This window comes from Amblyomma mixtum, chromosome 8 (assembly GCF_055824585.1).
Source record: "Amblyomma mixtum isolate Tamu chromosome 8, ASM5582458v1, whole genome shotgun sequence".
Classification (NCBI taxonomy): Eukaryota; Metazoa; Arthropoda; class Arachnida; order Ixodida; family Ixodidae; genus Amblyomma; species Amblyomma mixtum.
In genome coordinates this window covers 18,084,702-18,223,015 of record NC_143019.1, presented here as the reverse complement: position 1 = coordinate 18,223,015, position 138,314 = coordinate 18,084,702, and the positions used below count along the sequence as shown (strand labels likewise).

Sequence of the window (138,314 nt, the reverse complement as noted above, 5' to 3'; positions counted from 1 at the left end):
AACTTCCGTTTCGTAGACTAGATATGCTGTTAGGCGCATTTTTGCTGGTGGATGCCCGGCAATTGGCTTGAGGACGCCGGCAACGGCACAAAACAGGGGAAGGAGCCATGAACAGTTAAGCCACAAATTTCAGATTTCGGTTCCCGCCGTCCTCCGGCACGTAGAGCCGTGTATTCCCGCACGCCAGAAACTTAGATCGCAAGTACATCCTCACTGTCGACAAGGTGAAGTTTCCAGTGCCTCGTTTCCATTGATTCTATAGCGATCATGTCTTTCAGTTTTTGGCTGCGACTAACGTGCTACTACTGCTTCTACAGTAACGTCAGCAGTACCGGGGAAAGAATCCAACTAATATGGGGCGATCTTTTGCGCAAAGAGTCGCTTGAACTTGGTCGGCATCTTGGCCATTTCCTTAGAACAATTTCTTTTGACAGTATATAGACTGTCCTTAGACTTTTGTCTTTAAAGTCTGCAGACAAATTCTATAGACTACAGGCCCTACATACCCTATAGACAGTCCATAGACAATCTATAGATACACTTTTAGTTTACTTTTGCGCATAGACAGTCTGTAATAAGGGAGTAATTACTCATTGGCATCCACCCAAGCGCAGCCATACGGCTACAAAGGAAAGCTATACAGCTTTCTCAGAAACTTCGTAGTTAAAGAAAAATTCGTCCTGGTCCGGGGTTCGAACCCGGAACCACCGCCACACCGGAGCAGTCGCTCTACCAATTGAGCTAACCGGGACGGCAAGCTTATGGTAGGGCGAGAGCGAATTGATCAGTAACTCGAACTGAACTACGAAGTTTCTGAGAAAGCTGTATAGCTTTCCTTTGTAGCCGTATGGCTGCGCTTGGGTGGATGCCAATGAGTAATTACTCCCTTATTATAAATCTACTCCACCTTGGGGGATTCCCCTAAAACATTTGACCAGCATAGACAGTCTATCAACTATGGATAGACAAAATTAAATATTTATAGGAAGGCAGTAGAGTGTATACGAAGCCTATAGACAGACTAAGGACAGTTTTATAAGGGTTGTCAGCCTGTCTATACCACGATAAACCAGTACGACACCACCTTGACCATTCAGGGGCACCTGCCTCTTGAAAGCTTGATGCAAGATATACATATCACACCACAATGCTACCCGTGACGTCACAGAGAAGCCACCCCCTAGTAACAGTGAACTCGGTCAATGTGCAGTTGGAAAAACCGGCGGTTCCTTTCGCAGAGAAGTTTTAGCTGGAATATCGCTTGTTGCTATGCGCAGTGCGGCATGGAACACTTATTCGAGCCCGCTGTAGCGGAAAGCGCTGCAGCGTGTAATTTCCGAGGCTGCCTGATATATATATAACGGATGTACCGCGTTCTTTTTCTTGTTCGCGATGACGCACGATTCCTTCTTACCCATTAGAATCCTCAGCTTTAATTTTTTTTCTTCCAAAGTGGTTCCCCGTGCTGCTTTTGCTGTCGAAAAAAAAAATCAAAACGAGTGTCTTTGTCTTTGGAAGTCAGTTTGCACGTCACCGTGAATGTGATAGCGTCAAGTGCTTGACGCATCACTTTGCCATCATGCGCACTGATAGCAGCAGCGGATAAGCAACCGCTGCTTGTAAAAGAAGCTTCAGACGAATAAACGCTGATTCCTTGTCCTGCACCAGTCTTCGCTCTTTCTTTGGTGCGGCCGATCGGCTGCCGCACGCTACGACATTGCAGTGACGTCAGCTGTTCTCCGTTACAATATGTGTTAGACCTCTTCATCTGAGCCACTTGCAATTACTTGCTCTCTGCCTTGACCTTCTGAACTCTTTCTTCAAGCTCGTGACGCCATGAGCATTAGAACCTACCTCTTCGACAGGCTAGCCCATATACAGTTGTTCCTGCTTCGAGCATTGCGACTAGAGGGGGCCTGGATCCTTGTAGTCACCAAAGGTTTGCCGCCACCTCTTCATCGCCCCGTTTCCGGACGCTTATCCGTTAACTGCAATGCCTGAAGCAGGTCCTATGGTATAGAACTACGTAAGAGCCTTCCTCCAATGCAGGATAGCCACGCTTCACATCGATAATCTCCACACCTCACCCTACACACTTGCCAATGTGGGCACGCCGCAAGGCTCCGTGCTTTCCCCTTTTCGGTTCAACATCGCACTTATCCGCTTGGCTACAGAATTACAGAAAATCCCCCATCTTGGTTACAATTTATACGCCGATGACACCACATCCTGGACAACATACGGATCAGACGGTCAAATTGAGGGCACGCTGCAAACGGCAGCAGATACCATTTCTAAACTCACCTCAAGATTCGGACAAGCGTGCTCGCTAGAAAAATCAGAATTACTCATAATACACTCTGTTGAAGACGGAGGGGGCCTGGAGATGACTGACTCGTTCAGCCCCACAGGTCCCGGCTCCGAAGGACGGAGTCGAACTGCGTTAGCGAAGAAACTGTACAGGTTTATTTTACGTATTTACAGTCGAAATGGGAGTGCTCCGATCCCAAAACAACATCCCGTTAGAAAGGGTTCGTGTTCCCTAGATCCCTGACTGGGGAATACAGTTCGGAGAACGATGACCAATCAGATGGGCACATGTGGAACACTGGTGGTACCACCCACGACAGGGAGCGATGCTGGGCTCTCTCGCAGCCCGGTCGATGAAAAGGGGAAGACAGAGTCATCAAACACAGATGCGTCACCTTGACCACTGCGGCAAGTCTTCTGTGCGTTGCCTCCGCGGGAAAGTAGTCGCCTGCTGTCTCCCCGCAGTCACGTCCGGTACTCCTACGCGGCCCGAAAGATCTCGAATGGCCAGCGTTCACGACCGCTGGGCAGGAAGAGATGAGGCTGGAACCGGGTTGAAGGGCTGGTTTCCAGAAAGGGCATCCAAGCTCGAACATTCAACAAAGAATGGCATCAGTGGACTGTTCCACGAGACAGAGCACTGACCCACAAGCAAGCGCTCGGAATTTGCCAAAGATCCACCAGGCTTCCCACAACGCTAACAAAACAGGTTACTAAAATGTGCTTTGATTTTGGCTTAATTTTGGTGCCGAGAAAGCGCGAAATATTCCCTTTGAAATCGCCAAAGACGGACTGCTCAAAAAGAAAAAGAAAAGAAACATAAGAGGTTGTCCTACTAAATTTCCTTCTTTACAACAATCTGCTCAATCGATCAAAATTTCCGTGCAGTTTTTCCTACTTGTAACACACCGAGAAATTGCAGTGTTGGACAGCTAGACTCCGTCTAAGCAAGCGACCATTTTTGGGGGGACAAAATTGTCATAAGCATGTTTGAGACGATGGTCCGACTCAAAGACGAACTTCGCGCCATACAGGTAACCCTGGTAACCCGACAACATCTGTGCCGCCCAAGCCAAACACGCGCACTCTTTTTCTGGTGTGCTGTACGCTTCCTCTCTACAGGTCAGCTTGCGGCTGACGTACTGAATCGGGTGTTCTTAGCGGTCGTCGCTAACTTGGCCTAATACAGCACCCAGTCCACTATAACTGGTGTCACACTGGACTAAAAACTCCCTACCATAATCAGGGGTCCGAAACAAGGGTCGAGACACGAGCGTATCCCTCAGGCCCCCGAAAGAGTTTTTTTCTTAGGTCATCTCAGTGTACGTCAGTGGGTGCTCCCTTTTGTAAGGCGTCAGTAAACAAATCAACGCTACGTCTACGCGACTCTATACGCGTAGTTCTACGCGAGCTGCAGGCCTGCGAGTGCCGTTATCACTTGGTAGCATGGGAAATCGACACATATTATTTCCAACTCAGTGGCACCATATGCTTTGTCTAAGATAAGGAAAAAAAACAGTAACATCCGATCAAATGGTTTTAACTCAAAAAGTAGCCTTTCCCTCCCCAATTTTATACACACAAAAAAAGAGGAATAAAAAAATAGCTACTTCGATTAGCTATGCGGGGGTGAAAGCTGGCTCGCCTGCCGCGTTGAAAGGATTAGTCTTTCAGACGCGCCCTGACTGATTGTGCTACTGTCAACTCGTAACAAAAGGCTACAGGAAAAAAAAAAGCATCCCGGACTCCTACTTTCGTCGCCGCGCCCCCTTGAAGCTCTAAGAAAACGTTGGTAGCGCCTACAATGTCGATAACCAACTGGAGTTGACGAGCAGGGGCCAGCGCGAGAAGCTGCTCTTTGTTCTCGCCCCAAGCACGAAGCTCGGCTACCCTTCCGCCCTGCGCGCTTCTATAGAATTCTGTGTTGAAGGTGTGGGACGAATCCCTGTCAAGTGCGCCCGCCGAACAAGCCTGCACGCGTCGTTTCCGTTGCTCGACCCCTTCGCTCGCATGCGCTGAGTGCCGCGCAACCTTGTGCCTTCTGATCTCTTGGGTCGCTTTGCCCTTTTTCGTACTGGCTTTCTGTCAGGACGCAGGCTGATGCCCCTCGAAGCACTTCGCACCTGTTCTGATCGGAAAACGCGCTGTTCTCTTTGTGTTACTGCGGTCAGCTTTAGACCCACCTGCGTGTGCCGCCTGGCCAGTAATTGCAGCTGCAAGACACGAGATGCAACGCGGGAAAGCTTCACCTTTGCTTCTACCGCATTCCTTTCTTTGCTAACATTAGCAGCTGTCCGCGCAACTGAATTTAGGGCTTCGAACTTGATCCATTTTCTCTTGGCCCTTTTTCTCCGCCTAGACTGTTCCGTGTGCGTCTCTGGATCACAACTAACTTCCTGTAGTTTTCCAGTCGCATCTCGGATACGTTCCGCCAAATCAAAACTGGCCTCTTCGGCTTTGCAGCAGAGTGTCAGCGCCTTATTCCTTTGGGGGTTCTCCTCTACCGCTTGCCTGTCGCTCTGCGCGCCATTCTCTACATTGCAGTGCTCAGCGACAACTGAGCCCTCTTCTCTGCAAGCCTGGATTTTACAGCTATCCTTTTCCTCGGAAGCCTAGCATTCTTCTTGCGCTAGTATTGCAAAAGTAGCCTCTCCCGAGGCTTTGTCACTGATGCCACAGTGACCCCTCAACTCGCTCTTATCGCGGTTGCTGCTCGCTAAAGGGTTTTCCTTTGTTTCAAATTGGAAACTTTTTCTGATAGGAAAATCTGCCCTTTCGCGTCCCTGTTGGTTTGACGCCTGTATCGACTCTACTGAAAGGGTACCGCTCTTGACAGCCCCGACAAAGGTGTCCGTTGCCACTCCTCACTCGGAGGAGAATCCTTGCACTCGTGTCTTTTAGACGCTATCTCTGAATGCTCTCTCTTAGCATTGCATCTTACTACTCCGGACACGGTCTCGGATTCTGCGGCTTTTCTTGGACCACCGTACCGGTTGCACACGTTCTCTGCCACTTCCCTCGTGGTGTCCCGATTTACCAACTCGGCTACGGTCACAGACTTTGCGGGTCATCTCTTCGGACCTATTTCATAAGCATCGCTTGCTCTTTCAGGAGTTCCGGCTTTCACACTACCGCCCTTTTTTCGTATTTAGTTTTCAAGTTCTAATCGTTTTAGTTCCCTGATCTCACTTCCAGCCTTCCATTTTTGCCGTTGCCGGTCCTTTTCTTTTTCCCACTCCCGATCAGCTTCCTCCTTACGTGCTTTTTCCGCCCGATCGGTTACCTCCTCGCGGGCTTTTGCCTCCCGATAGGCTTCCTTCTCGCGGGCTTTGCGTGCTTCTTTAGCCTCCCGTACCAAGTTCCATGCATCTGCAAGCTGATCGTTATTCTCGACGTGTTTAAGAATAACTTCGCACAGTTCAATTTTGGTTATTTTACTAGGCACTTCTACCGACAGTTCCTCGCATATCAACAGCAAGTCCGACCTGAACACTTTCATCAGGTCCATGACAATGCTTTATCCTCTTTGGCTCTGCTAACTCAAAAATGCTTGAGAAAAACCCCTCTCAAATGGCAAACCCCTGATTCCCAGTCAAGATTATTCTCTGAATCTAAAGCCTGGCGAATCCCATAGTAAAAGCCAAAACGCTCGCCCGTGGAGAAAGCACGATGTCGCACGGTCCATCCTACCGCTGCCACCAGTGTTGAAGACGGAAGGGGCCTGGAGATGACTGACTCGTTCAGCCCGCAGGTCCCGGCTCCGAAGGACGGAGTCGAACTGCGTTATCGACGAAACTGTACTGAAGGTTTATTTTACATACGAGTATTTACAGTCGAGATGGGAGTGCTCCGATCACAAAACAACCTCCCGTTAAATAGGGTTCGTGTTCCCCAGATGTCTGATTGGGGAATAAAGTTCGGACAACGATGACCAATCAGGTGGGCACAAGTGGAGCACTGGTGGTACCACCCACGACAGGAGGCGGTGCTGGGCTCTCTCGCTCTCTCGCAGCTCGGTCGATGGGAAGGGGAAGACAGAGTCATCAAACACAGATGCGTCACCTTGACCACTGCTTCAAGTCTTCTGTGCGTTGCCTCCGCGGCAAACTAGTCGCCTGCAGTCTCCCCGCAGGTGAATGAACGTCCTCGAACTCCCCCGCCGGATGATCGAAGCACGGGACCTCTGTCGAGGACACAGCCGACTTTCAATTAGCAGCCTCGGCTTGACCTTGCGTAACACCACACCGTCCGGTGGCCCGAGGACAGACTCGGCCACACTACCGCCGCCGCCGCCATCGTCGTCTATGCTTCCGCCGCTGGTGTCGCCAGCCCGCGCCGCATTTTTTGCTTCGCGATGAGTCACGTCCGGTACACTGTGGCGGTCATTTCTGCTTCCACCGCTGCTGCCGCCGGCGCCAGGCCTCGTCGTATCTTTTGCTTCGGAATGAGTCACGTCCGGTACTAACTCTTCCCAGGACCGTGTTCCCCGATCTTAACACCCCTAAGAGACGGACATGCCAAACCGCCATAGAAATCCGAATTCAGGGCAGACGGGTGCCCCAGGTCCATACCATCCGCATTCTAAGACTACTTTCAACAGGATGGAAAAAACGGAGACACAATTAAGCGCCTGAAAAAGGCCATCGCAGCCACCACGCAACTCATAAAAATGGTGACTGAACGCGCACATGGGCTGAGAGAGGCAGACACTCTTCGCGTAAAGCACCCCTATTCCCTCAGTAAAGCACCCCTATAACCCTAATTTGTCAAGCAACAAAAGCAGAGCTCAAATTACCAAAAAACACTGGAAATGAGAAACTGCCCGAACTCGGAGTCCATAACACCCTACATTAACTTCGCGAGGCCCACTTAGAAGCATATTATATTACACTAGCTGCTACAGCTACCAGGCGACACATACTCTGTCAGCCAGGCATCACTATCCCTGCAAACGATACATAAGACCTTCTGGCCTGCACGATAGGCTGTGACTTCAACGAACAGTTTTAGAGTGACTTCAATTTTCTGTTACTCACCTTTCTCTTTCTTTTTTTTTATCCCTTCACTCCTTTCCCCCCCGTGTAGGGTAGTAAACCGATTATTCTTTCGGTTAACCTCCCTGCCTTTCCTCTTCTACATCCTCCACCCTCCTCCTCACTAAGAACACTCTCCACCCACATTCACAATTCAGTATATGCCAAACCATTACCTAGGAACATGCATCCCCACCGTGGCAGCGCTGCACGAATGGTACGGACATAAGTCCGATGCCGTTTGTGTGGATGCCGCCTGCGATGAGCACGGAGCCACTGCGTTTGTCCACAGCCCACACATAACACCCCTAACTTTCGAGCTTCCTTCAGGCACCGCCTCTGGGAAGCCGAGACCGCTATAGCCATCGCTGTGGCATACACAGACGCCCGTTACATTATTAGTGACTCTAAAACCACCATTATAAATCTTACCAGGGGCACGGTTCATCCCCTGCACAATGCCTGCTGCACATGCCCGCCCCCCACCTCCCCCGACGCGCTGAGCTCATCTGAGCGCCTGCGCACTCGTGAAATCCCGGCAACAAGGCCACCGACTCCTGAGCCCGAGAGTCTAGAAACCGGGCACAGGGGGACCTCGTGGGGTATTTCTGGAAGGCCCGTACGCACTCGTTTCCTGAGCTCACCGCAAACTCCCGCGCTGAGCGCCTAATCTACCCGCCACACCGACCATGCAGCAGGGTTTTTTTACCCTCAAGCTCTCTTTGAATAAAGTTTTTCACCACCACCACCACCACCCACCCATCCCTCACTACAACAGTTAATCTGGCGTCGCCTGCAGACGCGAACGCTGCCTACACAAGCCAGTCACCCCCATACGCATCTTGTGCTCCGACCCCAAGGCCACCCTTACCCACATCCTCCTATCATGTTGCTAGATAGGTTGCTGATGATCAGATATTCCCTAAAGGCCTTAGCTCTCTGAGACTCAAGAACGACTATACAGCCTCCGTCAAAACCAGCGAAGTCGCTTTGCATGTGACATGAATTGTTGCTTCGACAGTGGGGGGGGGGGGGGGGGCTCTCTTGGGGCACCACTCGTTCTCCTAAGATGTATCCAATTAAGTGAACGGTCCTTCTCAACATTTAAGTCTGCAGAGATAAATTCATGAAGTTTCATGTTAATCATGAGCGCTAAGGAAACATTCCAGGAAGCTTAGTAGCTTGCTTTAGTATGCGCTGCAAGCTTTAATGCACTGGTAGCCGTTACATATTACAAGGATTAGAAAAAGACGCATTCTGTGTCCTTTTGTCTTCTTTGAAATATCGCCTTCACTAATCTCAGCAGGTTTTTCCTTCCAAAGATCTTTTCATTGAAGGTTACAACATGATCACTAAATGGAGCTGCCACGAAACGGTACGACGGTCGCCACATACGACATGTCATCATTATACGTTCCAGACAAAAGCCTGGGGAAGAGTTAGGATGAAAATCATTTGGCTTAAAGGCTGGGTAAAAAGAGCGCAAGCTCATGTTTTGGTGCCAAAGCAAAACCTCTAACAAAGAAGAGAACTTTGAACCAGGATGTCACGTTTCTATTTACAGGCAATGGACCGCCCTTAATTTTTGACTAAAGCTTCTTTTGCTACCAACAAGCGGACATTCGGACAGAGGAATGCATTCGGCATAGGTCGATAACGTCTTTCACAACAGCACTCTTCGTCCCTGGCCAGCATCTTTATCCAGTTATCAAACCAGGTTATCAGCAGTCGGTCAGACAACTTGCAGTCTTTTGCAACCGTGAGAGTTGCGCCATGCCGTGTCACGTCTCCGGTGAAGCCTATGTAGATAATGCCTCCTGTACACGTAGACACAGGGATACGATCAGAACGGTGACATGGGCATGTCAGGCTTCGAAGTATTCATGCTAGCATTGGAGTATTCATGCTAGCATTCAGGGCTTTTATAAACGGGAATATATCCGAAAAAAAAAATTTTTCACTTCATGTTCAGCGCTGTGTGCGTTTGTTCCTGCTCGTTCTGCTCCTTTAGTGCTGTTCAAAGATGCTTAACCTACACCAACTCGCCCAGTTTTCAGTTCTGCTGAACAACGAGCATTGTAGTGATCAAAGGAAGTTTTGAAATTTCATTTCTAATATTGACTGGCCAGAGATGAACACTAATCCAAGCACTGCTTAACGGGAAACTGCATAGGTTTTAGAAACCAACGAGCTTAAGGGGGTCGAATGTGTGAAACTTGCAGGTAAAGCATGCCAAGTCTTTTTGGGCTAGCACTTGAAATAGTGAAGTAATCTCCGATTAAAATCCGGACGCCCTTCAAGCTTCTCCGCAGCGCACAACGCCATGTGGGGTGTGCATGATGACGTCATCGAAGGTATCGGTACATTTTCAACGCACAAACGCCTGCTTTGAAGGAAAAAAACCAACACCACCGAAGGCGAACCCTGCCGAGAGTTTGGCAGCGTCTAACGCGTCAGGGCAGGGTGTGGCTGACAACAGCGGTAATTTGAAATCATACCTTCCATGACGTCACGCTGAGTTTCTCTGCACTCCTCTGGTGCATTGAGGAGAAGCGCAAAATTCAATCGTTGATTACGCAACTATTTTAAATGCTAGTGCAAAAACACTTGGCATGCTTTATTTACAGCCTACATAGATTTGAATCCTTGAATATCGCAAAATTCTCAAAAAAGTGCTGCAGTTGCCCTTTAAAAAGAGCCTGCTTCAAAAATTAAACACTTTTATAACCACTCTGCTCTCGTAAGCACAGCTTCTCGCTCATTTACCATAACCAGAAACGCTTGGATCGCTCTAGATTACTCCAAAGCATAAAAAATGTAACCTTAATGAAACGATAAAACCAGCCTTTTAACACAAACTGAGGGCGCGGTACACAGCTAAACCTAACAGGCCAAATTCAATTTTCAGAGAAGCGAGATGTGAGTTCTTTGAAAACGACTTGAAAAATATAAATATAAAGTTCGGAAAACTTCAGAACTTAAAACATTTTTTCATCAGTGATTTTGTGTTAGTAAATGCAGTGAAAGCTCTTAACTTTGAGCAGATACTGCTGGCATAGCTAATAACTTTAATATACACCTTTCTCAAACCGGTGATGATGCATTACGTCACTTGTTCCCCAAATTCGCTTCGACAGACACTTCAGTCGTTCTATCGTTACTCTACGGATCCTGATGGTATCAGTTGTCACAACTGAGTTAAGAACAACTGAGCCAGGATCAGACGGACTCTTCGAATGTAAGACCAATATTTTGTTTTATTGCATTTGTATTAGCACACATCATTTCCAAAAAGGGCTAGTCGGACTGTGGTGCAGGTTGATAGAAACCGATTGACCAGTGTGTTCTCTTCCGTCCTGTCTGTCAGCGCGGTTCATTCAGTTTTCATCAGCGCACCTTGATAATTGCATTCTTAAGTTTGACACCTAACGACGTACGAATGGCAAAATCGCTTCTGTATCTACAAAAAAAAAAACAGTTCACAAAATGTCTCAAACTGCAAACCTCTTCACATACTACAAACTCAGTAAAACAAATGAAAGGCTTACCGTGGCAGATATGTCGCGTTACATTAAAACTTAATTTTACTTCTTAACCAATGCGGGTTTCGTTCACGCTGTTCAATAAAAATGCACTGCTACGTTTTACAGATGCTTTAAACCGAAAGGATGGCCTTATGGTAGAGGATTCGGCACGGCTTGGGGCTCGGATTTGTTAGGATGAAATGCTTGGAGAAGGATGCTGGAGCAAACCGTGGCGTTTAGATAACGGACACATTATTCAGTGAGCATTTAAAAATTTTACAAAGGAAATTGACGCAATTAACACTGACATTTGTCGCTTCAAAACCTCACTGCCTTGGATTGCGTCATCCACCATTATCTCTCATCCGCAGCTCTTTATCCAACAAAAAATAGGTAGTTGATATTAGCGGTACTCTTACGTAGCCGAAACTTGTAACCAAAGATGTACTGCAAGGATCAGTCATCAACCCATTGTTGTTCTGAACGTGCATTATTATACTCCCTAACTGTCTTAGTCCAGCTAATATCCTCTTTACACACAGGACACATAACCAATACACTCCATGTCCGGAATATCAATCAATCTATTAAATTTGTAACTAAACAATATGTCAGCTTCAAGAGCGCGCGTAATCACCTTCATATTAATCCCGCAATGACCAAATTCGTGTTACTTTATCACCCTCAGGAAGCCATTGATTTTTCACCATCAGTTATATTGTGGACTCATATTTAACCCCCCTCATAAGAAGTATTGTTCCTCGGAGTCCTTTGAGGTTCTAGTTTTCAGTTCCGTTGGCATGCTAGGCATGTTTTGAGAAAAGTGGCGTCTTGGATAAGAATAGTAAGAAAAACATGTTATTACTTTCCGCAACATATAATGGTAATTATTTACAACGTACGCATTCATAGCCAGCTATAATACTGTCCTTCTTTCATCACAGAATAGCACTTATACCACGCAACTTGAACATCTTCAACTCCTGCAAAATGTGGCACTAATATGTGGTACCTTTATTCCTTTTCCTACGAATGCGGTGTCTTTCTTTACTGATTGAGGTATATTACTATGACGATATATTTTCCGGCATAGGTTATCCTTATTAGTTTTAGGATCTTAAATAACGAAATAGTTTTCCACCACATAAGAGCTAGTTCTTTATTTAATCGTAATAATGCAAGGTTAGTCAAACAAATCAAATCATGTGAAACGGCTGTGGTATTTTAAAAGAAATTAAAACAGCGCCGACCGCATTGTACTAGCGCAAGGCATGCAATACCGTCAATCATGTTTTTTCCCAAGCTCTTTTCTTTTAGCATTGTGTTTATTGCGGTCTTTCTCTTAAATTCTTATGCACATTGTGTACAGGAAAAAAAATTGGCAATGGTTTAGCTCTGGTTAAGCCTTGAGGATTGCGAAAGCAACGAGAGAGAGAGACGATGGAGAGCGCGCGGCAGCGGCGGCGGCCCCGGCACGCTAGCTATGCGCCGCTACTGCGCATGCGCAACTGGCGAGCGCGGCGGCGGCAACTCTGAGTCACTCACGCAGCGACGGCGGCGGCGCGGCAGCTGTGCGTCGTCCTCGCACATGCGCGATATGGCCTCTCCTTGGCTCCGCGAAATGTCTCGGCGACTCGCGTAGTGTTGCTTTCGCAACAATACCTCCCGACGGTTTCGCGCCCATGAGACCTCCTATGTGTTAATTATGCACATGCAGAAACCATGTGCATATGTGGGGAAAGCGACTTGCGGGCTGGGTTGTCTCGTTGAAGTGTCCGGAAAGGCAACTGAAGACGATATTGCTGCTGAGACAAATGAAAGGGTAAAAACAAGCCAGATGAAATCAGCCTATGTGAGGAACACTTCCCAAACAAGAAAAGATCTGAACCGTTATCTTACGCAAGTTTTACGGCTAGACGCGCTTAATTTTCTTGTTGGTATCTAATGAAAAAACTTCGCAAGTCTAGCATTTTCCGTTATTGCCATTCCCGCTAATTCTATGAACAACTATTTCAGACGCGAACAAAAATATGAGCCACAATTGATAAACGCCTTGACGTGATAAACGTTGGCCGTAAGCGGTACACTTTTTTCAGTCCCATAAGAATGTGGAGCGAGGTTCAAAGACTTACGAAAGATAGCCTGTAAGGATTGTACAGAATCAAATGCACCGGTAAGTCGGAAAGGTTATTGCTTAACTTAAGTTTAACTGCATCAAATATATAAAACTAAAAATATATTTCCTTCGCAATATTTTTTCTCTTTTTTTGCTGCGAAGAGTATACAGCGTGTTTCCCCTAAGACTCTCAGCAATTTCTGAAGATTTGTTTTTGAGTTAGAAGACCACTTTTTTTTCTGCATATCATTGTGAGTGGTGTAGTGCATCAAAATTCACATAAAACGTGCGAACTAGCTGACTGGTTGACTAATATTGAATAGTTAGCTTTTTGAATATTCGTATTCGGCTGCTTTTTTGTTGAGATTTTTAGTATTCCAAAAATGTTTCGCCGTATACCGGCAGCACAAGAAATCATGTGGCCTCCATGCGCGAAAGGGAAACCGCGCGGCGAGAAAGACCGCTAGCCACGCCTACGGGCACGCGTCATACAGCGGTGCGGGCATCACGTGATCCGTGAACACGTGACGGGAAGGCGGGGCCGACATGTGGCGTGTGCTCGTAGGCGTGGCTAGCGCTCTTTCTGGCATCGCGGTTACGGTTTCGGCTGTGTCTGACCCCAGTATTGCTTGCGCTGCACCGACGACGAGAATGGCATTTACGAAAATCTAGAACCTGATATAGATTTCAGTGACTGCGAGATACAAGTATCTCCCTAAACAAGGAGCCTGACAGTAATAGGTAAAAAGTTCAGTGTTCGATATTATTTAACCATCCTGCTAGCTAGCGCGTCTTAGCTTTATTCTGACGCATTACATTGATGACAATACTATGCTAAGAATTGCACCAATACTGCATTACAACAACTTCATTTGAAATGCTGAGAGTGTTTCCCTTCGTAACGTTTTATTTTAGGCGATATTTTTTTTTATTCGAGCTGTTTGCCATTAGGCATAATGAAAAAGGAAACGAAGTTATAAAAAGGAGTGCAAACAAGCCTCACATAAAAAGCGGCAAAAGTTCGCGATAAAGCGAACCTTTCTTAGGAAACGTCGTCTCATGGAAGCTGTAGCCGGGCAAGTCCCCAGCAAGTGTTTTTCATCACACTGGTCGGGCGCAGCACCACAATGGGGACACTTGTCTGTCACTTCGTAACGTTTGTCGCGCCACCGATGACGCACAGAAGGAGTCAGAGCCGCTCCTGCCCGAATCCGGCGCACAGATACCTCCTCCTCCCGAGTGAAACTCCGGGGGAGAGGGTACGAACACGGAGGAATTAGAGCGCGTGTTCGCTGACGCAAAGACTGTTTCTCGGAAACATGGGAAACATGGCGATAATTAGAAACCCTGATAAGCTGGTCGAGCTGAAATCGACGATATCGTGAACTAACTCTACCAAGAAGCGGAAAACGAGAACGCAGGTCCTAGAAGTGCAGCTTTGGACGCACGGAATCTGAACGGACAAAACTTGCGGACGAAGAGCGTCAAAAATGGAGCCGTCAAAGGCATTCCTGCATTTAAACTGAGTTATCATGCAGCACTCGTTGACCAGGATAGGTATACATCGTGCTCCAAAGTGCAGACTGACAAACTCGAGTGTTTCGGGTTCCTTCACATCCCGACGGATGCTGAAGAGTTGACCTTCATAATCCTTAATCCCCAGCGTGCTTCTTCGACGAGACGAGCTCGGACTCAGACGGGAAGGAAGAGGATAGGAGGTGTGGGAAGCCGAAGAGCGAGATGAGGTGCGCTTTAAATCCACCTCTACATCCCTCAAACAGGGTTCGGGGGATCGTAATCCCGCCCCTATGTCGTGAGTGACGGCAGCTCCAAGTCTCCCATGCATTGACAGCGCCAAGGGGAAGCCACCCTTCCCCCCCTCCCCCTTTGTCGGGCTAAGGAAAAATCTGCCTGGTCTTCGTTCAGACTCTGACGAGGAGGACGTTTCACGATACCGCAACCCGCACTGCCCCCCCCCCCCCCCATTTTGGTATCTGTAGCTCTCAATCACACCTGCATTTTGTTTATTTGTTTAATTTTTATGAGCAGCATTAATTGCACAGAACCATACAGCCTGCCGAGCATTTAACGCCCCCCCCCCCCCTCTCGGTCCAACCCCCCCCCCCCCCCCATGAATGTACTGGCAGCGTCCCTGCGCCACCGCTTAGTATATTGCTAACCCACCGTCTACGGCCAGCACGCGCTAGCAGAGTGATTGTGGAATCGCACACAGGCACCCTACGACTCGCCCAAGGGGGGAGAGGCGACGTGGGAAAACGCGATAAAACGATCTCGACGCGCGCGCCTCCAACTTCAGCACAGCAAAAGTCCCCCTGAAAGCGACGCTCGGAGAGAATAGTACGTTTATCGAGCCACCCGAGCCGACGCATGGACCCCTGCTCCCTCTGTCCCCTGAGGCATCGGCAAAGCTGCCCTCTTCGCGGACTCTTCTTTTTTCTTTTCTTATCTTCCTTTATGCGCTTTTATCTTGAATCGCTGCTGATTTCTTTTGAACGTTTCCTCGTTCTCCTTCTGCGCTGTCGCCGCCGCTCCGGACAGACTGGCTTCTTTTAAAAAAGAAATAACAAGCCGGTCTTGGTTGGCGGAATAACGCCCTCCTACCCTCCTGCCCTTTATGCGTCGACACAAAAGAGCTGCACGTCCTTTGACTGGGACGCCTTCTGTTGTTTGCCAAGGCGGTCCCTTTCTGGCGAGAAAAAGAGATTTCCGTGGCCGTCGGGTCTTGGAGGGTGGAGGGAAGGGAAAGACAGGGTGGGGGGGGGGGGGGGGGGGGGGGGGGGTGCGGAGGAGTGCCAGGCCAGGCACACGTCGCCGGCAGCCGGCTGCTGGGAAATGGTCTGACGGTAGGAAAGACCAGAGATCCTTCCATTCATGCCCACTTACGAAACTTCTACTCAAAGCGTGGACCCGTGCCCTTTTATTCCTGCTAGTTCTTGGGCACTAAAAACTGAGGCACTGCGCGTAAGATCACTTGAAGTTTGAGCCCGCGTTTGAGCATTTCAATTCATTGCAGCTGGTAACGCGCGAATCAGCATTCAGCGGTCCTTGAAATTTTACTCTAATTAGCAAATGGCAACTGTTATGATAGCGAGTGGTCTGGCTTTTCGCTGGAAAATGTACCGCCAGCGGCTAAGCTATAGGAAATTGATTTGATGTTGATGGTCTTTCGCTGCGATGTTGCGACGCGCTTGTCGCTGAGTGAGCTTGCAGTGAAAATGGGTGCTATTTTTTTCCTTGCTAAATTATTCAGTCAGTCAGTTCGTTAATTAGTTGAGTTACTTCACCGGGTCGTTGGTTGGTTAGTAAGTTAGCTAGCTAGCTGACCAGTTAGTTAATAGTTAGGTTAAAGCACCCTCATAGACACCTATCTAGCTGGCCGTTTACTTGGTCGTTAGTTAGTTAATGGTTTGTTGGGTAAACAGTTATATAATCGGTTAGTTAGTTCGTTGGTCAGTTTTAGTTAGTTAGTTAGTTAGTTAGTTAGTTAGTTAGTTAGTTAGTTAGTTAGTTAGTTAGTTAGTTAGTTAGTTAGTTAGTTAGTTTAAAGCCTATTCATACTATGTGGCACGCGGCAGTGGAAGGCACTGGTCTGACTTCGATGATCTAGGTTTCTATAACCGATTTTGAAATGTTAGTGCACAATATTTTCGCATTTGTTCCGCACCGAAACGCAGCCGTTGCTACCAGGATCGAACCCGCGACCTTGGATGTAGCAGCCGAGTATAGCATTAACTGCCTCGATGGTTTTATCGTTTTGAGAGTGTGTCACGTAATCTGAGTGCGCAGCATGCATGATCGCAATTCTGGAACAATGATAGAGGTCAAGGGCTTGCTCAAAGTGAAACTTTTTTGTTGAATTGTCGTTAGTTGGGGCTTTGTATTGCGATCTAAATTCGAAGAGAAATTAGAGACGAATGGCTGGGAGTTGGTAACCGGCGTTCTCTTCAACATGCCTAATTGAAAAGAGCGGAGACGGAGAAGAGAAGAATGAAAGGGGAACTGCCATGTCCGTCACAATAAATAGGTCGTATTGTCGTATTGTTTTCCCACGTTTGTGCCGGCGATGTAGTCGAAGTTTTCACATTAAAACACACGGTTGCATGCTCTCGCAGATCCAGCCCACTTGCTTGTCCGTCCTTCGTTCCCTTTTACGACGCCAAAGGAAACAATGACCGGCGCACCGAAAGGGCGTGCGCGAGACAGATAAGCTATGCCGTCGAATGATTCCTAGCCGCTGTACACAACAACGCTCAGCTCTCTCATCTACTTTTTTTTTCTTTTTGCGGAGAGTACTCAAGAGCTCGGGCTGCCATCAAGACGAGGGACTCGAAAAGCGTCTGTACCTTCCTAAAGAAATAGGTATACAATCCCATAACAGTGTCCCCTGCACGACCTTTCGATCGCCCCTTAACCTGCTTTAAAGTTCCGGGTTCCCGAGCCAGCCTCTATACGTTATCCGGAGGCAGGACCGATAAGGAAGGCTAGCGGCATTGGCCCGAATACTATCGGGCGCTCCACAACGGTGCGCGCCGATAACCCGTCCTCATCGGCAGTGGTCTGCGGACCCATCTTGCTGCTGCAAGGATACATCAGCTTCGCTAGGTGAAAGCCCGCTTGCATATCTACGCCAGACATGTGCTGTGTGTGGTAGATCTGTAGAAACAACTGAACACCTCATACTCAAATGTGATGGTATCCATCCGGATGTCGATGCAGGCACAGTCACTCTTCCGGCCCTAGAGTTTAAAGATAACAATGGTCATGTGAATAAATCTGCAGTGGAAGTTAGCAAAAAGCGATTGGAGGATTTGTGGCTGAAAAGCATAGAGGTGACATAAGGTTACGAGTGTAGGAAACCGTAGTGAAAGAAAATGGCGAATTTTAATGGGAATTTATAACAGAGTTGAACAAAAATAAAGAGAAAAAAGCTGAGATGGTGGCAATTGCCGCCACCCCGTTTCAAAGGGGGCGCTCCTATTTATCCATCCGTCCGTCCGTCCGTCCGTCCGTCCGTCCGTCCGTCCGTCCGTCCGTCCGTCCGTCCGTCCGTCCGTCCATCCATCCATCCATCCATCCATCCATCCATCCATCCATCCATCCATTCATCCATCCATCCATCCATCCATCCATCCATCCATCCATCCATCCATCCATCCATCCATCCATCCATCCATCCATCCATCCATCCATCCATCCATCCATCCATCCATCCATCCATCCATCCATCCATCCATCCATCCATCCATCCATCCGAAGAAACAATAAACTCCGACTCCTCCGGCTTGTTCCTGCGAAAGTGGCAATGCAGTGCTTCAAGACAGGTCTATATTCGCGGTCAACTTTCTGTGACAATGCAGCAGAGGTTAGGCACGGAAAGCAAGGAGACGGGCCTATGTCCCCGTGCCGTTGTTCGGGTTAGGGTGTAGAGAGGTGAAGGGGGGAAGGTCGAGAGACGGGGTCGCTACGGCTGACGTAGCCCACTCCCCCCAGTCCCCCGTACGACCACGTGTAGGGGCCCCGTCTCCTTCCCTTTCTTACGTAGCCTCTGCTGCAGTGATACCAAAAGGTGACCTCGAGTATAGTTTCTCCGTATTGCGTTTGTTTTCGTCCGGTACATGTCGTCAGCATAGATGCAGCGAAAGATTTAAGCCTATGCGACGCGAAAGATATTTTGTGATACGGGAGAACGTGCGGCCAAATTTAACCGGAGCCCTCCACCACGGCGTACCTTGTCGTCTCAGCCCTTCGGGGACGTTAAATCCAATAAAACAAACCAAACCAATCATTTGGAGAGATAACGCGGAAGCGTTTGTGTGGTCGTATAGTTTCTGTCAAAAACGACGACAATGTAGCGGGATGATTACTATTTTTCTTGCGCAGAGTGATGAATCAAAGTAAGACAAATAATAAGCGTTGTTCTTTCCCGGAAAAGGCTTCTCGGCGGTAGCAGCGTGGCTCGCTCCGGTGTTGAAGCTCCGCAGTGCGAAAAAAATCTGTTTTTTTTTTTCGTGCAAAATCGAAAGAGAGTGCATGTGCAGGGCAGAAAGAGCAGCGCAAACGCAACGTCCGCTGTGATATGTTGCAATGCGTACGATGTCCATCGTTGGTGCTACTATGCCGTGACATGCACTTTGTTTTGCTTCTAGATGGCGCCACCGTATACGTAGTCACTGCAATGCGCCACCAGCGGTCTTTGCGTTTGCACTTACATTCCTGCCCACCACATGCGCTGTTTCAATTTTGCGCGACATTAAAACATTGGCTGTGGTTTAGCTCTGGTTTAACCTAGAATGACGCCAGAGCTCCGCCGAGCCGCCTACTTATACAGCTGCGACCAACGTTTATAAGATACTTTTTTAGCTGCGACATCTCTTTCCCACTACCCCCCCCCCCCGCTCGACATGGCGCGCATGCGCACAGCTGTTGCAACAGCAGCTGCTCCGCACCACGTGACCAACCGGCTCAAGGCCACGGCGCCGCCACGGAGCTCAAGGGGTGCCACCCTGAAGGCTGGAAGAGCTGGCGTAGTGTAGCTCTCGCTACAAAACGAATTTTTCGCGCTGCATGCCTTCGCAGAACGGCTTTTTCTTTTCATTCATTCATTCATCTTTATTCGACATCTTTACAGAGGTCTGGAGCACAGACAAAAAGCTGAAGGAGACAGCTTGACGGGGTCTGTGCCCCTTAACAATTCATGTGCGTACGGACATATAGAAATGATATTTGGCATCGTCAGTTGCAAATTTGTAATTCAGAACATAAAAAAGTCATGACTGAAAACTAAATGAACAATTCTGTTATTAATAAGACGAACAGTTCACAATGTACTAGTAAAAACATTCTCGGTAATGATACAAGGCAGATACATGAATAATAGCTAATAATAGCTAATAATAGCTGGTTTCAGAAACCACTATGGCATACAACTGAGCGTTGTTACGAACTGATCATTTGCCCTAACTACCAGGCTGTGCTAAATAAAAGTTAATGAGTTTAGTTCATTAGCTAGAATGCGTTATTTTAAAAATTACTGACGTCTGTCGTGCCTCACAGTTTCTTCGCAAAAAAAAGTTCTTCATATTTCAACCACTCTATACTTTAGTCGTTTGGGGGGTGTTCGCGGAAACAGCCCAACAACGGGATGGAATATTATGCTCTATAGGTTTATAATGCTCTGAAGCTGTTACTATGCAGTCATGAATTGTTTAGAAAGTTCGCAGTTTGTTCTCTGTCTTTACTGCATAGGCAACTTACCAGCAAAGTGTCTGGCGTTGCCTGGGTAGTCACGAAATCCACTGCAGGATTTTGACTGGCAGCATTCTGTGCTTCTGTTTCTGCTCCGTTCTATTCCGTTTGCCCAATACATTGCGCTCGGCACACAACCCACTATTCCGAATGTAGGGGTCGAACCCAGTCGCGGCGGTTGCGTTTCAATGGAGGCGAAACGCAAAAGGCGCTCATGTGCTGCGATGTGAGTGCACGTTAAAGATCCCCTGGTGGTCGAAATTATTGCGGAGTCCTCTACTGCGGCACCCCTTGTCACTTTCTTCTTTCACTTCGTCCTCCCTTCCTTCACAGCGCGCTTCTGGTGTCCATCTAGAATTGAGACAGTTATTGCGCAATTTCCTTTTCTCAAAAACCTGTTTATTTTTTTTAGAGCGTAAGCTACCCTACTGGTGTCAGTTGAAGTCTCCTGGAATTTCAAACGAATTTTTAAGGGGAAGCAGCGCTCCAAACTGCTGTACCGTATTGATCATTGGAAAAAATGGCTGTGGCTCAACTCGGCTGAGCCAGGTTATATGGAGCGAAAGGCAACCGAACCAGTGGCCGACGCGGAGACGTTGGCAGCACCCGCTGCCCTTTTCCGCTTGAGCTACTCTTGTTGTCTGTGCCGCTGTTTTTCCAGACGTAGTACGTACTTACCTCCTTTTGTTCATCGGCTTCATCAACTAGGCGAGCCCGCTTTCGCGACGTACCTCTAGCCAACGCTGCTTCGTGACGCTGTCTGTCGCAGGGATCGCTAGAAGCAGCACGGCGCCACCAATGCTCAGTCGAAGAACTCATCCCGGTGACTGGTTCTGGCTCCATGTCTCTGCGGTGTCTAGGCGGCGGGCGCTGGCCTTCACTCAGCAAGAGCGAACCACGTGGTCTGTCACGTGACACAACTGGTGAGGGCGAGCGGTCGGAGCGGCCGGGCGGTAATAGCTGCGACAAGTCACGTGGTACGACGTCACAGCCACTGCGGCGAGCCTCCAGTTAGAGGTCAAATCCAAGCGTCGTTCGACCTTCAACTTTGCATTCAAGAAGTGGAGCGTTCGCTCCAAAAGCTTACAGTGAATTTTTTTGCGAGGTGAGCGTGTGAAGCTTTGCCATTGTTTAATCTCGAGGAAGTTATTACATCTTTGATGTTTCTATCGCGCTGCGAGAAAATGTTATGGTGCTTTTTTGAGAATAGCATCACCGTTCGGTGGTGATGCCCCGTAGCTTAGTGCAAGATTAGTGTGGAAATTTGATTTCGTGGGCTTGTGATTTTAGATTGCACCACGCTCTTGTTCTGCAGCTTTTTTCCAGGCACTGTCGGTAATGGGCTTCGGGTGGCGCTGTCGGACCGAATCCTTGCGGCTTTTTCCTCAGTTAGAAGCGAAATCCTCTTCACGGTGTTCCTTTCTTGTGGACTTTCTAAACACCAAATTGACAAGCTAGTTTTGCAATATCTGAAGCCTGACATACAAAAAGCTTGTCGTAGAGCCGGAGTCATCATCATCACCAGCCTGACTACGCCCACTGCAGGGCAAAGGCCTATCCCATGTCTCTCCAATTAACCGTGTCCTTTGCCAGTTACGGCCATCGTATCCCCGCAAACTTATTAATATCACCCACCCACCTAACCTTCTGCCGCCCCCTGCTACGCTTGCCTTCTCTTCGAATCCACTCCGGACCAGCGATTATCTTGCCTTCCCATTACATGCCCTGCCCAAGCCCACTTCTTCCTCTTGATTTCGACTAGGATGTCATTAACCCGCTTTTTTCCCCTCACCCACTCCGCCCGCTTCCGATCTCTTAACGTTACACCTATCATTTTTCTTTCCATAGCTCGCTGCGTTGTTCCTAACTTAAACTGAACCCTCTTTGATAGCCTCCACATTTCTGCCCCGTAGGTGAGTACGGGGAGGCGAAGTAGGTACAAGAAAATAAGATGTTGCGGAATAAATTTCAGTAGCTCATCTTCTCCACGGCGCTATATATAAAAATGTGTGGTCTACTATAAACCTCTCAGAAAGTAAAGCTTGGGGAGGCAGCTTTCTAGGAATTAGGTTTTGAGAATGCCCATAAACATGTTGGCATAATTGGGACCCACTTTAGTGACCATTAATGACCAACTAATTCGAGGTCTCTATTGAATTCAAAGCTATTCATTTTCATCGCCAAGCGCAGCAACGTTTCAAGGATCATTCGTCTTTCAACCCGGGAATGTCTGTAAGTGTTAGCGACAGCCCTGATGCCATCCGAGGGGAGGTATTTGGTGTATACAGTCGAACCTCTATATAATGAAACGGTTTACAACGAAATAATGCAGATAACGAAGCAATGACGATTCCCCTTGGAAGCTCTCCCAACGCGGGCTATAACGAAGGTACGGGTAGAACGAAATAATCACAGGGCCCCTTCAACTTCGTCATAACGGTGTTTGGGTTGGTTTGGTTTCTTGGGGTTTAACGTCCCAAAGCGACTAAGGCTATGAGAGACGCCGTAGTGAAGGGCTCCGGAAATTTCGGCCACCTGTGGTTCTTTAACGTGCGCTGACATCGCACAGTACACGGTCCTCAAGAATTTCGCCTCCACTGAAATTCGGCCGCCGCGGCCGGGATCGAATCCGCGTCTTTCGGGTCGGCAGCCGAGCGCTGTAACCACTGAGTCACCACGGCGGGGCCATAACGACGTTCAACTGTATAATAAGGACACGACGTCGAGGGTAACGAGTAGGCTATTTTCCGAAATGACGAGGTAAATTATACCAGAAAGAAATTGATTTGTATCTTTGACAAATGAAGAAAAAGTTGGCGAAATTTACGATTAAGCTGTCGACTATAATTTAGATTTTTTTTTTTCCAGAGGTGGTTCCTATCCCAGAAATAATTGGTCACCCGGGATTGTTTTCTTTATGTATTTGTAGCAGGATGGTAGTACGTACTAGGGCTGGAGGATAATGGAAGCAGAGAATTGACAGTTATTTCGTTCTCCTTTAATAGGTCTTCTAGGGTGGTTTGGACCACGTGTTTAAAATGAGAAGTTGGGTGAGAGGCTGAATGTTTTGTAGAAAGAGTTATTTTATTTAGCTGCCGTTGTATATACAGGCAAATCCCCAAAAAGTGAAAAAAAGGCCGCTCCGCCTGCCGGAACGTTGTAATAAACATTATGCTTCTAATTCTGTTGATTATATTAATATGGTGTAATTAGCGGCTAAGCAAGTAGCATTGATGTATAATATACGAATATATTGTTATTAGCGATTCCGATTTTTCTTCCTTTCTTCTATACCCCCCCCCCCCCCCCCCCCCCCTACTTTAACCCTTCCCTTACGGTGCGATTTAAGTTGTCCACCGAGATGTGAGACAGATAATTCCTCGTTTCCGTTCCTCAAAAACCAATTTTCATTTTCATTCGGATTATAAGTTAAACCTCGTTATATCGAAGTTCGAGGGGCCACCCGGTGATTACTGATAGCTATAACTTCGTTATAGCTCATGTTGACCGAGCTTCCAAGTGGAATCGTTATTCCTTCGTTATATCCATTATTTCGTTATAAACTCTTTCATTTAACTAGGTTCGACTGGTATTCACATGAGCGCTTAGTTTAAAATGCCCTTTTTGTTCCCTGAAATAACATATCACAGTACCAATAAGCGCGTCTGTGCATCGTTAGCAATGCTGTCATGATTTTTTTTTTTCGTCAATGCAGACATGAAAGATGCTCCTTTATTCACTTTTGGCTCCGCGACAGTGGGCGTTCCGCCCACCATCTATGCGTGTTTGTGCGTGGGTGCTTTTTCACGCAAGCTCTTTCCTAGCGCGTATTTTTCTCGCCGTTTCTGCCTCGTTTAGCCGCGAAATCCGCGCCGTGACAGCAATAAAGCGACCCGCGTCACTGTCCTCACTCTCTTTCTGCATCGCCTCGGGGTCGGGGGCGCTGTATTGGGCGGTGCAGCCGCGGAGGGAGGCTGAAGAGCTCGCGAATCGTGATTCAGAGCGAGCGACGCAAACTGCACCACCCACCCCGGAGCAATCCTCTGCAAAAACGTTGCCCGAGAGACCAGAGGTGCATGAACAGATTAGGCGCAAAACTCCCGGCAACTTTAGGCACAAAAACTCAACGCACTAACCCATTGCGCAATTCAAAATTACAATTTGTTGCGCCCTTTATTGACAATTTTATGTACTATTATTAAAAATAATTTGTTGTAACAACAAAAATTCTAGGAGATAAATTTTTTTCCAGATGCCGCTTTAACTGTTAAAGTTAACAATTTTTTGCTACAAGTGGCGACGTTTTGAAGTAAAGTTTACTGACTCGGTGCGATTGCAGAGCGTTGGGAGGGAACGTCGTAGACGACGCGGTAACGCGTTGCGTTCCTCCCGCGCATGGCCATCGATTTTTGTGACGCGGTAACCATGGAGACAAGGCAGCGCGGTGAGAACAACTGGGCTGGCTCCTACTGCTCCTTCCCGATCACTCTCGAGCGAGATGTTTTCTGGGCGGTCCCTGTCTTGCCGGTTTTTACGTGTGGAGTGCTTCAGATTTTCCGTGAGCATCCGCAGGTCTCGCGCGCTGCATTGATTTATATACTTTCTCGTAATAATCAAGCGCAATTAGTAATTTACATATGTTCCGAAAAGGACCAGCGGATCAAAAAAATCCGAACCGGTTGCGAGGTTCTCAACAGGATGCATAATTGTGATATTAACTTTCCTTTGATGATAAAAAAAAAAAGATACGAATGTCAAGAAAAATTCCCCGAAGCTTCAGATAAAGACTGGCTTGCGTTGTTGGAGAAAATGGACTTACTGTACGACCTAAGTTGCAAAAGATGATTTGTTTCCAGTCCAGTCCTGTGGTTTATCTTTCTGCATCGCTTTTGCTTGGCTCGCGAGGAATTGTACGTCTGTTTGCGGAATTTATTTGTGCAATTTCGATAATAAGTTCAACTCATGTTAAGCGGTATCTGCGAGCTTAGCTTGTTGCATCTGTTGTTCTATATGCCTGTTTTCTCACTCCCATATCAATGCTTTATTATCTGGTAGGCGCGATTATTTAGGTTTGAGCTCTCGAGCAGCTACCCTTCCGTTTTTCTTTTAATGTGAGCCATCACAAAGTTCGGCATCTGTCTCATCCGGCTTCAAACTCTTTCATTTGTTGGCATTAAAAAGTGTTTCTCTTAGGCTGAGTTACAAATTACAGCGTGGCACTCTGAGCCGACTAATGAACAATGACGTCACAAGCGAGATGTGAAAATCACCGGTCGCCCTCTCCATTGCCGAGATACAGCAACGCGCGATGCTCTGCGCTCTACATTCCGCAGCACCAACCGACGCGTGGAACTGTGCTCATCATCTGATGTTTACATGGCAGTGCGTTGACTCCGCCATGCGCGCACGGTTACACTGTGCCAATTACGAGTTGACACCCGTCGTTTCGGGTTTTAGCTGTTCGACCGGCGGGTACGTGACTTCAAGAATACTACGGCGGCCGTCAGAGCCCATTCCGGTGCGTGCGAGGGTCGGCGAAAGCAAAAAAAAAAAAGGTTAAAAAAAAAGACGAGACGATGCTTGTGGCAGGAGACGAGGGGGAGGAGGTTCTTTGACTGGTGGCGCCTCCTCGCGAGCGCTCGGAAATGAGTCGAAGAACCCTGGTTTTGGTCGCAAACAAACATGGACGTCCACGGTCGGAAAGCCGAGTTTACGTTTAATTGCGACGGATAGACTGTGTGCTGCGAAGACTGAGCGGCCGCCAGCACGGACGAGCACGGAGCCTCGTCGCTGTTGACGAATGTGGCGAGGTTTCCGTGACAGCCAGCGTTGCTTAGGCCTAGCAATGGGACGAAATGGCCGCGACTACTTTCACACGGAGATGGGCGCGATGGAGTTTTCCGCTTTCATGAGGTAAGAGCAGATGCATCTTCGCCTTTCCTTGCACAGCGTACGGCACGTCGAACGTATACGTTGCCAGTAAGGCAACCGGTGTTGTCGTGGATGGCAGTGTGTGGCTGTCAGCGGTGGCGGAATGACCATCGCTCCGGTGACGTGGTAGAAAAAAAAGCTATCGATTCGACTCGGGTCCGATGTTTTTGGCCAAACATATTTCTGGTCTCACGAAAATAATGAACGTAGGATGAATGAGGAAAATTCGCTCAAGAAGTGTTTGGGAAGACAAGCGAACTAGTTTCCTCGTGAACGCAAGCTAGCCGAGAGTGGTTGCGGCGGCGAACGCCTCTAGCATCGTAATCGAATTGTGTCTTGCGCTTTGATCAACAGCCGCTGCTTACTGCCTTACGTGAAATGTTTGTTCTAGGTATAAAATTTGATTTGTTCTGATGTGCATCCAAGAGCCGTAAAAGCGCTTTTAAGAGGCTCAGGAGTTGTTGCGAGGCCTGACGTTGGTCAGAGTGACTGAGGAAGTTGAGCGTATCGGCCACATCGGCGTATAATTGGAGGTCGGGAAAGCTAAGACGCATCGCTTGTTATCCGCATTACGCTTTGCTGCTGACCTCCTGTCGGAATAGAATAGGTTGGTGTCTGCCTCAAACGGCATCCGACATCGGCGATCACTCCTGTTGCCGCGGTAGTTAACTGGTGGTTGACGCCAGTGAGCGTCATGGTTTCAGGATGGCTCAAGTGTTGCGCTGATCACCGATCAGTAGTACTACGCCGGTAGTATCACTCGGTAAATCTTGAATGCGTTCAATAAAAGGCTGGTTCTAAAGTGCATTGTTGTTGCGGTCCTACTTTTCGTACAGCCGATTGAATGCGTAGACATTGAGGTCAGTCGCGTCGTTAGGCTCCTTGCGTCATAACCGGCTGGGCCCTAGTCGCCTTTCAACGTCCGCGGAAACTGCGATCAAAAACATGACTGGCGGCAACGGCTTCAAGATAATACCTCTAGTCAGACAGATTATCACCGCTGCCATAGCCTCAGTGCTCTTTCCGAAGTTCCCAGCCGAATACGGTGCCTAAATTTGGAGTGTGACACGGATCGACTTTACGGTTGTAAAGTTTCGACTGGTAACTTGTATTAAGACGCTGTCATGATTACAAAATTGAAGCTACAAAGCTGAGTTGGTGTTACGTCGTCATCTTTCTAGCTTTTAGTGTTCCGACAAAAAATATTGCTCACAAGTGCTATGACAGCCTCCACAATTCAGTTTTGCAGCTGTGTTGAGAAATGCCTAGTTTCGCATTCAGACTTAAAACGCCGTTTATAGACATGTTTTCTCAAAAGCTCAAGAAATTCAACGAGGCAATAAAATCTGTATTTCTTACTGGCTAGCATTCAACCTTTTGCATTCAATCTTGAGACCAACACAGCTGTGGCTTTTTTTTTTATATAGCTCATAATAAATGCGTGCCTTTGAAAATCTGCTCATGATTTTGAATATGTTAAAGTTTTCTCTATGTAAGCATCAAAGCATAGTGTATGTAAGCATTAGAATGTATATGTAGGAACTGTTTTTGCGAATAAACTTTCTTAAGAGTTTTCTATGTGTGGGCATGGAAGCTGCAAGTTTAGTGTGAGGACAGGAACCTTATTTTGAGTCTTCTTCTTAATCTTGTTGGGGAGACATCATCCAATTGCAGGGCTGTAATGTGACAGGAGAGCTGTGCATGGCCTTGAGCAGGCTTGTCCAGGCTTGTCTAGAGTGCCCGAGCCGTTTGCTTTGGCGCAGAATATTTGCGTAGCTGGTCTGCTTGAAGCACGGGGCTTGTGTTTTTGCCATTTCTAGTTTTTTGCGGCTGCTTTTGAGTGCTAGTATTGTCTGTGGAACTCAAATCCTTCTTTAAAAACTTGCTTTGCTCTGCAGAGCAATGCTCAAACGCTCGAAACAAGCTTGTACTATTTTATCGTGATAGTAGCTCATGCTTTTTTGTGCGGTAGTCTTGCACAGTCTTTTCATTCAGCTGTTAATAACTAGTTGTACTAGATGTTATAACTGTATTCAGGGAAGTAATATGCAATGAGCTGCTATGTAGCCACATATTCGATGTTAGCATTCGGGTTATAATCTCCGAAGACCAAATTATGGTGTGATGCAACATTGATTTCAGTGTCGCTGTCTTGTTTGCGTTCGCTGGCAGGGATTCAGATTGTCTGAACAAAAAAAAAAACAAACAAATTATGCTGTCGTCATTTTGGGTGGTGTGAGCATCGGAATTGCAGTCATTTGTGTTGACGGCATCTGTTGAAACTGGCTGGCTGTATTTTTTTTTTTTTTTCGGTTTTGGGATCATACATTGTGAAGAAATGGCTGGAATCATGAATTTCTTGGCAGCTGAACTTATTTGAACTTTTCCATTCAGGCATTCTTTTCCAAATTTTAAAGAGTGCCTTCGCCCTGCTATGCTATTTCACATCTATTTTTAGTGAACTCAAGAGTTTCAGCACTCATGCCAGCTGCATTGTGAACAATACTTCTGTAAAAGGCCGCAAGTTTGTGACGGTGGTCTGCGTGTGAAGCACTGGAGTGCTTCCATTGTTAGCACTCCTTTCTTTTTCGTGCAGGCTCATTTAAGAATGGTCTGCTCCCACTGAATTCATTCTATATTGAAGCAGCAGAATGTCACCATGTTCTTTGATTTGGACAGCACTCTAAGATTGTGTTTTGGTTGATGACCATGGAACTTTCCACTCACTGTGGCGATGTCTAAATGAACCCTGAAATCCTCTGCAGTAGCATCTTTCATAACACAGGCACATTGTTAGCAATTACGTCAGACCCCTGTAGAATTACATTTCTAGTCTGTCTTTTTTTGGTTGTGTGTGCGTGGCCAGAAAGATGTTTCGCGTATGCTTTTTATTGTTGAAAATATTCCCAACATCTACTTTTGCTTTGTCTTGGGTATTTAGGACCATACTGCTTATTGTCCGCCTTTCTTGTTCTAAGTGCCACTTTTTGTTATTCATCATTTGCAAAGGACCCTTTATGAAATTTGCCTTTCTTGCTCTCTCAAATCTGTCCCATTTGCTTGGGAATCAGCAGTACGCTAGCAAATTCAGGGATTTGCCTGATGCATCATTCCAAAGAGTGTCCAGTTATCCAACTCTGCACTGTCTACATTTCAACTGCTCTGACTCTACAATGATATGTTTGAGGTCCTTTCCTTTTCTAACAAAAACAAACTTACCTCCATTTGCTTTTTGTTTTCACTGCCTCTGTGGATGGCATGCTTAAGAAACTTGGGACCAGCTTGAGTGCTTGAAATGGGGTCTTAATATAAATTTCAACTTTGGGACCCTTCTCAGTGCACACATAAGACTTGTAGTTTTTCCGTTTATTTGGAACTTTGCCATTAAATCTAATGAAGTGAATGAGGAAGTGGAATTGACAGCGTGCATTCTTGTTTTTTCGCAGGGATCGGTGGGCGTAGCGGATGGCCGCTCCTCCGCCGGGCAGGGGTGGGCCTCCGCCGGGGCCAGGTGGCGGGGCCGGCCCCCGGCCCCAGGTGGCCAGCCTCAATGCCTACCTCACCTGCCGGCTCTGCAAGGGCTACCTGGTCGATGCCATGACACTCATCAAGTGTCTCCACTCCTGTGAGTCAGGTCTTCCCTGCCTCTTGGTACCGGGGATTGAGGTCACAATATTTCACGCAGTGTTACCGGGGTATGCCACTTGGGGCACCTGTCATTGCACGATGGTGATCGTGTTATGGAAATATGGAGACCAAATTTTTGGTTCTGTTTGTTCCTTGGAATGGACCTTAAAACTGCAACGCAGCAGCCTGTTTCTACTTTTGAGTGCTTTAACCTAAATTGTGGCAGGTAGTTCGGGCAGGTAGTGACTGCAGATCTGGATCATGAGAGGGAAATAACTAGAAGAATAAGAATGAGGTGGAGCGCATATAGCAGGTTCTCTCAGATCGTGAATGGCAGTTTACCACTATCCCTCGAGAGGAAAGCATACAACAGCTGTATCTTACCGGTACTCACCCATGGGGCAGAAACGTGGAGGCTAACGAAGAGGGTTCATCTTAAGTTAAGGACAACGCAGCGAGCTATGGAAAGAAAAATGATAGGTGTAACATTAAGAGGGCGGAGTGGGTGAGGGAACAAACGCAGGTTAGTGATATCCTAGTTGAAATTAAGAGGAAGAAATGGGACTGGGCAGGGCTCGTAATGCGAAGGCAAGATAACCGCTGGTCCTTAAGTGTAATGGAGTGGATTCTAAGAGAAGGCAAGCGTAGCAGGGGGCGGCAGAAAGTTAGATGGGCGGATGAGATTAAGAAGTCTGCGGGGATACAGTGGCTGCAACTGGCAAAGGACAGGGTTAATGGAGAGACATGGGAGAGGCCTTTGCCCTGCAGTGGGCGTAGTCAGGCTGATGATGATGATGATGATGAACCTAAATTGTAGGTGTAGATAACGCAACTCTTCTGGTATTTGCTTTTTCACCACGGTTATTAACCTATGGCAAATGGAGTTTCAGCTGACAGGATGCAGCAGGGAAGACGAGTGAGCTATCATTGGGCAGCCGTCAACTCCACATTCGGGGCTCTAACCATTCGGTGTAGACCAAAGTGAACATGTTCATTTAATGGTTAGTTCAGAATGTGGTTCCGCCACGCATGTTGCTTGGCTCAGTGGTTATGGTGCTCGGCTGCTGACCCGAAAGACGCGGGTTCGATCCCAGCCTCGGTGGTCGAATTTCGATGGAGGCGGAATTCTAGAGGCCTGTGTATACTGTGCGATGTCAGTGCGCGTTAAAGAACCCCAGGTGGTTGAAATTTCCGAAGCCCTTCTCTAAGACATCCCTCATAGCCTGAGTCGCTTTGAGACGTTAAACTCCCATAAACCAAACCATAAACCAGTCACAATGTTAAAGTCTCTCGCACTGGGCAAATGATTTGTGGTTGAGTTTCTTCTCATGCTGTTCTGGTTCCAGTTCCGTGAATGGTGGCTGTGATGTTGAAGTATAGTTAAAGGTCAAATATGGCATTAAAAAAAAATTGATTACAGCTGCTCGGCCATTTATGTTCATTGCTGCTGTTACACTACCAGCTTCTCCCAAAAACCAAAATGACAGCAGGTGAAGCGGTTCTGATATTGCTTTTTTTTGTGTGTGCGTCACGTCATAGTGTCATAGTCGCTTGCTGACACTGAAGACAAAACAACACGAGCGAAAAGTTTAGTTATAACTAATCATGGCAGACAGAAAGGACTGTAAGGAAAGTGATACGACTGTCATCTCAAAATGTGTGGGGAATCCCCGGACTTCTCCTTTAAGGCCCGTTCACACTTGCCCAAAAATTCGGCGAGCGAAGCGGATTCGGCCGCCGCAAAAACAGGGACCTGTTCTCACTTGTTCACGGGCAGGCAGGGCGGATCCGCCGCGTCACTGCTGTTTCTCGCTTTTCCACACCACGTCACTGCTAGCGGCATTCAGAGATATAGTGAGAAAAGAGCATAAATTTACGCTGTCTACGTACCATAAGCGTATGCATGCTTACGAACGTTAAACGCAGGCACATTCTCACTTTTAGTTCAGCGTATGCTAGCACAGACGCAAAAATAAACTCAGCTGTAGTGGCGCCATCTGGCTGTCAGGGCGGGAACCATTACTGTCAACAAGCCGACTCTGCTGTTAAGCCTAGAAGCGGCGGACTCGTCACTCTGAATAAAAAAAGAAAGCAAATTTATCACTTATCCGTTTTCTTGGAGGCGAGGTGAGAGGAAGCGAAAGACCTGTGCCGCATTTCTTGCCAGTGAACGCACCGAAAAAGGCAGCAACAACGAGAATTCAATCCGAAGCGGGGCGTCCGGCTTCGAAGGGCTCCGCCATGTTTGTCGCCGCGCGGCATGGGTCCAGCCCGATCGCCCTCGCCGCATCGCTCGGCGTCGAAAGCGGCCGAATCCGCTTCGCTCGCCGGATTTTTGGGCAAGTGTGAACGGGCCTTTAAAGCGATACTGAGAATGAATTGAAGTGGCCTGCGTTGATGGACTTCTGTGTTCTAATGATAAATATGCTAGGTTCACCGAAAGTGAACCGTTTTGAAAGCTGGAAAAGGTTCAAACATTGAATCCAGGCATCGTTGGCACTGGTCGGTTTCCCAAGCAAGCTGCAGTGTTCAGACAGTTTCTTCGTGCGCGAATCCCTGGGCCTAGGCTCTGTCCATTTGCTTCCAAGCATTGACCGTGGAATCCTTTTCGGCTTTGATGCCAAGAATTTGAATTGAGTGATGTGGGAAACAGAATCGTCCGTTTTATTTCTGTGTCAGATTTCCGCAACCATAAATCTGCTTTTGCATGTGGAATAAATGCCAGCATAGCCACAGAGAGCCAGACCATTTTATTTTTACTAAGAACAAAGGTTGCATGGTCTTCACTGTCTCTTTGAAGAAAAGCTTCTGTGTAGCAGAAAGGATCAGTAGGAGAAGAAAAAAAAAAAATTGTGGAAGGGTAAGAAAAGGTGGTCGACATGCTCTGTATTTGTGCAGCAAGTCCTAGTGACAACTTTGAGCTTTTAAGCAAGATGTAGGCTGTGGGTTGAGCATAGTGTGAAGCAGTATGAAGGTAAGCTCTTCAGGCCGAAAGGGAAGCTTTAGTAGTTTCTTGAGAATTCGAGGTGATTCAATAATTTGAATGTACTAATCTTGCAGGTGAATCATGCCGAGTAGTTTTGCGCTGCTATTTAAAATAAGGACGAATTTTCCAATTAAAAAAGCGGCGATGTTCAGGCTCCTCCTCAGTGCATCAAAGAAATGTGGAGAAACTTGTGACGGCGTCATTGTTACTGAAATTTCAAAAGTTCCTCTGCTTTTGCCTGCATGCTGTCGTCTGTCGTCAGGCGCCGCCAAACAACACTTCGTGGGCCTTACCTTTGGTGGCATTGATTTTCTTCCTTCAAGAAATTGTTTCTTCACTGTAGGCAGTGCACCGCTCTACAGTACGGTCCATTGTTAAAGGGAACAGGTGATCGCGTGCCCTCCGCGCTTCACGAAGCACTGCCGCCTAGATGCGGCGAGAATAGGTGGCGTCAGGCGCATGCGCGGAATGCTTACTACGCATGTGTCTTGTGCTGACAATTCCCACAATTTCTCGGCGGCAGCGCTCCGCGAAGTGCCGAAGTCACGCGATCGCATGTTCCCTTTAACAGTGGACCGTACTGTACATGATGTCATCATTGCAGCCCCTACCTGGTGCTGTGCACTACAGAGAAGCCTGAACACTTCTGAGGCTTTATTCGGTGATTACGTCGTTATTTAAAATGCGAGCACAAAAAGACTGACGGCGGCGCCACAACGCTTCGCTGGCTTTACCTTCTGTGGCATTGATTTTTTTTCTTCAAGAAACCGTTTCTTCGCTGTAGACGTAGCACCGCTGTTCCTGGTGCTGTGCACTACAGAGAAGCCTGAATGCCTATGAGGCTTTATGCGGTGATTACATTGCTGTTTCAAATGCTAGCACAAAAAGACCGCATTTTTACCTGCAAGTTTCACACATTCAACCCCTTTAAAGGAGTATAGACACCTAACTTTTGGGTGCACGTTTTCTTGTTTGTAAAGGTGCGTAAGGCATTTTATATATGGATTACCACGTGGATCTCCCGCGACCGCTGAATAATTTATAATCAAATTTCTTTCTTATGCTGTTTCAGTTTCAACAGCAGACTGGTGACTTTGATGTCAGAGGATGGTCTTAGGTCACGTGAAGCATGAAAAAACTGGAATATAATCACTGCTTCTACTTTAATTGTCATTCTGGCTCTTGAGGATGGCTGGCTTTAGCACAGCCACGCTCAGCTGTTGAAACCAAACTGAAATAGCACGACAGGAAAATTTGACTTTAAATTATTTAGCAGTCCTAGGTGAATATACCACATTCTGATTCATGCATAGCAGTGTCTTCCGCATCATTGTAGAGAAGAAACATGCTACCAAAATTAAGTGTCTATATTTCTTTAAGCCGTTCTAATTCTAAAAACTGTCAGTTGCCCTTTTAGCATACTCAAACTACTCTATAGCAAAATTTACTTTTGCAGGAAGGCTGAATGCAATGCATGCGAATAAATAGCCATTGAATTCATCTATCCCTTGTCATCATGTTAAAGGTGCACTGAAGAGGAATCTGAACTCGTCTTTTTGCCGCGGGAACTCGATCTACACGTTCCCAGCATTCTTAGAAACTTCGATTTATTGACCTGTGTGGCCGATTTCCCTAATTAAATCGAATTAATGTCCAGCTCCCGCCTTTTTTTTTAATTCTCCCCCGTACGGTGGGCGAAGTCGACCAACGCGCGGAGTGCCTTTCACCCAGTCCCGTGGCGGCTTGCCGCTCTGCCATCGGCGGAGTAATGCGTAGTAATCCGCAGAAGCAAATAGTCCGCGCGTATTTTTATTTCTGCGGGCTTATTTTGCGGCTATATTATCTGCGAATGAAACTATTTATTCACGGAAACCTAAAAAACAATATAAAGCGAAAGCAAAGCCTCCACGGAGCTGGCTGAACGGCACTCCACGCGTTGGTTGACTCCGCCCACCGTACGAGGGAGAATTCAAAAATAAAGGTGGGAGCCGGACATTAATTCGATTTAATTAGGGAAATCGGCCACACAGGGCAATAAGTCGAAGTTTCTAAGAAAGCTCGGAACGTGTAGATCGAGTTCCCGCGGCAAAAAGGCAAGTTCAGATTCCTCTTCAGTACACCTTTAAGTGTAAAGCTAATGCGTGTCGTACCAGGAAAAATTCGTTCCTCCTTTTTGGCTGGAACTATTAGATAACCTTCAAATGACATGAGACTGTATCTCATCAGTGCATGGCTGATTTGCTTGACCTGGTGGTATCTTTTCAACTAATTATAACAGGTGCATGCTCGTTGATGAAATTGGTTGTTTCACGCCAGTCTGGAAAGGCGGCACATGTGCATGTGTCGAATCTGTTTTTGTGTTCCGTGCTTCGTGTCCATATTGCACTCATTTCCGAGTTGCAAGTTCTCACAAAACCTTCTTTGTGGGACTGCTGCTTCGTTATGGGATGAGGAAGTACAGTTAAAACATTCTTTATTAACTGAAGCCCACCTGCTCCTTGTGCGTTAATTCTTACATGCCGATATCTGTGATTTACTTTCTTTTCGTCATTAGCACATGGCATAATACAGACTGGCCCCAAAAGGGCCAGGATATTTGGATGGCGCTGGTATGGAGGAAATGGGGGATGTTTAAAGTTGACCTTTATGTGGCCATGGTCTCTCCATGTCTTTTCTGCCTGCAAAGACGAAATAAAAACTACAAAATATGGCAACAAAGGCTTCACACATTTCCTTACCAGCATAGTGGAACACAGGGGTGACGATATTTGAGGCACATTTTAGTGACTAAAATAGGACGATTGACATCAAAGCCCTCTGAATGCATTGATACGGTCAGATTGAAAATTAATTGAGCTTCGGCAGGCTTGTTAATGGTAATGACGTGGATTTTGTGCATTGTTGTGCATGTCTGTAGAGCTGTTGCTGCGTTTTGCGGCTCTGGTATATCAGGTCTTCTTTTCTTTGCATGCCACTGTCTTGATAAACTTTCCGTTGTGTTTTGTGTCCTCCCAGTTTGCAGGTCCTGTATACTGAAGCACCTCGAAACCGGCCACACGTGTCCTGTCTGTGATCTCCGACTCTCCAAGATCAACATGGAGAGCCATCTCATGTGAGTGCCCCGGTTTCCATGTTTGCAATCGCCACGGCCGCCACTGTGTATGCCTGCTGAAGTTTTGCGCCATCATACAGTGTCTCATCGTGCTTGTTTTTTTCTGCGCAGGAGAGATGACATCTTGCAGAACGTCGTGTACAAGGCTGTTCCAGGACTCTATCAGAGTAAGGGCTCATTCGTTCGTTTTGAAATGCTAGAGGCACTCGTGTGTCGGGCAGTGCTAGGGCGCGTTAAAGAGTGTCAGGTGGTTGAAGTTAATTCAGAGTACTCTACTATCATCACTATCGTTCTCTCTCTCTCAGGTGTCCACTGTGATTGAGGTGGTGACTGTGCCTTTCCTTTCGTAAGAATGGGTTGCTATTTACCCCCAATTGCATGCATGCTTTTCAGAGGGCAATGGTAGCAAACAAAAGCAAAAAATTTAAGAACAGAAAACAAAGCTATTAATACTAGACAAAAGGGCGTGTCAGCAAGAGGAGTTGTATTATTGATGACGGCGGGGAGTTCCACAGAACCTTCATCAGGTTTTCCTTCCTGCTTGCTTTTTATACCAGTGTACATCTACGTTCTTCAGACATGTTCAAATTCTGCGCTGTGAAGTTTCTTTCTGATTGTTCCTTCGCGCCCTTTTTGTTCTGTGCGCTGAGGTTTGTCCCTGGGGCGCATTTATGTTAATCAGTGTGCAGCTGTGATTAATGCTTGAAGTACTTATCCTTGTTTTTTTTTATTTTTTTTATTTTTATTTATTGTACCCTCAGGGCCATAGGCATTACAGAGGGGAGTGGGTTAATTAGGATAAAGAACAATGAATACAATACAGTGAAAACAGGTAGTACAGAATAAATTTTCTCCAAATTAAAACAAACAACATTCACAAAGTGTAAATAACATAAAAGTACATAACACAGTGGAAACAGATATTACACATGAATCAACTTCTTTCAGAATAAACAATGTTAGCTATTGCGTCGTGAAAGGTTTTGTTATCGGCAATGGCTGCAATATCGGGGGGAAGGCGGTTCCATTCCACAGATGTGCGAGGAAGATATGAGTGAAAAGAAGATTTGGTGTGGCATGTTGGGATGCCAACCTTGTGGCGGTGATCGATGCGACGTGAAATGTATTCTGGGGGTGATATGAAATAGTCGTGTAGCGTAACGTGATGATATAGCTTGTGAAATAGTGTTAGGCGACCAACTTTACGGCGAGATTGTAACGGTGGGAGTGACACGTTAGATTTCATGGCTGTGATGCTTGCCGTACGGTTGTAATTTGAAAGAATGAAGCGAATGGAATTATTTTGGACTAGTTCCAAGGAATATACAAGGTTATCATGTGTAGGGTCCCATATTGATGCTGCGTATTCTAGTTTAGGACGTATAAGTGTTTTATAGAGTATAAGCTTAAGAGATGAGGGAGCGGCTGAGAAATTGCGACGTAAGTACCCTAACATGCGGTTAGCGTTATTAATAACGTAGTCAATATGAATAGACCATGTTAAATTTTGAGTGATATGAATACCTAGGTACTTGTATGTTTTTACCCAATCAAGAGGAGTGCCGTTAAGATAATATGAAGGAAGAGCGTTAGGTGCACGGGAAACACGCAAAGCTTTACATTTATTAATGTTTAATTCCATATTCCATGTAGTGCACCAGTCTGACACCAAATTGAGGTCTGACTGGAGAGTGTCAGTATGTTAACGTTATTTATTTCCCGAAATATTACACAATCGTCAGCAAAAAGGTGAATGTTGGAAGATATGGCAGAAGGAAGGTCATTAATATAGATTAAGAATAGGAGTGGTCCAAGGACCGATCCCTGTGGAACACCAGATAGCACGTTAGCAATCGGTGAATTAGTGTTATTTGCATGCACAAATTGCCAACGGTTAAGAAGGAAAGATTTAATCCAGTCGAAGACGTTAGGATTGAGATTAAGATGGCTCAATTTATGTAGCAGCAATTTATGACATGCTTTGTCAAAGGCTTTGGAAAAATCCAAAAAAATGCAGTCAGCACAGGATGAGTTGTCAAGTATGCGGTATAGCTTATCAGTAAAGGCAAGTAATTGAGTTTCACACGAGTATGTTTGACGAAAACCATGTTGCGCAGGTGTGAAAAATGAATTCTCATCGAGAAAGGTAACTACATGCTTGAAAATGATATGTTCTAGTAATTTGCAGCATGTGCTAGTGAGCGAAATGGAACGAAAGTTTTGAGGGGAGTGCTTACCACCGGACTTGTGAAGTGGAACCACCTTCCCAATTTTCCAGTCGTTAGGAAGGCTTGCTGTGTCGAGTGACTGTTGAAAAAGTTTGGTTAGTATAACTGAACTATAAGCACAAGTATTTTTTAGAAATTTAGCGCTAATCGCATCAGAACCAGGTGAAGAATCATTTTTCAGGGATTCAATTAATTTGGCTATGCCAGGTGGATCGATAGTTATAGGTGACATTGTCGGGAACCTGTGGTGCTGTATGTGAGGCAGATTAACGCTTGAAATGGAGGAAAAGCTTTCAACGAATGTGTTATTCAGCACGGAAGCACAAAGATCACTGGGGATAAGGTTACCGGAGGCATCTTGTAGTCTAATTAATGGGTCGTTCTCAGGGTGTATAACGCGCCAGAATTTCTTAACACTCGTTTTCAAAATAGTTGGTAATGTGGCAGACAAAAAGGTATTCTTTGTTTGTTTAATCGCGTTGACGTAAGCGTCGGAAGCAGACTTGTACTTCGCCCATCGCGCGTTAGATGGTGAAAGCTTCGCGCGGCGGTATAAACGTTTCTTTTTGTTAGATAATCGTTTGATGTGAGAGTTGTGCCAAGGTGCTTGTGGATTAGAGGTGACGATGCGCTTAGGGATATACTTATCAGTTAGTTCGTGAACCTTCGTTTTGAATGATATCCAGTTTTCTTCGACACAGTAGTAGTCGGAGTTAGCAATAAAGTAATCAACAAATATGCCCAGTTCATTGTCAATAGCGGCAAAGTTGGCGCGTTTGTAATCTAGAATGATCTTTTTTATTTTGCTCGGTTTTGGACGTGGTATATTAATGCAAAAATTGAGCAGAACGTGATCACTGATGCCTGGAAGATATGTTATATCAGTAGCTAACTCTGGATTAGTTGCTAGAATTAGATCAAGAGTGTTCGAAGCGTTATTCACTGTCCTTGTGGCTTTTGTTACTAACTGAGTTAGCGAAAACATGGCGCATAGTTCTAAGAATTCTTTAGCTTGATACGAAGGGGAAGATAAAGAAGGCTGCTGAGCAGTCCATGAAATAGTTGGAAAATTAAAGTCTCCAAGTAGAAAAAGTGGTGATGAAGGAAATCGTGCGCGAACAAGATTTATAGCATCGTGAAGTTCGTTAGTGAATGTAGACGAATAAGAAGGAGAACGGTAGCAGACGCCAATAATCAGTTTAAGATGACCTATCACTATTGACGCAAATATTAGTTCTAATTCGCTGAAGACTTGGATACATGAAGATGGAATGTCTTTAGAAATAGCAAGTAAGGCACCGCCGCCACGTTTGGCTATTCTATCGCAACGATATACCGAGTACCGATGAGCGTTACTGTTACTGTAGTTCGGGGGTTTTCCATATCTTGTTACACCCTTGGGGAGCCCGAAGGTTTTCAAAAGGCCTCCCTCGTTTCTTGGCTGTCGTCTCTCTCTGCCTGACATGCATGCAGAAAGGAACGGTACACCTAAAAACAATATTCAAATTGAACTTATAATTACTGTCCGTCTAGTTCAATAGTCTACTGTAAGCAATTACAGTCACATTGAGCCTAAAATATAGTGAGTGGTAGAAGAAAAAGGGAAAAAGATGGAAAAAAAAGCTCTCCAAGGGACTCAAGTGTTTTGCAGAAGCCAGTTTGACAGCCCTCACTTTAGTGTATTCATTGATACAGAGTCCAGTAGGAAATTTCTTGCTTTGATAACTGACCTTGTGGGTGTCCTTTGCACGTGGCCGCAGGGGAGATGAAGCGTCGACGGGACTTCTACAGTTCCAAGGGCAACAAAGGTGAGTTGAGTGCTGATTTTTCAGCATGTTTCTGGCTTGTTGGCCAGCTGTGGTGCATTAGCATATGTGGGCCCATGTTCTTGAGGTGTCCTAGGATGCTGACAGGCCCAAATGGGTGTGGTCAAAAGGGATACGTTGTCCCTTGCTCAAAAAAAAAAAAAAAGCATGGCGAATGCTGTCGCCTCCATTTTGAATTACATTAGTAGCATCGAAGTGTCCCTGTCCTTCAAACTCAAGCACAGCAACCTGTTTCTACTGTTGAGAGCTTTAATCTAAATTGTAGGTATATATAACACAACTCTCATGATATTTACTTTTGCACCACAGTTGTTGGACCTATGGCAAATGCAGTTTTAGCCGAGAGAATAAGAGGCCCGTGTACTGTGCGATGACAGTGCACGTTAGAGAACCCCAGGTGGTGGAAATTTCCGGAGCCCTTTTCACTACAGCGTCCCTCATAGACTGAGTCACTTTGGGACGTTAAAATCCCCACCAAACAACAGCACGGAAGACGAGTGAGCTATCATTGGGCAGCCGTCAACTCCACATTCGGTGCTCTAACCATGCAGTGTAGCATAAAATGAACATATCCATTTAATGGCTACTTCAGAATATGGGTCCTGGGGTGTTTAGCTACTGAGCATGATTCCTGGTGGGTTTGGCTGTGTTCTGAGTGGAATTGGGAAGTGCAAGAAATTGTTTTGTCCACAGATTACAACGCATGCTGGAAAAAAAAAATTTTATGAGCACTAAAAGAGTCCTCGACGGCCAGCCAATAAATAGAGTACCTTTGACCCTTTAACTGGTTGGGAGGGAAAGTGAGGCCACTTTGTGCACTGGCTCACCGCACTTGCTTGAAGTGTGGAGTGTAGGAGTGTAAAGCATGATGCTGTGTTGCTGGTAGCAAAAGTCTGTTTGCTGTTTACTAAGTCATAGTTGGGCTGGGGACTGCCAATTGGTGTTGCCCCCTCTGTGTGACATTAGCCGGCAGCAGTTCGTTTTGGTTACTAGTGTTCTATGTAAGTGCCTTTTATAGTGAGTGACATGGACGGGGCATCAAAGTATTTGGTGCATCGTATTTATTCAATCTTAATGTGAGTTTGTTTCTTACTGGTGCAGTAAAGGCTCATTAATTCGAGCTTCAAGGCACCGGAAAAAATGTTTGAATTATCCAAAAGTTCGAATTATCGAATAACCGTGAAAAATCTGTAAAGCACTGCTTGCATAAGGGTAAATTTATTTGGCGAAAGACTGGGCAATGGTCGACTGACTTTGAAATAAGAACAGGGGTGCAATGACAGTTTTTCATGTTTCCATGAATGCTTTATTGTGTGTGCATACTGCGGGAGCATCGAAGCAGACTCTAAAATCATCAGGGCCTTTCACATACCTTATGGTGTGGTGCAGTGAAGCACCACCACTACTGTGTCACACCCATAATAAGCGACGCTGATGTGTGTCCAGAGTCTTCACCACATGAACTGCAAATGGCACGTGACGAGAGCACATTTTTGGCACACTGGAAAAACGGAGCCACTTGTACGCAAGTGAAGGGAATGGCACCAAAGCGATGAGAAAAAAAAAACTGAGCAAAAGAAAACTCCAGTGACGCCACTCAGCGTCTGAAGCATGCTCAGCTGGATTAGCTTGGTTCACTGATGTTGGCTGGTCGAGCCGCCATCGTCACAGGCTAGCACGAAGCTTAGAAAAGCGAAACCAAAACTGTGGTTGACTGTTTTTGGAGACGGGGCGGTTCATTCATCGTCAGGCCTGCCGTCGTGCACACATCAGAAGCATGCGAGTGACTCTGTAGCATGGAACACAGGTTTTGAGTAGGACTGTTTCAGTGATCTCTTGCCACGTCAGTCATACTTGGACGCGGCCTCTATTTGGGAGCCTGTTAAAATTAACCGGTGCGAAACCCATAGCATCTGAATTAGCATCCAGTGCCATAAACTTACATTGGCATTGGCCAGGATTGAGCTTGCAGTTCACATTATCTGGGTTTCCGAATAAACGAGCTTTTACTGTAATACAAGAGAAACAGCAACTCCTTCTGTCAGAATTGAATCAGCATATTTTTTAATAATTCAATCAAATTTTTTTTATTCTTCCTGGAAAAACAAGCCTTCTTGTTGAAGTTATGATTTCACTGCACTCAGGTTAATACAGTTACTAATTCTTTCATAAACACGGCTATGGTGACAGATACTGTGACATTGCCCAAGAAAAGTGAAGCAGCTACGCTTCAAGCAAGATGCCTTGTATACTATATTACCTTGGGTGTTGGACGTGTGTAGTGTGCTTACACTTACTTTTTTTGTTTGTCTTTTCATTCCAGGGGACCAAGCATCGCTGAGTCCCGAAGAGAAAGGCGAATTGGACAGTTCGAGCTCTGGACGCATCATCTTCAGTCCCGATGAAGCCGTCAGTCTTTCTCTGGAGTACAAGCCTATGTAAGTGGGCCTGTCCGCCTGGAAGCAGAGTATGCTCTCTCTGTTGGATATTGTCGCAGAATTCTTTTTCAGTTAGCATAGAAATGGTTGGGCCGAGCAGCTGAAGCAGTTGGCATACTAAAGCAGAAGTCATTTCTGTCAAGGTTTTTCTTCTGCAAGCTAACAAAAGAATGCGAAAATTTGATTCGTTCTCGGTTCGATCCTTAGCTACACTATTTGTATTCAATTCAGTTTTTAAGAAAAGTACTATATGCACACACCTACTTTCCAGCTAGTTTTCTCGTTATTTTTTTAAAGATGCAATACCAACTCGCCCACTATGCTATGTTGCTACATAGTTTTCTCGATTGGTTATAGCATATTTGCCATGTGCTTTCCATTGTGGCGCTGTGCCATATGCTTCTGCATAGTAGTAATTCCAAACTAGAGGAAGCAAATGAGGTCTCAAGAGGGTAGCAAATCATTTGGGGTCCTCTTCAGTTCGTGAGTCTCGTTAGTGCATTTATCTCTTATTTAAAATGTTGCTAGTGTCTGCTGTTCTTTGCTGAGTGTCAGACATGCGTGTCAGCCAGTCACTTTCACGTCATTCACTACATTGGGAACGAGAGTGAAGTTTGGTCTTCATGCGCTGAACAGCAGCGGGAAGCATGTTCAGGTTGAGAGGTAAAGAGTTCACTCAACTCTCTTTCAGGTGACTGCATTTTGCAGTTATCGATTGTCCTTCAGTTTCTTGTGTGACACGGCAGACGTGTCTCTAGAGGTGTAGGTCTTCGGCAGTTGAGTTATTGCCCCTCAGTTTCTTGTGTGAGACTGCAGAAGTGTCTCTCGAGGTGTAAGTCGAAAGTGACACCAGGTCTGCCTGTGTTTTGGATCCAAGCCCCGTAGAACAAATGTGCTCTTGACCACTCAGAGTGGGCGTACCCATGTTATTTGGCACTTCGAAGTCCTCTCTGCACAGAAATCATTGTATTGATCACAGCGTAAGGGTTTCGGTTCAGGTGCAATTAGGCCCTACAGTGCTGGTCTCGCAGTGTCTTTTTACCTGCACACTAAGCAAGCGTGAAAGCATGCTAACGAGGTCATATCCCGGCCGAAGGATGAAAGCATGGTAATGGAGTCAAAGCACTTAAATGGAAGCGAATTGCAAAAATTGCACATTATCTTGTGGCATAGACAAAAGGAAATAAAGTATTAATTAGAGGGACAGCAGCTAGTGTGCTGTCAGAGTATTGTAACTTGCCATTACTGCTGTACTACTGGCCTAACTACTACTGCCAGCCGCTAACCATGATTTACTTTGCGGTTTCGCTTGTCGTGCATTGTGCAGGTGAAGTTGACGTCAGTTTAGGGCTGGTTGTACTGTAGAGGTGCAGTGAGACCAGTAGCCTAAGATGTTTAGTTGTGCGTGCATGTACCTTGGCTCTAGTTTTCTTTATTTTTATTAATTTTTTGCCTTACCAGTGTTGCAGTAAAGACTGAGCCCGAGGGATCTGGACCTGGACCAAGCAGCCAAGCGTTCAAGGTGAATAATAACTTCGTTTTACAGCGCAGCTCTTAGACGCCCGTTCCTCCATTCCGCGTCGTAGTAGTCGTAGTTGTTGGCGTTGTCGGTGTAACCGGCTGTCCAAGTAGCAGAAGCTCAGTGCCACCTGCCAGCCATGCCAGGTAGTAGGAGAGTGAAATGCCACCTGCTGGAAGATGAAGCAGCTTGAATGCCGAAATGGCCCCAGGTTCTTCTTACTGAAGATATGTGAAGAGCTGCGTTTAAATTTCACATCACTGACTACTGTAATTGTCTGTCACTTTTTTTGCACATGTTTAAAGAGCTCCGACTGAAAACAGTTGTTAGTGGGTGGCACCATAAATGTGCCGAGTTACGAAGACTGTGTTTGCAGTGTATAATGTAGAGTGGATGCAACTGAAACGTCTTTTGCTGTAAGACAGTGAGAGAAAAGAAAAATGAGAGTATTCTCTGTTGACTTTTTTTTTAAACAGGAGCCGGCTAAACGATACCTCAACTGCCCAGCGGCTATGACGATTGCCTTGCTTCAGAAGTTTATTCGGATGAAATACAGCATCAGTGCCAGATACAAGGTGGGTGGACCAGAAGTGTCGTTTGAACTGTTAGTGATTGCATGTTGCTTTACATGTAGTACTTTCACTTTTATAGCCGCCACGGTGAGTTATGATGCTTAGCTGCTCAAACGAAAGACGTGGGTTCGATCCCGGCCGCAGCAGTCTCATTTCGATGGACGTGAAATGCTAGAGGCCCGTGTGCTGTGCGATGTCGGTGCAAGTTAAAGAGGCTCTGAAACACCTTTTGAGGAGCGTATATAAACTAACTCAGGCAGTACATTCTGTCGTCACCGACACGTGAGCCAAATAATGTGCTCCTACATGCCGCAGAAAGCCCACAGTCATGCGAGAAAGTTGGCAAGTCCTTTTCAGTGACTTTTTTATGCTTGCGCCCTCCTCCATTGTACGCTCCTGCATAATTCTGTTCACAGATCGCTATTGGTTAGATAATTTCAGGTGCCACTCTGCGGCCGTGGCCACCCTAGACCCATGTTATGTAGTTCCCTGCATGACGACATTATGAAGCGTGCGCAGCTCAAAGCAATAAACGTGAAACAACACAATCGTAGAGCTGGCAGTCGGAGGCAAATGGAGATACAGGGCAATGTATGGCGCCCTCTCATGTGACTCAACTGATGAGTAAATATGCGAGTAAAAGTTTTTTATTTTGTATAAATCTGGGCAGTAAATTAGGGGTGCACAGGTTACGGGCGGTCGCAAATTACGCGAGTAAGTACAGAATTTCCGGATCCATGCCATTTGGACTGTCTCACAATGTAAACGGTGCGGTTCTCTCGGAGTAGTAATTTTATTGCGCTCATCGCACACCTGTTGCTGGAAAGGCAGCAGTATAAGGTCAGAAAGCACTCCGGTTACTAGGTGGAGATGCAGTGTTTGAGATGTGTTTGGGCCAACACTTCGGCAACAAATGGAACAGCACAGATTGGGCTTTCACGACCAAACCACGGCCAAGGAATTGTCACTCATGAATGTTGTGGCTTTGGGCACTTCGACAAATCGGGAAGGCATTAAGTACCATGATGCACAGAGTTCGGATTTGGAAAAGTGTAAAGAGCGGTCTGCAGATGTTCTGTGAGACCACACATTTGCAATGGCTTCTTGATCGCATGCGAGACAAGCCTTTTTGTGCCTTTTCACTGAGTACGCGTGTTATCGATTACGAATGTCGCTGGTCTAAGCATCTGTGGCTCTCCTCGTGCAGGTGGACATACTGTACATGGATGACGTGCTCTGGAGCCACTACATGCTTATGGACGTTGCCTACATCTACTCTTGGAAAAGGGTGAGTGGGCCTCAAAGCTCAAGGAACATTCTGAAATTGCAAGTTATGTTTCTTGCGACAGCTAACTCAGTGTGTTAGTTCTTGTCTTTTTGCTGGAGCACCAAAAGTTGGGCGCCCAGCTAAAGCATTGAAAGGTTTGTCGACTGAGCAGTCCTTATCGCAGCATATATTGCACTCGCACCATGCAGTGCGATTCCACTGCTGACAACACCGCCACTTAGCACAATGCTCAGCAGTGATGGTGGATTGTGCATTTGGCTTCTGTGTGCAGTGCCCTCTGATCCACTCTGGTCATGTTCCAGTGTTCCTTCAGGGGGATGGGGGGTGGTCCCGGCTGCTGCGTTTCCTTTCTGTACTCCTGTGAAAAATGTTGGTTGGTTTATGGGGTTTAACGTCCCAAAGCGACTAAGGCTATGAGAGACGCCGTAGTGAAAGACTCCGGAAATTTCGACCACCTGGGGTTCCTTAACGTGCACTGACATCGCGCAGTACACGGGCCTCTAGAATTTCTCCTCCAAAGAAATTCTAGCCGCCGCGGCCGGGATCGAACCCGCGTCTTTTGGTAACACCAACGTTGTGCTGTATTTTTCCCTGGATTGTAGATTCTTTGTTCGAATTTTACAGAAGTTTAAGATTTTCCACCTCTAAGAATTGGGGGCCCTTACCGTATCCTTGGCTTTTGTCCATGTGCTGCAGCAGTGACTTTGCTTTTTTGTTTAAGTGCCTTTTTTTTTTCTTCTCTGTTTGCAGGACATCCCCTTGCAGCTGTTCTACCGTGTGTTGGAGAATGTGCCGAAGCCAGCTGCGCAAGTTGCATCGCAGGTTGAGGTGCGGACATCAGCACCGAGCTTAGCGCACAGCGTACCTCAGCCGAGCGGCGGCTTCACGTCACCTGTCACGCCGAGCATCGACACTAGAGGTCCAACCACTTTGGGCCAGAGGTGACCGACTTTGTCATTCTTGTGCTGTGTGGAGCGGTACTCTCTTTGGAAGCACGTGTAGCGGTCAGAACTTTTAGTTCCCTTCACTCCGGCCAAATCTCTGTGCTGCCAAATGCACTTAGTTCAGGCAAGCCAGCAACAAGGGGGACGCTTTTAGATAAGGTAATCGTGATGGATGAGTTATATCAGTGGGGCTCAAAAGCACCCATTTTTTGCCTTTACCATGTTGTCTTGAGTAGCCTGGCAAAGTAATGCAAGTGTAATGAGTTTATGGTTTATGGGAGTTTAACGTCCCAAAGCAACTCAGTGTATGAGGGACACCGTAGTGTAGGGCTCTGAAAATTTCGACCCCTGGGGTTCTTTCACATGCACTGACGTCGCGCAGTACACGGGCTTCTAGAATTTCGCCTCCATCGAAATTCGACTGCCGCGGCCAGGATCGAATCTGTGTCTTTCGGGTCAGCAGCCGAGCGTCATAACCACTGAGCCACCGCGGCGGCCCATGTGTAATTAGTGACACGTATCTTTTAATAACGTAACGGTGATACCAGTCTTTCGCACTGTTGCAGTATGAATTCTAACCAACTCGGTGAGCTTTTTGTCCTCCTGAGATACCAGTCCATCAATCATCAGCCTACCTGTGTCCAGTGCAGTACACAGGTTTCTCCCACGTCTCTCCAATTAACCCTGTCCTTTGCCAGCTGCAGCCACCCTATCCTTGCAAACTTCGTAATCTAATCCGCCCATCTCAATCTCTGACGCCCCCCCCCCCCCTGCTACACTTGTCTTCTCTTGGAATCCACTCTGTTACCATTAATAAGGGACCTCCAGTCATCTGTTCTCTCCACTTGATGTTCTGCCAGCCATTTTTTTTTTATTTTGAAAGTTCAGAGTGCCAGGCATTTTTTGTGGTGTGTTGCAGCTGCTATTGCCACCTTGTCTTAATTAGCTCGTCAGAGCCATCCCAGTGCCGTACTCATGACTGGCTGTAGCAGCAAACCAAGTCAACTGTGAACAGTTACAGCTGGCACAGTTCCTCGATGAGGTGGGTGAAGAAAACGGGTGGAATACCAAGAAACTTTGTCACTTGTAAAGAAGAAAAGGAAGCACACACACTGGAGTGGTGCCGTCAACAAAACCATGAGATCAGGAACTCCGCTAGGAAATTGGCATTGCAGCTCGCTGACCTGATAGTTAGTAGTGATAGCAATGTGTTGTACCAAGAGTAGTGCACTTGTAATGGATGTGAACACAGTTGAAGCTCGTTAATTTAGCCGCCGCGGTGGCTCAGCGGTTATGGTGCTTGGCTGCTGACCCGAAAGACGCGGGTTCGATCCCGGCCGCGGCGGTTGAATTTCTTTGGAGGAGAAATTCTAGAGGCCCGTGTACTGTGCGATGTCAGTGCACGTTAAAGAACCCCAGGTGGTCGAAATTTCCGGAGCCCTCCACTACGGCGTCTCTCATAGCCTGAGTCGCTTTGGGACGTTAAACCCCATAAACCAAACTAAACAAACCAATTTGACCCCCGTCAATTCAGATAATTCGAATTGCTGGCTCGTCCACGGCCAATGCCGTTGCAAGTCTGTGGCGTCAGGTGTTTGCTAATTAGAATGCTGCTGGTGTTGCACCGGTTAATTCGAATGACCGGCACATTAGAGTACTACCGAATGACTGGGTATGGCCGGCACAGCAGGAGATCATTGTAATAGCTGTACTCAAAGCCTGAGTTCCATGCTGCAGAGTCGCTTGAGCACCTGACTTGCTACGGCAGGCGTGGCTACGAACGGACGGCCCCGTCTTCAAGAACAGTCGGACCGCTGAGTTTTAGTTAGGCATTTGTGAGCTTTGCACAAGTGCACAGCGACGGGGCCTCTACCAGCCAGTTTAACCAAGCTGCTGTTTTCGCCGCTGAGCAGTTTCCTTCACTTCTGTCCGCACGGTTCCAATCTTCCAATGCACCAAAACTGCGCGCTCGCCACGTGCCTCCTCCTCGCACGTGACACTGCTGCTTCGATGGGTGTGACATGGTAATGGTAGAGGGCCACCGCATCGCACTGTGAAGGATGAGAGAGGCCCTTATGTTTTTGGAACAGTCCTGCTTCGATGCTTTCGACAGTATGCACGAAGTAAAGCATCGCTGGGAATGTAAAAAACAGTCATTGCCGCACTCTTCTCATCTCTAAATAAGAAGCAACCATTGCCCAGTCTTTCACCAAATAAAGTTACCGTAATGCAAGCAGTTTTCAACAGTTTATTCAAGGTCATTTTGTTAATACGAACATATTTTATGGTTTCTTGAAGTTGATATTAACAAGCTTTTACTGTAGATGCTGCGTATCCTGTTGAAGTGACGGTTGCATGCATGAAGAAGTTTCTTACCACAAGTCTTCTCTGCTTAGCTCTTTTATGGTAAATAACCATTGCATACGTCTGTCGGAAAAATATTTGACTTCCACCCCTTCCACTCTAACATGCAAGCAAGAAAGAGCATGCAATGCACAGCCGCCCAAAAAATGTTATAACTCAATTTAGTAATGGCAGTTTCAGTGCTGGAACAGTTCGTCTGCTACTACAAGCAATTACAGTGTGGTCAGTCCTAAAATAAAATGGGTAAAAGAAAGCAGTTGTGGCATGCATAGATTCAGGTGCTTTTCTTAAAGGTTAAGAACGCCCGGCTTGCACTGCACTAAAGACAGCCTTTTTGTTTTCTTATTCTTCTTTCTTTTCTTTTTTTTTCAAAAATTTGCAGTGCCAGTGTGGCGCAAGAAAGCAGAGGTTGCACAAAGGAGGCTCCCTCGATCGACAACGCCAATCCCGGTGACAGAAGCCAAGCACCAGCTGCCAAGTCGCCCGTGACAAAGCCCGGTGGAACCACTTCTAGTATCACAGAGACAAAAGTACAAAGCAAAAGCAACCCTGCGCAAAGTCCGGAGCGAAGTGTTCCAGCTGTTGTCGCAGCCGCACCACCGGAGAACAAGGCAGCAACAACTACTGGAACAGGCGCACAGGTGGGCAGCATTCAACAAGTACCTGACATCATCCGCGGGACCTCTAGCAGAGTCGGCACAGCGGCCTCGAAGACTTCAGTTTCAACCTCTGAAGCAGCAAGCCCGGATGCCGTGAAAGTGGACTCTGCAAAGACACTGGAAATAGGCTCTGCTCCTGTCCCCAGACCAGTTGACACCGTTGATTCCGGCAAGTTGGCAGCTACAAGTCGTGAGGGTGTAGATGGTGTGTCAAAAGCGCCTGCGTTATGTGTAACAGCTGAAGTACCTGTGGAACTACCGAAGAGCTTGGCAAGCGTGGATGTAAGTGGCAAGGGAACGATGGCATGTACAGACCGCGAAAATTTGACGACACAGCAGACGCCTAGCAAACTGGATCTGTTAGGGGACGCCGTGGCAGCTAAGGCAATCGCAACCCCTGATGTTGATGTCGGTTCGAGTGCCAGAACGGCAGGCTTTGTTTTGCGGCACCCACCCAAAGTCGTGCCACCACTGAATGGCATTGACAAGGGGCTGTCTTGCAGCTTGGTGAAGATTGTAACGGCGAAAAACGATGCAGTTAATGATGAGGTTGTCAAGACCCCTGATGAGGCGGCGTGTCCCATAGATCCAGACAGCGGCGCTCTGCCGGAGACCAAGAAGGTTGAAGATAAACCGTCAACGGAAGAGGTGCAGACGTGTATAAGCCGTGCCGCTCATAAGGCTGAGGCCAAGATGAACGCCTTGAAAGCTGCTGCTGCTTTACTGAAAGAGAACAGTCAATCGGAGAAGGACACAAAGGAGACTGGAGGCCTTTCAGTTACTCTAAGGGCCAGTAGGATCTCCTGCAGAAGCAACAGCGAAGGCTCAGCTGACAAGCGTCCTCAGAAGACCACCGCCAGCCAGGGGGACCCGGCGCCGAAGAACGACGTGCCAGCTTCAAAACCGCCCACTCGGGCAGTGACTCCTCCGCTGCCTGTTATTCCTTCGTATCTGACCTTGAGCAAGTCACATCCTTCGCTCTTCCACGCGTCTCCGCGGAAGCGGGGCCGTCCAAAGCTGGCCACCGTGAACAGTTTAAATGAGGAGATTGAGCGGGCCCACATGGCTCGCAGTAGCGAACTGGCAGCCACCACCACCACCACCGCGGACAGATCCAAGCCGCCCCCAGTCATCCCGGTGATTACAAGCCTCAAGATCAAGCCCATTCCTCCGCCGCCTCCGCAGTCAGATGCGGCACCACTGTCGTCACCAACTGCGCCAAGAGAGCAGCCCGAGCTGCGGCCCCGATCGAGGAGTCAAGGAGATGTCTCCGAAGAGAAGTCAGATGCCGAGGACTCGATCGGGCGCCGCAAGAGCAAGCGCAAGCGCGGGCCTGCGGAGTTGAAGACAACGGAGACGCAGCTGAGCCTGGAGAAAGGACTGGCAGCAACACAGGAGCCTCTTCAGACCCTGGCAGGTGGCACACCCGGTTCCAAGCCTCCAGAGCAGGGACAGGAGAAGATCACGCTGCGAGTGACTCGCGACGAGAAGTGCAACCTGAAGGTCGAGAAGCAGCTGCGTCCTGCGGTCGTCTCCGAGACTCTCCACGATTCGGGGTTTTGTGAGGACGTTGTCGCGGAGTCATCGGTGCCCTCTCCCGTCCCTGACGCCAAGCAGAAAGGGGAGCCTGCCGTGGCAGCGGCCAAGACCGGACAGTTGCCGGTGCACCAGGACTTGGTGACCAGCACCAGCAAGGGGCTGGAACAGATCGCCGCCTCTCGTCACATACACCATGGGACCAAGAAGGACTTGCGCAAGAGCAAGCGGAAGTCTGTGGAAGAATGGGTCAACGAGCAGAGCAAGTGGGTTCGGACACACGAAGTGGAGACTGTGAAACACCAGGGCATTGTACCACCGCCCAACGCGAAGACCACAGCAGGCTCTCGGGATGCACCACCGAAACCCGGTTCCTCTGTGGTACCAAAAGAAGCACCCACCAAAGTGCAGCGAAGAGGCCGCAAGAAAACGAATCCTGTTAAGATCGAAAAGCCAGCACCCCTGGCTGATGCTCAACAGGAAAATTCTGGAAGTGCCTCTCTTCAAGTTTCCAGTTCTTCCACGGAGACTGTAACCCCTTCTACACCGTCTCCTGTTGAAAAAGAGGCGGGCACAGAAACAGCATCTAGAAACAGCAGTCATCATAGCCCAAAGGGTAGCAGCAAAGGCAGGCAAGAGTTGGACCACCCGAAAAAGTCTCCAGAGCTTGTCATCCCTAGGTACATTCCGAATGCAGCCACCAGCGTGCCACTTACTGTCACTCACGCTCGGAATAAGCGTCTGCGGGAATCCGACAGGTCATCCACCTCTTGCCTTGACCTCTCGGCTCGCTCGAGTGCAGGCACGAGTAGCGAATCATCGCCCGAGAAAGATTCCGAGAAAAGCAAGTTCTTCAAGGAAGCCCTAAACCTTTCGATGAAAGAAACTGAGGCACCATCGCCTGTGTCTGAAAAGCCGTGTTCCTCATCGGAGGCACCGTCAAAGTCGTTAAAAGAAACCACAAAAGAATCGTCTCGGGAGTCGCTTAACACATTGCCAGCTTCAGCAGCTGAAGGCAAGGGGGCCACAAAATCGCCTGACCCCTCCCCAGCGGGTCACGGAACTGGGTCACAATTGAACCTTCATCAAGTTGTCGAAAAAATTTCCTCATTGAACTCATGTAAGGTTCCAAAAAATCCGCAGGACGACCGACGGGAAAGTGCGCCATCTTTAGGCCAAGAAAGTAAGGCGAACTCTTCTCGAAGCGTAAAGGGCAGTCTGCACAAGGCAGAAGGGCACATTTCACCAAGCACTTCTCCTCGCCAGCCGGCACCACTCGGTAACAGGCTCGACAACATGTCGGCAAAAAACGGGCCGCCGGCACCGCCCGTGGAGCCAGGAAGTAAAGGAACTCCTAATGTTGCCACGGCTGTTGAGAAAAACCTGTCGGAACAGTCACTTAAGGCAACCGAGGTACATGTCCTTAATAGCGTGTCACCAGGCAGTACTGTTGGTTGTGAAATTCTTCCACGGATTAATGAAACCGGTGTCTTTCGACTCGAATTCCCAGCAGCGGAAGTTGCGGAAGAAATGCCAGCACCTGAAGTAAAGGCCTCCAAGGAACCAACAGTTGTACCAGAAAAAATTGCCGTAGAACAGCCGAAAAGTCGTGGCACACCACCTTTCATCACGAAGGAAATGTCAGAAAGTGTTCGGAACATTGTTCTAGTTCAAGAAAGCATGATGGAGCTTCGGCAGGGGGCTCGAAGGTTATCTTGCAGTTCGGTGGAGTCAAGGGCAACTGAAAGCGTTGCAACACCCGAAAAAGTGCCTCGAACAAGTTCGGTATCCCCGTCTAAAATGAAGGCTGCAGTGCCAGATAATTATCTAAGCTTAGGCCTAAAAGATGACCCGTGCAGCAGGAGCAATTTGAAGAATACTCCGGCTGCAGCCATTGCACGTTACAGGCCACAGTCTTCACAAAAGTTTCCACAGGGGAGTACCCAGAAGGCAGAAGCCAGTGTGAACATTTTAACACGTGAAGTCAGTGTTGCGCCAAGCACCGCATTAAATGACTCATTGCTTGGCAGGCATTCAAAAATTTCTCAAACTATTAAATCACAAACGAATTGTCTGCCAACATTTGGTGGTGTTCCAGTGTTAAAAACGCCCCCTAGGACAGGACAAGCATCGAAAGCGCCGAGCCCAGCAAGATCTCCGCTATTGTTAGAAGCGAAAAGTTTGAGTCCATTGGGCCTTCGCGACGTCAGTACTTCCGCCAAGACAGCGGACACTAAAGTCAGCAAAGTTCAGAAGGAGAGGGACTTGTGGCGGCCCGCTGCCGACATTTGCTCTTCGAAACAGCTGGCGGAAGAAGCCGCCCTTCAGAGAATAGCTACCAACAAAAGCATCTCGATAGGGCAAGTGAAAGAGGCTAGGGCGCAGATGCCACACAGAAACCAGCAGAAATGCATTCTCGACGTTCCACAGGTGCCTAGATCTCTCTCGGTTAGCATTGTCACGCATAACGTGCCAACGAAAGGCCACACGCAAGCGAATCAGGTGTCACATTCCTCACACCACCCCGTAGATTGTTTACACTTGCCCCAACAGTCAAATGTTGGCAGCAAGTATGTAGATTTTGTTGCTAAAGAAGCACTGCCGCAGTATAGGGGCACAAGCATAGACAAGTTCCTCGGGTGCGGTCCCCTGTTGTCGCACACACACCCAGAGCTGTCCGTAACGTCAAAGAGCGACTTCAAGAGTGCAATCCACATACCAGCTTCACCGAGCGTCTACGCAGCGGCTCACCAGAAGGGCAGCTTATCACCTCCCGCCACGTACAAGTCGACACGGACTGTCCTACCGGAGGAAAGGTTCTCTCCCAGGTTGCATGCCGAGCTAGAGCAGCCTCGCGTCTCCCCCAGGCCTTCGGACCGAGCGCAGCAATCCCCTTTGAAAGACACCTGCCGGCCGGCAGAAGGGAACAGGATCAGCTCTTCAAACGAAGCCCGGGGGACCGGCAAGCCTCCTGGCAGCCGGGCGACTACTAGGATGCCGAGTCCCAAAGCGAGTGAGAACATGTACCGGACGACGGTGGCCGAGCTGGACCTCTTCACGACGCTCAGCATCATCGAGACCATGAAGGGGAGGGCGACAGTGCACGACATCATCGACGATTACATCACTAACCTCGGCAGCTTTTTCTGCACCCTGGAGCGAGCTCCCACGGAGATGAGGCTTGCGGTGGAGCGCGCATTCTCGGTCAAGGAGAAGGTTCTTCTTCAGGTCATAAGCCTGCTTAAGAAACTCACCACTGACCTGTCTTCGAGCCAGCTGACGCGGGTGCTTGCCCTCGAGGCCTTGGTGGAAAGGTTCTTGCTGCGATGTGGCCGAGGCCGCAGGGCATCACCAACAGCGCCGTCGTCGGAGGAGGAGGCGCTCGTTACTTCGTCCGAGTGGGGCGTCTCAAGCACGGGTTCTGCGTTGCAGCAGCTGTATCTTGAGGGTGGGAAAGATAAGCCGGCAATGGTTGCAGTTCCAGAGCCGGACGTCAGCACCAGTGTTGTTTCGACTGTCGGCGCACACTTCAGATGTGGAGAGCTGCGAAAGAAGGCTGTGAAACGTTTGAAGTGTAGTTTGAAGCTTAGGGACCTGGTGGGGCTGAGGAGGAAGCTTGTGGCGCCTGCAGTTTTTCCTGGACAGCCGAGCGTGTGCAGGACGGTTCATCTTAAAAGGTCTGGGGGCTGCTTTCCCGGACGTCCTCTGCGGAGCCAGATGTGGTGAGTTATGCTTTTGCTTACTGCACGTTGGGGGCATTTTTTGGAGTATTTGAGGTACAGTAGAACCTCATTGACGCGGTTTTGTAAAGAAAATGCTTCATGAAGGCATATGCAAAGCTACAGAGGCGGCTGGTTGATTCTGCATCTTCAGTATATGATGCACTGTACTATCGGGGACAAAAGTGGTACATTCCACGCAAGGGAGCCAGAGCAACGGAAAACTGCGGCATTTTTGGGCGAGCTAAAGCACGAAACGTTGAAGCGAGCCAAATGACATGCCTGCTGGTAATAAAGGTCACGCATTGGCTGTGTCGATCCCGGATGCCGCCCGTAGAGGGCGCTGCAACACAGTTTTCCGTTGCTCCGCCTCCCGCCACGTGGAGTATACCACTTTTGTACCTGATAGTACACTAGGACATGGGGAACAGACAAAGTGCCTGGACACAGGTAACGTGCCCAAGTTACCTGTATCGTCTGTTGTCCGTTCCCCTGTCCTAGTGCATAAGTACAGTGCATCGATACATTGAAAAGGGCATGTTGTCCAGGAAAACGTATCATGCGGAACTAATAATTGATGCTCAGTAATAAGTACAGTCATTTATCAACACTTTCACTTCCTGTAAAGCCCGTTGATCATTTGTTGGTACAGCATTTGGAGTGATTTTATTGTGCTTGTAGACTTCTGTCCTGATTTGCATAGTGCCTAAAGCAAAAAAAAAAAGAAAAAACTTCCCTGTTTATTCAGTGGGCAGGCTGGGCAAGTTTCTTTTTGGTTCTTTTTCTTGCCCATTCTTCTCTTTGTATTCAGTGGCAGGCAGTGTGGGCTGGGCAGTATTGCTTTTGTTTTTTGAGTGCCCACTCTATGTATTCACCGGGAATTGTTATTTTTAGTTCTTTTTATTAGCCGATTATATGCTTTTCATCCAGTTCGGTGATGACTAGGGCGAAAGTAGCCAGCGTCTCTTCATTGTCGCCGCCTTTGTCTTCAAGTACTTCACCGCATCATAGTTATCCACCGCTGATAAGATACTCCAGGAGTTGACTGCTACTTCACAGCTTGTCTTCATTTCATGTTCCCCAAGGCTTGGTCAGTTCAAATATTCACGCACCAGCATCATATTCGGATGCTTCTCCCCTTAGCACTGATGCACTACAAAAAAAACCATGGTAGCTGACTGGTACCTGCTTGTATGCTAGTGCACCTACGGTTGGTCGCTGGACATATTGCCATGCGATCTGAATTTGACGTACACATGAAAGTACAGTCCGGCACGATTTGCAGGTGGTCAATTTATGCCATACCTAAGGAAAGTAAATTGCTGCAACGCAGTTTATTTTTTGTGCGATGGCTGGGTGGTAAGCATTCAGTTCCTGTACTTGGCATCTTCACTTGTACGAAGAAGTAAGCGGCCATCACATCAGGAAAATTTTTTTAGCCGAATCGGCTGTGCTTTCATTTAAATTGCATTATACTGTATTTTTTGCTAGATCATACTATCTAGTAGGGGTGTGCGAATATTCAAAATTTTCGAATTTAATTCGAATATTATATTTTTAGTATTCGTATTCGATTCGAAATCCAAGTATTCGTGTTGTTTCGAATATTCGACACAACGCGAATATCCGTATCTAGCCGAATATTTTATTGCGAGCACCGGTGTTCATTTCGGTCCGCAAGTCCTATCGACAGAGACATAACAACATGGCAGCGCCCAGAGTAATGCGTAACGTTGGGCCATGCAGTAGCTGACTGCGCTGGTGAGCTTCTTTGTGGCCATACCTGCGAAGCTGATATAGTGAGGTGTGCAAGAAATACCTCGCAATACGTGCCAGTTCAGTGCCAATTGAGAGGACATTTTCTGTTGCTGGAGAAGTCATTTCAGCTAGAAGGGAACTACTTCTGCCTGACCATGTGGAGCAGCCGGTTTTCCTTCACGACAACTTTTTATGTTCATCCCAGCAACGCGCTTTTGTGCTTATGGCAAGCTAGCCTTGATCAATGCTCTGTACTAGCCATCTTCTCTGATATTTCCACTCTTCTAAAAACAATGTTCGAGACTTTGATACTTTTTGTGCAGCCACACACACCTTTTGTGCTCATTTCATCACTGATAGTTGAACTGTGATGTTCAGATAAATGTTTGTAGTGGTTAAATGCGTCTGTCCTTGATTTTTCGATATTCAGTTCAATATTCGGAACCAAGTATTCGTATTCGATTCGTATTCGAAAAATTTGATATTCGCACACCCCTACTATTTAGGTGTGCATTAACCAGAGGAAATACTGTGTAACACATGGGGCTTTTTGACTGCTTTCAATTTTGGACACACAAACTGAAGATTCGCATGAACGGGAATGCATCATCGGTGTGGGCCGCCGCGGTGGCTCAGCGGCTATGGTGCTCGGCTGCTGACCCAAAAGACGCGGGTTCGATCCCGGCCGCGGCGGCTGGAATTTCTTTGGAGGAGAAATTCTAGAGGCCCGTGTACTGTGCGATGTCAGTGCACGTTAAAGAACCCCAGGTGGTCGAAATTTCCGGAGCCCTCCACTACGGCGTCTCTCATAGCCTTAGTCGCTTTGGGACGTTAAACCCCATAAACCAAACCAATCATCGGTGTGGTTCTGCTGTATTTACCGTTTGACCACCGCACTTAAAAACTGCTTATAGTCAAATTCCGCTTTGCAGCGCAGTGATCTTAATGGCTGCTGATGCAAACTAAGGAGCTAATTTAACTCCTCATTAGGCTTTAAAGGCCTGATAGGATATTGTTGAGTAAGGGAGGTCACGTCTGAAAATTAGCCAGAGTGCACCTGACTAAGAAAACAAGCGTTGAGAAAAGGTACTAAGGGTAGGCAAGGTAGTGACCAGCAAAAGTTTAAAAGGTGCACGTGCTGAGGAACAAGTTTATTGTAGTGCTACCTTGCACCTCAGTCTCCTGTTATTGATAAGATTGGCTGAGGCGTGCTTATCTCTCTATACCTGCGGGGATTTTGGGCAGTCGGCTTGCTTGAGTACGCCAAAGTCATCTTGTTCCACACGCGTGCATCCTGTAAACTTTTGCAGCGATCTGTACATCCTTGTGCAGTACAGGAATTAATACAGGTTGTCGTGCAAGCAGTTGCCTCTGTGAGTGTAAAGGTGACATAAATTCAGCTCATTCACAATGACACTAAAGGCCACGGGAAAAAATGGAAGTAACGATGAGAGAAGGACGTCTTTTATCCAAGTCATGAAAGCTTTGACAAGCTTAAATCAGAGCTTCGTGGTATGTGCAGACAAGCCTGAATGGTAGTGCGTCAGTTTGCCCATGAAATTGGTCAGTTTTTAGCTGGTTTTTGTGACGATCAGTACTGCTTGAGGGAGAGGATAACTTGTTTAGGGAGAATGTGTTTAGGGAGAGGATAACTTGCTAATGGCTGTGCCACAAAAATTTCTCTGTGGAGAAGTTTCTTTAGTGTTGCTTTTATGTTCATTTCAATAATTGGCTACTTCAAAGTATTGTAAATAGGAGAGAAGCCAACAGCCACAGAAACCAAGGAGCACAGGGGATTTTTTTTTAAATTAATTTATTCACACACAGCTTCCACCCTCGCCGTTCGATGGCGTTCTACGTCACACCAGCGGTAACTCAGGACGTTCCACGTCCGCCGCTTACGAACGTGGGTGGCGCTGATGAACACTCTCAAGGTTAGGTTATTTGTAAACATAAATACCCCCGAAAGCAGAAGGTTTGACAGCCGTCGCCGTAGCTCAGAGGTAGAGCACCGGACGCGTAATTCGGAGGTCGTGGGTTCGGATCCCACCGGCGGCATGTGGTTGTTTTTTCTTCTGCTTTTCTAATCAGTTAGCTTTAAGCGACAACATATTCAGTAATATTCTTACTTGATCAACACCACAAAAAAATAAATTAATTAAAAAAAAATCCCCTGTGCTCCTTGGTTTCTGTGGCTGTTGGCTTCTCTCATATTTATAACGAGCCCCTCATTCCCCTTGCCTTGTTTGCTTAATTGTAAATAGGAGATATAGTAATTACGAACTGTTCCTAGAGGATATCACTGCAAATAATGACCGAGGTGCTTAGTAAATATCAGATTGACTGGCCTCGGGGGTCGCTTATTTAAGATGTGTTCTTAGTGACGAACAGCTAGGATTAACTGACTTTTTCCGCTCTTTACAGCTGTCTCCTACCACGACCTGCTGCCCCAGTAGTTCTGCCGACCAAGAGCCTGTCGAGGCTTCTTCCTGTGGCAAGTTTTGGGCTTCCTCAAGGCACTGTGATTGTGGATGCGCTTTCCTCTTTGTTGACTGGACATCTGCCCAATCTAGTCAACCGCGGCGTGCCCCAAAATGGACTACATTCTTATGTGTCAGCACAGCCTGTAGCAACAGTTTCTAGCACTTCCCCATTGGCATTGCAAGCTTACACAAACCCGGGCTCCCATAGTGTTGAGCACATGTTATTGTCGGCGTTATCCCAGCTCCTGTCTGGCCAACAGGGAGCTGGTCCATTGGAAGTGGCCTCGCATTTGGACAGGCAGCTAGGCACTAGCCTCGTCCCTGCCCATCATCGGCAGCCGAGAGCGGGGCCGTGCATGGCTCGCAACCTGCTGCTTGTCGAAGCCACTGCTGAAAGTTCACTAGTCATCTCATCACCACAGTCAAATAGCAAGCTTGTGATTGGGCCCAACTTTGACAGGCACCTACTATCGAGGTTGCTTGACGGACTGAAGTTTATACCAAAGATGCAAGGCGCTGGCGCGAATTCCTGGATCAACAGTGCTGCGCGGACAACAGTTGGCGGCAGCCGGAGGAGCTGCCGGATGTTGACGGGCTGCATCGAAGCACCTGACCAAAGATTGCCTGCGACACTCGGTGGCTCGGGCAGGGCCGAGCCGTTGGCCAAGCCGGAGCCACTAGCTAAGCCCGAAGCTGCAGTGTCCAGGAGGTTTCTGCGGAAGCGAGCACTGGCTGCCAGCATCTGCAAGGCTCCCGTCATCCAGAAGAGAAGGCGCTTAGCCGGCAATGCCTTGTCAGGTGCAGTGGAGGTCCCTGTATCTCAGCAGCAGCGGCAGCCTCCCATCGACGTGTGCCCGCCTCTTGCGACGCCGGTCGTTCCTAAGGACTGTGTAGTGGTGCTGCACAGATTGGAGCTCGTCGACGACAAGGAGACACTGCTGAAGGAGCGCAGGAGCCTGAGGTGGAAGAGCGGCGGTGCCCAGCCGAAGAAGAAACCAAAGTTGTCTGTGTTTCCAGCTCTGTCGGGTGTCCATAGGTAGTGGGGGGCCTGATCGTGTGGCCAATGTGTTCCCGGTTTGTTTTGCTCTGTGTCACTCGTTTGTCTCTGTTGTAAAGAGAGCATATTCCTCTCCTTTTCCTCTGTGCACCTGTTTCTTCGCAAGTGCAGTCTTTCCCTGCAATTTGTTTATCCCAGTGAAAGAGGCATTGGACATTGTTTAACACATAGCACTGCTGATTTCTAGCTTATTTATGGTAAGGATCTGTTTTTTGTTGTAAACATGTACAACGTGTACAGGACAAGGAGAGCTTTGTACATAGTGTATGATAAATAAATTTTTGTATAATTTAAGCTACATACTTCGCTTGTCTTTTTGTGTGAGGGGCAACAGTATGGTGGTTAAAGGCCAAGCCTTGACAACTGTGCTACCAGGGTAAGAAATGCAAGCTGTGTGTACCACCATGGGAGAAGGTTGCTGTAGTTCCGGATAATGTAACGGGGTTCAATGCTACCGCTTGCATTGTTGTTACACAGCATTGCACCCCCTGGAACACTGTGGCAGCAATGGATGCCTCGACAGTGTGTTGACCATGAGGTCGTGTTATCTGGAAATTCGTGTTCACATCGACTTCATGTGTGTGTGTCATAACTTAGCTTTCACTGATGCAATCTTTCAGTTCTCTTGTAAAATGTGTCAGCTATACTAATAACTGAGCGTTATCCAGACTTGAATAATGGAAGTGAGTGGGCGAGTTGGTTTTCCATTCTGACAGTAAAAGCGTTCAAAAAGACAAGGACCTCAGAATGTCTCTCCTTTTCTGTCGTCCTTGTGTTTTTGAGCGCTTTCACTGTCAGTCAGGATCCAGACTTGACTGCTATTTTTTTTTGCTGCTAAATACTGATTAGAGATGGCCAAAAAATTTTTAGTATAGCATATGCAACGTCAGGTGATTAAAAGTGATCTCATTGTTCTCTTGCAACTCATTGCTGGGGCGAGCCAGAAACAAAAAAATCAGGCTGGGACTTCGCTAGCCCACAAATATGTCACCTAGCTCGGTTGTTTGCTTTATTACATCGCTGAAAGGGAGCGATGCGCCGCTGTTTCCCACCCCTGCACACCTTTCTTTACCGGCTTTGTCTATGAACGTTGTTGCAGTGTTTGGCAAAAGAGTTTTGGCATAGCGTACACATATTCATACAGACTTAAACCGGTTTGGCGGATACACGCTGCACACGAGAAGTGGCGACTGCGTGGTATGGAGGCGCGCACCCGCACACCGGATTTTTTCAGAATTCGGGTAATAAAAATTGGGCGATATTTGTCGAATTCTGGTAGGAATGGGGCTATTCAGCAAAAAGTCTGATAATTCAGATTTTTTGCTTTTTACTGTTAGCACATGGTTTGGCGGAAACGATCAAAGGCTCTCTTTGGTTCTTTTATCATCACTCGCATTACATATAAATGTCAGCTGGGACCGAGAAAGTGCTTATAAAATTGAATATATTAAAGTTATTTAATCGCATACATTACCAGCCCCGTGTGCAGCATTTCCACACCTGTGCGAGGCCTGCCTGCCTTTGTACTCTGAAAGGTACTGAACATCTAAGCGGCCATTTGAAACACCCAACTGCCTTGTTGTCGTTATATATCATAGGCAGCTGTACCTGTTCTCGCCTCTCGCATCAAAGCATACTTTTCAAATTTATCCACGGATTAAACAAACAGAACGTGAAAAGATGCTCAAAACCATCGAGAGTCAACTAAGAAAACGTAATAAAATAAGCACTAGACAATTGCTGTTTTCCCGTGCGGTCCCATCAGCAGGGCATTTTTCTGGTACAAATTGGGTTCCAATTTTTAATATTTGTTAGGGTGCTAGAATTGGAAAAACCGAGATTTTACCTGGACACTGAGCTAAAAATCTGTTCCAGTGGTGGAACTGTTGTGGCAATTCCACCAAACTGGACCAAATGGCAAATCGTCCTGCATGCTTCAAAATGCAAGTTTTTGCTCTCTTCTGTGCCACACCTGCGTCATAAAGGTCATTGAAAAATTCCGGCGAGAATAAAGCTGAAATTGAAGCCAGCATTTTCAAATGTTGGCTGCGCGCTCTTTCTGCAAGTGTCACAGAAAATGAAAATATTGGGAATTTCAAATAGTTTATGAATAGCATCTGCTGTTGGATTTGAGTCGTACCGTGCGTTTTCCATTCAAAGTATGAAATGAACACCTGAGAATCGCAGATTTTCCTGTTGCCTTGAACTCTCGCTGAAAAACTGCGGCGCTTCTAAACAAGGTTCCCTAGCTTGACACCATGCACAATCTCATTAAGGGGGGCGCGGGGATGTCATCACACCTCTGCAGCATTGGAGAGATTTAGCGTACTGGAGACGTATACCGGTTTTAAAAAGGGAGCTACGCATGTGCAGTGGAAAATGCGTGACCGGGTAGGACTACTACACGTGTCCAACAGATGTACAGGTGTACAGCCTCCATCAAAAATATACAGCCTAGGGTGTTTTGTTCCCCCCCTAGCACATCTAGCAGTCCAAAGCTTGGGAGGATTGAGGATGCGAAACAATTCCTCTTTTGAGAGATTACAGTCTCTGAGGGTGTATAACGAGGCACACTGCAGGCCTCGCAAGCAGAACTCTCGGGCTGTATACTTTTGACGGGGGTTGTATGCAAAACCGGTATACGTCAATGCTAGTAAGTCTCCGGTTTACTAAATCTCTTTATTGATAAAATGCATATAACGACCATTGCCATGTACACGGCAATCTGTTCTCCTAAATAGTCCTCATGCATGCTTGAGGGAATGTCACGTAGTGATCAAACCTCGTACGTCGTAGTTATTTAGAACGGTTATTATTAAACAAGCAGAGTGGCCGTGACATTGAACGCGCGTGCCATGATAACGCGCTTAGTCCCGAACAGTCGCTATTTCGGTAAGTCCCGCTTCTTATGGGGTCGGAAAGGCAGCAAACTGCCGAACATCAGGTGCTGCACCACTGGAAACTTGCCCAGGACCTCAGCTTTGTACATTTTGATCAGTCCTGCGTTGATCTTGGCCCAGGTCGGAACGGCGCTGATGTTCCACAACTGGTTTGAGTGCTCGTGGAACGGTCCGCTCTTGACTCTGATAATGAACTCTATGCAGCCCATGAACATGTAGTCCCGCGAATGGTTCTGGGCGAAGCCCGGCGTTGGGAAGGACTTGGGCTGTATGGTCGACTGGTCGATGAGTTGAGCGCTGCCCCAGATGAACGGCAGGAACTGGTAGTCGTCGAGGCTCCACACTCCATGGCTGCCGGCGGGCTCCAGGCGGTACTCCAGCTGGACCCGACGCACCAGCTCCAGGTACCTGTGAAAGACGGCCAGGATGGCAGCTTGCGAGTCTTCCTCGGTCCAGGCGCCCACCTTGAACAGGCAGTAGAGGAACATGGCAAAGTTCATCTCGTGGCCCGTGCCGTAGTCGATCCGGGTCATGTCGCCGAAGCTGTCCCGAAAGTATGGTACAATCTCGACCAGAGCGGGATGGAGATTTGGAGGAAGCACTCCGCTCAGGAGTCCCCGACTCCCTTCCTGGAGTCTCTTGAGCCAGGTGCGGAAGGCCTTGTTGCCGAACCGCTGCGGTTGGCTGACGGGAGGCGTTTCTTGAACCCAGCGCTCCAGCGTCTCCAGCACCGACAGCAGATTCGAAGTGACATCCGACACGACGAAGCTGTCGGTGAGCTTCTTCCCCTTCACCCGCTCGTTGAGGGCGAGTACGAAGCCGACATACTCCATGTACGCTTCGCTTTCGGTCCAGCGGGTCATGTCAGCCGGCGTCAGTACGCAAGGCTGCGGCTCCGCGTACACAGGCTCTTCTTCGCTTTCTGACATTGTGTCAGCAGGAATGCCTCGACGTTGAATAGTTAACAGCGTCTGGTTTCCCAAGCTTCAGGCAGACTGCGAATCGTCTTCGTCGTCTTTCCCTCGTTGCGGTCTGGTGATAGTGTTGATGGCGATAAGTCAAAGAGCGCTAGAACTTTAGCAACTTTGGTACAAAGAACTTATCGTCTGCAGATGAATTTGTCGACGAAGATTAATACGTGCTGCATGCCAGTAGGTTATGCTGGCTGCACGGTCGCGAACCGTGTTTGCCAAAAGCATGGCCAAAAGTAACCGAGCAACCGCGCCGGCAGCCGAGCGGTGGTGCTGCAGTCTCCGGCTAGAGTGCGGCGCCGCCATGGAGTAAGGTTGTATTAACTCTGAAATCAAACTAGGAGGGAGTATGACGTCACAATCTTGAAGCCTAGTCATAAAAAATATAGTGGAAAGCATCATGGGGAAAAAGGCCCTCACGTGACGAGGCAGCGGTACTCTTAGCCGGATTTCGGTTTCGCTCTACGAGCAACTGCGCGACCATCTGCTCGTGTTCACTGACGGCTCCGTGGTGAGCACAAACTGCTCGCTCGCCGCAGCGGCCACCATCCCCGAGCGACGCGTGCGCTGACCGCGCCGCAGTGGAGACATTGGAGCACATGTTCCTTCGCTGTGCCGCTTCTACAGTGCCGCGTCGCGAGATGCTCGCGGCCTACAGGGCGCTGGGAATCATCCCGGAGAAGCGCTCCTGTGGCCAAGCAGCAGTGCGCGCATCCGTGACAGAACAATGGTGAGCCTCTGTGCGTTCATCGAGCAGGCGGACTTGACTTCCCGCTTGCTCTTCGCCATGTAGTGCACGCGTGACCCGAACGCTCCGTGGGTGCTACCTCGGACGGTATACGCGGCCGGGCGCCCCACCCCGGACGCTAGTGCAGTGTGCCGCGCGCGCGATTAGTCCGAGACAGGACGCTACGTGCGCGCGGCTATGTAGTACATACAGTTTACTTCTTTTTGTAAGTGATTGTGCGCAGTGGCCTGGAGACCCCGCGCAGGGGCAAACGTAAAGCCGCCGGCACTCTCTCTCGGCAGCGAGAGAGAGAAATACTTCACTGCTGCATTTCACGTCGGAACCGCGTATGTGCTCGAGCGTATTCGGCGCGACTTGTGTCTCGAGAATAGCGGGGAACGGCGGGCCCATGAACGGGCCGAAGTCCGCCTGCCCGAAAAAGTTTACCTGCAGTTTTCTACAGTGCACCCAAAAACTCAAGAGTGTAATCAACAGAAGTGTTGAGACGCGGAGCCTTCAGACAACCTCGAGCTCGGTACGCATTCCGCCAAAGCTGCAACACAGGCACTGTGCTTCTGCGCTAAATCGGAGCACGGACGTTCACTAAAAAGCACCGCTGGTTGGCAGTCTGGTAACTGTGGAGGGCCTATTTCTCAAGCATGTTCTCAAGAGTCAGTGCGCAAAACGAGCCGACTCACATGAGGAAATGAACAGCCTTCTTTTTTGTTTGTGCGGTTCAACCCATCCGGGTCCTCCCTAGGTTTGACTCCGCCCCTTAGAAATCCCTGTCCCTAGGGGTAATTCTCTTCCCCTGTCTACGTTTGTTTGTGTTTTTTGTCTAGCTGAAATAATATTTTTTTTACTATATTTACAAACAATGCATGTCCGAACAATGCTTATTACTTTTATAGAAGCTTTTTACAGTTTTTTTTTTCATGTAAATTGAATTTGGGCTTTTATTTGTGCATGATCACGTGACTTCATTGTTTTGCACACTTCGATATTCTAACGGTCCTCTCGTGTCCGTTGTGCGAGCGTCTTCGCTGGTCGTTTAGGCTGTAGGGCTGATTGCACTGTTTTATTACCTCTTTCTGTCGCAGCTCCGTTGAGCTTTCTTTTGGCCGTTGCCATATTCATAGTTCCTAGTTGTTAGCGCAGTTGCGCGTTCTCTGTTTCACGCTGTTTTATAACCGCTTTGTTCAGTAGCAGCTCTGTTGAGCTTTCTTTTGGCCGTTGCCGTATTCTGTGTTGCGCTGGGTGCGCACTTTTCTAATTGTTAGCGCCGTTGCGCATTCTTTATTTGGCAATGTAAATTGTGTTTGTGTCTGTCGATGAGGTGCCCTTGTAGGAATGGAGGGACCAAGTGCACCACCCGCCGAGTCACCTGCGCCTGATAAGTATCTGTGCCCAGTGTGCCAAGCTAAGTTTGCTTTTGAGAGTTCTCAAAGGAGGCATTTGCGAAACCAGCATCCCGAAGCTATAAGCGCTCTTTGTTTCGCGAAAGGCTCCTATTCTTGTGACCAGTGTACTAATGTAAACTTTGCCCGCCGTGGCGAATTGTTGCAGCACCACGAGCAGAACCATGGGTTCGTGTCGAGACTAAGTACGCTTCAGTTTTCTTCCTATTCAGGTGAGGAAGATGCACGCGTTCTTGGCGTTCTTTTTTTGTGCATGCACGAATAAATGTTAGCTTGCGTAGACCGCTCGCGTAGTGTTCTGCGGAGGAAAAGGGAGCGAAATTTTGACAGCTTAAAGCGCTTCCAGGTACTTACATGAACGACAGAGGTCAGTGCATTGCGAATTATATTGCTGGGTAAAGCAAGGAATAAGCACAGCAAGCGCAGGACGACTCCTGGTTAATGCTATTTGCAGGCACAGCAGAAGCACAGGATGCGTAAAAAAAAATATCGTGAGAAATGCATACGAATAAGAAGCATTATGCGCCTCATTGCTTCTGCTTATCTGTTGTTTATAGCTCTCTCCTCTGTAATTTTAATGCGCAATGTGGAGCAACAGTTTACCTCTTCTTTCTGCTTCGGCAAACGTGCAGTATTCGGGGGTGAGAACTTGGACACAATGGAGCTACAAGCTTGCACGTTCTTGCTTAGAACTGGCGAAATGATTATCTTTTCTTTCTGTGAACAGTTCACGTAAACTGTATTATTCACTAAGAAGTCATCAGTGCTGTCTCTGTGCTCTCAATAAAGGAGCATGGCTCCTTTCTGCATGATATTTATATTGCATGTGCAGGGTACTAGTGCAAATACAAAACTAATTTTAATGCGCAAACCTTTCTTGCCTCATTGAGCGAAAACTCGTTTGTGTGTGTGTGTTAACATTCAATGGTACCCGTAAAACATGGCATTCTCATGCAACCTGGCAGGTAGCACTTAATGATTGGCTGCGGGAGCAACCTACGAGGCAGGTGGCCCACCTACGTCACACGACCTTGTGGCGTCCTCAAACCCACCCATTGCAAACTGTCCAGTGGGAAAGGTCCCAGCTAAATGAAAGACTGGTATTTGGGAAGAGCAACGTGGGTCATATAGAGCTGCCGCTGGGGAGCACCTGCCATTGCAGGGCAGAGGCGTATGACTTATCCGCTGCACCACTGCACCAGGAGGGGTATGAGGACTGTCAGGGATATAAGAATCTAAAATAGATAATGACCTTTTGCATATACGGGAATTAATCCACATGCTATCGCGTCATACCCTTCTGGTGGAGTTTGTTTCCTCTCCGATTTTTTGTACTGTAATTTGAAATGTCTTCGTGTGCAGCCATTGTTAAAATTCCTTATTGTCTACAGTATTGTGACCGTCAACACAGCATTTCCTAGCCTGGGGTAGCCCGCAGTTGTGTCATTCCAATAGTCCCTGACTTCAACACCTGTATTTGTGGGGCTTGCTTCGCTTCCATCAAGTACTGGTTCAACTGCTTGTAAAAAGGGTCTGCACCGGTCATGAACACGGTGTAAAAATAGTTTCGGTGTTGACACTGGCTGTCTGCCACTGCGGAGAGCACGCACAGATCATGTTTGCCCTCTACTATATGCGCACACTGGCGCGGGGGCTCAGCGCAGTGGTGGCCATTCACTTGCAGAGTGGCGGACGCGGGTGAACGGTTTGCACGGCTTTCGGTCCCATTTTAGGTTTTGTTTTTCGGTGTTTTGCACTGCAAGAGTGCATCACAAGGTGTGGACGTTTAGGTTCATGCCTTCGATGTTGTCGTAGGCACTGTGCGCGAACAAAGTTTGGTAGAACTAGCTTTTGTGTTGCGGTTTGGGACCAGCTGCAGTGATTGTGCAAACCCACGTGGTGGTGTGGGCTCACACCTTGGACGGCTGTTGCGGCCTATGTACATGGCAGCAGAAGCTGACCATACGTGATTATACTTAGTATCCAAGTGCAGATCAGGCTACCAGAGTTGTCCAGACCAAGTGTCGCTCTTTAAAGCTGCGTTTGAGCCCGATTGCCTGGAACTTTGGTTCTAGGCGAGGATAGGAAATAAATATCCCATCTGCCCAGAACAGGTAGGATAATTCGATCTAGTGACCACATCTGCGCGAAGCATTTTCCCGAGCTTACACTATAAAATCGTACTATGCCAAGTTTAATGGCAAGGCACTTTTAAATGCACCCAAGAAACCGATCCTTCTGGCTGATGCTGTGCCCAGTATTTTTCCCAGATGTCCCAGTCTGACAAAAGAGGCAAGTTCAAGAAAGCCTCCTAGATTGGATTGTTAAAACGTTTATTTGGGGCCTGCAGTAGAGCGCACGCGCGCTTCGGACGGGGCCTATGTCATCCTCTGGGCGCCGGCCGCGCGGCCTGGGTCCCCGCTCGCCGTTGCCGGCTCGCTGGGTCCCTGCCGGGCCAGCGCCTCGATGACCTGCTGGACGGCCCAAAGTTGTTCCTCTTGTTTGTCGCTCCCTGCGGCTGCTTCCAGTCGTGGCGGGATCCTCCCAGACTTAGCTTCTTCCTGGTACTTGCTGCAATTCCACAGAATGTGTGCGAAGCCGGCCGTCTCCGTTCGGCAGACTCTGCATTTGTCTGTCGGGTGCGTCTCGGGATACATTCTGTGCAACAGCGACAGGCTGGGGAATGAGCCCGTCTGTAGCTGTCTGAATAAAACGGCTTGCTCTCGACTGAGCCCCGAGCAAGAGGGTGGAAGGGTTCTGCGAGCTAGGCGGAACGCCTTGGTTATTTTGTTGTATTCGGTCATTCGGTCCTTGGTGCTGAACCACAGCGGCCAGTCGACCAAGGCGCGGTCCGTTAGCGCGCGCGCCTCGGCGTGTGCCGTCTCGTTGTGGTTGGCGTTGCGGTCTGACGCCTTGCCCGCGTGCGCCGGGAACCACTTGATTCTCACTTGTTTGCTGCCATCGTCGTTCTTGGTTTCTTGCAGTATGTGCACCGCTTCCTTCGCTATCCTGCCTTTGGCATAATTTCTCACCGCCTGCCTCGAGTTGCATAGCACCGTGTGGCAGTCGCGGTCGGCGATGGCCACCTCCTCCGCTTGCTCTGCCTTGGGGCATCTCGTGCTGGTGGTCATGCGAACGGTGCCTGTGTCGTCGACGACGACTGTCGTGAAGCCGTGTATCTTGGCGTACTCAGCCGCGTCAACGTAGCGTGCGTGTGTGTGTCGGCCGCGTGCTGGTCTATCAGCGCCTTGGCTCTCGCTGCTCTCCTCCCTCTATTATACTCCGGGTGCATGTTGTTCGGTACCGAGTCCACTCTGATGTTGCGCCTGATCTCATCGGGGACGGGGAGCTGCGTCTGCTCCCTGCCTTGATATCCAATTCCCAGGTTGTCCAGGATTTTCCGGCCGGCCTTGGTCATAGACAGTCTTTCGAGTTGTGCGGCGCGTTGGGCCTCCGCTATCTCCTCTAGAGTGTTGTGCACCCCCAGCTGCAGGAGGCGTTTGGTGCTCATTGTTTCGAACAGTCCCATTGCTGTCTTGTAGGCTCTGCGGATGAGTATATCTATCTTGTTTCTCTCGGTCTTCTTCCACTTGTGGTAGGCCGCCCCGTACGCTACGTGACAATGACGAACGAGTGGATCAGTCTGATGAGGCTCTCTCCCGTCATTCCGCTTTTCTTGTTCGTGAGTCGTTTGAGTAGTCTCGTGGCGTTCGCCGCTTTCGCAATGAGTCGGGTGACGGTCTCGCCGTTTCTGCCATGCGTCTCGATCGTCATTCCCAACACTCTGATCTTGTTGACTCTTGGGATCGCGTTTCCCTCTCTGGTCTTGACTTTGATTGCCTCGCACTCTCTCGGGCTGCTCTTTGGTTTGCGGTGCTTGACGGGCGGGTAGACGAGGAGCTCCGACTTACTCGGCGAGCATCGGAGCCCCGTTCCGTCGAGTTGGTCTTCGATCGCATCAACGGCCACCTGTAGAGTGGATTCGATGTGGGCATCGCTGCCTTCTTCCACCCACAGCGTTATGTCGGCGGCGTATATCGTATGTCGGACTTCCTTGATGTTCCTGAGCCTTTCGGCCACTCCTATCATCACGAGATTGAAATGCACCGGCGAGATGACCAATCCCTGAGGTGTGCCTGTGCTTCCCAGCTTCTTTTCCTGTGCTTGGAGGTCCCCCCGCTCTGAGCTTGGCCGTTCTGTCCGTGAGGAAGTCTTTGATGTAATTGTATGATCTCTCTCCCATGTTGTTTCGAGACTTGGGATAGGATCGCCGAGTGCTTCACCTTGTCGAAGGTGCTCTGCAGGTCGAGTCCCAGTATTGCTTTGTTGTCGCCGGTGTTGCCGTCGATGATCTGGTGCTTGAGTTGTATCATGGCGTCTTGGGTACTTAAGATGCTGCCTGAAGCCAATGGTTGTTTCCGGGTAGAGATCTTCTTTCTCGAGGTATTCTTGCCACCTGCTGAGCAGGACATGTTCCAACACCTTGCCCACGCAAGATGTGAGCGATATGGGTCGGAGGTTATCCGTGTCGGATGGCTTGCCCGGCTTGGGGATCAGGATGATCTTGGCCTTCTTCCACTGCGTCGGCAGCGTTCCCGTTTTCCAGCATTTGTTGTAATAGCTCGCGAGGCTTTCTCTGGATTTGTCGTCGAGGTTCTTAAGCGCCTTGTTGGTGATGCGGTCCAGCCCGGCCGCCGACCTGCTGTTGAGGTCCTGCAGTGCCGTGCGATCTTCTTCTACGTCTATATCTCTGTCGAGATGGGCCTTGGGCAGCCCCCCGTGGCACTCCGTGGGCGTAGTCGGCAGGTATCTGTCGCTGATGCGTTTCGCCACCTCATCAGCGCCGTGTTTAGTGACTTCTCGATGGATGAGTTTCGCCAGTCGGTCCCTTTGGTGTGACTTAGTCTTGGTTTCGTCGAGCAGATGCTTTAGCAAGTTCCATGTTTTCCTCTTTTGCATCTGGCCATCGGCGGCGTTGCATATCTCGTTCCACTGTTGCGCACATAGCGTGCGACAGTGGTCCTCGATTGCTCTGTTGAGTTCTGCGACTTTCTTTCGTAGCCTACGATTAAGGCGTTGTTTTTTCCATCTGTTGAGAATGGACTGCTTGGCTTCGATGAGGTGGGCCAGTCGGCTATCCATTCTGTTCGTTTCGAGGTCTGTTTCTATGTCCTTGGTTGAGTTTCGAACGTCTTGGAGGATCTTGTTGGTCCACGTGTCGATGTTGTCGATTTCGATCTCTTCCGCCTCCTGATTTCTGTTATCTCTGAAAGCGGTCCAATCGATCCATGTATGTTTCCTGACGTTGGTACTGCTCTGCTCCGGTATGCCGATTTCCACGATCATGTGGTCGTTGCCGAGGTACACCCCCGTGTTCCTCAACGTGATCGTAATCGGTTCGTTGTTCTTGACAAACGTGAAGTCTGGGCTGGTATCTCGGGACACAGAGTTGCCAATTCTCGTTGGGTAAGCCGGGTCGGTTATGAGGGTATAGCCGAGTTCTGCCGCGTCTTGGGATAGGTTTCTGCCTTTCGCATTGCTCTTGACGTAGCCCCACGCCGGATCCATCGCATTAAAGTCGCCGCATGCGATCAGCGTGCTCTGGCCGGCCGTCGTGCTTGCCTTGTGAAGAATGGCTTTCAACTTCTGCAGTCTCTGCGATGGGTTACTGTAGATGTTCAAAATGAAGATGCTGTTTTTTCTTTGCTTGGTCGGTATGAGTTCAGTGAGCATGTGTTCGATCCTGACGTTGCTTAGCCGGTGTTCGACGAAGGTGTGTCCCTTCCTGACCAGGGTGCACAGGCCTCTGCCGTCGGGCGGGCCCGCGTGCACCCTGTAGCCGGGGAGGGATGGCTTGTCCGTTAGTGTTTCTTGGAGCAGGAGCACGTCGGGCTTGCGCGCCGCGTGCTCGATGTGTTGCTGGACGACTGCCCTCTTCTTGACGAAGCCGCGGCAGTTCTACTGCCACACTGTTATGCCTGTGGAGTTGGAGGCCATGATTGTCCTGTTCGGAATTCTCCGAGTTGCTGCGCTTGGTTGACTTGCTGCTGTACTGGCATGAACAATGGGTTGCTTAGTGTTAGTTGCACACTGCTTTCCAGATTGCTGAGTCTATTGACGTTCTCCGTTTGGAAGGCTTCGATGGCTTCCTTCATCGATTTGATCATATCCTCGAGGCTGTTGAGTTTGGCCTCGACGTTGTTGTTGCTGCTGTCGGTGCTGCAGTTGCTCATGTTGTTCTTGGTCTTGCGCGATTCGACGGCCCTCTTCTTCGTTGGCGGCTCCTTGTCTGTGCCGGCCGTAGTTTCTTCGGCCTTGTTGTTGCCGCTCGGGCTGGATCTTTGCTGTATGACGTTGCGGAGGGCGTTGCGGATCTCCGCGATTTCCTTGGTGAGGTTGTTGATGGTGGCTTGCAGGGTCGCGTTCTCCTTTTCCAGGGCCTCGTTGATCTCTCGTTCCTTGGTTGAAGCGTTGTCTTCTGTTTCAACGTTGTCGCTCGGATTGGTCTTCATACCTCGTGCGGCGTTGACCCAACAGACTCTCTCGCGCGACGGTGATCTTTGGGTTTTCGTTTTTCGCGCGTCTCTGCTCTGGCTCCTGCAGCTGGTATTTCTCGACTGCGCGCGGTTTCTTGATGGCGTTCTTGACTTATGGGCAGCTGGCTTATCGAGTGACTGGAAAACGCTCTCCGACGGCAGCTGGTGGCTGACCTTTCGGCGCTCCCACTGACACTTGCGAACGACGTAGGGAACCTTGTACCTGGCTTTACATTCTGTGTTGGCGGTCGGGTGAGCGCCGCCGCAAAGTTTGCATTTGGGGGTACATTTGTGGTCTTCCTTGGGGTTCGCTTGGCCGCAGCCCCTGCAGATCCGGTTGGTTGGCGTCGGGCACACGTCCTTGCGATGCCCGACCCGACCACACTGGTGGCAGACATCGACTTGCTTTCTGTACAGGTGGCACGGTATGAGCGTGACACCATATCGGACAAAGTTTGGTACCTTTGGTCCTCTGAAGGCTACTATGGTGGTGGTCGTGTTGCCACCTAGAAAACGAAATGCCACCTAGCCTCCTAGAAAACGACAGTCTGCGAGACTGTGGTGAAGCCCGCCTGACGCTGGCCGTCCACTGACGTCCCTGATCCCCACTTGTAAATAAACCCGTTCCCGTCGTCACAACTTCGTGACAATATTTTAGGAGTCAGTATAGTTATTATATATGCTCTGAGCATTCGTGTGGATGGATGGGAAAAACTTTGCAGTGAATGCATTTCGTTAACGAGCTCGGAAGGATTGCACGGCATCATCCTCGCTGCTGCTTCACCCATTCACGCAGTCCCAGCAAGTATAACACGAAGTTGCCCAAAATTATTTGGTGTCAACAGCAGTTTCAATCCTTCGGTGCCTTGCTGCACTTAAGAAAGCGCACATACTACATGCCGCGGCACCAAACGATTGCTCAGCACCTGCATTGTAGCTGCCGCAGCTCGGCGACTAGACAAGCCTCCATCGTATGGTGCCACCTGCCTGCGTTCGATAGAAGCGCAAGGAGCAGCGAACAAGGTCTGGCCGCTCCGCCGGGCGCAGTGTCAGCACCTTAATATATTCTTACACGTTGGTCACGGAAATCAAGATGTCGGTAGTCATTGGATGACTGACTCAGCAAGCACTTCTAGAGTAGATCCAGTACGGCTGTCAACTTCAATAATGTTAGATTGTTTTCTTCGTTGTCTGTCTAAGGGCATTGTAGTTCAGAAATCGGGGGAAAATCACGTTTCACCCAATCTTTCAGGAGCATATTCGAGGTGTAAAAATTTTAATGTGGTAAAGTCCGGTTTCACCCAAACACGAAAAACCCTATGTGTACAGGGTGGCCAGTTTTTCTAGCACCATCTCCCCTCTCACCTTCCCAGCATATATGGACCTGATCCTCACCAGCTGATTTCCTCCTTTGCATTGCTCCTAAGGCTTCCTTCACTTCCTCGTTCGCTACTGGCGGGATGTCAGTGCTGTGCACTACTGCCTTTCATTATTGTCCTGATTCCATTGGCTACTATATAGTAGAACTCTGTGCCTACTTTGGAAATGACACTGCCCTCTCTCTCTTAATGAATACATCCGATTTTTCTCTCTGCCTAGTTTCCTCTTCACCGCTTTTAGGCTATCTCCATTCTTGAGAACTTGCTCGATTCTCTTGTTGTGACATGCTTGTTGACGCAGGGTGCTTTAATACCTGGTGTTGGGCAAGACTGTGGTCGATTGGTGGCCGATGCATGACAGCGTGAGCGCTGCATCGTCGTCTTCCAGCTCAGCCACGTGCCACCTGGCAATACTATAGTCTGATACAACTCAAGTCTGGAGTGAAGCTTCGCCCACATTCAGGACCTTTGCAAAGAATTCTTCCACAACTAAAAGTAATCTGTTAAAACTTTTCTTCTCACCTAAAGAAAAAGCCGCTTACAAGAGAAACAATTATATGCTCTAGAATTTCGATCCCTGGCTTGTTTGCTGTACTCAAATAGTAAAAAGTTGTTCCACTTTTTACTACTGGGATTGGCCAGTAGAGTCGCGGATCGTGGCCCACTGCTAGCTGCTGCTTTTTTTTTTTTACATTTTGTCGGACTGTATGTGGCATTATTTCCCCTTCCGAAAAAGAGAAGCATTGTTGTGATGCCGACAGCCTCGCGGTCAACGTAAGTTTAATACCGAAAATAAACGTTGGGGGGGGGGGTTAGCAGAGCATTCCAGCTGAAGCACGTTACGACTTCAACATGTTTGCCATTACCGTGTATAGAACGGTTTAAGCCATACACAACGCGCACAATGTCTGAGCTGTCTGCATCGCAGTTGCACTGCATTGTCTGGAAGCATTTCATAGTCGACATCGTTAACGCACTGTAACATTCTCTAAGGGCCAAAATAGCGGCATAGCAGTTCCTCAGACAAGCCTTGGCAGCTGACAGGAGTCCATGTCGAGATTTGGTCACCGGGTTTGTTGTCAACCTGGCAGTGGCGAAAGTTGCGCTTAAACTTCGCATTACCACCAATTGCAACCGTCTGTAAATTTTTTGCCAGTGAGTGCCCGGATGTGCGCCCACCGAATTGTGCACACGTGTGCATACACATGCTTAAGCGCCCACATGCATGGACACACGCGCGTGCATGTACACACACACACACCACGGAAATTTTTGAGAAAGGAGACTAAACTGCTAACGCAGTAACGAAACCACCTACAATGCTTTAACCGTAAGTGGGAATCGAGCCAGTGGCGGCGGGCGCAACAGAGAAGCTTCGTTTACTGATGCCGTAGGCTACTCGGCCATCTTCAAAGATTCTTTTTATTGTTGCCGCATGGAATATCGGGAACCTCCCTGACCTTGTCTTGCTTTACTTGATTGGGTCGAATTCCGCGACCTCGGCACACGGCCTCATGCCACTATCACTTCCTTGCTCTGCCCGCACATAAAAATTCCTGAAGGTGCACACGTCAAGAAAGGGCGATCAGTCAGGAGGTTTAACTTTCGCAGCATAAACGTTCCGAGCTAAAATGAGAACTGTTCTGTGAACAGTGACCTCGCCGAAAGTGGCGATTGTGCGTGTTTATCAAGCATAGAGCTTCTTCACACGCTAAGCAGTCTTATTAGCAGGAAATGTTCACACGGAATTCTGGTGTCCTTCATTACTGGCACAAATCTTATAGTGTAAGGCATGACCTCAGTGTCCTTTTTAAGAGACTGCTGAAGTGAGCTGTGTCTCAAACGAACATAGCGTCACAAATAATTTCTTTGTTCAATAGTTCCTCCTTGCTTGCAGATGTAGCAATTCACTGATCATGGCACAAACGTCCGCTTGGCTCGATGGCATGTCCTAATATGTAAAGTCGACGTTTGAGGTCTAAGAAAGGTTTTTGGGGCCTATTGAATGTACATCCTCTGAACTCGTCTTACTTAATATAAGACCGTCAGCAAAGGCTAGGTAAGGCTGCACGTAGAGGAAGTAATAACCGATCAGAACCTTTGTCAGCTGCCTTCTGGAGAAGCCGTACAGGTTCTAAGAAAAAGCGAATATTTAGGAAATCGAGTGTGTCAGCACAAAATTCCCTCGCGACTATGTACATAAAAGACAGATGAGCATTTAGTCACCTAATAATTATTAGCACAGCTGCCAGGAAGCGGTGGCTTTTTGGGTTTCGAAAAATAAGTCATGAAACAGGTTAGTGGACAAAAACTGCACGAAAGGCTCACCATACTGTATCAAGGTAGCATAAAATTCTGTCCACGCATGGGCTCCCTTTGAAAGCGACCCAGAAAAGTAACAAAGATTCTATTTAACGAATTTACGATCGTCCCCTTGCAATGCACCAATTGCAACATCTTCACAGCGCAACGTCGCATCTAAGACGTCGCAAGTTTGTGTCCGTACAGACACGAAGAGCCCCCAACCAATGCAAGCCTGCTTTTTTATCATATTCTTTTCGTCAGAGCAAGAGACGGAGACGACATCAGCATAGGACAAAATCTTAATTTTACACTGTACTAGCGACATGCCACGATTAGCTGTGTTTTTGAAGAAACTGAGCTATAGGTGGTCGAGATAATGCGAGTTACAAAGGCAATGTAGAGCAGGTGATGAAAATAAAATATTTTTGGTAAACTCTCAAGATGTATGCTGCAGGTGTGCCAGAGTGGGTGGGTGGGGGGGTGTGACTGGCAAGCCGCTTTTGGGGTGACAGAAAGATGTCTTGGCTTTATACACCTGCAAATACAAGGCAACTTCCGCTCATAGTGGGCACATGCAGTGGTCCTGACGGCGCCTGCTTAAGCATTTTGGGCTGGAGAAATTCCCGATTGACACGAGCTTCAAGAGAGACCTATTACTCGCCTGACGGGGACTTCGAAACTGCTGAAACTGAAAGGTTTTGTAGATGAATAATCCATCACCTTTTCTTTTTATGTAACTCATCAGATAGTCTAATATACATAGCTGGTGTACACTAATTCTGAGTTCATTTGATTTCGCGGCTCTTGCGTAAATTTAGGTCTTTTTGCCGCGAACAGTAAAACATCTCGCAATGAGCAAATTTTGCAGTGTTGTTTTATATGCTGATATCACAAAGAAAAGTAAACAGCAAAACAAGGTTGAATAAAAACCTACGTTCAGAATTTTTTATAGCCTGAACCCGTTTGAACCGGTTCGACGCTATCCGGAGCGGTTCGAACCGGAACGAAATGTCGCTCCGGAGCCGAACCCGGAACTGAACTGAACCCAAAAAAATTCCGGTTCGACAACCTGGGCGGAATTATCTGGTGAAGCGCTGCATAGGCTTCCTTCTGTGCTCCTATATTTGGCAGCAACGGCGTGGCTACGACGGTCGACTAGGTTGACTTATAAAATGAAACCGAGAAAGCACGAGGTATACAGGTCTGCAGTCTCAACGTTTGGGGCGATACAGCATAACCGATCGCTAAGTCCAAGAAGAAGGACGGCGGGATGCAAGACTCGAGGCAGCTTTCTCACATGACGAACCTTTGTGATGTGCCTGCTCTCGTCCAGCCACTTCAGTGCGGAGAACGCCGAACACTACTGGACATTGAAGCCATGCAGTTACTTTGAATGAGTCATGCAATTGCGATCTTCACTGGTAATGTCTGAAAAAATGCTTTTTTATTCGCTTGGCTTTAAGAGAGGTGCACAGGCGAATGGATAGAAGTTTACGTCGAGCTACAACGAAGTTACGTTTGCTCTGCAGAGCTAAATATTTTAAGTCATTGCAGGCCTTATTCTGCTTGATAACTGGTTTTCGGTCCGGTATTAGCTGTTTTCGCCAGGTTCTGATTGACCAGCAATAGTAAAAGTCAGGTAATATGAAAAGTAACTGCATGATTTTGCCGATACCTTAGCGACGTTTTATCCCTTTCTAGGATAGGTGGTGAAGAAAATGTACATGTTGAAGCTCGTGGAAGCGAAAAATAGAGAAAAAACTACTCAAACGCTCAAAAACGCTCAAGCGTGGCATACCCAAGGCACACGGTACCGGCTCTTGCCTACATAACGAAAGCCACTGCTGACTCCAGCAACGCCGCATCTCCGTGACGTCACGGCCTGACGCTTGTCTATAGCTTGCATTAGGTTGCTAGCCTTGTGGAATATATGGCAGCCATGCCTCACAAAACTGTATTGAATCGCTTTTAAAGGGCAAGGTAGATTAAATTAGTAAATATTGGAGCAGTTACAGTGCGTCATCCATGAAGTGTTAGCAGAACTTGGGGCAGGTGGGCCTCATGCACTAAGAGTGCTTTACCCTTGAGCGATCACATTTGAGAAGTCTATAGCTAGTCCATGTTGCTCTGATGGCTGCCTTACATCTTGAAAAACTTCAGTTAAATTGTTCGAAACATAGCAAAACAAGTTTGACCATTGTGTAATATGTCTCCATTAAATACGTGCATTTGTATTTTTGTTTGTAGATTTTGCAGCATGGAAGGAAATAGAAGAAATGAAGGAGCAAGTCCAATTCACAGCCACTACTGGACCAAAGCGTTTACCCTCAGGAGCAACGAAGAGGTACCTGTTTTGCCACAGGTCAGGAATGGAGGTGAAAACTGGAAAAGGTAAGCGGCAGCCAAAGTTAGTGGGCAGTGGGAAGTGCAACAAGCACTGCTTTGCAACTATGGCTGTCACGCAAGAAGGAGAGAAAGTAAGTGTTGAGTATTAGGCGGAGCACTACGGCCATGAGAAAAGTGTGAAGCATCAGCGCTTGACATCCACTCAGAAGAATGCCATAGCAGCAAAACTGAGCCTAGGAGTTCCTAGTAAAAGGATTTTGCTAGATGCACATGCAACTGGTGGAGATGAATTGAATGTGCTCCACACTTTGGACAGGCACGATGTTTATAATATAAAGCGAAAGTTCCATATTGGAAATGAGGAGCAGAAAGACCCAGATGAGTTTGTCAGCATGAGTATGTGGATTAATGAGCTCCAAGAAACCTGAGTTTCGCTCTATGCTGATAGAGAGTTGCTTACGGAACAAGGCATAGGGAAGTTTAAAATGGCTCTCATGAACAGCACTCAGGGAATTCCTGCTCGAATATGGTAGGAAAAGTGTTTGTATTGATTCCACCCATGGAACGAATTCGCACGATCTTCATCTGACAACACTGCTAGTAATTGGCGAAGACTTGTCAGGCATTCCATGCGCGTACCTTCTTTCAAAAAGTACTACAGAAGAAACTATGGTTGTTGTTTTTTCAGGCAGTCAAGGAGAGACTTGCTCAGGCACTTTGCACCGAGCTCTTCATGTCAGACGATGCGCCAGCATATTACAATGCTTGGGCAAGGGTAATGGGGAGCCCCTAGAAATGCTTGCTCTGTACTTGGCATGTCAAGCGTATTTGGAACTTGAATGTCAGTAAAGTTAGTAGGAGAGAAAATCGGAAACTTGTCAGGGAAACTTTGCACACTTTGACGCTTTGCCCAAGCGTAACAGAAGTTGAGGCTGTCCTTGCGAAACTTCTGCCGTCAAAGTCTGTGGAGGAGCTCAGAGCCTTCGTTGAGTACTTTGAGAGGGTGTTTGCAAAGCGCCCACAGCAGTGGGCACTCTGCTATAGAGAAGGCAGCGGTCTCACTCCTAATAACCATTTGGGGAGCTTACATAATGAGCTCAAGACGGTCTACTTGGAGAGGAAGCAGTGCCAGAGGTTAGACAAGCTGTTGATTACTTTGCAGAGGTTCACTAATGACCGGCTCCTGAAAGCAGCTTGCTTCTGAGGTGAGGCCCAGGACAGACCACCGCACAGCTGATAACTTCAAGAAGCACTGTGCAGGTTCCATAATATTGAAATCCGGTGTTAGCAAAGCACCTCATGGTGGCTGGCTTATGGAGTCTGAATCTTTGCGGCAACATCAGTACATAGTTGTCAAGGGGAGCACAGCATGCACAGGTTGCAGGAAGAGCTGTCATGAATGCCGAATTTGAATCCACAGGTTCCATTGTACATGCGCTGACTTCAGGAACAGCTTGAATTTGTGCAAGCATATTCATGCTGTTGTGCAGTGGGAACTAGAACAAAATTCTGGGTTTCAGAGCCCACCTCATAAAAATGAAGCTCTTCCCTCCACTTCTGCGCAGAGTAGGTCATTTCCATTGGGTGAGCCTGAGGCGCTTCTTGCTAGCATTCAGGCTGGTTCTAACCCTCAGTCACAAAGTTTGGAAATGGAAGGCTTTCACACTCTGACTGCAGCTCTTCTGCAGGACCTCATGAACGTAAAGGACGACTCGGCTGATCCATGACGTCACAGAAGTGGTGGCAGTCTGTAAATTACTTTTGTTTGTAAAAAACTGATGCGTACGCGTTTCTTTGTATGCGTCTCGGGAAGTCAAAAATACATGCACGCTGTTTCAGTTATTTATTTATTTATTTATTAGAGATACTATCAGTCCGGTCAGGACCAAGATAGGAGTGATACAAGGTACAGATTACGAAAGCAATAATACGGTAGGTTTTGAGCCTTCAGCGTGGCACTGCGGTAGTTACAGTTGACCTTTCGCGGAGTGACGTCATACCAGTTGCGAAAAAAAGGGCCCCCAGCTCGATCAGTCGGTGCAGGGCGGCGGTAGTCACGGCGGTGAGCCTCGCGCTCCTCTCACCAGTGGCGTTACAGTCGAGGTGACGTCATACCAGTTGCGAAAAAAAGGGCCCCCAGCTCGATCCGTCGGCGGAGCATGGCGGGTAGTCACGGTGGATCTTTCTCACTGCGTACAAAGATAGTTTGCCATGCCGTCTACTGCCACACAGAAGGAGAAGGCAGCTCGCCAGTGTGAAGCCAGGAAGAAACAACGAGCTTTCGCAACCTACCAGGCTTAACCAAGCTAAGCCTCTGCCAATTTTTTAGACAACCCCCTCGCATTGCGAAAGCAGAGGCGGCTCAAGGCCGGCCCCCATACTGCCGAAGTCTTGAGCTGACCATTAGCAGGAAAGAAGTTGCGGGCGTATGCAACTCCCTTTTTTGGTTGTTTTAATTCTTTGTGGTTCCAAGGTCCCCGAATCCAGAGTCGAAGCCTAGGGCTTCTTTTTAGTCGTCCGTTAATTTTTTCCTCCAAGATGGCGGCCATGCAGTGTCAAAAGTGTAGGTGCCTACGTGTTCTTGTTGCGCTTTTTGGTGTTTGCTTTCTCTACACCGACTGTGTGGCGCCGTGAGTGCCTCACCCGCTAGTGGCCGAGGACTTTAAAAAGGGGGCCGTATGGGCACGAACTTCAGTCCGCTCGTCAGTGGAGACACTGCCGCCGCGAACACCCGGGACTCCGAGCCGCCGCACCGCATCCGCGAAACCGCAAGCTGCCCTGGAAGGACGTCACCTTCGGGGGGCCGCACTGACTGCGTGCTTGAGGATGGACTGCAGCCGCGCTCCCCGATTGACTGTGTGTTTGTTCCCCTTCTGAACTTTTATCGACTGTAGCTAATTGGACTCTCACTTGTGTTCTGACCTGTGTAGACATATTCAATGTATAACTTGAGTGTATTTAATGCTATTTTTTTTCTGACATTGTTTTGTAGAATGTATATTACGCTTCTGTGAAAGCAGCCGCATTCTTCAGTTGAACTATAAATGTTGTTTTGTTGTTGTTACCTCGTAGCACGCCTCTGTCTCATTCACTACGTTTGCTTACCGGCTACGCCGGGCATCAAACGGCCACCCCCTCATTGTCAGGACTCTGTAATGACGTCGCGTAATATTTCTACACATCACTGGTACAAGTAGTCAAAAAGAATGTTCATAATGCTACCCAAGCTGCAAAGCAAATGTTAGGCAAGCAGCCATCACTACTGAAACACACTGCTAGTACGAAAAACCTGGAGAAGCAGCCAGATTATTGACCCAGAAAGCACCGCACCTCTGCATCTGCTGCGTCTACGCGCTTTCCAGCACCTGCGGTTTTGCAGCAGGACTACTTGAAACACATTTCATTTATTTTAGCCTCAGGGCTTTCGCATTGCAGGGCTTTCGCATCATTCTGAATGATGCGGAGGTTCCTGTCATTCATACCGATAGCAACCATAAATTTTAGTGTTTGGTGCAGTTATCACACATGGTGCAGGAAATGTAGTCCATTGCTTCTCCTGCAGGCTGCCCTTGTTAAATGTTCTGCATAGTGTCATGCATAGTGGTGGTCTGCTCTGGATGCTGGTAGTGTGTGTGTTGCTAAACTAGTCATCTCCAGGTCTTCAGGTAGGTGGCTTCGGTGTTAGCTACCATTGCAGTATTTTTTCTGTTGGCAGAACCAGGCATGAAGTAATAGTGCAGTGTGGCTCTAGGCTTTCTGTTTCGCTCTAACCATGAACCGACTAGCCCAACATCATGTCTTACTAGGCTTTCTGTTGCAGTGGTGTGCTCTGAACCGTAGGTATTCATGTGTGCTGCTCGAACAGTCGTCTCGAGGTCTTGCTGTACCATGTACCTGGATAAGTGCTGTGCCTGGCACAACCAGATGCAGCACTTGTAGTACCTGCTGAAATCAAAGGCACACAAGTATTTTAGACGCCTTACTGAACACAAATGAGGTGTCTCCGTAGCTTCCTGTGTGGCGAGGTATGATCATTGCTGTTCAGTTATTCTCGAAAGTGATGTGCTTTTTTTATAGCAGGAGTCCGGCACACTTCTGGGGGGCTTGCTGTCCACCCGGCTGCAGATAGTTGGACGTGCCCAGACATGTATCCTTTGTCCAATGGTCAGCTTGGGAACCAACATCATATGCAGAACAAAGACTGATTAAGCCAAACCAGCACACATTTTTCTCTCGGCAGAACCTGCCTGCTAGAGAGCGCGGATCCCAGGTGGCGGATAGGGAAGCGCCTATCGCAGTCGGGCCCTGCTCGTCTGCATTTTGTAGTCACTTGCAAGACGCTGTTAGCAGGAAAAACCTTGAAAAAACTGATTCATTATGCCTGCAGTTAATTCCCCATGACTGGCATAGGTGCAGTTGAGGCTAGTGTGATAAGAATGGTGCTTGCACCCGCGGACCAACAGGTGTTGATTTCAGCAGGATCCCGCCTACTTGCCAAGCATGCACCGGGAGGATTCTGCAAATACACCTATACAAGACAATAAACTGTTTTACAACTGCTATGCTAAGTGGCCTTGTGCATCTTTTTGTATTTTGCCACAAGGGTGAAATACAGAGCTATATGTTAAGTTGTGAAAGAGCAATGAAGCCACCAAACTTGATTTTGAGATGTTGCTAAGCAAATATATTTCCTATGATTCAGTTGTGTATGGCAGTTCGATGAACTGCAGAACAAAACTTTGTGATGCAATTGGAAGGTTCATACCTTGAGTTAGCTGCAAGATATTCGTAACCATGTCAGTATGTTGATTCACACATCAGCAGGGTAGTTGAATTCTGAAAGTTTTGGTCCACCACCGCAGTTCTATAACCCTTTTAAACAACTTATAGAGCAGTTGAATTGCAAATAAGCCGCTACTACACAGAAACTGAAGCACATTCCAAAAAAGTGGTCTGGATGCATTGCAAGCAAAAATGGTCCGAGGTGGTACAGTACTTTACCCTGCCAGTGGCAAGCTGAAATGCTGTTTTGGTGCACGTGATGTTTACCTTTGGTCACTTGGACGATGCACAAGCTTGTCCGTCAGGAGAGACTTTGTAACCTTAGCAAGGCAATGTTGTCAGCAAATCGCAGAATACTATGATATTGTCCATTAATTGTTTTCCCTGAGTGTTCCGACAATAATTCTTGCATGCAAGTGAACAATGGAGAAATTGTCTTACTGTACACCATCATTCTTTATTCAACTTTTATTGCTTTCTCTATGGGGCCTATTTAGTTGCACAGCCAGTGTAAATATCTTGCAGTACTTTCGCATATGCCTCTTCTGCACCTTGGTTCCGCAACGTCTTGATGACTGCTGGTTAACAGTTAGCTTTCTCAAAATATATGACTGCTATATAAAGGGGTTGGTTTCACTGCATCTCTCTACCAGCCGGTTGATAGTGCAGACATGATCTATTGTCAAGCAGTGTTGTGCGGTACATGGCTACAAACCGTGGCATCCTACAAGAACGGTTTGCTCAACGTGCTCTCTTCACCTTCAAGCCTCGTCTCTCAAGTTCTGGGATGCAACCCGGGCACCATACTGCAAGAGGCAAGTACCTCAATACATTGACAACAGCAGTGCAATATTGGAATGCTTCCATGCAAATCTGGGCTACCACGACGGGCAGTAAAAGACGCAAAATATCAAGCGCCAAAAACTACTCAATTCATGCAGGCAAAGCAAAAACGGCCACACGATTGCAAAGAACGAGAGGTGCCTCTTTTTTTTTTTTTTGCTGCAATCCATAAACTGCATAAGTTTAGCATATTGGGTAGCGGTCAGACCAGATATGTGCAGTGCTTCAACGCTAAACAGGCATCGTAGAATGATTCCTTCGGTGAACCCGCTGCATAGGCGCGACCAAAATGCAGAGCACACTTCGACATGCTAACTCTTCTCATGCGTTCCGCAGTCTGCTTTCAGCACTCGCGCCAGCTACGGCGGCCGCACTGGTGCTTGAATGAAGAATGATAACACGTAAGGAATTCAAGTTTGAATAACATAAGCAGTTACTAAGAATAAGCAGTGCAAACGCATCGCTAAGTTGTCAGCATGCCACCCAAGGATTTTTTACGTTCTACATCACTCACGTTGACAGCCGCCACCACCGTCATCACAATCGCTCGCATTCCATCCTCTCGGTGCTCTAATCCTGAGCCACCAGCTGGGTAACAGTAGACACACTCGCTCAATACTCGCAAAGTCCACGACAGATTTTGCTCTTAACCAGAGCAGTTAATGCAAATAAAACTCGGCGCCGCTACTGCTCCGCCATATTTGAATTCGTTTACCGGATTTGTGCTAGGCTTGTGGCCAGTCTTGACCCTCGATGGATACAGGCTCGTAAATTCGCAACGCGGAAGTACATTTTTTCTTTACAGTGATTCCGAAACTGCCTTATTTTATTGAACAGCACAACTCTGAAGGCGCACTGCAAGGTTTTTTTTTTTTTTTGCATTTTTCCACTGAGATACGCTGGTTGTTGCCTTTACTACCTTTACCTATGAATGAAAGTGATCCTTGCGAGGCGATATAGAAAAAAAAAATTTTTTTCCCCATATTCTTCCTGAGCGATGCAGCGTTGGCCCGTCAGGTTGATGCCAATTTTACAGGTCTAAATTATCAGCTAGTGCTTTTGCGCACCTCGAATTCTGCAATTCTGTGGTCCTGCTACCTCCACGTCATTTTGGTAATAAGACTGCCGAAAAACAAAAAGCAGATTTATGCAGCTGGTGCCGTTCATAAAGCTCATTTACAGAAAATCACTGCTGGTTCCGACGTGACACGCTATGTCGCTGCGTAAAATGAGACGCGACGAGGCCGGCAAGGAGGGACGAGGCGTAGCCTGCAAAGTGTCACTTAGTTTATTAGGTGTAACTGACCAACGCCAAACGACACAAACAGCAAAAATGGGAGTCCTCGCACGTCAATTCTGGTGGTAAGGCAGCAAATTGTTGAAAACACAAGCCATGTGATGGCGGCACATAACACTTAACACAACACAGAACGTTTGAAGAAAATGAAAGAGATAGCTTTAGTTTACAGCCATACTTTTGCAGGCTGTGTACGCCCCTCATATTATCAGGGTAAAATGAAGAGTTACACACAGGCACTGCACGCTGTAATACTGACTTCAAGGAGGTCAAAGGAACAGCCGGGACTCCATGTCAGACTTGCAGCTAAAACCTCATATAGTAAGATATAAGTTAAAAAAAAACAGCAGTTCCCAACACTGGGCCGCAGTCCGCGGCGTCCTGTATTACTCCGGTGGCTAATTGCAACAGTAAACGAAATCAGCTTTTTCATGTTTGACTACGTCAACCAATCCATGTATCAAAATTTGAGTCAATTTTTTTGTTGTGATGAGCTTCTTGTTTAGAAAACAAGAAACATTTATCCAGTGGACTACTTTTTCATCGTGGAGGAATTCTGTGGGCGGAGGCTGAATGTGGGCGGAGCTTTACTGCAGACTTAAGTTGCATCAGACTATAGTTTAAGTTGTCCTCAAATGCCTCCACTGACAACTTCTCCGAAAGGTGTGCCTCCACCACTTATCTGCATATGTTTGGACATACCCATGCTTCTCATTTTTTTTTTTTATGTTCACCTACAACATCCTGTTTCCAACATATCCTTCATCCCTCATTATGAAACCAAACCAATGATGCGTCAACTTGTGTGCTTTACACCTGCATATGCCACCATAACCATGCCCCTTATTATGATCTCAATTTATCATAGTCACTCCACAGATCTTTCTGAGCAATCACACCTGACATATGCTGAATACGTGATAATTACAATACATCGCAAAAAATACAATCGCACATTGCACCACCGTTGTTCCTTTGAGGAGCTTGGTTGGTTGGTTTTGGTTTATGGGGTTTAACGTCCCAAAGCGACTAAGGCTATGAGAGACGCCGTAGTGAATGGTTCCGGAAATTTCGACCACCTGGGGTTCTTTAACGTGCACTAACATCGCACAGTACACGGGCCTCTAGAATTTCTCCTCCAAAGAAATTATAGCCGCCGCGGCCGGGACCTTTGAGGAACTGGACAAAATTATGAGCAGGTACAGTGAATTACCAATTCATTTTAGAAAACAAAAGACATCTGTAGCCGAACAGGAAAAACTAAAAAATGTTGAAATTTTCAAGTCTTGTCATGCAACAAAGTCACTGCAAATACAAAGCATTGTATAAAAATATGCATCTACATGAACAAGCACCAAAATAAAGTTGACCATTCATGCCACTTAAGAAATTACACTTCCATAAACTCAATTTCTAAAATTTGCACACTGTCCTCACAAGGCACACATTTCAGTTTACCTCCAACTAAAACTATTTGAAAGTATGTCAAGCCATCTAAGGTTTGACTAAGCTGACAAAGGCTTCCAATTGGAACATTTGCTTGATTTATTCATGAAACACCCCCAAAATTTTGCACCTTTTGAAAACAAGCGAACACAGAGCTGTCAATTTCAACACATCACACAACAATGTGACTGGGAACAAATCATAGCATAAAAATGTGCACACACATGACAGAACAGCAATATGAAGATAATTCACACTAAGTGACAGGACCCATTTTTATACACACAAGTTCTAAACCATTTCACATTGGTAGCACCAGGCACACACTTCAGTTCGCTACCATAAATAACCTTTTAAAGAATGTGTAACCATTCAAGTTTTACTAACCTTACACAAGTCATGAACATCTTAACATACCCAACTTTTCACTTTTTTTTTAAACAACCAACGAAAGGAGCACTGCAGTTTGTCCATTTTGGAGACAGTATATCTGAATGCTATGCCCCAGTAAAATGTAATGGTCACCAGAGTGAGCAGATGTTGCTTCCCTTGGAGCCTTACAGTTGAAAGACAGAATTGAACAGTATGCCCTAAGACCATGCTTCCATGGTCCATGTGGCCCATGCTCCACTACATGGGGCCGCACGCATGAACAGTCCTTACATTAGGGCCATATCAGATTTCGAGAAGGCATTCACCGACCACTTCGTACATGCACTCAAGCTATATGAATATGCCTGTTCCTACCGCCGGATGGAGCAACCGGACGAGACCGTTTGTTTTTAGCACTGCTCTCCATACCATGGTTAAACACTGAGACTACGCACCACCTACTACTGAAGATATGCTTGTTTCAAGAATGCTTCATCATTGGTTTGATTGACTGCAAGCTTTCAGACCAGCTCTTTTACAGCCCTAAGTTAATGTTGTGTGAGGCGTTCCTACAGGGCGCTGCTCAGTCCCACAAAAACGAACGCTGGCTGAAATAAAGGCTCTTAACTTCTGGCATTGAGAGTGTCTCGGTTGCTGTGGCTCCGTCTGCTAGCCTGGATCACGGCTAGGCTTGGCTAGGTCACCTCCTCATGGTGTTATAATTGCTTGGAATCCAGGATCAAGTTCCTTCAAGGCACGCTAACTCAAGACCATCTTCGTTGTGAACTCTCATGCTTCTGAGACACAACCTCAGTTCGCCAGTTTGGTAGGCCCAGCGCCACCACCAGCGTTCAACTTGTATGAGCTGGCTTCCTGGTCATCATGGGTCGAACAATTTGAAGATTTTTCTGTCGCTATGGCAGAGTCTTTGGCAATGGATGAAGTCAAGGTTCGTACGCTGCTGTAGTGTGTGGGAGCTCAAGTGCGCCATGTTCTCAATTCACTTGCGCACTCGGAGGTGGAATGTGTGTCGTACGCATAAGTCAAGCAACACCTCACAGCCTAGTACATCCATCCAGTGAATGAAGTTCACGAAAGTTTTCGCTTTCATAAGCACATACGTAGCAACTTTCATAAGCACATAAAGAGCGAAGGAGGCTTCGGATGCAGGCTAGGCCGTGCTTCGCATTGAACTCTGTGATCAAGATGAAAGTATCAGCCGATGGCAGCTCCTTTAGTCTTGGTGCCATCCTGCTAAATGCAAGTCTAAATGCAAAAGTCTAAATGCAAAAATGCCTCTGTGCTGGGCAATGTCAGTGAACAATAAAGAGCCCCACGTGATGCTGCAGACTCAATGGAGCAGATACAGCTCAGAAACACATAAGGAACAGGTCTCACTGCCACCAAGTTACTCACCAAAACCTTACAATGATTGCACTGTCCATTGCTGTAAGTACTGCAGGCTGTAGTGCAGGTCCTATGGCCTGCAGTACTCGTCCCCAAGCTGGTGGCCCTTGGACCCGCAGTGATGGCACTGGCGGATGATATACCTGGCAGGCACACCTGAGAACGGTGCCAGGATGCCCACTCCACAGAATCTTGCGAGGCCCCTGGCGAAGACCTCTGCCAGCTCCTGGATACCTTCACCAGCCGACAGGTGACAGCCATCGGTGGCGAAAAGGTGCCTCTTGGGTGTCTTTATTGCATCCAGGAAGCGATGCTGAAAACAAAATGCGATATGCTGATAAATAAGGTAAATTGAGCAATAAATCCCGATAGCATACAGCTGCAACAAGTACTTCAGCTTTCTGGCAGATCTCACCAGTAAACAATGCATAAAGAAGGCAGAAAGAATGCATCCACACAAATGCAGTGCTCACTGAAAACCAAATTAAAATGCCTTAATTATATTCAAGGCAGGTAACCAAGCACACAAGGATAAGAATAGAGACCCGGATGTCCCCCTGTGCTAGGAGTGCTTTTTGGCAAGATACTGGCATATATTGATACCTGTATCTTCTCCTACTGCAGTCTTCTCAGCTACTATAATTTTCTTTTTTTTTTTTCAGAATGAGTCTGTGAACAAAGGTTCACAGGAGCTACAATGTGCAGCCGTGTCCTACGTGCACCGGTTTAGCTGAGAGAAGCATTCTACTGTGGTCGTTTATTTCCGCAACAGTCGGTACAAAAGCATTTACCCTAGTTGTCACTGTGGCCACTGCCGTGCCACGACACTTAGCTACAATCTGAGCTGCCAAGAGATGTCCAAGGTAGCTGACCAGACACTGGAGAATGTGCAGTACATAACAAACAGTGGCATGTTTGCGCATGAATGCCTGCATATCTACACGTTACAACTTGCCTACCTGGCCTTTTGGAAGACAGATCTGCCACTGTTAACGTACCAGAGACTCACAGGCAACTGGACGCTGCATGCTCAATCATATGCTATGCATATACACTCCCTAGGCTCTTGCGATAATGTCATGCCCCACTCCAGGTATCAGTTTCGATGTTTGCTTGTCTTGCAATAAACTCCGCATTGTGTTTTGTGCAAGCTGTAAACAAACTGCTTTTAAAAACAGCAATGTATGTGGGTGATATGTGTGATATGTGGGCACATATCGCCCACACACATAGCTGCTAAAAATGTTTAGTATTTTTTTGACAAATTTCTTCAGATAATCCAAACCATAACATACATTTCACAATTTTTCAGTGGTAAAAGCAGCCGTGCCAACGCACATTAAAATTGGTACCATAAAACTACTGGAACTCATCGCATCACTCAAATTCTCGGTTTGCCAAAAATTTCGCTCATTCATCGCCCAAAAGCAACTCGCAAGAGCAGCCAATCATAGAAGCATGTGCTGATTTGCAAAGGAAGTATTTTAGCAAGGTTTCAGCGAAGAAGCTGCCAATGCTCGCCTCATCTGAGCTATAGCTCGTTGAAATAGTCAAGTGAAAGCTTGGTAGGCATTGTCTAGTGTCTGACAGAAACCCGTCTGGTCGGGACGGTACATGAAGAAAACAGAAGGCACCGACCAAAAGAAAGGATGGCATGACGTTTTGGCTCCCCCACGGGAGTGTAGATTGGGGGCAAGTTTCCGTCATTCCGATTAAGCGTATGCGCTGTCGTGTGAATAATCAGCGATTCCAGATAAAGCCGTCACTTCTCGTCCCTTACTTTTGTGATCACACGTGCTTCTGCCCAGTTTATGTTGTGTGCGGCGGACACCGAGTGCTCGGCAAGCACATTTTGATCTGCACACCGGTCTCTGACATCACTCTGGTCATCACGTATTCTTCGCTCAAGTCACCCAACTCGCCGATGTACACAGATGAGCAGTCCGCACATGGGATCGAATACACAACACATGGGGAACTTTTCCTTCTTCAGCTTGTCTTTGGTTTACACAAGCTGACTCCTCAATTTTCGAGCTGGCACATGTGCGGTCTTTACATCATAGGACCGCAATATGCGCGCCAAAGGTTCGCTGATGCCAGGAACTTAGGGAATTAAGACCGAATGCTGAAGATGTGCGTGTACGGCGTGACTTGTCCACCTGTGGCTATCCTGTACACGTCATGGACTCTGTACAGCATCAAAAGGGACGTCCCAGGCTCCAAGCTGATCCCGCTACCCAGAAACGAGCCGTGATTCCCTATGTTCCTGACATCAGCGAACCTTTGGCGCAGATATTACGGTCCTACGATGTAAAGACCGCGCATGTGCCAGCTTGTCACATGTAATAAGAAATTGGAAATAGAAGTATGAACTAAAGAAGTTTGGAGAAGACGAGGATGACGATAAGCATTACTTTTATTAATCCAAGAATAACGAAGATGAAGAAGCATTTGGTGAGGTGGGAAGAGATGATTGGTGGAGAAGAGAAGACAATGACGACGATGACAAGGATGGCGTGTAGCAACGCCAAGGCTATAAAAGCGCCAAAAGGCTACTTGGAAGAAGCTTCTCCACAATCAGTGTCCCAAAAACTGGATCGATTACAAGTTCATTGCTGCTACGTTTAAGCGCACCGTATCTCGTGCAAAGGAGTTGTACGATACTGAACACTACGAATTCCTTTCGAAATCAGGTAATAGGCGTGCTTTATTCAATTACCTAAAATCCAGAAAAGTAATCTCGACCACCATGAGCGCTGTCTCCCTAGTTCAGTCTCCGACTGAACTTGCTCAATCTCTAGAAGAGATAGGCAGAGGCCTTGAGCGTCGGTTTACAGCTCTTCTTCCTTCTCCTCCGAGATTTCTTGCCACATTGGACGATTTCGAGGACGTCACCCTCACTGAGCTCTCGAACACTGTATCCTGCCTTCCACCCGTGGCCCCTGGCCCTGATGGTGTCACTTCTTCTACGATTAAAATTTTGTTCGAGGAATCTCCCACCGACTTACTGGCACTTATAAATTACTCTCTTAAGGGGCCATGGATTCCAACTGAATGGCGTCTAGCAAAGATCATCCCTTTGCTTAAAAAGCTGGGACATGGTTATGTGTTAGACAATATAAGGCCAATTTCTTTAACTTCGAATCTCGTAAAGTTAATTGAGAGGGTGTTGCATGGTAGAATAATGTCTGTTATTTCAGAGACTGGGTTGTTGAACCCTTGCCAGATAGGTTTCAGGCCAGGATGCTCTATATGGTGTGCCCATACTGATCTGGAGAGCCGCATACAGTTAGCTCGTCGCCGAAACCAATACGCAGCGCTTGTTACTTTAGATGTTTCTAAGGCTTATGACAGCGTTCAGCACAGGACGCTTTTGCAAAGACTACAGGCAGTAGGACTTCCGAGATACTTTGTGGCTTGGGTTGCTGAATTTCTTGCTGACAGGGAATTTTACTGCTTCCAGAACGGTATTTCATCAAGCAGGTTTCGACAAGCGAGAGGAGTGCCCCAAGGGGCGGTCCTCTCCCCTGTACTTTTCAACATCTTACTCAGCAGTATTCCGTGCAGTACCAAGGTGTCCATCTATGTGTATGCTGATGACATCGCCTTTTTTGCTTCAGAGAACGACATTTCCTCTTTGTACCAGTCCTTACAGTCCTACTTGAATGTCCTGGACCAATGGTTAGGGGTCATTAATCTGTCCCTTAATGTCAATAAATGTGCTTTATTGGTTTTTCCACTCTCTCGTCCAGTTAATATCTCTATTGTTTATCAGAACCATGTAATTCCTCAAGTGCAAAGTATCAAATACCTCGGAGTAATTTATGATCCTTCTCTTTCCTGGCGGGCCCATATAGAGCACATCACTGCGAAAGGAGTCCGAGCAGTCGGTATGCTGCGCAGGCTGAGCAATGTTCGTTCTGGCATGAGAGGACACTCGCTTCTTATGATTTATAGAATGTACGTCCGTCCTGTCTTAGTGTTCGGCTGTGCTTTATTCTCTGGTGCGCCAGCGTATAAACTTCGCCCCTTGATTCTCTTGGAGCGGGAGGCGTTGCGCCTCTGTTTGGGCCTTCCAAAATTTGTGACGAATTCCGTTTTGTACCTGGAAGCGCGTATTCCATCATTGCCTTCAAGATTTCGGCTCTTAAAGGTGAAAACGTTTCTAAAAATGTGTGATTCATCGCTTCATGCCGCCAATTTGATCTTCCTTCGTCAGCCTCGGCCATTTTTCAACGAAACCTGGTCTCGTTTCCGCACCCCTCAGATTTGTTGTGTGCAATCCCTCCTTGACACCTTAAACGTCCGCATTTCGGACATCCTTCTCCTATGCGCCAATTCTTCATCTATCCAGATTGTCTTCGATGACATCTTTCCTAAACATGCAAAGTTAATGCCTTTTCATTTACTGAGCGGTTTGTTACAGGATTACTTGCTGCGTTTTAAATCTCATGTGCTCATAGCAACAGACGCCTCACAGTGTGAAGAAAAGGCCGGTGTTGGCATTTTGTCCATCTCCCTTGACTGGCCATTCTCTCTCCGCCTTCCCGATTACACCCCCATTTATTTGGCCGAATTTCTAGCAGTAGTCTTGGCCTTTCGCAAATTAAACAGCTCTTTGTCTTCTGTCATAATTATGACAGATTCATTATCGTTGTGTTCCTCTCTCAACGCGCTTACAACATCTCAGGCTCTACACTTATTCAAATGCTTGATTCCTCCCCACGTGTGTTCGTTACGGTTGGTCTGGGTGCCTGGGCACACAGGAATCCATTTGAATGAGGTTGCCGATACCCTGGCGAAGGCATCTCTTCAAGGCCCAGTCGTATCTGTGCTTCCACCCAGCGCATATATTACTGCGGCCAGATTTCGCAGGTATCTGCTCTTGAATGAATTCGCAGCATCAGCTCTGACCTCCTCTCCCGAATTCCGGCATCTCCTTTACCCATGGAGCAGTAAAGGATGGCGATCACGCAAGCTTGAGGTTTCCTTCACGCGTCTATGTTGTCGCGTGGCTCACTTAAACTTCTACCTTTACAGATCTGGTCTGGCGGTCTCCCCATTGTGCCCGTTCTGCGGAGAACATGAAACGATAGATCATTTCTTGCTGACCTGCCGCCGTTTCTCCTCTTTACGGAGCCGCCTGCTAGAACATCCGTTACGACAGCTAGGTCTAACGCTGTCAGCTGGGGTTGTTCTGTCTCTTGGGGCTTCCTCCCTTGGGCACAGTAATTGGAATGTGATCTCCGCCATGCAAAACTTCCTTACAGACACTAAACGGCTGCCTCTGTTCTTTCTCATGATCAATATTTCTCTGCGCCGAAAGCTTTCTGAAACATGGAACTTTTAGCCCCGTTCTCAATTTCTGTCACCTATCTCAAAGTATTTGTTTAGCTTATTTCAATTACACATCTGAATTTCTTTCATATATTTCCTAAATTCAATTATCATTATAATTATTGTTTTTAATCCATCATTTTCTTGTTTAACATTCTGAGCACCTATCAGTCGCCGCCTGTGTCTTGGCCAATCCCCCGTAGTGGGTACGTGCCATTATTTAGAGGACAACAACAACATAAAAGCGCGAGGTGGGTCATGAACCCGATTGGAAGACAGCAACGCCGGCTACTGCTTCTCGAGTTCTACGGCGTCGCACGGTAGACTTCCTGCCGTTCCTGAGCCCATTCCGGCAGCTGACTTAATCACCTGCTATGGCCAGGGGAGCTCGAACGACACCACCAATAACGCTGCCAGTGACGCCAGCCCAAGCACTTCGAACGCCACCTCGACGCCGGCTACCGAAATGCCACTGACCGGACCTATAATGCATCTTCAGCACTGAACCGTGAGTATGAACACCGAACGCTAGTAGACTGGTTGTTCCCGGGCCATGTGTATTGATAGTCTTTGTGTTTTGTGCTAGTTTTGTTAGTTTCATGTGCTATTGTTTGTGTCGCATAGGTGTATTAAATGTGCGTGTGTGTGGGTACATCAGTCGCCTAGTCCATTCTTTCGGCCCGAGTGTCCTGGGGGGATCCGTGACACAGCTCGAAAACTGAGGAGTCGTCTTGTGCAAATCAAAGACAAGCTGAAGAAGGAAAAGTTCCCAGGTGTTGTGTATTCGATCCCATGTGCTTACTGCGCGTATGTGTACATCGGCGAGTCGGGTGACTTTGAGCGAAGGATGCATGAACACCAGGGTGACGTCAGAAACCGACGCGCAAGATCAAAATGGGCTTGCTGATCACAAAATAAAGGGACAAGAAATCACGGCTCTATGTGGAATCGCTGATTATTTACACGACAGCGCATACGCTTAATCGGAATGATGCAAACTTGTCCCCAATCTACGCCAGGTGCCTGGGTTCACTCATGCGCCGTGTATAAATAACCGACCCAGCTATGTTATGCCTCATTGTGAACAAGGCTCCCGTGGGGGAGCCGAAACGTCATGCCATTCTTTCTTTCGGTCGGCGCCTTCTATTATCGTCTTGGTAGGCATAATGGAGCAAGGAAGGTCATTTTGGTTGGTTTGGTTTATTGGGGTTTAACGTCCCAAAGCAGCTCAGGCTATGAGGGACGCCGCAGTGTAGGGCTCCGGAAATTTCGACCACCTGAGGTTCTTTAACGTGCACTGACATCGCACAGTAGATCTAGAATTTCGCCTCCATCGAAATTCGGCCGCCGTGGCGGGGATCGAACCAGCGTCTTTCGGGTCAGCAGCCGAGCGCCGCAACCACTGAGCCACCGCGGCGGGGCGAAAATGAAAGTAGCTATATTATGCTGGCGCCAGACCGAAGACACGTTGGCATACTATTTGTCCTGTCAACTGCGCTGAGCCAATATTTCACTTTTTTGTTCCTCGGCACACCGCTCCAGCGCTCGGCAGGCTTGCTGACTGCACTTGCCTTCCTCTAGCTGAAAGGCGCACAACAGTTAAGGCAAGCATGAATCGGTACTCACGTCTGGGTTCAAGGTGCCTACACACCGCATCCGCTCAAGTGCAGCCGTCAGCTTGCGGTGAAGCACGCGACGGCTTGCCTCGATCGGGAGTCCGTCGTGGCAAAACACCGCGGCAAGACCTTCGCCACGAACACGACGCGCAGCAGGTGCAGGACAAGGGCCTGTGACGTGAAATATATGAGAATTCCGTACAGAAATGAACCGAAATTGAAAGCGTTGAGCAACCACGCACCTACCTTGATGTTATCGCAAATCGCTTGCGGAGTGGCATTAGGGCCCGTGAGGTCATTTTCGTACACCACGGCAAAATCACTATGCTTAAAATTAAGTCGCCGCACAGCGCTTCGCACGGCGTCGTAGCCGCCGAGGCTAAATGTGCACGTCTCAGCCGACGGCCTAAAACGCAGGCGAGTCCTGCACAATCGCTTCAGTTCGCTGTTGCCGACCAGAACGCCTGGTTGAGCCATTGCTAAATGCACAAATACCGAGGCGAATACCTGCGAACGACCACTTTTTGTGCCTAGGGACTGTTCAAGCGCTACGTTCCCTAGGTTTAATAAACTGGCGAACAAAAAGCTCTACTTTTGACGCGCTAGGGACATTACGGGGGTTGGTGTCCCTAGGTTCATTTTCTCATTTCAGTCGGACCCTGCGCAAAAGGGCCCTCGGCCATGGAGGAAGAAAAAAAGAAGGAGAGGCCGTCACGTGACATTTTGTGAAGCCGGAAACAAGCTCGGCGCCATCTTACTCCGGCGGGCTTCTGTTTACATTTCGCCGCCGCGCCGATTGCGCGCGCGTTTCAAAGCCAACGAAGGAGCGTGCTACCGCATGGGCGCAGGCCCCCGCGCGAGTGGCGCTTGGCTGCTTGCCGGTTTAGGGTGCCCTATGCTGGTGTTCGTCAGCGGAAAAGTTAATAAAGCGGAAATACCCGTGTCAGACAGGCGGCTACTTCCAGTTACTGCTTCGTACTGCGTCGCATTCGTGCCGTCTCCAACTGCTCGGCCCTGGTCACAAACGCCATAAGGCCCTCCTCCCCCCCTGGCAACGCCTGTCCCCGGGAATCTGAAGGCTGCATTCGACGAAACTAGTATGCTTGCTTGTTTAGCTCAGCGCTAGAAATTTGCCCCGGTGAAGAAATTTGCCCCGTATACGCTCCACTGTATACGCTCCACTTTTGAAATACTAGCTTGTATACGCTCCACTTGGTGAAATACTAGCTTGTAATGTCCCTGCATAGTAGCACACTTTACTTGTGATCGACAATACAGGCAATGAAAGTCGATCTGTTGTACGTAATGAATGCATCAAATTATTTTTCTTCAACATAACCGCAGGCCCTTTTGCTGGGCTAGTTGGTGTGACATTATGTTCAGGAAAGTAAAAACAGCATAAATTTTACACAAACCACACAGAAAGATGGACAGGACGGGCGCTGTACATCTTTCTGTGTGGTTTGTGTAAAATTTAGCGCTGTTTTTATTTTCCTGAACACAATAACCACCACAAGCATCAATGAAATTCAGCGCACATGCGGATCCTCATTTCACCGCGTACTTTTTACGAAAAATAACACTATCACAGGACATGGGCACAATAAACACATGTGAGAAAAGGCCTCCAAATTCAGTTAGAGCTTCGCCTTTTTCGCACTTCTTGCCCATGACATCAGCTAGAAAAGCAATTGCAAACCTGCTACAGGAAACCGGTCTAAACATATATAGCGCGTGACCAAAAGCACAGAATTGGCCACGATATTGATACATGCATTCGAAGAGACAGAAGTAGTGCATGCACTAGAAGAGAAAGAAGTTGGCTCTCGCTCGCGCGCTCGGACCACTGAGGGACCGCCGCAGTTTTTCGTACTCCGGTGTTCGATTTCGCGTTGCACGCTACAATATGAACGAATACATTTGAGCCCGGCACGTCCCAGAGGCAAATAGCTCGCTAGACGCTTCAACGCTTCAAACGGGCATGTAACAAAGTTTCTGTATACTAAGAGCAAAGCGAGCAAAGCGAGCGCAGCTGCTTCCTTTACAATATCGCTATCCGCCCATGTCATGGCCCCCGCCGCTCAAACAAGCGCAATCGTCGAAAAACGAAAATGACAGTTATACCGACGTCAGTGACAATCGCTGGAGCGTTGCAAGAACACGCATAGGTAGCAAAACGATCGAGGTTTCACTGCCGATGTAAACGGGAGCGCGAATGGCACACACACACTGCACGTACAGGACGCGAAACGTCCGCACAATGCGCCGACGACCGCTCTAGCGCACGCCGTATTGAATCACTGGTGAAGAACAGCGCGAATGCAGCGGCGGTCTCCCGACGGCTCCGAGCAGTGACGCAGTAGACGAAATGCCCGTGCGATCGTGGTCGCCGAGCACGTTGAAATCAATGCACGCAACAAGGAGAGTTTTGCAGCGAATTCCACCTGAGATATGAGTGAACGGCGCCAACGTCAGCCTGTGAGCACGATCAAAAACAAACTCGAGCAGTTGAGGAAAGCACGCCTACGCCGCACCTCAAATGCTACGCCGCGGCCGTCTGCTAAAGCCCGGTTTGTAAACAGCAACTACAACGCCGTTGCTAAGCTGCCGGAGTAAGATGGCCTCCCAATCGAGAAAAAACCACGTGATTTCCTCCACACTTTTCTCCCAGGGTGCTGTGTGGAAAGGGCCTCTCCTCTTTTTTTCCTTCCTCCATGCCCTCGGCAGTGGCGTCAGAGGATGATGGCTTGCAGAGGCTGAGCGCACTCTCTCCTAGCTTTTTTTCCTCCATGGGCGCCGCCCGCTGTAGAATATACTTGCCAGTATATCATACCACTGCTCCCGCGTAGGCGAAGGTTCGCGGGAAAGCCAAAGGCAGTTTGGAGGCAGCTGTCCTGATAACAAAGCGGCCTATGCTCAAGACGGGAGGGACTGGCCCGCTCCGGCTCATATGTTGGGTTATGTCCAAGCTTGACCAAGCTTCTACCCTGTCTACTAATTGGAATATTTGACGTCAGCGGGATCATATGATCACAGCTCCGTGAATAGTGTTACGAACGGCGCTGGGAAAACAGTCGCGCAACTTTGCTCCGTGCGGAAACGCTACTCCCCGCTGCGAGTGTAACCTGGCCTAAGCCTGGGCCTTCGCTCACCATGACAGCGATTCGAAGGCGCGAAATCGCTCGCTGCGCGTGCTCTCCGCTTGCTTATCACCCAAGGAAGGAGAGCGAGGTCACAGGCTTACTCTAGCCAGTTTAGAGTCGCAGCCAGGGAGCAGCAGCCAGCGCTTTACATCAGCCGCTACGACGGGCTGTCTAGTGCTCCGCTGCATATGGCATATAGCATGCAGAGAGAGAGGCAATAACTCATAGCATCCACCTGAGCGTAGCGACGCCGCTATACGAAGGAAACCAATATTTAAATTAAATTCAATTGGTTTTCTGGGGAAAAAATGGCGCAGTGTCCCTGAACTTTTTTAGGGTTTAACATCCCAAAGCGACTCAGGCTATGAATGACGCTGTAGTGGAGGGCTCCGGAGTAATTTCGACCACACGGGGATCTTTAACGTGCACTTACATCGCACAACACACGGGCGCCTTTTGCGTTTCGCCTCCATCGAAACGGTGCCAGCGTGGTCGGGTTCGAACCCGGCTAATCCAGCTCAATAGCCGACGCTCTAACCACTGAGCCACCGCGGCGGGTTTGGCTTTCTCAGAAATTTCGCAGATACAGAAAAACTTATCTTTCTACGAGACCAGCTTTCTTTTGTAGCGGCAAGACAGCCCTCAGGTGAATGTTAACGGGTATAATCGCTCCCTAGATTCATATTGAGCGATGTACTATCAGCGTCAATTGAAACGCGAACAAGCCAATTGAAACGCGAACAGCACAACTCGCAGATATTATACTAGGGAGGCAAAATACATGAGCAGTTCATTTTCCCATCGAAGCCGAAAAGACCGCTCTTCTGAAATGTTAATAGCCCACGCCTGTATTTCATCTCCAGCCTCTAATATGCTTGATTTTTTGTGCTCGCGTTCCAGTTGTTTTGTTCGCGTTTCATTTGACGCTGATAGTACGCATATCTCCACACATAGCTCACCCGAGGCACGATTAAGCAAGTAGTGCCTGAAGCGCAGCATACAGCAAAAGTCTCCGTGGCCAGCCTTTGACCGATAAAGAACGTGTCGGCCTTGTAGACCTAGGAGAGAGGAGCGCATGGGCATGACGATAGGCAAGAGGAAGGTTGACACTATTACGACGAAGTAAACGGTTAGCAGGCGCTTGTTCCACGGTGGGTAAGTCAAGGACTCGGCGACGGTGACGAATAGCGCCGGCACTAAATGATCGCGGGTGTGCACAACAGTAGCTATCCTAGCTTAACTGCGCCATCTCTCGAGGAGCCCAAGGGTGGCGCCTATGCTCCCAGGCGCTCCGGCCACCGCCGTGCAGATTAAAGGACCAGGGGAGGCCAGATGTGCGACGGCCAGGAGCCGTGACATTTTCCTAGCCCCTAAACTTTGCCATACTGGGTCTCGCTAAGGGAAGGAATGTGTACCCACCCAACTCTTCTTCATATCTTATATATAACAATTGCCTCTGCGTAACATCATTGTCACCTTTGAGTAACGTCATTGAAACAGGCGTGGGCAGGGCATGTGAAGGTAAGATAACCGATGGTTCTTCGGGTAACAGAGTGGATTGCAGGAGACGGCAAGCGTAGGGGGGTCGGCAGAAAGTTACGTGGGCGAAAGAGATTTAGAGAGAGAGAGAGAATAAATTTTTATTGCAAAAAAAGGAGACGGGAGCGGATTGTGGGTAGGTCCTCAGCCCAGGACTCCAGTAGCTGCTCCGCCGACTCTTTGGTGATGGCGACTAGCGCCTCCTGGTCTTCCAGGATGCTTGCAGGTCAGCGTCACCTCCCATTGCTCCAGCACCTCGTTTGGCGGCTTTATGTGGTTGGGTTTAGCCCTGCATGTCCATGTAGCGTGTGTGAACTAGGTATAAACCACTACACTAGGAACATGTTTCTGCGTATGGTGTACGGTGAATGTGGTGTGGGTGGTGGAGATTGGAGAAAGGGAGTGTTTGGATGCGTCTGAGGAGGTGGTAGGAGTCCTCCAGAGAAAGTTGCTTATGTGGTAGAGACGCCCATTTAGGCGCATGGTATATATGCGGATGGAAAATTAGGTTGGGAGAGTGTCGAGGGTAGAGTCGGTGTTTCCTGCTCAGTGGAAATATTCTCGAGCTAGGGCGTCGACACGTACTTAGGCTGATGAGGATATTGCGTAACTGCATCTCAACAGAGAGGGCACGAACTTAGCTACAAGTACAAAAACAAACAAGAAATTAGGCTTTCAAACATCAATGGGGCCGGCTGAGCAGTTACATTTGGCTTTTGTTCGTGATGAGAAAACCGAGTAAATTCTAAACGTCCTTAATTTCAGAAAAAAAAAACATAACGACGCCCTTGTTTTGTCGTCAGCAGCTACAGTATTTTCAATACTGCCGCTCGCTGCCTTCGTTTTCTTTTACAGTGAAGACTGTTTGGTTTATCTACATAGCCCTGCACATTACCGTGCAATCTATAACGTAAGCCGCAAGACTTTAATCAGATCCGTAATTTAATTAGCTCAATTAACCGAATGTACTTTGCGCCAATTTATTTAAATTAACCAACAGTTAGTTGGTTAACGTTTAAACATTTCATCAGGTGTAATGAAAAATATCCACTGAAGGCCGCGTTCTCCGTTAAAGGGTTAGTGAAACGTGCAAAAGGGCTCATCCACTTGAAACGCTCAAATTGGCTTTTGTCTTCAGCTTTAGTGACTACATAGGATTAAAGGTGATACGCACCTTGCAAGCGTGCCTTTATGTACCCTAATTGTGTGCGTTCCGAACTACGATTGAAACTGTTCACTAGTTCGATTAGGACCAGGAATTGTTTTTGCGTGCTTTACAGACTGGAAGCTGTATTTTTCAGTCTGCTGGGGGAAGGGCTAGCCTAGTGCTCACTACAACCCATAAGTGGGCATTAGCCTTATTCGAGGCCTTTGTTTCATACATGCAAAATAAGAAAGTGAGGTGTACATGCAAGCGAGACGAACGTTCACTAATTGAAATCATCTTTATGCGCTTCACCATAACGAGCTAAAAAACGACGTTGCAGACTGATGTCCGCTCTGAGTCCCATCACAGCCTCACGAGGAGTCAGCTCCCACAACGTCGGCCACAGTTAGGAATCTCCGGATGTGAATCCAGCAGTCGTAGCTCAATTCGTCGAGCTGCACCGAGCTGGCTCGTTCGCCGATGCACTCCACACGGCGCTTGACCACGCCCACCAGCTTCATGTATTCGTCGAGGCCAACCAAGCATCGAAGTCCCAAGGCGCGCCTGATCATCACCGCCGCTTCCCTGGCTTCGACGCCGGCGCTTTCTTGAATGATGCTGAGGACCCTTTCATGTCCCGACACCAGCTCAACAGCGCGTGCGTTGTATGGATCGTGGTCACCCATAACGAAGCGGGCTGCTCTGGCGACGAGGCTGGCGTTGCGCCTCGTGACATTCCGGATGACCACGAGGTCAGCGTCACGGTCTTTGCAGCTTGGCAGTTCAACGCTTAGCAGGCTGCGATTTCTACCGATGCCTAACACCAGCGCCTGCAAGAAAGCATTGTTGCCATTACGGCTGGGCACGGCGAACGACAGCTCGGAGATATTTTGGCTGTTGACAACGGCGTTCGCGAGGAACCTACAGTTGTCTTCGCTCAGAGGCAGCTTCCTGAGTGTTATTCTGGTGAGGCTGAGATTGGATGCCAGCGCGTTCACCAGAAGCTTTTCGATGTCAGAGTCATGCTGCTGGTCCTCGCGGTCATTTCTATCGACGACGTGCACTTCCAAGTTCTTCAATGTGCGTGCTTCCGTTATGTAGGCCACCATGGCAGCTTGGATATTATCTAGGAAGCAGTACTGCACGCACACGCGGAGTGACGTCACGTGACTGCAGGAGCCGAGGATTTCGAAGGTTCGACACAGAATTTCCCAACTATAAAGGTGAAAAGAGCTGACAGTGAGGGACGTCACCTCGGGGAATTCGGGAAGCATGGGAAGGCTGCTGATGCTCACTGGGTGATCTTCAATGTGAACGGCCTTCGCCAAGCGGGAATCACGAATAATTTGGCATATCTCCTTGAGGCCAGCGCATGCTGGAAGATGGCTTATGTAGACGTTTTTAACTGTCTTGTTGAGCGCCAAAGCGCAGAAAAAGGCGCAGCACTCCTCTTGTGAGAATCCCAGCAGGTCAACGGTGAGCGCCGAGAGTGCGGTGTTTTCTGGCAGCGCTAACAGCCAGGGCTCGATCCTCGTAGCTGCGTCGCCGGCGAAATGTTCGACGCCGTAGAGGACAGTGGATACGACGCAACTTCTCGTCCACGTAACACTAAGTGTACGTAGAGTGCGGTTCCGGGCGATTATTTCAGCGAAGAGGGCTTTCTCTTCGACATCGTCGATATCTATGTTGATGACTAACTCTTCTAGTGTCGTCGTCGGTACGATGGCCTTGACGAGAGACTCCAGCGCGCGCCTGCTGGCCTCGGGTGTTCGCACTGTCAGCTTCTTGAGCGCCGAGGGTTCCTTCTCCAGGTAGCTGACGAAGCCATGCAGGAGGTCCATACAGCCATAAGTGAACACGCAGGCGCCTACGGTCAAGTCACTGATGGTGTCATTCTGCAGGAGCGTGTCTAAGAACTGCCCTGCGCAGCCGGTGCTCATGTCCACATCGGCAACGTCCAGCACAGTAAGGCTGGTGCTGCCCTGCACATGAGGGACTAGAAGCAGTGGGGATCTGACGGAGAAGGAGAAGTAATTTTCCGGGGCGTCTGCATCATTTTGGTCCGAGGGGTTGGCGAGCTTCTCCAGGGCCTCAAGGACGTTCGCTTCGCAGTACGGTACGTCCGAGATGATCAGCTTCCTGACGCTGCGCTTGTCTTGGAGAAGGCTGAGGAGGAAAGGGTCCCTCGCTACCAAGATAGTTAGCTCTACAGCCACGATGCAGTGATGGTGGGCGAGGACGTTGCCCAGCAGGATCATGGCGAGGCTTTCACAGTCAGTCTGTGGGTCTTCCAAGGGATACGTGAACACTGTTCCTGGGGCAATAGCGATGCCCAGTTCACCCGGGCCTTTTTCCTCTTTTATCTCAAGGCCTACGTACCAGAGAACCTGGTTATACTCGGCGATACGCCGAACCAGGTGACACACTGGTGCCGCTTTACTTCTAGTGCAGGGCATGGTTAATGGCGGGCGTTTTTCTGGCACGGATGGCTTTGCAGTCGTCATGGCACGGTTAGAGGTGTGGACTTGTGCTTCGCTTGAATATCGGGATTCGAGCGTAGGGCAGGCTTCCACTTCAAGACTGGACAAGAAAGAGTAAGTAGATAAAGTGTTATGAACTCGGTAGTGGTGAAATGTAAAAGATGGTACGTCAAGTTTAGAAAGTTAAAAGCAAGAATGGCAGACGCAGCTTGCGGTGACCGAGGTTTTGCTAGAGAGAGGAAATGAGCTTGTTTGCTGAGATAGCGTTACTGCGGCTGTCGCAGAACATGGCTTATCAGATGTCCATGAGACAAGACTTCTGTACTCCAGTGGAGTTACACTGGCCTTGGGACGGCCTTGTCGAACACTGCGTTATGCATTACGGTGCAAGTTGGCTGCCTAATTTTAAACTGAGGACGGTGTTGAACCGCACTAACGCGACCTGCACGTCAATGACTGAAATATCTGTACTCCACCTTGATACTCCTTGCAGTGGACTGTAAGCCACGAACGCGAGGTGAGAGCTTCTAGTATATGGCAAGATAACGGTTTGGGTGTTAAGGTTCGGTGAACGCTGTTCACCAACATTTTCTTCAACGCACTTTTATAGCTCTTTCTCTCTTCCTTCTTTCAATGGGAAAAGAAAAGGAGCAGTAACTTTCTCGCTCTTATTGCTGCTTGCTGGACACTCAAAGACACCGTGAGTGAACAGATGCGGCGGCCGCGTTTCGATGGAGGCGATACGCAAAAGGTACTACTGCACCTCTTCCTTCCTTTTTTCTCTCGCTCCCTCCTTTATCCCTTCCGTTACGACGCGGGCGAGGTGTCCACCGAGGTATGTGATACAGATACTGCGCCATTGCCTTTCCTTTAAAACCAGTTTACTCATGTGCTGTGCGATTTCAGTGCACGTCTGATTCCCAGGTGGACTAAAGTATTCCGAAGCCCAAAACTACGGCACCTTTTTTTTCTATCACTCCCTTCTTTATCCCTTCCCATACGGCGCGGTTCATGTGACAGCGAGCAGTGAGGGAGATACTGCGCCATTTGCTTTCCTATAAAACCAATTTCATTTCACCCACGCGTTGTGCGATGTCAGTGCACATTAAAGATCCTCAGGTGGTCGAAATTATACCGGAGTCCTGCTTAGCCGCATTCTTTACGCCACTCCTTACCTAAACCTCTCCTGTTCGGATAAAGACAAGATCAATGCTCATATCCGCATGGCTACCAAAGCAGCGCTAAACCTACCAAAGAGCACTAGCACGGACAGACTCTTAAAATTAGGAATGCACAACACTATACCAGAACTTATAGATGCACATCGCTACACACAGTACCTTCGTCTGGCTGGCACGGAAACTCGACGATATATACTGGATTCTCTGGGAATTCGCATACCGGCACACACGACAGACTTCATCTCTCTCCCTCGCGCCATACACTCCGCGCTTATCCTGAAACCCCTTCCTAAGAATGTCCACCCTGAATACCATCAATCCCGCCGAGTCGCGCGAGCCAAAGCTCTCCATAAAGAATATGGCACTTTAGAGGATGTGCGCTGGGTGGACGCCGCGTGTGGTACAGATCGTTCAGTAGCTGTGGCTTACCATCCAGCAGCCCCCCCCCCCCCCCATTTACCCATTTCATAGACCCACCTTGTACCCCGGAAGAAGCAGAGGAAGCAGCTATAGCAATAGCCATTGCCCAAACCAATGCGTCTTATATACTAAGCGATTCCAAAACAGCCATTCTTAACTTCGCCCGCGGACGCGTCCATCCCCCAGCGTGGCAGATATTGAGAATGTGCACCCTAAATCCCGATAGGCGTATTGAGCTCGTGTGGGTGCCGGCTCACTCTGGCAATCCCGGAAATGAGGCCGCCGATAACATAGCCCGAGGACTTATTTGCCGGGCAAATGGCGACCCTAGCCGGGATTTATCGAGGGAGCAGGCACACACGTTCTCAGAACTAACTCAACAAGCACGCCTTGCCCGTCGACTCTACCCCCCTCCCCACCCCCGCCTATCCCACTCCCAACAAATCCTCTGGAGGCGACTCCAGACCCGAACTCTTCCTACCCCTCAGCTTCTATCCCACTTCCGCCATGTTTCCCCAGAGTGCACTCTCTGCGGAGAACCGCACGCCACCCTAGACCACATCCTCTTCGGCTGCCCTGCCGATCCTCCCCCGCAGGGACAGCCCGCCATCGGTACATGGGAGGAATGGGAGGCCCTCCTTGCGTCGCAGGACCCGGACGCGCAGCTTCGCTGTGTGAACCGGGGTGCCAGTGCCATGGCCCTACGTGGCCTGGACACATGCGCGTAATGTGAGGGCTGTGCGGTGGCCCTGAGATCTTGTACGGTCCAAACTCACTTGCTCAATAAAGTTTTCCATCCATCCATCCATCTACTACGGCACCTCTCTCTCTTTTCTCGTTCAGTCCCACCTTCCTCCTTCCGCTCACGGCGAGGATGAGGTGTCCATTCAGAAGTGAGGCAGAAATGATAACGAATCACACAAGAGATGAAAGATGGAGTGAATGAAGATAGGAAATTGAATGAAACCCTTAAAGAGGGATAGCTCAGTGGCCTAGTTATTGGGAGAGGAAGTTGGGAGGAAGGTCGCATGCGGCGGTCGACGCCGGCAGCGCGCACGATCGATCGAAGGCCGAGGATAGGAGGGTGTCTTTGGAGCCAGCAGAGTTCCGGGGCATAATCCAATCCCGTAAACAGCGAATATCAGGGGTGATGTGCAGGGCGCGGATTCGTTTCAGTCCTACACGTTCGCGTGAAAGGTGATAAGTGGTCAGGCTCGCGGCTGTACCGCATGTAGACACGATACTGGCGGTAGATTCGAGGCATCATGACGTGCGTCTGGCAGTCGCCTTCTCTTTGCGGCGTGTTCTTTCTTTGATTGATTGCTCTGAAGGAACCAGCGCACAAAACACAACGGACAAGAAAAAGGTGGTACACGACGGACAGGAGCGCTGAACTTCTGTCTCACATATCTCGGTGGACACCTGAACCGCGCCGCAAGGGAAGGGAGAAAGGTGGGAGCAAAAGGAGAGAGATAGAGGCGCCGTGGTGGAGGGCTCCGGAATAATTTCGTCCACCTGGGGATCTTTAACGTGCGCTGACATCGCATAGCACACGGGCGCCCTTTGCGTTTCGCCTCCATCGAAACGCGGCCGCCGCGGTCGGGTTCGAACCCGGGTACTCCGGCTAAGTAGCCAAGCGCTCTAACCACTGAGCCACCGCGGCGGTGGTTTCTCCACTTATCAAGCATGTCGGTAGTGTAGGACACTCCGGCGCGCGCCCTGTAGAAGAAAGAGGACTTGCGGGCATTGGGGAGGCCTATTAGGAATTGGCGGACGGTTAAGTAGGGTATACATACGCGAAGTCGGCATCGGTCCACCTCGCGAACTGCAGCCTTCGGTTCGATGGGTTCGGGATCCAATGACGCTAAAGAAAAAAAAACACCCTTGTGGAGGGCTCCACATTAATTTATACCCCCTGAGGATCTTTAACTAGCAGACGGGAGAGTCACGTTTGGCCTTCATCGAAGCGCGGCCGCTGCCGCTGGGAATGAACAGACTGAACCCGCGTTCTTGCAGCTATTCAACCCAGCGCTTTATCCACTGAGCCACCGCGCCAGCCATCTCTGTCGACGGAGCAGTACAGACGAAGATGGTGAAATGAAAGACGGGAAAACTCACCAGTTTCAGCATCGCAGAGATGAACAAGTCCTTCGGGTCGCCCAGCAGTAGCTGCAGCTGCACGCTCTTCCAAGTAGCTCGCGGAGCACCCGCACGAGTTAAGGCGTCGTCTTTTTTCACAACGATCTCACACATTTGCTCTCCCCCACGTGGGTATGTGCCATTTTCATGTGGAGAAGAAGAAGAAGAAAAAGAAAGATTGCTTCCTGTCGTCCAATCTGTCAGCCTATACCCTTTTAATACTCCTTTACCTCTAAAACTCTTAATCATTCAAACAGTTCACCGCCTGTGTCTTGGCCACTCCCCCGTAGTGGGTATGTGCCATTCTACTTGAGGCCAACCAACCAACCAACCAACCAACCAACCAACCAACCAACCAACCAACCAACCAACCAACCAACCAACCAACCAACCAACCAACCAACCAACCAACCAACCAACCAACCAACCAACCAACTGGTAGTCACTGTCTGGTCATGGCCAATCTTTCTTGTCGGAGAGAGAGATAGAGGAAACTGGGCTGGGCTGTGCCAACACCCTCTAAAGCTGTGCTCGTAGTACAGGAAAGAGTTGGGCACGAAGCACCCCCTCGTTCCCGGCACAGCACAGAAAACCGGTTTTTCCGGGGCTCTTGAAAAGGTCGTATACTTTTTTTCGGAAGACTCGCGTCCACGATCCCACAACATTCGCCGCATTCTTCGCCCACTGCTGAGAACGTCGGCAAATTTTTTTTTTTTTTGGAGCCGTTTCCTCCGTAGCTTTGGCTATGCTTCTCCTCGCCTGCGCGGCCAGAAGCTGTTCTTTACCCTCACCCACCGTATCTCTGACTGTGCCTGGCCCTGACAGTGCGCAGCTGGCGTTACTTCCCCCTCCTGACTCATAGCAATGGCCGCGCTGAAAAAAAAAAAAAAATCACCGCCTCTGCGTTCTCCGCCTGCGGCGCCAGCAGTGTTAAGATCGGCGTTAGCAGGAAGAAACCAGCACCCACGTTCCGCCTGGTTGGTTCCGAGAAACCCCGGTCGACTCAACGATTCACGGATTCACCACGAGGCAAGGGCAACGTACTGTTCTGCGTCTCCGGGCAGAACCCACAAGAACAGCTGGACACAAAGCGCCCAGGTGGACACGTACTGCCTCTCCCATTTCGCAGTAAACATGTCAAGGGCATGTCAAGGGCCCTCGTCACCGTGGCTCTTCTGAGTATCAAGCATCGCGGCGGGCTGGCGGGGGACTTCCACAACATTCATGAACGTCCCCAAGGGACAAAGGCCCACTTCCGCCCTTTTCATGGTCTCGCATTCCGACCCTTCGTGAGTGGTCTTCTGACGGACAGGTGTTGGCAGCCCGGGGAACTTTCGGCGCGTCCAAGAACCGTGCATCCTGGAATCAACTTTACCTCGAAGGCATCCTTGTCTCCCCGGCTCAACGCGTGACGTGACGTGCGTGACGGATGTCCACAGGTGCGGGGGTGGAGGTTTGTGCGCGCGAGTGAGGGTGTCCGGCCTCTCCTAGCCTGTAGTTGACGTCATCACCCTAGGGAAGCTAGGGAAGACGGATCGCATAAAACTCGGCGACGAAAGCAGTCGCAGACACACTTCCTGTTCCGGACTCTTGTAATTAGGTTGTCACAGCCGCATTTTCTGTTGTAAATATGTAAATAAATATGTAAAGTCTACTTTCGCCACCTTCTAACTCCGTCGCTCAGCGGCATTCCTGTCCTTGGCCTGGAGGTGGGAACGGGCGTCGTGTCGACCGTGGATCCGTCGAGCCGCGACCCCGAACCTCGTCCTCAACAGCACTGTTCCCTGACTTCAGTGCTGCAGCATGCTTCAGCGTATTGGTCATTTTCACTACCTACAGGAGGCGCCACAATCGATCCAATATGGCGGCGGTAGTGAGAGGACTGCTGTGGAATCACATTTGTTTTTAGATTGCACGATAAACTCGCGCTTGTTTGCGATGGAAGGAATCTCGTACTAGTGAGTCTCTCTGTTCGAGGGTGTAGAGGAATAAGCGATAAACAACTGAGAAATCGCTGTTTGGCGTTTGAAAACGACCGGCGTTAAACTGGAGCGTTTGACGGCCGGCGCGCGCTTTGGAGATATTTGATAATCAATGACAACGACGATGAAGGATTTCTTCGAGCGGGTGAACTGCAAAAACCAGGAGGTCACAAGCAAGATCGAGTGATTGCGAATTTGCTATGCTGTTTCCCGCAAAAAAAGCTAGTAAAATTTGGCTGTCATTGTGGCTCAGGCTTTAACCGATAAAGCCCTTTCTGTATTTCTTCTTGCCCAAGCGAGTTTTATTAACCATATACTACATTAAATGAGTAAACATTTATAACGGTAAGTGTACAGGTGGAAGGCGAGGCTTAGGAACTAAGTCGCTTTTTCGACACACTGTTTTTTCGGAGCAATTACCCTCTCCTTGTGCCCTCATTTTGTTCGTACGCAGTGGATGGAAGGCATGCAGTGAATGCAAGTCCGCTGTGATACAACTGTTTTCGTTCAATTCTATTCGATTCGTATCATCCCCCCGCCGACCGGTTCCAGTGACAGCGAATGCATTCAGATAACAATGTAGAAAAGTAATTAGTTACAAGGAATTAGAATGGTATGATTAATTACCCCCTTTGTAGATAAAAAAGCACCATGTCCCCATATACGCATGTTGTTTACAAGCCGTGCAGCTAAAGAGAGCCGCACAATACTTAGCACTTGAAATGTGCCCTTTAGTCATGTATGCTCTGCGATGTTGTTTTTATTTATCTATTTATTTTATTTTACCCTCAGGGCCTTGCGGGCATTGCAGAAGGGAGTGGGCAGAAAATATAGACCGAACAATGGAGAAAAAGGAAACGGGTGCACAAAAGATTAATCCTGTGTATACAATGTTAGCTAAGACAAAAATAGCGCAGAACAAAATCGCCAGAGTTCATACAACACCAGCCAAAGCTTTGCGAAAGCTATTTATGTCAGTATAGATACAATTTCATCAAGAAGATCGTTCCATTCTTTAGAAGTACGGGGAACAAAGGAGCGTAAGAAATAAACTGTTTTGCATAAGGGGTTGGCAATTTTGTGGGGATGATCAATACGGCGCGATAATAGGGCCTATGAAATAAAGTATTGTATAGGCTGGAGTGATAATACAACTTTTGAAATAGGATTAGCCTCGCATAACACCATAAAACATATAATACCTTGTAGCTGCGTACACCCTCCTTATCTAGGCTAATAAATCTCTTTAGACATATAAGCTGGGTGAATGATAAAGCAGTGCTTTTATTTCCCTGCGAGTGTTTCACTGCAGCGGGGAGCCACCTGCTCGCATGCTCTCTCTGTATTACTGGCAAAAAAAAAACATCAAGTTAGTGGCTCTTCTATATCATTAGCTTGTAGACGTCCATGTAACAGTGCTCTCAAGAAATAATTTTACAGTAAAAACCTGACAACAAAAATTGCGAGGACACTTTGGCAACTAATGTGTGAGAGGCAAAAGCCGAGGACACTATGCCGTGACGACTTCCGGTGGATGTGACGTCACGCCGTTCCCGTGGCTATATCGATAACCAAATTATACATCTTTCGGGGATCTTAAGTGTTAATTAAACTTAATTACACCTTTTCCCATCTAATTTCACACAAATTCGACGTTTTCCCGACCATTCTGTGGCAATTATCACTATGTCGTGACGACTTCCGGTGGATGTGACGTCACTCCGTTCCCGTGGCTGTATCGACGTCCGCACTCTTTCGACGCAATTTCAACACTTTTGACTGTAATTAATCAACTGATTGCAGGAGTATTCTTACCAGGCTCGAAATTAACTTTCAACCTACGAATAAAGATGCTAAAGTAGGCTTACCCCGCGACTATAGGACGGCCCTACTAATCAAACCACTCCCCAAAAACATGCACCCCTTACATCATGAGGGTAGAAGACAAGCACGAGCCAAAGCCTTAGATAATAAATACAGACAGTGCGCTGGAACACTTTATGTAGATGCGGCAGAATACAAACATACCAATGTCTTTGCAATTGTGGCTGTGAACGAGAATGGTGACCACATCGTCTCGGCAACAATCAAAACGAAATCCTCTGAAACGGCAGAAGAGGCGGCTATAGCCCTCGCCCTAGCGCATACCCAAGAGAGCATCATCCTCAGCGATTCCAAAATGGGTATCAATAATTTCGCAAAAGGGCGAATTACAAACACCTCCCTTAGAATCCTTAACGCAACCAAATTCTCACCAAATTATTCCGAATTGATATGGGTCCCAGCCCATTCGGGGAATCCGGGAACGAGGCAGCCCACAATAAAGCCCGAGGATTCGTCGACCGGGCAGTGGATGAGTCTGGCTCCCTGAATTTCACGAATGACTCCATGATCACATGTCATGATCTCACCAATCATTTTAAACTAGAGAGGAGAAGCTTCCCCCCTCCGGACAAAAGCCTGACTAAAGAACAAGAGGTTACGTGGCGTCGTCTACAGACGAGATCGATACGCACCCCATCACTCCTCGCGCACATTTATCCAGATCTTTACAACCCAAATTGTAAACACTGTGGCCAAAGAGCCACCTACGATCACATCCTGTGGGACTGCAAAATAGAGCCACCTCCGGGTGATCTAGTTACTGCTCCTTCTCTCGAGCGGTGGGAGACCGTGCTGGCTAGCTCTAACCCCAGAACGCAAGTTTTGGCGGTGGAGTGGGCTAACAAAGTCGTCTAGGGCTGCGTACTCTCGACCCCTTAACGCGGCCTCTTACCAAGCTCTTTCCGGCGAATAAAATGTTTTGCAATCAATCACGACTTTTCCGGAACTGTATGCCCATCGGGGTTCTCTGCTTCGAACGTTTGTGAATCAAGTTCTAAAATTGAATCGCTTGAATACGTTCTGCTTTGCTGCCGCCCGTTTTCTTTTCAAGAAAGACTTTTCAGAGAACGGCTTCATCTTTCTTATACGGTTCTCCTCTCCTCTCTGGTGCAAGCGGCAGGGGTAATGCCATGGGTACAGTGTGCGTACGTCTCCGTTATTGAATCATTGCTTAACGGAGGCGCATTGTCACAGACCAGTAGAACCAGTGGAACGTGTCTCGTCAGGAGAGAGCAGAGGCGGTAGGGGACCGCAGCTTCGCATGGGGGCGCTGCGGACGCCAGTCAAAAGCGCCCTCTCCGGCCGACTGCGCACTTTAGACCGGGCAAACCGGTCTCCCCTCCCATTGAGCAGCTGCGCGAGCAGCGCGCTTTCTCCTGAAAAAAAAAAGAAACAGTTCTGCACGTACTTTGCACGTGTTGGCCAGCCTGCAAATCTCTTTGTGCAGTCGCAAGCTTTTTCCCTCGTGCTTGAACGCTGACGAGCTTCAGAGGATTAGCAAACTGTACAGGGGCGCTAGAAAAAAATGCGGACTGCACGGCACCCACGCGCTGCGCAGTCGGAATTTATCTTCAATGCGTTTTTATCTCGGTAGTAACAAAAAGACGCTAGAGTGGTACATTATTGTATCACGGATGTCTCTAGCATATTTGTGTTGTGAGCCATGTATAGGCACCCTGCACCCGCCAGGCACCGCCACCGTCGAGGCTGCGTTCAGCTCCCCCGCGCGGCCAGTTCCTCGTCCCTGTCAGGAAGGCTCGCCCCGCGACTGCGAAGGGATGGCGTCTGCTAGCGGCTGCCGCTGTTCGTAGGGGCGGGATTTCCACCTATTCATTCATGAGGTTGAAAATTTTTTTCGAGGAACGAACGTCAGGAAAGGAACGAAGCTTTTTGAAGAAGGCCATATACACAATGTGAAAGAGGTGGTATCGTGCAACGGAATCGAAGTAGAAGCCCGGTGCATTGCGCAGACAAGCATCACTGCGCCACCGAAAACGATCAGATCAACGCTAAGAAATATTTCTATCTAATGCCTGTCAGCGCTGCACTCTCACTCAATTTTTTTTTATGTAGCTGTAGACAGCTTGTAGCCGCCAGCTGCAGTTGCAAGGCAAGCAAATGTAAACACGCTGCTGCCGTTACCGTGTTTTTGGAGCGGTGTGAAACGCTCTCCAAAACGAGCCACCTGCAAGCCTGGGGTGTCCCTGCATTTAGAAAAGCTTACCCTGCACTTTCAAAGACGACCAGGCGGCATAGCATTGAAGGTAATTAGAAAATTCCAGTTGCTGAGCGAACGACGCAAACCTGACTTCATAACAATCTCGTTTGCCGCACCTCCGGTGTTCGATGTGGAATACCTTGTCCAAACTACGCCTTGAAATGATGTGCCCATTGCGCAATCTGCCACTCATATTGTCTCTTTTTTCAGCAACTGCCAGGTTATTATCGCTACAACACGTGCGTGAGTATTTTGGTGATATGAGATGTCCAATGAACGAGCTTTTGCAAGCAGAAGACAATGCAAGCTGTGCCGAAGCGCCTGTGCGCACTGAAACTCCTGCGGAAAACATAAAACTCTTTTAACGTTTATAAAACTTTTTGACTGGGATTCTGCAAAAAAGGAGTATCCTGGCTATTTCATGCATGATTCTTGCAGAACGCTTGTGCTCAAAAAGCGGAATTTCATTGCAATGTTTGTTTAATTTCTACGCATTTAGTACAAGTACCCTGATTCTTCGACATTAGGATGTATGATTTTTGTACTAAATTATCACCCAGTCGTTCAGACGTACAGGCAAAGATTTATCACGAGCATGTTGCCGTTGCCCCTGAAAACGTGCCTTTACTGTCGAAAAAGACGCAGGACGACAAGGCGCAGTGGAAGCGAGCAAGGATTCCGCGCATAGCTGGAACTAATGTAAACGATTCTTTGCAGCCCAAAATTTGGACTTTTTCCTCAGGTGTGACTGCGGGTGGATTTCAGCGTGGCTTTTTAAGCCGACATATTGTTGACAGCCATGTCAATGACCGAAACTCGTGGGTGCAAGAAAAGGGAAGAGTTCCCAGAAAGCCATTAGCATTCCTCCGAGTCTGCTGAATTTACCATGAGTCAAAAACCTGTCTAGGAGGCAATGCATGAGTCAGGTAAGCGTCTTCCGTACGGGTATGACCATTTTTTGACCAGAAACCACGCGCGCGTGTTGCCCGTCGCAAAGGGTCGGCCGTCTCCCAATGTCGCGTCGGAAATCCATAAAACCTTGTCCGAGGCGAATTTATATATGTATTATTGCATCCTACAACATAGCAATGTGTCCTGCTGTTGTTATGTGCCATTTTGTGCTCGGGAAGGAGGCGCACAACTGCTTCGCGACGGCGCACGCAACACAGCGGGAGCTGTCAGGCTGCCCCTGCCTTCCTGACAGGGACGCGCGCGCCGCCGCCAGTGGCGCGCGCGTCGCGCGGGAGTTAGATGCGCAGGGTGCCTATAAGCGTGACGAAAATAAATTGCAACAGCGGAGCGGCTAGGCACTGCGCTGTTCGCATTTCCTTCTGTCGCGGCAGTACGCTCTGAGATGTAGGTTAAAAGAAATAGTGGACAGTGAATTTTTTTTTTTCGCTGCGCAAACTTGAAAAAAGAACTGCTAGTGGATCAGGCCCACTACGTGAAGCAGATTGTTGACGAAAAAGCCGGTACCGTAACGGCGAAATGTATATCGCAAGTAAATGACGAGATCATTTAAGACGTGGAATTCGAGGTAAATACCATTTTTTTTTTTTTTTTGGCGCGGCCATCTTCGCAAGATGCTTAATTTCGTTGGGTGGCTGAGCAGTTCGGTGCATGCAGGTTTGTTGGCCAAATAATAAGGATTTCGTTACATGTTTCGCTTAATAATAATGGAAATAATTTTTATTTTAACTTAAATTAACTCGCGTGTCGCCTTACGGCGACACGCGAGAGGCTGAGGAGAAAAACGAAAACACGCACGAAATGCGTCTACCAGCTGCTTGCTATATACGGCTAAGAGAAAAAAATGCTCTAGTTTGGTCAATCGCTACAACGGAGATAAGCGGTTGGTGTATTTATTTTAAAGCCGATTACAGCGCACGCGCATCCCCAAAACAATTTATTTGCAGAGCCATCGCTCATATGCAAACGCTCATTCATGTGCAAGCAAACATTTTGATTATTTTTATTTTTAGAAATTTTTTACATGTAAAGCAACTTCGCAAATTGAGCCAGGCGTCATCACTGACCTTGCCTCACACGCGTCTGCATAATGCCGCTAGCTGTTCACAGTCTCCAATATAAAAAATGGCAAAAAAATGAGTTTCTTTAGCGCGAGCTTTACTAAACACTGCATGCTTAGTGAATTACAGCAAAAACTGCTCAGAAATAATATTACGCGTGCAACATACCAAACGTGTTTAGCAACAGGAAAAAGCTTACCTCGTCCAGCCCATTTATCGAGGCCTGCCGTTTCTCATTCTCATCCATTTCATACCCAATTCCTGACAAAAACATTTTTGAATAGAAAAAAGTGTATGAACGCATTTTTTTAATATACTGGAAGATTTCACTATAGCAATCTCCCATCGATAGGCTTGCATTTTTTTTCGTATTAACGTCTTTCCTATCGTCAACTGCTCGATACGAGCGATGTAAAATATTTAAGATTTTGCTGCATATAGAAAGTGTGGACCATTACCTTCAATATTTCCGTTACTGTACATTACAATTTTCCAATATTAAATTTTTGTTCCCCAAGAATGTAGGACATCTCCAGGAAATCTGTAGAATTCCACGGGCAGTCCTTGGCCGTAGATGTTCAGAGAACTATTGTGACAGCCCCAGACACAAGCTTCTCCACTCTTAGAATGTCGCGGAATTCACAGCGAGCGGCAACAACACTTTTGTGCGCCCGCGAGCAGGACGGCACGCGCTCACAATGAAAAAGAGAGTGCCAGCTGCGCGAGCAGCACGCGCGTACCAGTCGACAGGCTGTTGGCTCAATGCGCTCCGCCCGCGACGTGCCCGGACGGAAACGCCAAAATGACCGACAGGGGAGAAGTGGCGCTGGTGCAGTGGGAGCAAACTTCAGGTGCGCTTAAGCGGCTCCTGTGCCTCAACGGTTTGTGTAGGCAGCCGATTGACGAGCGATAGTTGTGACACGCATTTCTTGCTTATATGTTTCTGAATTAAGTAAAAAGTTGTCCAATGTGTGCCCAACCCAACTGAGTAAACGTATACCGCCTGTTTGTGTTAATGCACCCTGGCCAATTTCACGCCTTTGGCATGCGCCATTCCGACAGAGGCCAACAACAACAATGAAGAGGAAAGAAGCTTGTCGTAATCCTATGAAAATTTCCTTATGTACTTGGCCAATCCCCCCACGTGGGTATGTGCCATTATAAAGAGGTGAAGAAGAAGAAGAAGCTGACTGGGTGTGCGAGCGGCGCTGAGTGGCAGTGCCTAAATCTCTAGTGCCCTCCTCCCAATCCCCAACTGCTCAAAATTCGCTGCCGTACGTCCGTATCATCTGGACTCAAGAAACCCAAGCATGGACGTCCCAGTCATGACCGACATGTGTCAGGGAGGGTCACTAGATGCTTCCACGCCTGGTATGGAAGTGGGTAACGCTGAAAACCTAGACGCACTACAGGCTGGCTTCGGCAGAAATTACGAGGATTGCTGTGAAGGCCGCTATCTTGTACCGGAAGCACTCATCTACAGCAAAGAGGAGGTTGCTTTGCGGGATCTGCGCAAGCGCTGCGCTGTGGTCCGCAATGAACGGAGTAATCGCACCGAAGAACGCTGCGGTAACATCGTGTGCCTGGGCGGAAAGATGTCCTTTCGACTCGACGGGGCCGTCACGCCAACTGTCCTGGCATCCGCCATCGCATTCGTGGTGAGTTGATTCGAGCCGTAAGAGGATGTACGGAAAGCGCACCACTGTTAAAAATTCGTATTAGCAGATGTGGACGATGAGCTAGTTCTTAATCTACCGAGAGATCAGCGCTTCTCTGCCAAGTCTTGATATCTCGATAATAGTAGCCTCAATTTTTTTGTGGAGCGTTGGCACTTTGATTTTTGGCTTCACTTTATAGTTTTTCCTTTACTTTCCGGCCTATCAATGCGACTTACAGCTGCCACCTGTTACGAGCCCTTGTGTTTGTCATATTGTGCCCAGCCCTTTGCTTACCTCCGAATCGCGAAGGTCGTTCCACTGCGTTTCCAAAACTTTGGCCAAATTTAGTGACCTCAAACTTGAAAGCTACATAAGGTTCCAATAACGAAGACAGAGATCTGTAATCTCTAATCTCTTACCTTGTCACCCGCAAGGAAATAAGTCTTCACAAGAGCAAACACAGCTATCATCAAAGAAGCCTTGTCTAAAGATATCGAACTGTTTTCTCTAGTGAGCACACTGATGGGGCGAAAAGGGCGCGCAGCGGAGCAGGAACTAATTTTTTCTTTTGCGCATTTTGTTAGCAAAGATGAGCTGTTAAAGTATGAGGTTTGCCGTGGTCATTTTTACTCATTCAGGTCTAAAATGGCTCTGGTGTTCCACAGCATATATGAGCCACACACGACTACGATTTGTAAGGCTAACATGCAAGCTAAATGTTACATGCTGGAGATGATACCTAGCTGAAGTTAGTTTCTGCCTTGTCGGTGTACTCATTAAACTCAACGCAGTATATCCCTTCCCGTTGTTCGGATTTCCACTCAGTGCTTCAGTTTCGTTTGACGCTATGCATGTGTCCTCCTCGGGAACTTCACATCCCGAGATCAACGCTTCACATACTATAGGAGGTATTCACATGACGCCATCCGCAAGGGGCGCTAGCGGCCGGCGTGGCATTCGCCATGTTGGTGGTCGCGCGCGCGTCCGCCGCAGCCAGCCGCAGCGTTTAAATAGCTGGTGATGTGCGAAATGTTAGTGTATTTCGTGTCTCGCCGCAGATAATTTCTGTCCGACCAGTAACACCGCGTGACTGAGTGAATATTCCGTGAACCGCGCCGGAGTGGAGGTGGTGGAGGCGTCGGCGCGGTGTGCAACGTACAGGACTGCTGCCGCGCGTTGAATTCACCGGTATCGAGGCCCAGCTTGTGCACGGCTTAAGTTTGCTGGCAGGCCAAGGAATTATAGCATACAAACTTGTGAGAGGGTGCAATTACTTGACAAGCGGGTGGGTCCAAGAGCCGTGCTTAGGGTGCCTACGGCCGAGGTGCCCACGGCCGAAGTGTCGTTTTTGGAGAGGTGAGTAATTTGAAGGGTCTGTTCGCTTAGACGTAGCTTAATACCTCTATCTGCTGAAAGTGACGTGCTACTACTGAATCTAGCGGAATGGCTGCACACTGCGTTGCTGCGAAATGGCTAGACGTCTTGTGCATTCGAAGCAGCGCTACCTAGCTACAATCAAAACTGCAAAACATCCTCGCTAAGTCTACTGTTCGTGCTGCGAGCGCATGACAGTATTTGTTTGACCGTTCTGTCGTGCAAATAAGGCAGCTATGACGCTTTGCCTTTCTGCTGAAACACCGCCTGTGAAGCTTCAGCAGTTCGCGGAGTACAGCTGCTGGAAATATGAGTTTCTGCGGCACCAGTTTCAGAATTTAGGCAATTAATCGTGCTGTTTATCCACGATGTGCCGTGCATGACTAGCTGACAGTTATCAACTGATATTAAAAGCTGCAAGTCGTGTACATTCTTGCGCGCGTGCAGTGCAGACAGCCAGTTTTGCTGCTAAGTTGAGATATCACAGCACAGAAGAATTCTGCTGTAAACTTCGTGCACAATAAGCGTTCCACCAAGATAAGTGGTCGCTGACGCATTTAACAACGTTTAAATATGTTACGAATCACTAACAGTTCAGGCCGGGTACCTCACGGCGTACCGTGACACTGCTCGAGCTGGCGTGAAACGACCGCAAACATGGCGCGTTTTCCGCGACGACGCTCGCGCCGTCTGGTAGAGCGGCCTCAGTGAATACATCCTATACCACGCCTATTGCGACGTCTACAGGGCCTGCCTCTTCTGGTGTTCCTGGGCGTGACGATGCGCCACCGACAGCCCGCCTTGCCGCTGCTCACCGACCTGAAGGTGCCAACGCTGATTGTGATCGAGTCCTTAATCTTCGCCGGTCCCGAGGTTGTCCTGCATTTATGTCTGGAGGCGCTGCGCACGGGAAGGCACAGCTCGTCCTTCGCCGTCTTGGTCCTAACCAGGCTGCTCTACACGGTGTGGCTGGTCGTCTCTTTCAAGGCGAATGGTCCCCTGCTGGCGTCAGGATTAGCGGTGAGCGTGATTAAACTGTCTGGCGGTTCTACGCATAATTTACGTGGGAAAAAATTGGCAGTGGTTTAGCTCTGGTTTAACCTGGAGGATTGCGAAAGCAACGAGGAGTCAGAGAGGCGATGGAGAGCGCGCGGCAGCGGCGACGGCCCCGGCACGCTAGTATGCGTCGCTACTGCGCATGCGCAACTGGTGAGCGCGGCGGCGGTACCTCGAGTCACCCGCGCAGCGACGGCGGCGGCTCACCAGCGGTGCGCCGTGTGACGTCACTGCTCCTCGCGCATGCACAGTATTATGGCCTTTCGTCAGTTCCGCAAAATGGCTCGGCGACTCGCGTAGTGTTGCTTTCGCAACTAAATTTGAACTTGAGGGTACACTTAAAGGGATGGTGAAAGGTTTCCGAGAAAAACTGAGTGGAGAGATGCACTGTACAGTTTTCCACCCTCGGAATTCGAATTTCTCGTCGAAATTAGGCAAAGGAAAGGGCAAACCTATTTTATTTTGGCGAGAAGTGCAGCAGCAGCCTCGGGCGAGCTCGCGCGCCTCGTTGCCGCCTGTGATTGGTTGGGCGCCTCGTGACGTCAACAATGGCGCTGGCTCGGTCGGCTCGGCCGCCGCCGCTGCACATGAACCGCGGCGCTCGGCGGTTCGAGGTTGCTATTTTGCTTATACGACGATGGAACACATCGAAGATTACCCGGAGTATCTTGGCGTCATCCCCCCACATGTTAGAACCGATTGCAAAGAGCAAACCTCTCCAAGAAAGAAACGATGCTGGCGCATGATGTGATTTTGACTCGAACGAAAGCGAAGTGTCAGCATCTCCACGTGTTGGAAATGACTTTGGTAAGTATACTTTTTTTGCCAAACTACATTCAGAGATACAATGGATGAATTTTGAGGCGAGCAAATGCAGTATAGCACTGCCCGACGTAATTTTCCTAATACAATGTAAGCGGGATGCGATCGTCGGCATTTTTGTCTTGCGGCTTGTCAGTGCTGCAGCAAATCTGCTTGTAATCCACAAAGATCATTGGCATGCGCAAGAAGTTATCAGGCTCTTTTTGCACGCAAATTTTATGCTTGCACCACTTCATAGTAGCTGCATGCCGGCTCGATTCATAACATACAAGTTCGCAGCGCTTTGCGACAAAACTCGTCTAGGTGACAAACGTGCGCCTTCCGTTTTGCGTGCCAAGATTGGAGCTAGCAGTAAATTAAAATCCTTGTTTAGGCGAATTGGTTCATGTTACAAGTCCTTGTAAGAATACTTTCATCCGTTTGCGCCGCCTTTATCGTGCTTGTTCTGAGATCTAGCGGCCAGGGATTTTTTCAATAACTAGATGGGCTCGTGCTGCAACCGAGCAGGACGAATCGCAAGGCTGGCTGTAGCACACTTGGCGCACAATTATATGATAATATTATTAATGTATGAAGCCATGCGGCAGTCGGCAATTCTTTACGACTACATGCGTTATTAGAAATGTATTCCTGGCAGTTGAGTGATGTCATTGTAAACATTCTTCTTCCAAAACAGGAGATACCTCCGTCCACTGCATTCATGAGGGGAATGAAGAAGACTGCTGATGCTGCCAGGAATTAACAAAATTATCAGAAAACAGACGGTATTTCACCGGGTTTCAGTCGAACTGACTGTTGACAGGCGCAGTGAATGCATTGTCGACAGGCTCTGGTGATAGTTCTAATCACGAAAGTGGCCAGAGCATAGCACTGTTGCCTCTGACGGCTTGAAATCCCTTCGCTTCACAGCAGCGACTCACTTCGCGAAGAGCTTCTTTTTTTGAGGGAAATAATGAAAGACCACATCGTCGCGGCCGCGGATGTTCGTGCAGCCGAGGGCTGCGCAGAACGCCGGCATGATCAGTCCACCGCTTCATTCGATGCTGCACACCTTTCTGTACCTCACCACAAACATAAAAATGCACAAATAAATAAACACACGGCAGCTCGAGGCAGCTTATGATGGCACGCACGCAGAAATAAGCACGGCCGCGGAGGCTGCGAGGCGACGGAACACCAACGTTTACGTCACCACTCCGCGGTTTCCGGTTTTGGCTCGCATCGTCAGGGTCATCAGCAGCGCTCGGCGGACCGCGGTGGGCGGAGCTACCGCGTAATTTTAAACGGCGATTACGTCGCTCCTAAGTTATGAATCTGTAAAAAAATTTCACCCGCATGATTTATAAAGTTCCCACATCCACACGTGAGCATTTTAATGAATTCGAAAAACTCTTCACCTTCCCTTTAAGCCCCAACTTAAAGGCCTACTTGACCGAAATTTTTCAAACCGTAAAAAGGTTGTTTTTTCATTGTACACTCCAGTATTATGCTACCCAAAAAACATTAAGCTCCAGTTTCAAGCAGTTACGGTGAAAAAGGCACGCAAAAATCGGGAGTTTTCAATGCCGAAACTGGAAAAACGGGTGCCATTGCTGCCCGCCGGAAGTGACGCATGTTTGTCCGGACGGGTTCGGAGCGTCTGCTCGTTGCGGCTCGAGCAAAGCGCTGGTAGCGGTAGCGCGTGCAGCACTTTGTGCGATAAATACTGGTTATACGTGAAAACACACATCTTAAACGGATGAAACGCCTTAGAAAAAGTTTTAAACGTGTTTTATTTGCTGTAGTAGACTAGAAAAGTCCTGGCTCAACCTCAGCGAAGATGATCGCGCCGCAATGCTAATGAGCGCTGCTTGCCTGGCAGTATTCGATTACAGCTTGTGCAAAGTTCGGATATAGCGGAGGAAGGAAGCATATTCAAATGGAGGCCAAGTAGAAGTGCTTGTATTATAAAGTCGGCTTTTTTGAGCGGGCGCGCGCGTGCCAGCAGCACATGTGCGCTCTGCTGTGCGTGCAATATGGTTGTTGTCTTGATAAAAAAAAATTGCCTGCCTCCTTCTCTTTTTCCTTCTCAATTCCCCCCCCCCCCCCCCCCCGAAAGGTATTCCTGCCTGTGCACAGAAATTTGGAACAGGTGCTGTGAACGCCAGTTAAATCAATAAAAACAGATTGATGTGTAAAAAGAGAGCTCAAGAGAATTAAGTGCGGCGTTAAGCGAAAGAATATGCCAGAAGCAAAGTTTGTGTTGCAAAATAAATATATATTTTTCTCTTCGTGGACCGTGGCATCAGTGCGGTGCCGATGGTGAGCTGGTTCTTCTTTGCGCGCATCGGTCGGGCAAATAAGCCACTGCGCGTTGCGAAATATATGCCGATTCAAATGAACAAAAGCTTATGCGTTGAGTTCATTACAGTATTTACCTAGAACCACTTAAAGCCCGTGTACTGCATGGACGGAAAGGTTTTTCTAATCTTTTCAAACCACACAGCTAGGCAGAACGACGTGGTTGCCGAACCCCAGTCGACCGTATACGCCCACCGCGCAAATTACTGTAGGCAGTGTGTCTCTATCGACTGAGTAATAATGAAGAACATAAAATCAAAATTCTTTGAAAAGATTATCATTCAAATAACATGCGTTCAGTTCTCTGGGGTCTTGGAGACGCGCCTCGAATGGTAACGCTGAAGCTTCCTGTAATCGACCTCAAGTGTGAATGGCGTGAGGCAGTAAGAAAGTCGACGTTTTCAGTAACGCTTGTGTGGCCTTCCAGGATTCTCAGCCCGGCCTGCAAATTTTCGAGGCAGCAGATACACTCGGCGCACGACGGCATTATTGCGTATTGGGCAGAGCTGTACCTGCAATAAACGGGTGTGCATATGTTGATTCCTTTTCAGACGAAGCAGACCCGACTTTTCTGCCTGGTGTAAACAACGTGCCGTCAAAAGGGCGTTGCTCGATGAGAAAAGCCGTCCACTTTAACTTCCGGACCGGCTTAGCTAGCTTGTGACAAGCTGTCCCCCCTTCCTCTTTATTCTCCCGAGTAGAGTCGCCTCGAAGCCTTTCTTCTCCGAATTATAAACCGGTTCGTGGCATGCTTTGCCGATCGGGCCAGAAACACGTGCGTGCTCTGATGCATCATGTAGACCGCGACAGGTCTATTGACAAAGCCCAACCCACAAAAGGGGTTAGCGCGAGGCAGAAGCGTCAGTCACCCACCATTATCTTTTTTGAAGAAGAGAGGGGAATTCATGTTAAAACCTGAGCTCCAGACAGCTGACACCAGCTTTCGAGATTAGGGGGGGAAGGACAGTGGCCGAGAGGTATACATGGTGCTTTCCGCATTCCTCGTATTCCCTTCCGCGGCCATGCACTTCGTCTACATGATGCCAGCTGTTTATTTTTCTCGGATATCATCGAGCTTCGCGGTGAAAACAGCCAGAAACGCGCCAGAAGAAGAGCTTACAAGGGGCGCGCACTCACTTCAGAACGCCTGCAACTGGCGAGCCGGCGATGCCGGTGTCTCAATTGTGCGTCATTTCCGGTCAGGTTTGTTAGTTGTCCAGCCCACCGCTAGGGGTCTGTGTCGTCTGCTACAGAGGTTTTTGAACGCTTCTAAAATTCTAGACGCTTCACAGCCCTAATATTAAATATAAATATTGTTAATAACATGCACACTATATCGAGCGCTAAATTAGCCGAAGTAAAGTTTCGGTCAAGTAGGCCTTTAAGAGTGAGAGTATGACACATTAGCGTTAATGAGTCCCTCCAGCGGCTTGGAACCTTCTTTCACCGGTGGGGCTTGCGAGAATCATGTTTCTCTCCCCGTGCAACGTCTCACGACCAGTCATTAGTTGAACTGCCACCCGGCAGTTTGGTCACAATCCGGTGGGAAGGTTTCCACCTGCCATGGTAGCCAGGCTGTGATGATGTCAGAAGATCACGTGACTTAGCTGGCAGGTGGGCCACCTGCCTTCTCGCTCACAACATCGACGATACAGGCGCCGTATTTCCTGCGGAACGGAACCCTTAAAGCTATAGCTTTAAAATATTATTAGAGAGTTTTAGTATAGGGTCACCCTATCGCTTTGGGGCATAGGGGAATAGCGGGACGCTGCTGCACATGCGCAGAACGCTAACGGCCCTTGGGTGTTTGGGTGAGCGGCCGTAACGCTAAATCGGAGAAATAGCGTGCGCCGCAAAGCCGCTTTACGTTCGGTCAACATGGCGGCGGCCATCGAAGCGGGACCTCTCGATTCATCACCGATTCGTCGTTGCCGCTGCTCTGTGGCTCACGCTCACGGCAAACTGAGGCGCACGAGGCTTTCGCTTTGGCTGAAGTTGCCTGAACCACAAAATTCCAGCGATAAAACACGCCAAATTTGCAGATTGCTTCCGTGTTTACAGAGCTGCTAGGCTTAACGAGTATGCGTCGATTGACGTCAGAAAGCGCGGGACGTCCGAATTACTGATCTCCACAAACAGGTTTGTAATTTTGGTCCCAAAAAAGAGTCACAAAGAATTGGCATCCCGGTAACACACTTTTCTTATTTACGCAGTATATTTTATTCGCGCGGACGTAAACAAAACTTAAAATAATTACATTTGCGAGAGTTACCGTTGTGGGTTCCGCCCGAAATGGCGCTGCACGTGGCAAATAAAAAAAAAGTGAAAAGCATTTCCTGTACAGCTAGCGCCAAAGCGAGCGAAGAACTTATGCACAGAAACGAACTAAGGCACGCTCACCGAGGCAATCGGCTGTTGGCGGCGGCAATTCTTCTGTTGATAGTCTTGGCTCGGACTGAACATGTGCGCATTATAAAAAAAAATATTTGCATCATTTTTCACATTTCTTAAGTAGTAATGGGTAACTACCACAATTTGCGTGTCGTTTTGTTTACACAAAGAAAAAATACAGCATATATATTAACTTATTTGTTCTGAAAGCTCCTCTTTCCCGCCGTCATGGTGCTGCCTTCAAGCAACGCAAAGCGACCATCTGGATCCCATTCTATAGACACAAAACGTGAACCCGTTCCCCTAACGCTAAGCGCACGCGGATAGGGTCACCCTATTCGCCCCTGCCCTATTCCAAAACTCTCTAATTACGTACAAGCATCCGCCGGAGTGTAGCTGCGCATTACAATATATGGTTGTATACAGCATTTTATAACTTTTTTTCCTTCCACTTATGATTCGCATTTCCGCTTAGGGTTAACAAAAAACATTTACTCTCGAAGTTTATGTGAATTTTACACATAACCGGACTGCATGCTTTTTTGTAACGCTTCATAACGGTTCTTAATTGCAGCACCTTTTCTGCCATGTGGCAAATTTAGGGCTAAACAGAATGCGTTTTGTAAGATGTCATTAATTCCCACTGTGGCCGGTGATTCTGATCAGTCAACGGCACAAAGCGACATCTTCCAGTTACCGAGCTCGTCTTACAGCTCTCTAAAAGGTAATGTTAGCTCACACGCATCCAACTGTGCTACATAATAGACAAAACAAATCCACCAGAGATCGTAATCTGTTCGTAATCTGTTGGCTTCTAATCTGTTGTGAACATAAAAAAAGCAAAATAAGAAAGTGATCTTGAACAAGCGGATTTGATGTCCTCGGTCGACGTACCCCTTTGCCAAAAGTAACCGAGCAACAGGCTTTTTTTTCTCAGCTGTATAATGGAGTCATTACGGCACCCCTAAAGACCAAACTGGCTCAGAGCCTTAGGACAAAGGTTCACCTTGCTTTACACAGATTCATAGCTTAAGGGCTGCCGTAAGTGCTTCGCTACGCGACTAAGAAACAAACCACCTGTGTACGGTGTTATTATCGGCTCTTATTAAGTTCCTCCTTTATAAGCTTCAGTGAGAGATGTTACTCTCGTGGCCCTCTGAATAAATGGGGGCTCTTTTGGCTTCACCTAACGGAGAATTCTGCACTGGTTCTTTCTCCAGATGTTGCGAGACCGTTTCGCTATGGCGGTGTTCTTGTACGCCTACGACGGCTACAGCAAGCACCTCGTGTGTCTGCCCCGCACGCTGTCGTACCTGTACGACTCGGAGACTTGCACACTTCCCACGTTGTGCCGAAAGCCGTCGGGTCGGTCGAAGGAAGACATCTTCGAGGCGTGCGCATGCCTGTATGAGATGCTGGCCGCGTCAGAGAACGGCGAGGACATCCAGGTAAAAGGACCACTCTGGTCAGATAATGTTCTCTAGCGCAATGCACGCTAGTTACCCAATTAGCGAGTCTCTGCGCTAACTTAGCGAGTCTCTGCCTTAAACAGCGGACAGTGAGCACTCGGCCGTACGCCAGATTGCCCCTGCACCCAAGGGCGTCCGCAGAATTTTTTGCAGGGGGGGGCCCCGTTGGTGCCCCGGGGGGTGGGGGGGGGGGGTATGTTCGTAGCAAAAAGGCGCTATTTGCGGAGTAAATTTATTTATTTATATATAAATAAAAATTAAACAAAATGCACACATGAAAGAAAAATTACAAACAGCAAATTAAAGCGCGGCTAGGAGAGGTACATTGGAGTTTATCAACGAAGAAACAACTAAAATTAATAAAAAATGCAAAAAGATGCTATATCACTTCGTGGAGAAGAGTGCTCAGTCTTCCTGCATACGGGTTCTCGACTCACCCGGATTGATGACCAGCACACAGCACAATATGTTCGCAAACACGCAACTACAGTCACTCAGTCAGTCTTCCTTGAACAGCAACTGTAGGCGCCTCGGATTTTTCTGGGCGAATTGCGTAATTACACGTGTGATAAATTCACTTCCGTGCTTCATTACACGCTCTCGGTGCACACTCATCATACACATTGATTGGAAAAACTGTTGAACGCGTACGTTGAAAACAAAAGATGACTATATATACAACGAAAACTTGTTTACAAGATAAATGCACGCTCGCAGCTTCATACACCTCGCTCCATCTTGCTTGCGCATCCGCACAGTCGAGCAACCCCACACACACTGCTCGCCGCTAGTCGTTTTCTCGTCCGCTGTCTTGGTTGTTCTCAGCTTCGCTGACAACCGGCCACTAAAAACACCCAAGCACAAACACAGAGGCGCGCACACGTGCGAGGGCTTACTTGCCGCAGTATCCCCGAATGCGCACTTTGGGGGTGAAAGGAACGCCGCGCAACTTCCGAGGGGAAGGGACACTCGCCACTCCGGTCGGAAAATTTGTTTTTGTGTTTTTATGGGGTTCAGAGCCCCAAAACGACTCAGGCTATGAGGGATGGAGTAGTACAGAGTTCCGGGTAATGTCGACCACCTGGGTCTCTTTACCATGCACTGACACGCACAGTACATGGGCGCTGTTGTGATTTGAGGCCCAGCCAGAGGTGACAGGCGAGCCAGGCAGGCGCCATCGGGCTGCGTTGACCAAAGGCGCTGGTTTTCACAGAAGACGCAAAGAACGCTGGTGTGGGGGCGCCTCGGGAGACTGCGTCGCCGTGAACAAAAGCAGCTAATCCCCTTTGCCGGAGATTCTGAAAGCGGCGCTTCTACCGAACTGCGCTACACGTGGATCGGAGGAGACAGCGAGCGGCGGCGGCGCCAACTCATCGCCCGCTTGCCCCTGAGCAGCCCGACAAAGCGGGGGTGGACACGGCTGATTTGTCCTTCCCTCCTTAAGAATTCATCGGTGACCGGCGTAACGACATAGGCGAAAACAAGATGCCCCGTGCACTGTCTGTCTCCGTGTCGCTATCTCTCTAGAGATCAAAGAAACAGACACCCATCTCAAGGCGGCTCGAAACACATGCTCGCCGGTGCCGCTGTATGTCTGGAACAGGTCGCCCTTCAGTAGAGCTAACGATGGCGTGGTTTGAAAACGGCGGAACGACGCACGCCCGGACGCGGCATTTCGCAGATGTGACCATGCGGGGCTGCTTTTGCCCTTTTGACTGAGCGCACCACCGCCCCTGGTGCGCGGCCATCACTCACGGTTCGAGTGAGTGATTTTCCAGGGGGGTGCAACCGCCCCCCCTTGCCCCCCCCCCTCCGGACGCCCATGCCTGCACCACAAAGTGAAACTAACGGAGTTTGAGAGACGATTGAATTCTTTGGAACCCTTTACCGGAGTCCTAATTTTCACTTTCTGAGGCAAGAAAACAAAAATGTTATAAATGAGTAAGTACACAATAACATCCACCGAAGCGCAGTAATACGGCTATAAAGGAAAACTATATAGCTATATAGTCTAAAGTTCAACGGAATACCGTCTGGCCAGGATGAGACATTATTAGAAGGAAAAGATTGGGTCACTGACCAAGTCAAAAGATTGTGTGGCCAGGTTTTTGTTTTTGACTTGGTCAGTGACCCAATCCTTGCCTTCTAATAAAGGAAAGCCATACAGCTTTCTCGGAAACTCCGCAATTAAAGAAAAATTCGTCCTGGTCCGGGGTTCGAACCCGGGACCACCGCTTCACCGGAGGAGTCGCTTTACCAACGCAAAAATATCACAATTCTTGCTCTTCGATACAACCTATCTTGCCGGAAACAATGGCTCATAACTGAAGGAGCATTTGGGGATGCGGATGTTGGCGTATTGAGCCTCACACATTGCATGCACACGTGTGAATATTTGCTTAAATTTCGAGCGTGGATGGTTGCTCTTTTACGATATCTGAGACGCCCAGGTTTTTTTTTTCTTTATTGCCTGGTCTGAGACGCCCAGGTCGTGCATAGCCTAATGATGATAGTTCATTTTATTTACCTTTAACAACCCTAATTGGGAGGCGTGATGATTGCCCAGGCAGGTATTATGCCTAGTTACTTTAAGGAACCCCGGTGGTCGAAATTTCCTGAGCCCTTCACTACAGCATCCCTCATAGCCTAAGTCGCTTTGTGACGTTAAACCCCCTTAACCATAACCATAACCTAGTTTCTTTGTCTCCCTTAGAGAATCATCTCATGCAATCATGCTCCTGTAGCAAAATAAAAGCAAAAAGGTGACAATTCCAAAAATATCACGTTGTATGGCCATCGGGCCGACGACCATGGAGGAATAAAAAAACTGCCGACGACAATCTACCGCGGATTGCGCGCCATCTTTTCTCTTGCAGATGCACCACGAGAAGTACGGACCGAACATGCACAACTTCTTGCGTGACAACATTCTCGGGGCCTGCGTATGGGTCTTCGCTGTGTGCTTGGCAGTCTTCGTGGTCTTGGGCATGTTCAGGATGATTTGGCAAGACATGGCCGCTGCGGTCTTTTTCTACAAGCGCTTCACGGCCGAGCAGCGCAAAGGAGCCACTCGGAGCGACGCCTTCCACGCAGCGGCGCAAGCGTTGCTTGAGGCTGACACTTCACAGATGGAGCCACTCTCTGTTGGTGAGTGTTCTTTTGTAGGAGTAGTTGAAAAAAGTGTCATCTGACATCGGATCTTAACAAATATCCCATTCTTTCCTGCTAGTTCTACTGTAGGGAAGGGTTAGTGCGAGGGCGATACTGTACATATCTCCCTCAGATTCTGTATCTCGGCACAGTACACGAAGTGGTCTCAGCACGGGTTCTCGTCCTACGCCTTAAAAAGACAGCTGCCCGAAACAAAAATAACTGGGGAAGAACGGGATTAAGATAATTCGTTAGTGATAGGGCAATGCGGGCAGCACTGGTCACACTGACAGAACATTTGATACTGGCGTTCGCAAGGAATAGTGGCGCTGACAACTGACCAGTATCCGTAAAAGCGCAGTGTAACTTTCGATAATGAGAAGATATTCCCATCTGGCACGAGGAAACCTTAACGTGCTCTGAGCCGGAACTGCTGTAGTACATTGAAGGCAGGCGACCCCTAGCAAGTGGTGAAATAGTTTCATTGCTTGCTTATCGAATGGATTCCGTTTGCCCATTCTTTCCTTCTTTTCGTTTTATTGTGATTTTATCTCCCTTTTTTTCGGTACATTCTACTGCATGAATGAAACTTTACAGCAGCAGCCAACCACTGCTCATGTCGTCAACATGTTTGTACGAGCGCCCATTGTTTAATAAGAATAGGGTATAGGAAGGAGGGCAGAAAGTTCGGCATGTTGGTATTGATTCATAATGGATACCTGAGAGCAAAAAAAAAAAGACAAGCGCACGTGATGAAGGCCACACAAGACAGGGGCTTATAGTAGCAACAGAAACGATTTATTTCCGCGCTCAGAATAAATAGGAGTCAGGAGAAACACCACAGAAAGAAAAAAGGAAGAAAGGAACAAAAAAAGGGGGGGAGGGAGGAAGAGCCAAGAAACAAGACAGAAAAAATTGATTAACCCTTACTATCAAAAATGTAAGTTCTTTCCCCGATAACAGAACAGACGGTTCACTGACGTATCCTCCTGTCTTGACAATGTGGTACGGCCTCCACAATCTCTCTAGTATAGGGTATAGGGCGAGTTGGCACTTTCCTGAGCTTCGTGCGAACTCCTCGAAAGCGTTCGAAAGCGAACATGTCATAAATTGTGAAATAGACATGATTCCAAAATTAGTACCGGATTACACGAATAGCAGTTTGTTCGCCACAGCAAATGTGTAGGTAAATAACCCTTTATACAACCATTAGGCGCGGGCGTTTCGCTGCCTGCGAGATTTTGAGCATTCACCATTCTCACCATTTCAACTAACGGGAGGTTCGTCAGCCAAGATTTGTTCGCGCTTCTTTGCATGTTAGCTATTTTCAAGTTCGTATGAATCGCCATCTGTAAATCTCTAGAGAGCCGTATGTCACCTGGGGTCTGCTGGGGCTACTGGTATAAATGAATTTCGAGCTCGTTCTGTGCTCCCAATGTAATGGTTGCCATAACATAGTCCTACACCTGTGATCACTTGCTATATCTTTGAGCTAGTAAATCCACCGCTTCTAGCTTGCTAGTGATCGAAACATATATCCTATAGGTTAAATACTCTTCTAGTTTTCTTTGGACCTGCTTTGCTATGTTGCAAACCTTTGTGTTTAAAATATGGTCGAAACAATTACAACGCTCTTTGTGTTCATTGCGCGCATTGAAAATGTCACTAGTAGTGAGCTCCGGATTTGATTTATGGGGTTTTAAGGTTCCAAAACGACTCAGGCTATGAGGGACGCCGTAGTGAAGGGCCCCGGAAATTTCGACTACCTGGGGTTCTTTAACGGGCACTGACATCACACAGTACACGGGCCTCTAGAATTTCGGCTCCATCGAAATTCGAACGCTGTGGCCGGGATCGGATCAGCGTCTTTAGGGTCAGCAGCCCAGCACCATAACCATTGATCCACCGCGGCGGCTGAAATGATATTACAATCCGAGCTGCCCTGATGTGTCTAAATATTGTATAAAAGCTTGTTTGCACATTATTGCATGACGTACTGATGTAGCATGTGAGTGCTTTTATAATTATACAACCCCACGTTGCGTAGTACCCCATCTAGGGGCTTTAAGTACAGATAAATAACGATGATAATGATAGTTGTCATTCTGTTTTGTACACCGAACAGCTGGTCCGAGCCGCACCGTTCCAGAACGAGCTGAAGCCCAAGTACAAAGAGCGACATCAGCTACCGAAGACCACACGACGGCGGGAATGCTGCAGGCGCTACCAACGGCGGCGTAGGTCTCGTAGAAGAACCACCAGTCGCATCGGCAGGGAGCAAAATTGAACTCATATGCGCTAGATTTAGGCCTGGACGCTATAGCTGGGCCGCGTCTCGACTTTACACATTCGCAAACACAGCTCCTGAGACATTTGGGCCGTTCTTCTCAACGAGAGCATTGCGAAGCCGAGAAGGTGCCAAAAGTGCAGTCGCGTCAAACTGAAATTTATATTTTCTGCAGCGCCGCGCGTTTATGAAATTCTTGAATTGCGAATCGGATATGTATAGTTCGCATTACTGGACGATGATGCGCGTAGGAGTGAAATCACAATAGCATTTTTATTACTAAGTGCTATAGGTTGCTGAACTTTCTAAAGGCTCTGATGGAGTGTGAGGGAAATATTTTGCGGGAGGACCTACTGGCACTAACAATAAATCTTTCTTCTCCTCATGCCACCGCTGCGCCATCTACGGCCGACGGTGGCGCCACCACATGCTGCTCCTCGGCGCTTGGAGATTGCATCATAGCAGCTGTGCTCCGGCTGGTCACGTGCTACGCATGGAACCGTATGGGAAGGGCCCCATAAAACAGCTCTGGCTGTACAGCGTGAATTTCATTTGAGCTGACACAGCACTACATGAATTGCAAACATATTTGAAAACAAAAATCGTTTTCAACATCCAGGGAAGGTCAATGTCAGTCGCCACAGATGCTGGAGGCCTGCAGAAAAGTAAACTCATGAAAAAGCCTAAAATATCTTACGTAATGCTGCATTGAAGGGTGATGAAAAAAATCCTGAATTGTGCCCTTTATTTAACCCTTCCGGCCCTGGAATTTTTATCTTGGGTGCATATTTTTTTTCTCTTTTCGTTGTCCCTAAGGTCATATGCATAACCACGCACAAAAAGTTTAAAGCGCGCGGTGCAACTAATTCGCTAACGAAAACTAGATCAGGCTTCAGTGGATGTAAATCGTTAAAGGGACCACTTTGGTCCCCAAAGTGTGTTTAGTAGTGTGGAGGACACTAAAGCAGTTCCTGTACTTTCCCAGGAAGAGATGGATCTAGCCCTTGCCACGAAAAATACCGCACCATCCTGTTCGCCTTACCGTCACGAATCATTTCTCCTCTCACTTGTCGTAGACAGGAGAGTGTTCCAGCTGATATTACGTCACGTTAACAACAAACGTGTTCAAAAGTTGCACAGCCTTCGTACAACCCTACAGTAGAAAAGGTGAATGCTACCCTCAGATTTGTATTGACCTGTTATACCGTGCCTTGTTATACCACTTCAGTGCCACTTACGGCGAAGTCTAAACACTCATCAGGTACGAGGCAGAATGCATCTCACTCGGAACTGTTTTCAAACCTCAGACTCAGATTTTGCCAATGTTTGTCTGTACGAAGCCTCTCTCGGTGGAATCGAGGCTGCTCGGGAAGAGCAACCTGGGTCTCACAAGATAGCACCTGCCATCGCAGGGCAGTGGCGCATCCTCCAGCCGCGGATAGTGTACCAGGCCCAATTTCATCGCCTCACCCGTCGACAGTGGGACTCCCTTGAATCCATCAATCGGGAGGCTATGCGTGTCATAACTTATCTTCCTCGTATCACACGCATACCCATTCTAAAAGAGTACGCTCAATTTAATACATTAAGCGAAATCATCGACCAGCGTGAGGCAAACAGAGCACGCACGATGTCGCTTCAGCTTCATCGTTTACAGAATCTTCCTCCATGGTCATACTGTCAACTCACAGACAATCGCTCCTCTGCTTCGACGCCGATATCAGCCGCGCATCTTCCTTCAGAGTGCATAATATACACTGACGCATCACACACAGCACTGCAGGGAGTTACCGCAGTTTACAGTCCCTCCCATCCTCATCTTAACTCCCGCGCTACATATAGCGCGGATACTTGCTCCTCCCTTGCCTTGGAGCTTCAAGCGATACACAATGTCATTGCTTCCCTTCCACTCGTACCCACTTTCGATATCGTTCACATCACACCGACTCCCTTGCCGCCCTTAAAAGCAGCTTAAGGCTGTCCGGCGCACATTCCAAGTTACAGAATCCATTCACCAACTTTGCACAAAATACCCCTGCCCGTGCGTATACACTGGATTCGCGTTCATGCCCTGGATCCCCATATTCATGCAGATGAAATGACACACCTTGACATATCAGACATCCCGCCACCTTCCCCTCTTCCCCCAGATTCGTCCCTGTCCCATGTTTCCGAGAAACAGGTTTTGCGTCAGCGAACACGCGCTCCTCCGTGTTCGTACCCTCTCCCCCGTAGTCTCACTCGGGAGGAGGAGGTATCTGTGCGCCGAATTCGGGCAGGAGCGGCTCTGACTCCTTCTGTGCGTCATTGGTGGCGTGACAAACGTTTCGAAGTGACTGAGAAGTGTCCTCATTGTGGTGCTGCGCCAAACCGGTGTGACGAAAAACACTTGCTGTGGACTTGCCCGGCTGCGTATTCGCCAACTGCAGCCTGTACAGCCACAAGGCTTGAAACCACGGTGAATTGATCCCGGTGACTGAAGATTGTCACAACGGCTTACCTAAAAGGGATAATAAATCCTCTTAAATGGCGTTATATGCCACTAAGCATCACGATTTGCGACCTAAAAGGAAAAAAATGGAAAAAAAATGAATTAAAAAAAACAATAAAGTTACAGTACAGAAAGCGGAGTCGAACGGCCGACCTTCCATACGCAACACGTGCGTCTAATCCACTGCGCCATAGCGGCGATGTCAAGCCGCCGTTCTGAATGAATATTTATAACCAGCCTTAATGTGGCTGCTACCTGCCGGTGGGCGGCGCTGTCATCGCTGGCTGTACCGGCTGCATTTGGCGAACACGCTGCCCGGCTACCCTAAAGAAGGTAGGCCAGCGATGGGACGTTGCAGGCGACTATCGCAAGTGGACTCATAATCGTTTTATCGTGAACTTTTGCCACTTTTTAAGCGAGGCTTGTTTACACTCCTTATAACTTTCTTTCCCTTTTACATTATGCCTAATGGCAAGCATCTCAAATAAAAAAAAAAACCGCTGCACCACTGCGCCACGAGTGGTACGAGGACACTCAGCGATCTATGAATGCAAAGTAGAGTTGTTAAAGTGGAAAGACTGGCTAGTCGGAGTTGGTGCATAGAATGCATTTTTTTTTAGCGCAAAAAACAGGACGAAGAAAGGAGAGAAAGGAGACACGTGCACATCTCTTTTCTTCGTCCCGTGTTTTTTTCCGCTCAAAAAATGTATTCTAAGTGAAAGGTAGAGACTGATCCATTCAGCATATATAGGCATTAACCCATTAAAATGACTCTATAAATTATTTCCATGGGCATATTCTAGTGAAGTAGATCTGACAATAATCACGAGAATTCTGACCTAATCAAATCGGGAAGTGCAATGAGTTTGAGTAGCTCAATCTGTAAATATGCAATGGACGGACCACAGTACCATCTCTCTGAGGAATGATGCGACAACAGCCTGCGTTTTTATTCCAGCTCCTCGGCTCTACCAGAAGGCGCATCTCTCCGAAGGGTTCATGAGGTCCCCCGGCGCGCACGAAAACGCATCCGCAAACTCCGGCATGTTTTGCAAGGGTACAATGCAACGTGAGCGGCTGTGCCAGTACGGCGAGTTGGGGTCGCGACGCCGCCCGCTGACCGTCGAGCACCACTTGAGGCAGTGGAACACGAAGAAAAGCTGGTCTTCGTTGAGCTGGACGAATGGCACAGTTCTCGTGCGTTGGCGGTCCGGAAGGCTCTGGTACGCCTCGTAAGCAAGCAGGATTCCCGCGTAGTCGGCGAAGCCCTCCGCGTCGATGTGGTCGTCCAGGGTCCTCGCGCGGGATTCTCCCTCTGCCTGCATGCCAGAGTGTAGAGTCAGCAAGCTGTGGTGGCGACATACTGCCGTGCCGCTCTTTCAGAGCGAGAGCTGTACTGTTCGGGGTACACCTTCCGATTTTGAAGTGGATGAGACAATGTCCTTCAATGCCTCACATGGTCAAACCGAACTTAACTGCGTGGTGGTGCGGCCCAAGCTATGGTAGTATGACCACGCGATCATATATGACTTACCGTTGGGGATCAGGCTTTGCCCTTTGACCTTCACCCTTGATTGACATTTGATTTGAGGCAATGGGCATCACATCGACATTGACCGTCAATGCCTCACAATGTCAAATTGAACTTAACTATGTGGTGGCATGGCCCAGGCTATGGTATTATGACTGCGGGTTCATATGGCTATGACCATAGGATACCTGACCTCAACCTTTGACCTTGACTGTGGACCTTGACCCTTGACATTTGATTTGAGACAGTGGACACCATGCTTAGCAGACATTTCGCTCGTATGGGCACCCTGCGCATCCAACTCCCGCGCGACGCGCGCGCCACTGCCGGCGGCGCGCGCTTCCCTGTCAGGAAGGCGGGGGCAGCCTCACAGCTCTCGCTGTGTTGCACGCGCCGTCGTGAAGCAGTTGTGCGCCTCCTTCCCGAGCTCAAAATGGCACATAACAACAGCAGGACACATTGCTGTGTTGCAGGATGCAATAATACATATAGAAATTCGCCTCGGACAAGGTTTTATGGATTTCCAACGCGACATTGGGAGACGGCCCAGCCTTCGCGACGGACAACACGCGCGCGCGGTTTCTGGTCAAACATTGGTCAAACCCATGCGGAAGACGCTTACTTGACTCATGCATTACCTCCTAGACAGGTTTTTGACTCATGGCGAATTCAGCAGACTCGGAGGAATGCTAATGGTCTGGGAACCCTTCCCTTTTCTTGCACCCACGATTTTCGGTCATTGACCTGGCTGTCAACAATATGTGGGCTCAAAAAGGCACGCCGAAACTCGCCCGCAGTCACACCAGAGGAAGAAGCCCAAATTTTGCGCTGCAAAGAATCGTTTACCTTACTTTCAGCTATGCGCGGAATCCTTGCTCGCTTCCACTGCGCCTTCCAAGGCGCGCTTCCAAGGCACGTTTTCAGGGGCAACGGCAACATGCTCCTGATAAATCTTTGCCTCCACGTTTGAACGACTGGATAATAATTTTGTACAATAATCATAAATCCTAATGTCGAAGAATCAGGGCATTTGTACTAAATGCGTAGAAATTAAACAAACCTTGCAATGAAATTCTGCTTTTTGAGCACAAGCTTTCTGCAAGAATCCTGCATGAAATAGCCAGGATACTCCTTTTTTGCAGAATCCCAGTCAAAAAGCTTTATGTTTTCCGCAGGAGTTTCAGTGCGCCCAGGCGCATCGCCGCAGCTCGCATTCCCTTCTGCTTGCAAAACATCGTTCATTTAGTCCGAGACAGGACGCTATGTGTGCGCGCGGCTATGTACATAGAGTTTACATCTTTTGTGATTGTGCGCAGTGGCCGCTCGCGCGCACTTATTTTCGGACAATGTTTGGACATTAGCGCGCGAGTGGCGCGAACTTGATTACTTTTGTATTTTGTAAATAGTGTACAAAGTTCTCCCCTATCCTTTCTAGCTGTCGCTCCCGTCTATACTTTTCCTCACTATCCTCTCCCTTTTCCTTTCATTCCCGCCGGCTGCAGCTCGGGTGCTTAAGATATTAGATAGCAATTGCCGCGGCTGGCAACACTGTTTTGCTTCACTTTTTTTTTTAAATAAACCACTACCACCACCACATTTCATATC

At 48.2% G+C, this 138,314-nt stretch overlaps 3 protein-coding genes and 4 pseudogenes across 6 annotated transcripts; 3 read left to right on the top strand and 4 right to left on the bottom strand.

The window, feature by feature from the left end:
* The first annotated feature begins 25,865 nt into the window (after nucleotides 1-25,865).
* On the top strand, nucleotides 25,866-60,596 carry LOC149331551 (uncharacterized). Its single transcript, XM_089556715.1, has 12 exons — nucleotides 25,866-26,162; nucleotides 29,627-29,805; nucleotides 35,809-35,905; nucleotides 36,017-36,072; nucleotides 39,894-39,941; nucleotides 42,283-42,397; nucleotides 43,859-43,919; nucleotides 44,393-44,491; nucleotides 45,696-45,776; nucleotides 46,527-46,717; nucleotides 49,467-55,001; nucleotides 59,181-60,596. The coding sequence occupies exons 2-12, from the start codon at nucleotides 29,646-29,648 to the stop codon at nucleotides 60,277-60,279; spliced, it is 7,542 nt and encodes a 2,513-aa protein (XP_089412841.1). The 5' UTR covers nucleotides 25,866-26,162; nucleotides 29,627-29,645; the 3' UTR covers nucleotides 60,280-60,596.
* Nucleotides 60,597-63,032: 2,436 nt separating this feature from the next.
* LOC149331550 (serine/threonine-protein phosphatase 2A activator pseudogene) lies at nucleotides 63,033-64,321 on the bottom strand (annotated as a pseudogene).
* A 1,267-nt stretch (nucleotides 64,322-65,588) lies between these two features.
* Nucleotides 65,589-85,638, bottom strand: LOC149331548 (uncharacterized; annotated as a pseudogene). The gene is made up of 2 exons (XR_016285076.1): nucleotides 85,017-85,638; nucleotides 65,589-84,465 (listed from the first exon to the last, which is right to left on the bottom strand). The product of XR_016285076.1 is annotated as an uncharacterized LOC149331548 (transcript).
* Nucleotides 65,826-81,948, top strand: LOC149331549 (uncharacterized; annotated as a pseudogene). The gene is made up of 2 exons (XR_016285078.1): nucleotides 65,826-66,524; nucleotides 78,779-81,948. The product of XR_016285078.1 is annotated as an uncharacterized LOC149331549 (transcript).
* A 134-nt stretch (nucleotides 85,639-85,772) lies between the features above and the next one.
* On the bottom strand, nucleotides 85,773-96,469 carry LOC149331547 (uncharacterized; annotated as a pseudogene). Its single transcript, XR_016285079.1, has 3 exons — nucleotides 96,224-96,469; nucleotides 95,988-96,148; nucleotides 85,773-89,337 (listed from the first exon to the last, which is right to left on the bottom strand). The product of XR_016285079.1 is annotated as an uncharacterized LOC149331547 (transcript).
* Nucleotides 96,470-102,177: 5,708 nt separating this feature from the next.
* LOC149331546 (uncharacterized) lies at nucleotides 102,178-104,310 on the bottom strand. Its single transcript, XM_089557362.1, has one exon. It carries the CDS (start codon nucleotides 104,308-104,310, stop codon nucleotides 102,178-102,180), a length of 2,133 nt encoding a protein of 710 aa, XP_089413488.1.
* A 13,110-nt stretch (nucleotides 104,311-117,420) lies between these two features.
* Nucleotides 117,421-132,793, top strand: LOC149331545 (uncharacterized). The gene is made up of 5 exons (XM_089555515.1): nucleotides 117,421-117,798; nucleotides 119,920-120,192; nucleotides 127,002-127,229; nucleotides 130,127-130,397; nucleotides 132,526-132,793. Exons 1-5 carry the CDS (start codon nucleotides 117,451-117,453, stop codon nucleotides 132,639-132,641), a joined length of 1,236 nt encoding a protein of 411 aa, XP_089411641.1. The 5' UTR covers nucleotides 117,421-117,450; the 3' UTR covers nucleotides 132,642-132,793.
* The last annotated feature ends 5,521 nt before the right edge of the window (nucleotides 132,794-138,314 follow it).

Bases quoted from the DNA above. Each gene is read 5' to 3' on its own strand.
- LOC149331551 (XM_089556715.1), top strand. From the start codon at position 29,646: ATGGCCGCTCCTCCGCCGGGCAGGGGTGGGCCTCCGCCGGGGCCAGGT. The intron at 39,942-42,282 runs GTGAGTTGAGTG...TTTTCATTCCAG, and splicing joins CAGTTCCAAGGGCAACAAAG to GGGACCAAGCATCGCTGAGT. The intron at 55,002-59,180 runs GTGAGTTATGCT...CGCTCTTTACAG, and splicing joins CCTCTGCGGAGCCAGATGTG to CTGTCTCCTACCACGACCTG.
- LOC149331545 (XM_089555515.1), top strand. From the start codon at position 117,451: ATGGACGTCCCAGTCATGACCGACATGTGTCAGGGAGGGTCACTAGAT. The intron at 120,193-127,001 runs GTGAGCGTGATT...TTCTTTCTCCAG, and splicing joins TGCTGGCGTCAGGATTAGCG to ATGTTGCGAGACCGTTTCGC. The intron at 130,398-132,525 runs GTGAGTGTTCTT...TACACCGAACAG, and splicing joins GATGGAGCCACTCTCTGTTG to CTGGTCCGAGCCGCACCGTT.
- LOC149331546 (XM_089557362.1), bottom strand. From the start codon at position 104,310: ATGACGACTGCAAAGCCATCCGTGCCAGAAAAACGCCCGCCATTAACC.